We start from the raw sequence: 105,001 nt of genomic DNA on the forward strand, positions 1-105,001 counted from the left end.
GTGCCCTTGTGATAAATAACAATTTAAAGCCCATTACTCATTTTTCTATGAAAAAATAAAACCTAAGGTAAAAACTTCAATAGCAAGTAAAAACCTTTGGTCATTATTCCCCTGAATCACACGTGTGATTTTGTGAATGGGTAAATTTTTCAATGCATCTGTTCATGTATTCGAATTCCACTTCATTTCAGCCTCTTTTTCAGCTTGTTTTAGGACAATAAAATAGTATTTCTTACATGTAGCTATAACAGATAAGCAGTCATGCTTTACTTTGCATCTGTATTTTCATATCTGAAAACATGACAATGAGTAAACTTTTTTAAGCGTGATTGGAGATTCAGCTGATTTAATTGCTGGTGTAATTGATAATTAGACCCAGTGTAGATTAAAGCACCTAACTGCAAGTGGAATATTCTCTAGTAAACTGTTGTTTGCAGTTAAAAACCCAGAAAAGCAGTATTATTTGGTATTTTAGGAGTAGGGTGTTAATTTTGGGGGGATTTTCTGTTAAACAAATGGAAGACCATTAGTACATTTAAAATTACTACTGAAAGTGTTTACAGTCTTTTGGAATTCAAGTATTTAGGGCCTTTTGAATCTTAGCTCTAGGAAATGAAAAAAGGCTATGAGCTAAACATTTCAATATGCTGTCCCTTAATGGTAAATTTAATTCAAAACTTCACTGCATTCATTTTATAGCAAGGGCAATAATTGTCTCCTAGTGTGAAAAAGCCGCATTAGCTATTAACAGTTTGTTACACAAAATAGTTGTCAGAAAAAATAGGGAAAAAAAACTCTTTAAACCCATAACTGGAAAGAGCTAGTTGGTTTCACTTGTTGTCGAGCTGTTTTATAAAAGCAACTGCAAGAAGAAAAACTACTGAGAAGTTGATGGAGGGCCAAAAATATTAATATACTGGAACACAGTGAACTTTTTACAAGCTGTAAATATTTTTTTGGGTTCCCACATATAACCATAAAGTATGTTGAGTCCTTTCTTTGTCAAGCCTTCCACTATTAGTGTGCAGTCTGTGATGAATAACATCTACCCAAAAAAAATTAGAAAGTCATGGCGTGTGTCAGAAGGCCCGCACATTTCCTGTTGAAGCTACCAGAAGGAAAATCATTTTAGTAAATACCAGGAGACTCTAGGAAGAGCAGAGGGGTAAAATTAAAAATTCAAGAAAACAGGAAACAGCAAATGGGATTAACTTGGTTTCTGAACCTTGGACAGACTAGCAAGTTGATTCCTACCGGGATGAAAGAAGAGCGTTAGTGGAAGAAATCTGTTCATGCAACAGAACAAAAACTACCATGTCGTTCTCGGAGGTTCTTCGCCGTTCTCCAGGTGCCTTGCTTAGGTTTCAGTGGACTCTTCAGAGATAAGAGCATGGAGAGGTTTCTGCTTTTTGCTTCCTATTAAAAAAGCAGCTGGTTAGAGTTAACCCAACGCTGAGTTTGCCGCAGCACTCCTTCCCGATACGATAAAGCTCATGAAGGCCCCGGGCAAAACATCAACCTTCCATCCCGTTGATTTGAGCACATTTTGTTAGGGGAAGATTTTTTTTCCCACTTTTTTCCTCAGAAATCCCAGCCGCATCATATCAGAGAGGCTCTTCCCTTGCTTGGGAGGCAGCAGAGAGTCAAGGAACATGGGGGACAATTAGCTGCTTGTCTGAAGGGCACGGGCTAGCGTGGCCAGAGAGACTAGATTTCCTCAGGGAGGAGCGGGGGGTTGACCAGAAACAAGCAGGTCTGAAGGATGAGGATAAACTCCCTTCTTCTCTCGCAGCTCAAGAGGGGTCTCTTCCTTGGAGCTGGGAGTCGAGGTCTTGCTAACTGGAGGGCTGAGAAGAGACCCAGGGCAGCACAGAAGGGACAGGCCTCTCTCCGACCAGCCTTCGCTGCACCCCTTCCCCCGGGCCTCCCGCATTTGCCCGATGCCCTGTGAGGCACCAGAGGCTCCGCCCAGGCCTTTGTCACACAGCCGTTGCCTAGGAACGCCCGGGCGGGGTCCGGCTGGCTCGGACCCGGAGCAGCTGCTGCAGCCCCGGCGCGGCCGCGGGGGGCACAGAGCAGGTGGAGGTGGGGGGTGAGGGATGGCACAAAAAGGCTCCAGCCCGACCCAGCAGCGCAGCCCTGTGGAGCAGGATCAGATCTGGTAATGGCCTCCAGAGCCAGCTCATCCGGGGCCTTTGGGGTGTCAGAGCTGGGGCCCACTGGGCCCCGCTCCACAGCAGTCCCCGCACCTCCCCACTTCAGCAGCTGCGAGATCCCCCAGACACAACAGGGCCCACCAGGAACAAGGCGGGCATGCAGGAGTGGCATCAGAAACCCTGAGCCGAGGAGAAACGAAGCTGGTCTGCCACCAGGTTCCCTTCCTCACCTGTCCCCCCTCTTCATACCCCCTGGGCACCCTCATTTTTATCAGGGAAGACAAGTGGAGCCTCAAGACCAGAAGAGAATAGCAAGGAAAGTCTCCTAAGGTGGGAGAAACAGAGATGAGAAAGAAAGAAAATAGCAAGAAAGGAAATAGTTCATGTAATAAAGCATTGTGTTATGTAATAATACACACGTGAGGAAAAAAAGTATGAGCTTCTAGTCTAACTCACCACAGTTTTAAATCTTCCAGTCACTTTCCCTGGGACATAGTTTTCCCCACACTATCGCTCTTTGTATTTCTGTGTCGCGTTACATCAGCTGTTCTCAACTTCCGTCAACTCCAGAGACCCCTTGGTAGGTTCAAGGCATCCCTTGAGCAATGCCAGCTCTCAGCATTCACTTGGTTTTCGACTGCCAGAAAATCCTGGAGCAGTTCTTCTCTTGCAAACAGCTCACAACTCATCAGATTCCTACTGGAAATCTCTGCGAGTGTGTCGTGTGGATCATGTTTGCACACCTATGAGTGCTAACATCCCAGGGCACCCTTGACAGGTTCTCAAAGCAGCCCTGGTTGAGAATCACTAACTCCGATTCTCAATGCAAGTATTTTCAGTTAACCTCATCATAAGAAAGCATGAAGCAGGTCTGTTTTCATTAGCTGTTTTCATTACCGATTACTGACTGCTATTTAACAAAATCAGCCATTTAATTGATTTTGGAGTCTGAACTATTTCTAGAGGTGTGTCATAGCAAACGCAATGCCATCCGATCCTGAACTCTAAATATAAACATAGTTGGGAAGGAGTATATTCAGAATTACTGCTTCATTTCCATCAAAACAGAAAATATTTTCCCCAGGCCTCTTCAGCCTTTATGTACTAACATAGAAATGAGCTTGCTACTCTGAGGGAGAGGCCTACCCTTTTGCAGTTTATAATTTTTCCAGCAGACTAGTTCATTTTGTGACTTTAGTTTGTTACTTGAATGCAAGCACTGAAGGTCTTTTCAGTCATTTTTTTGTTCGTTCCAGGAAAAGCTACGTTCACAAAGAACAAGAGGCTGCGAGGAAATGGGCCAACATATGGGGGTTTTTAGCGACATCTCCTGAGGAGGTAACACTGAATTCTATATAGTACCTGTACAAATTTGACTTGCATAGTGTACCCAGAATAGTTAGGTACAGCTTTTAATTAAGCTGTTCCAGTGCAGAGCCACTATTATTGAAAGCTTAGCAATATGTAACCTAGACAGGCAACTTCGGTCATCTCTACCAGGCAAAATGATTGGAGCACAAAAGAGTTGAAGAGTGCTTATAACACTCCTACATGTAGGGCTCCAAGTTAGTAAATGAAATTCTTCTAAGGTGATTTAACATTTTTTTTTCAGAGCTGCTTTTGGAATAAAATGACAAGTTGTAATTTATATGCTCTACATATTAGAATGCATACGACTCCCAGGAGTGTTAGCAAGAATTAGATGCATGTTGACAGAATATTTCCCCTTTGTCTGTCCATATGGTAGTTTAAAAGTGGAGGGAAAAAAGGTTTTAGCTAATTAAATTTTCTGTATGGAAATTTACAACTTGCTAAAATACTTGGAAAGGGGCTATCCAGTCTGGGTGATAATTGCATTTTAGATGTGAAACATATAGAGGCCACGCTGTCCTGCTGCTGAACAACAGGACCAATGCTACCACTGATTTCAGTGGTAACCTTACCATTGATTCCAGTGAGACTTATGCACCTAACCTTTGGGACTTTTGAAAGTTCCAGTAGACAGCCAAGCACCTTGGAAAACTCTGGCCCACTGGACCCAAGTATCTCTGCTTTACAAACAAGGACAGAATTTGCTTACCAACCCTCCTGCCAGGCTCAGAGATCTGCTAATTACAAGTCCATTCTAAATTATTACCATCATTAAGTCTCATGCCATAAAGAAATTACTGTAAACGAATAAGGTATCCAGGTTGTAGCCATATTGGTCTAGAGGCAAAAGAAATCAGAACTTATGGTAGAGGTGGTATCTTTTATTAGACCAACTAGATTTTTGCCAAAAAAATTCTTTAATTAAGTGAAGAATATTTTTGGCAAAAATCTAATTGGTCTAATAAAAGATGTAACCTCCACCATGAGTTCTGATTCCTGTAAATGAATAATACAGATATTTGGCACGATTATGATTATTCAGTTTGCTATCATATAAGTCATGTTTCCAGGACTTCTGGACTTTGGGGTGAGAGTTGGAGGCACTCAGAAAGATTCAGCCCCTACTCCTGAATTCAGAATTAAATGAGGCTGAGAAGTCCATTAGAACAACTTCCAAAGCTATACAATAAATTGTCCTGTATCCGGTTGCCTAGAACAGGGTGCTTAGAAACCACAGGTATAGATATCGGAGATTAAAACATTTCTTTGGCTGAAGTGTCCATTTCTTTTATAATGTTGATATTCTATTTTAGTTGATCAAAAATGGAAAGAAAGAACCCTCTAAACCTAAGATTGAACTTCCAGAACATTTACAGATCCGACCTTTGACACCAATGGAAAAATATATTAAGGTTAGCAAATTAGATTTTAAAACTGCTATACAGTGAAATCTGTCTTAAGCAGCCACCCAAGCACTAAAAGTCAGTTGTCTAGTAGAAGTGGGCCTTTAACTAAAGGTCAGACTAAATTATACTGGAAACCTTAGGGATACTTTAAAAGGGTTCATTTAAGACAGGAACTCGCCCTTTGGATGTGGTTTTTGGTGAAGGTTTCACTGCACAACAATCAACTTCTACCATAAAGCAGCTCCTTCGTAGATTTGTGCATAACAGATTATTTCTCTAATGCATGCATGCACGGGCCCGTCAGCATTCATAAAGCAGGCTGTGAAAATTGTCCCTTCCCTGACTGGGAAGACAGAGAGATACGCCCCATCTTTCAAGATATATCAAACCCTGCTTTTTAACTTTCATTTTTCAGCTTCCTCAGTATAGCTGAATGTTCCTCTATTTTTATTCAAGCAAGTCACTTTTTGCTGCAGTTTGTTTTAAACCCTGTCAATAGCAGAAATTAGACTGGCCTAATCAGTGAAACAAATTCTAGTATATGATTCATAATGATTGGGTTTTATAGCGTACGTTTTATACTCATGCTTCAACGTCAGCGTGATTTATGTACACAGCCAGATCAGAAGGTGGAAATCTGGTGCATTACTTAATTCACAATTGTACTTTGCTGGAACTCCACTGGATACCTTTTCACCACGGACACTTTACCCCTGGGAAAGATGCATAATCACAAGTGGAAAGTAAAGTGAAGTTCATGTGATTGCCAACAGAAGGGTGAATAGTCCATGAGATAACAGTGACCTTTTCCCACATAGTCAGATTGGAAACTCCTACCTTTTTGTGCGAAATTTCTTTTTGAAAGGACTTTGCAAAAGCCACAAAAGGAAAAGCCATTACTGAGATCATAAGAACTGAAAATTAAAAGTAAAAGCTGGTGCTACATATTGAAACTGAAAAAGTGCTGCAATTTCTGCTGTTAGAGCTTCACATCTTTGTCATAATTCCAGGTTTCCAGCCAGTCATTCTTACCTCTCACGGCCAGGTTTGTGCTTGCACACTCACAGTACAAATCAGACAGCTGGTCATCAGTGCCAGATTACCATGTGCAACCCGTTGTGAGTGCACTGAAAAAGAGTGAAAGCTTCAGATTGGATCATTAAAATATACACTGGCCAAGGGAAGCAAGAGTTCGCTGTGGATCTGTCCTACAGTTTGTCTTTTAAAGACCTATAAAAATGTTTTTCAACCCATAGTTTGAGGTTACAACATTCACTCTTTCCCATGGGAATGAACCATAACATCTCATCCTCCAGGTGGGTTAGATTCCTAATCCCTTGTGCTCACCCCTTCCTCCAGAGTATAGGAGGGGCATGGCTTTCTTCCAGTATCCTGCTCAGTGGGTGGCTCTTGTGGCAAGGAAAGTTCTCTCTTCAGAGGAAGTGCTCCACCTAAATATCATAAACATTTTCCCTTGTTGGCCGGGGAACAAAGCGAAACAGCTCTGGCAAAAGAACTGAAACATTGTTCTCCTGCTCTGTATCTCTTTACTGAGTAAGTCCCCAGATGCTAAAGTGATACAACAGAGAGCACTTTTAATGTGCCCAATTGAGATGATTCAGCCAAAGCAAGCACAGCAGTCAGTGCACAGAGGCTGTTGGCTTTTGTTTGGTTTCCTTTTCAGCCTGTTTAATGGCTGATTAACTTGATGCTTAACCATTTTTTTAGTAGAAAGGGACTGGAAAGGATAAATGAGTTTGTACACAGGAGCCAGCTTGGTCACCAGTATCTTTAGTGTGTGGCCTTAGAGCTGCTGTTACTTAGCGATGTAACCACCAATTTGCCCAGTGCAAAAGTGCCTTCTTCCTTTGTTTCCAAATGTTAACTAGCCTAGGAATGATTAATATATGAGAAGAGGGAGACAGCTGAAGCTTATATGTGGGCTTATATGCTGTTCCTAATAATGAAATCAAGCAAAGCCCCTAGAGATTTATTAATCAAAGATAAGGATGAGAAGATAGAATTCAAGTTGTATTAAACATCTTTGTCTCTTGCCAAGTTATGTTAATACCAGTTTTCACATTCTTCCTCTTTCCATTACCAGTGGAGGAAAAAACAGCCTTCAAATCATAATGTATGTAGATAAGTACTAAGGATCTAAAGATGAACAGAACACTGGCCTTTTACTAACTGATTAACAGGGATCCTGGTTTTCTCTGATTTAAAAAAATCCCCAATTTTTGGTTAAAAAAAGTACCTCAAATCCACATTTTTCCATGATTTAAATGAAACCCCCTAATAGATAGATAGATAGATAGATAGATAGATAGATAGTGATGTTTCATTTTAATCATGGAAAAATGTAGATTTGGGGTTACCTTTTTTTTTTAACCAAAAATTGGGGATTTTTTTTTAAATTAGAGAAAACCAGGATCCCTGCCAATTAACCTCTTGTTTCTACATGGCTTTGTTTTCTTCCACACCTGCTTATTTAAATATAGCAGGGGTTTTAGCTGTTAGGCAAGACAAATTTGGCTCTGCTATTAAAATGTTCTCATCATCACTTGCCCTAGAAAGAATCAGCAACTTTCCTAAATGTATTTTCAGTGATAGCCTTTCTGTACTGTAAGGCTCAATCTTACAAGCTACTAGGCAACCTCAGGATGTCCTCAAGCCCCTTCAGTTTCCTTCTATTTCAGTGGAAGTTGAGAGCATTAGAAATCAAGCAGAAGGAGCCCCGAGTAAAGCAGTATCCAATAAATGAAATACCAAGCTTCAGAAGAACACCAGCATGCAATGAATTACCTTTGAACACTGGTTGTTTAAAACTAAGTTTTACCTTCTTTCAGTGCTGCAATACATTAAGGCATGTTGCACAGCAGCATCATAGAAATGAAAACCACTCAGTTAATAAATGTACTTGATGTCTTCTTATTCCAGACCTATCCATCTCCTCCAGTCCCTAAAACTACTCAGGGGTTTATTGGCTGGAGATCATCTGTGCCAGGCCTGAAACTTGAACATGGTTATCAAATCCGAAGCTGCAAAGGTGCCTTTCACAAGGATTTGCGGTGGCCAGATGGACCCTGTGATTGACATGAAGAAATAATGAATAAGCTTATTGATCCATTTGTTTTCTCAACCTAAGTTGAATATTCAATAGTACAAACAGCAGACTTTAAGTAGATAGTAAAGCATAAGTATTTACATGATATCAACAATATACTTGGCAAGATGTGAGAAATTTAGTTTAGCATATCAGTTGTTCATGTTTTGTTGAAACCTGCAGTACACAACCTGTTAGTGCTGCTTAGGTTTTACTCAGAAAAACTGCTGTTAAGGCCAATGGACAAATACAGTTCCTCTTAAAATTAGTAAGAGTGTGATTTGAATCCCATTCCTCTCCTCATACCCCCGTAAGAAAATATTTTTGTAGAATAGCGAGTGCATGTACCTGTAATATTTTCTCATATTGTGGCTCTCATTTCTTGTGCCTTATTTTGAAAGAATCATCAAGAAACGAAAAAAAAGAAGATCCAGGGAATTATAGGTCAATCAGTATGATGTCCATCCCTAGAAAGATCTTGGAGAAAATCATCAAGGGATCCATCGGCAACAGGTTAACAGAAGGTAACCTTCTGAGTGCCAGCCAACATGGCTTTGTTGCTGGAAGGTGTTGCCTGACCAACCTCATCTTCTTCTATGACCAGATGATACATTGCCTGGACAAAGGAGATGAGGTTGATGTCATACACCTGGATTTCAAGGAAGCCTTTTATTTGGTCTCCCATGATGTCCTTATGGTTAAGCTGGGGAACCGTGGCCTCAACCATCTCACAGTCTGATGGCTGGGGAACTAGCTCTGGGGTCAGACCCAAAGAGTACTAGTTGATGGGAGCAAATCAACATGGCACGAGGTGACCAGTGGTGTACCTCAGGGCTCAGTACTCAGGCCAGTACTCTTCAACATCTTCATTAATGACCTGGATTTGGCCATCAGATGTGGACTAGCAAAATTGGCAGACAACACTAAACTATGGGGGAAGGCAGTCACACTGGAAGACAGGCTGGTGATACAGACCCACCTGGACATGGTGGGTGGACCAAAACCTCATGACATTTAATGTAGAGAAGTGCAAGGTGCTCCACCTTGGGAGGAAAAACCAACATCATACTTATAGGCTCAGCAGTGCTTCACTCACTAGCACCAGGACCAAAAGAGACTTGGGGGTCTTGATTGACCACAAGATGAACATGAGCCACCAATGTGATGCCATGGCCAACAAAGCAAACCAAACACTGGCATGTATCCACGGATGCATCTCAAGCAGAACCAAGGACGTCATCCTCCCGCTCTATTTGGCCTTAGTGAGGCCGCAGATGGAGTACTGTGTCCAGTTTTGGGCCCCCCACTTCAGGAGGGACGTGGATAAGCTTGAGAGAGTCCAGAGGAGAGCCACTCATATGATCAAAGGCCAAGAGAGCAAACCTTATGAGGAGAGGCTGAGGGACGTGGGACTCTTCAGCCTGGAGAGAGATGGCTCAGGGGGAACTTTGGTGGCAGCCTATAAGTATATAAGGGGGGTCTGGGAGATACATTGGGACCAGGATCTGGGAGATGCATCAGGACCTGGGAGAACAGTTGTTCTCCAGGGCTCCCCAAAGGATAACAAAGTCTAGTGGCCACAAACTCCTAGAAGGCTGGCTTAGACTGGACATAAGGAAAAACTTTACAGTCTGAGTGTCCAGGGTCTGGAATAGACTCCCTGCCAGAGGTGATGCAAGCACATACTCTGGATTCATTCAAAAAGTGTTTGGACGCTTATCTTGCTGGGATCATTTGACCCCAGCAGACTTCCTGCCTATGGCAGGGGGCTGGATTCAATGATTCCACAAAGTCCCTTTCAACCCCTAATGTCTATGAAGTCTATCAAAGAAGCTTTCCCTGTCAAAGAACTTAGAAAGAGACATTTAGCAAGGATGCTATTAAAATGGTCTTTGTTATACCTAAGCCAAAGCAAACTGGAAATGTAGGCAAGTTAGATATATAACCAAGCTACAGTTTTTAGTCTAGTGGAAGGGTGCTTGTCCCCTACTACTGTGTCATCCAGCCTGCAGGACTCCCCATGAGTCTGTGGGGAGCCCCACAAGCTGTAGCCCTGTAGATCATGTATGCAGGACATGGCGAGGCCCAGTCCCAGCACACAGGACTGGGCAGGGGTGGCTTACAGCTACAGAACCTGATCCCAGCATGCAGAGCTGGTCAGGGTCCCAGGGCCCAATCCTGGTACACAGGGGGCATAGGACCTGATCACAATGCACAGGGACCAGCCAAGGCTGTACAGGGCCCAATCTGAGAGGTCAGGGCTGATCCTGGTGCACAGAGTCCGGTCTGGCCCAGGGACAAAGGGCCAAAAAGTTCTAGTGCACAGTGTGTACTTTACAGGTAGCTTGTGTAACAAAACATAGCTGTACAATTTAGTGCATCCCAGTTAATCTGCTCAATGAGCAAAAATAGTGCATACTAACAAAGTGTCAATATGAAGTATGAAACTTTACATTGTAATAATTTTATCTCTCTATGACTAGTCAAAACCTCTTAACAGTTTAACCAGCTTTGCTTTGTCAACCATATATGAATTTGGCCCACATTCACCCACCTGTGAAGACATCTACCGTTGTACATTTACTATATTTTGTATATAAGTAAACACAGTGCAACATGCTTCATCCAATGACTTTTCATTAATAGCAATCTAGTTTTTGTAAACATTGTGGGTAAAAGAAAAAAAAAGCAAACAGACCCATTAACAATGTCAATAGGTCATTATGTGACGCACTAGGGAGCCTTCAGGCTGCAAAGCTACAAACTCTGCTTCAAAATATTTGTCATACGGCATTTAGCAAGCTTGTATACTGTGTCCTATTTATCAGAAGGCACATTGATATCTCAACTACATAGTTCAGTTCAACTTAACAGGTGGAGGCTTCAAATTACAAGTATTTCAAAACTACATATTTACAAGTTTCTTGGCTCATTTATAATTTAGGTGGAAACTTGCATCCTCATGAAGTGTCTGATGCATCTGCATTAAAATCAACTGAAAGATTCCTATGGACTTCGTTAAGTACTGAGTCAGCCCTTCCACTGAGTCTCTGATAAATCTATGGAAAATATGTTGCTCCCACTGATCATATAAAATGTGGTATCACTGGCCTCCCACAGAAAGATTCCCCCTTGCTATAGGAATAACGGACTTTGTAGCAAGCATACTGCCTGTCGCGTTAGCAAATGGAGGTAAAGGGAAGTCACAGGGACGGATGAGCTGCTTTACTATTTCAGATGTTATGGGTTACACATTACCATGCTGGCTATTATTCTGTGGTTTTATTTCTGAAGTCAGTATCCTCTGTTCTCTCAAACACTGAGCTGCATACCAGTGCAAGTCTATTTTCTACTAAAGCAACATGCATCAAGACTAATGCAGCTATTGTGTGAGGTAGCTACCTAGACATCCCCACTGAGTAGGGTTCAGTCTTGCAGTAGCACTTCAGTACACATCACCCAACTGCAGGCTTGATAAAGGCCATTTGGAAGCAGAGGAAGAGCATTGCTTAAATTTAACAGCTATTTGCAGGTTTTTAACTTGTGAAGAGGTTGGAAATAAAAAAAGATTATTTGAAGAGGGAGAAAAAAGAACCTTCCGAGAAGCTGACATAGACATGTCCCCCCCCAGCCTTCCCAAAAAATCCTCTAATTTTAGCACTGCTGTAAGAATTCCACTGTATCTTGTAGCCAGTAATACCTGCTTCTTGAGTCAGCAACAAATCCTGAGCATACATGGCTGTAGGTCAACAGCTAGTGGGTTGTTAGTGGGTTCTTCTTCCAAAGAAGTGACTCACCATGATCAACACCCCAACTTTTTATTTTAAACATCTTACTCCAAAAGCCCATAAAATAGTATTTGACTTTCTCCAATCTTTTTATATAAATAAAGGATAGGTGGCTCACATTCCCTGGAAAGATTACCAAAAATAAGATTACCTTTCAGAAGTTACACCAGTCACTATTTTTAGGACAAAAATAAAGAACAGCTTAGAACCAGACTCTGAAAGTTAACTTTGCTACTGAATACAGTATTAAAAAAATATGGTACTCAATGAACATGCAGGGGCACACTAGAAGTGAGTGTTTTAAATCAGTGTCCTTTCCTTTCTTGTCATGGTTGAGCTCACGTTATTGTCAAAAAAGTAGTCTTTTTTGTTTAATTATTTTTGCATCAATAGTTCTTTAAGCTAAAGTCATATATCAAAATAATTTTACATTGCAATCTGCTTTAAGAAAAACAGACATAGTAGAAATGAGCCCATAATTTAACTGTCAGAACTGATTTAAAAAAATCATGCAGTCCATTTTTAAAGGTTAGGCCTCCAACCAAAAGAGAGATGTGAGACTTTATGAGTTCAAAGGAAAATCCATACTGCCAAAACTGGCACCTTGGTTCCTCTGCTTTTATACGAAGTGAAATCCAGATCCAAACCACTCCTGCTTTAATTTTGCAGAACCAAAACAGGGCTGATAATACTATATTCTGCAAAACCAAAATAAGTTTCCAGTTCAACAGGCCTCAACTGTAAATTTCTGAAGTTTTTTTTTGTTATCTAAAAAATTAACTCAGTACCAAAAATAAGTATTGTTGTTATGCTATTTTGCTACTTTTAAGAGGCCCCTAACTGCAGCAGATAAGTTAATGCAGTGCAACCTGTGATGTTAAAATATTTCTGTCTAGATTTGAGTTGTTTTTTCCTCATTTGAATTAGTGGGGGGTGGGGGGTTGATGGTAACTATAGAACATTTGAAAGTCTCACATTGTATCATACTGATTGCATCAATATTTTCAAGACTCCAATTTTGACCTTTTTATATTTAAGGAATTTCTGTCTCAATTGTGAATTAGTAGTAGAGAGAAGTAACCAGTCAACTGCCCCAACCGTGAATGCAAATGGATGGCACAGGGTTATTAAATTACTTTGTACTGTTTCAAACCTGACATTTAATCTATGGAAATTAACCTCTTTATTGGAGCCCAACTGGGCACATAAATGTCACTGCACACTGTAAAATATCACACCATTTCCAAGGTCAGGACAATGTTAGTAAACTCCATGTATATGCCAGGAAATACATCAAAACAATCAATGCCCAGGGTTTTTTCTTCTTTAAACGATTAAGGACAGAAATGCAACCAAAGCTAAGAGAGTAGTAATTGTGTATATATACCTCTTAGTTATACATTTTTATGAAAGCCAAAGCAAAATGTTATGTGTTTAAATATGTAGAAACCTAGTTTTTAGCCAAAAATTGAAAATAGGAGTATATAAAAATGTATACCTTTTTTCAATATTTAAATTACATTTAGTAAAGTTTCTCTCAAAGCCCTTGATTTTCTAACACAAATCACTCATATTAAAGTACTCATATTAGTCAAGTAATATATGTACTAGGCAACTGTCAGTGCTCTGGATCATGGTGTACATGTAAGAGGTCCAGTCAGATGCCTGATGAACCTGATCATGGCTGACAAACCGAATTCAAGAGTGACGCAGCTTGTTAGAACTTTTACAGATCCAGATGCTGTCTGAGTTGGAGTCCAGGTTTACAGCATACTGATGTCTTATTTCTCACTTTGCTTCCATCCTCTGGATCAAATCTACATCATGTTGAGTTGTACCCAATGCCAGATGTTGCCTCCACATCAGACAGAATCCTGCATGCTCCTCCCAGCTCTCTACATTGATGTTGAATGACTTCATATCAAGTAATGGATGTATCAGTTATTTTTTAGTTTGCTAACATGACAAACTGAGACAGAACAAAAACTTCTTCATGGTAAGGGTGGCCAAAATTTGAAATGGGCTTCCAAGGGAGGTTGTGCTCTCCCCTACCTTGGGGGTCTTTAAGAGACGGCTGGGTAGGTATCTGGCTGGGGTCATCTGGCCCCAGCACTCTTTCCTGCCTGGGTTGGACTTGATGATCTGTTGAGGTCCCTTCTGACCCTAGCATCTATGAATATTTTCATAGACCACTGAAGCCATCCTGGCCTTTGACCACTCCTTTTTGAGAAGTTAATTCTTTGTTAATAGAAGTATTCTTAAAAGCCATGGATGAAATCTTTGAAACGGCTTATGAGGATATTTGCTTTATTTGCATGTGCAATGAACATGGCCAGACATTCAGACAAACTGTGGACATAGCCAACTCTTATCATTTATAGATCTGTTAATTTTAAGTGCATGTACCCTATGGGTGTGTGTCCTCTAGACTGCAGTAAGACACACTGGGCACACGTACGTGTGAAATTAATTTGACTGAATAAACTCCAGCACAGTTTGCACTGGAGTTTATTGCTCCCAGGTGCTGCATTTATACATGTGCCCAGGACTGCAGCATGTTGAGCTGGGTTGGAGCAGCCCTGGCTGGCAGGGGAGCCGGGGTCAACCTGCCAACCCACGGCAACTCCAACCCAGCTCAATGTGTTGTGGAGGGTCTGGCTGGGACAAGCAGCCCCCCAGACTGAAGCACCCTTGTGCCCCAGCCAGCCCCAATAGCCCTCTACATGTGTTGCCGCACACTAAATAATGCCACTGTAAAATAGCACTTGTGTTGATAAATACTAATCTACAGTGGCATGTATTAGTTTACTGCAGTATAATAGGGTCACACGTGCGGACACTGAGACATTACTGTGAAGCTAATTAGGCAACTGCAGTAAACGTCTCACGTAGATGCTCCCACTGCGTATGTGCTTGCTTTTGGCTTAAGAACGACTACACAGCTTTTTGTTTATTTGGGGCTCTGCTATTATTTGGCTTAAAAAATTTCTATTGACACAAAATAAACTTGCCCACAAGCAATAATAGTTACTCTGTTTATAGGCCAAAAAAGGTAGGTGACAAAAGTGCCTTTTCCATTCACATGGAACAGAATTCATTTCTGCGCTGCTAAAATATGCATGCAAAGTCTACCTTCACACTTGCTACATAGGATTGCACTCACACAAGATGCTTTCTATGGGGCCGAGCCTGGAGGAGATAGTCATTTGTTTAAAAATGCCTTTGGTGTCTGGGGATAAAGATTTTTGATGAGATGAAAGTCAAGCAATGGCTCTGATTAAATAACACCACTGGAATTCCAGTCGCCAGGCGAGTGCTGTGGTGCATTTGGAGAGGCAAAATGATAAGCAACTGCAGCGTGTGCATAGCCGATTGATTTACTTGCTGTGCAAGGAGGACTCTTAATTAGAGGATAAATCTCACTGCTATCGTGTAACTGGCATTTCACTTTCTGGAAGGTTATACACTGTGGCTATCCTCTCACTGGGCAGCCCCTGCTGCCATGGCAGAGTGCCCTCATCTCTCCTGCCCTCATGGTCTTTCAGCTGCTGTTCCCAGCCTCCAAAACCTTCCAGATGTCAGGACTGAGCCCCCTGGCTAGATCTCAGGGGCGTTCCACATTCTCATGAAAGTTCAACATTTGTATAAAGAGAAAAACCCTCAGCTGCCCCTTGTGGACAATCCTCAGCAGCCCCATCACCCCTCCCTGGCTTAGCAGAGTACAGAGAAAGCACATACTTCTCTGGCAAGCCTAAGAGGATCGCTGGCAAACAGACAAGACAACCGTCTCCTGCCAGGCCCGCTCTTCGGAACAGAGGTTCTGATAGAAAGCCATCTTCCTTGGTTCTCGGCCCTCAGTCAGTCTACTCTCTCTCCCACAACAAGCCCCCAAATGAGACGCTCCTTTTTTTGCAGGCTCAGATGTCCCCCAGGCCAGGGCTGATTAGGTCCCTCCTGCAACCATTAACTCTTTCCTGACTTGTGTTATTTCTCCTTCCTGTGCCATACATATAAATATACATCCAATTACAGTGGGTATTTGACCAACTGAACGCATGTCAAAACACGGGCCTTGCTGTCATTAAATCAATTGTATTATAAACCCACTCTCTGTTGAGCTGGGGAACTGGGTAGTTTCCAAGTAGGCAAAACAGTCCCCCTTCAAGTCCCTCCTCAAGCTCATTTCTCATGAAGGCCTCCATGTGAGAAAGCAGCAGCAAAACAATAAGGGAAATAAATTTAAAGCAAAGCTAGAGATCTTGTGAAAACAAGGAAACTGCCAGGCTCTGTTTCTTGTTACGGCAGCAGTGGAAAATGCTTTGGGAAGGGTTATTATTTTGTTCAGATGGACTGGAGCTCATTTTGACATTAGGGCTTCTGGCTGCTCGCACAGGACTGAAGTTGTGCAGAGACAAGCTAAGAAATCAATCTTTCCTCTCTGTGGTGCTGCCGGATTCATTTCCATACTGTTTTCTAACGGGAAATTCTCTGGTAAAACCTGAACAGTTAGTGCTGGGTGTATTTCCACCTCACTGCACACCAGTTGACACTGCCGCCACTATAAAAATGACACCCTCTCCTCATGCTTCATTGAGCATGTGGAAATCCCGCAGAAAGCAACTCCATGTTGGTGGTGGTTCTCCAGCCACCCCCTTCATTTTCCATCACCTCGCACCAACATTACACACTTGCAACCCTTTTCCCTTCCACAGCACTGGCCCCCAGCACCTGGAGCTTAAGGACGGCTGCATCTGAGAGCAGAGGAATCTCAATGTGTGCCCAGGCAGTTGGCCCACCAGCTGCTCAGAGGAGGATGAGATGGGGTCGGACATTAAAATAAATGTGACAGTTTAATTTTAATGCCTAATCACTTAAGCAAATGCAGCTGTATGTACTACAAAGCATGTGATGCTCCAGCTAGGCACTTGATTCAGCATGCCCTTCCCTGGCATGCCTCACTACAGAAGGTTGTGAGCAAGTTAGTAGAAAGCAGCATGCTATGCCTGATCTGCAGTCTAAGATTTTCCAGTGCTTAGCACTGCAATTATTTTAAAATCATGGACTTGATCGCTCAGAAGTAGCCTAATACAACATTACCAAACTGTCCAAATATTCATCTTCTGTGTTTAAAATTACGCAAGTAGTTACAGCCCACAAGCTAATATTTGGTTGTGTATGTACATTTATAGATAAAAGCATCTGAAAATGTTGCCTCTGTTATAACCCTTATAACTGTATTTATTACTGAAATACGTAGCATAGGTTACTTTTTATGGAAAAATTGTGCTAGATATATAATAAAACAATATTAAATTTAATATTAAAATACATTAAAACATATTTTTAGATGGTACCTCCGTGAATAATAACATGTAATCATTTAAATGTATTACCTCTGACTAATATCATTGGAAACAAGAAGTTAGGCTACAGACAGAAAAAGAGAGATGGTTAGAAAAATCATTTTGTTTCAGGGATAATTGGCAAAAAAATGTAAATGTCTTGTTTAACTCAAAGATTTCCAAAAAATCCTCCATTTTCAACAAATTATGAAATAAAATCAGAGAAAATGAGGGTTGGAAGGGACTTCAGGAGGTCACACCTAGTCTACCCCGCTGCTCAAAGCAGGACCAGACCCAGCTAGATCATCCCAGCAAGTTGTTGTCTATCCAGGTCTTGAAAACCTCCAAGGATGAAGGCTGCTACCACTTCTCTGGGTAACCTGTTCCAGTGTTTTACTACTCTCCTAGTGAGAAAGTTTTTCCTAATATCTAACCTAAACTTCCCACACTGCAACTTGAGCCTATTGCTCCTTGTTCTGTCCTCTGCCGCCACTGAGAACAGTTTAGCTCCATCATCTTTCAACCCCCCCTCAGGTAGTTAAAGGCTGCTATTAAATCCCCTCTCAGTCTTCTCTTCTCTAGGCTAAATCAGCCCAGTTCCCTCAGCCTCTCTTCACAAGTCATGTCCCCCAGCTCCCAAACCATTATTGTTGCCCTCTGCTGGACCATCTCCGATTTGTCCACATCCTTTCTGTAGTGGGGCCCCAAAACTGGACAGAGTACTTCAGATGTGACCTCACTAGTGCTGAATAGAGGAGAATAATCACTTCCCTTGATCTGCTGGCAGCACTCCCACCAATGCAGCCCAGGATGCTGTTAGCCTTCTTGGCACACTGCTGGCTCATATTCAGCTTATTGTCCACTGTAACCCCCAGGTCCTTTTCTGCAGAGCTGCTGCCCAGCCACTCAACCCCCAGCCTGTACTGGTGCATGAGATTGCTCTGTCCTAAGTGCAGGACTCTGCATTTGTCCTTATTGAACCTCATGAGATTTCTTTTGGCCCAATCCTCCAGTTTGTCTAGGTCTCTCTGGGCATGTCTGCACATTCAGCAGACTGCGCAGTTGTTGCTGCAGTCATTTAGCATTTGCTTAAGCAAGTAGCAGTGAGTTGTATAAGGCCACACAGTAAATCAGTGATAAAACGGGGAATATAAACCAGGTGTTCTGGCTCACAGCTCACACTGAAAAACCATGTTTCCTTCTCTTTTGCTCATTCCCTGGACTCCATACAAAGGCCTGTTGATATAGCTCATTGCTACTGCACAGTAGCTGCTAAAAATAGCCATGTGGTATCAGGACTGTGCAGTAACACTGGTTACTGCGCAGTCATTTAGTACTTAAATAAGTACTAAATGACTGTGTAGTAACCAGCATACTGGGTAGTCCCAACACTGCCCAGCTTGAAAGACTATATTTCCTTCTCTTTTGCTCATTCCCTGGACTCCATAGCTACAGAGGTCTGTTGATATAGCTCATTGCTCCTGCATAGTAGCATCAGCAACAGGATTCGTGCCCGGCGACAAGCCACGGCAACATAGTGTCTTATGTAGACGTGCCATCTGAATTCAAACCCTATCCTCCAACGTATCTGCTACTGTCCCCAACTTGGTGTCATCTGCAAACTTGCTGAGGGTGCACCGCATTCCATCTTCCTGGTCGTTGATGAAGACATTGAACAAAACCGGCCCCAGGGCCAACCCATTTGATACCAGCTGCCAACTAGACATCAAAGCCATTGACTACTACTCTGATTCCAATGTTGCAGCCAGTTTTCTAACCACGTTACAGTATAGGAATATTTGTGCTTCATTTTGATGGCACTACCCCTGCAATTTCAAAAAGAAAAGATTTGAATTTTCCAATTGTTGCTGAAATTTTTCATTTCAAAACTTCACTAAAATAATACATTTCAATGTTTTCCTAACTTTTGCAATCCCTTTCTTAATGGTTTTCAATAGAAACAATGCCAACAGCTGCTTTAGATTATAGAGTATTAAATGCAACAGGGTACCACACAGAAAAGAACATACCAAATTTCTCTGAAAATTCCCCCAGCATCCTAAGCACTGTGAATAGAGATGGACATGAATCCAAATCCAGCATCAAGTCCCACCACCAAACTTGGTGTGTTTGGATAACTATTCAACTGTACTCTACTTCTCTGTACCTGTACTCTACTCCTTTATGAGCCAAGTTAAATTCTCTGAACCGTGGCTACTAACCATCATCACCTCCCCTCCCCAAGAAAAACACAGCAAACCTTGCATTCAGGCGGAATCTGAGCAGCTTCAAGGCTCACTATGAACATTTGCACTGCTCTGTTTGTGGAGTTAAGTCACTCAAGCTGAACTAACTGCTTGGTCTCTGTGCACACATAGCAAAAGTGAGGAAAGCCACCATTTTAGGTTCTTTTTTTTTTTTTTAATTGTTTTGGAATGGAGAGACAGAAGGGGATTATATCAACGGGCCTTTGTAACTGTGGAGTCCAGGGAATAAGCAAAAGAGAAGGAAATATGGTCTTTCAGTTAGAGCTGTGAGCCAGAACACCTGGTTTCTATTCCCTGCTCTACCACTGATTTACTGTGTGACCTTACTGCAACTCATTTGGGCCCAGGTACACACCTCGCTTAGTCATGTAGTGATATGAAAATCTGGGAGAAGTCTAAAGGCAGTGAGTCAGACTTCCGTGTTTCTGTAACTTATAGCCTCCAGGCCCTGAACATGTGAATTATTCCAATTCAAACTCACTTCTGAACTGGGCTTTTTGCATTACAGTTTCCCATCTGCACCCTGTGCACCCTGTCAGGTTGTAGTGTGGCTCAGTGCAATGGTGGGATATGAGGCGTAAGCAAAATACGTGCCCTAGAAATGCAATAACGAAAGGAACGTGACCAACGTTGTAACCTGTGCTCGGATAGGTAGCCCCACGGATGTCAGCCTTACTGAGCAACCTCACTGGTCTCAGGATCTGTGGGAACTGGAATGTACCGTTACCTCCCGAAGAAATATGTTTAAGAGACCAGCAAGAGACAAGCACTGCATTGTTTGCTATTATTATTTAAGGACTAAAAAATGCAACCATTGTCTCCCCAGTCAGTTTCCGGGATAGTGGCTTTCTTTACAAACCAACCGCGAAAGGTCAGCCTTGCACCTGGACGGAGCATGGCGGCCGTTCCAACCTCCTCTCCCCCCAGCCCTCTCTTCCGTCTGTCTCGCTCCTTTTCCGTGCCGTGCCTCCAGGCTGCCGTCTGACATCAAACTAATCTGTCCTGCTGAGAGAGCCGCACAGCCCTGTGCTCCAGCCTGACCTAAACCTGACAATGCCTTCTCACTTCTCCCAGACAGAAAACACCCCCTCCTCCTTCCCTAGTGAAGTGAGAGACGGTTAATGCGTTTACTCCTCACTGGGGAGCGAGATGAACTCAGCTGCGCTAGTGAATCTTCTTTCCTTGCTGACATGCGTCAGACACAACACTCTCATCCTTAAAAGCTGGAACAAAAAAAAAAAAAACCCCACCATCAGCTGAGCTGCAAGGCCCTGCCTGGAGAAATTAAACCGCTCTGCTGTATTGCCAAGGCACAGTTATGTCCTTTGTTAAAATATAAGCTGCGGCAACTTCACATGTTCCCCAGCATGTTCTGTACAGAGCATCCATCTTAGCTGTACGCTTTCATAAATCAAAGGAAAAATAATGATGGTGTCTCTTATTAGAAGCATCCTTCTTCAAGAAAATCTTCTGCTCTAATTGACCACTGCGGAGGTCTTGTGCTTTCAAAACTGATATTCTTCATTGTCTGAGTGCAATCTCACAAGCAGATGTCCTATAACAAGCCATAGATTGAAATCTAGTAGTTTTGTTTGTAGAAAATCAAATTCTGGCTCCCCTCCTGGGTGTCAGGGGAGAACATTTCACAGCATGGGCAAACTACTTAGGAACAAATGTGCAACATCACGCCAGCCTCTCTGAGCCAATTGTAAGCAAATGAGCAGAGACTGTGATTTTATTAGTGACAGCCAAAACTTTCTGTCTGTGTAGAGTTTCCTTTAGAGCATTTTTCTGTGTTCTCTCTCTGCTGAGGAAGGAACATAACTAGGATTTTCACAAGATACTCTCAGGTAGTTCCTTCTTTGGGTCAGAGGAATTGAAGCATCTACATGTTTCCTACCCAATTTGTGCAAAATTTTTATTGTCAAGAATTAAGGATCCTCTGGACTACCTTGATCTGAAGGTGCTGACCAGGTTATCACCACATGAACCTATTGAGGCTATTTCTCCCTTCACTTGCACTAGCATAAGATTGGCTTCCATTGAGACCTTCCTGATTACCTGCGTGTAGGGTGGTGAACCAATTCTAGGGTAGACTGTCCTGCACTGCTTGTGTATACCTGATATCCAGATAGCTCTCTTGGAGTTAATGATGTGTTGGATTTGCAAGGAATGCAGGGAAATACAAAACTGCACAGATAGGACATCTATGAGATTTTCTCCCTTAGGCATAAAATGAACAATCTCACATTTATTAGGCCATGTTACCTTCGTTAAGAGCCTGAGTCTTAGGGTATTGATGTATGGATGAGTTAGCATGAATTAAACAATGCTGTGAATTTATAGCATATCAGCTACTTGGTGGTAACTGTCCACATGCATGCTTTTACCCTGCAATATATGCCAGGTAGCTTGCCTGACTTTCACTAAGAGATAGCCTGCCTCATGCTGGGTGAGTGTACTTGTGGGCAGCTAGCGGGGAGAAGGTGACATGCTTTTGTAAACCCTCCCTCCAATTTAATCTCACAATGACTTGCTCATGCATCAATAGTTTCAGATTATCGGTAGCTCTGCTACAATTTCAAGCAGGGCCATGTCTACCCAGAAGTGCTAAAAAACCATGTCTACACCCTTTGAGTAATAATTGTACAAGAAGCTCAATTCTCCCGGGAACTGCCTGAACAGAGGAGTGGCAGAGGGCAAAGATGAGAAGGAAGGAGAAAAAACAAGAGTGAAAGGGGATGCAGACCAGAAGGGAGACAGGAAAAGACTTTCAGATGCGTGTAATAAACAACAGCAAAAGAAAGAGAGGCCTTTCTAATTACAATGAAGCATCATGAAATATTAAAGACATTACAATTGCTCGTATAAGGCTATAATTCCAATTCACAGCTCTTGTGACAGTTGCAAAGCAGGCAAGGTTCGTTCTCCTTGCATGTGACAACTCCAGAACCTCTCGATAGAATTACAGCTTTATTATGTATAATTGGCTGCATAATATTCCATAAATTGTTTTTTCTTATTATCCCAGATAATTATGTATACATATACCTGTCACTTATCTGAACATGTAAATCATACCCAAAGATCTGTACACAAGTCATACACTTATTTCCAAACACAACACAGTTCACAAATATTTTTTTTCCTCCTCAGAGTGCCTTACTGGAGGAGTTTGCATAAACTCTCCCTCAGCCACCTAACTGATTAACAGGGATCCTGGTTTTCTCTATTTAAAACTTGTGAATTCTCTGATAAAGACACAAAAGCTCTTATTAAAAACTCCCTAAATCCACGTTTTTTCCATGATTAAAATGAAACACCACTTATACATACACATACGTATACATATATATCTATCGATCTATTTATAGTTATATACCTATATCTCTGTACCTATATATAGGTATCAGTTGAATAAAATGTTTTAATAATATATTTACCATTTTAAAGCAATTTGGAAACCTGCCAGTGCCTAAATAACTATAATAAAATAAATTCTAAATACCTATACATTTTGGTGTTCGATTGTGGGCTTTTTATCATGGAAAATCAGAGCTCTCTCTGCCCCCTTTGTTCACCAAGACATGGGTCCAGCTGCAGCAGTGCCACCCGCCCCCCCGCCCCCAGGCTACTTTGTGACACAGAGCAGCCCTGATATGCTATTGCCCCTCCCGACCCACAGCCTTTTCAGCCTTGCTGGTGCTCCTCACTCCCCACCCCCCACCCCCAGCCCTGCTGGAAGGGGCCCCCAACTGCCAGAGCTATGGGGCCAGGCACTAGGGTCCACAACCCCCCTGCCCCCTCCCAGCAGCACCCGATTGCTGGCTGCCACCTAAGGGAGGTGGCAGCTACTGTGGCAGAGCTGAGCGTGGAGCCCAGCTCCCCTTCCCCAACAGGTGGCACAGCTGGAGCTGAGCCTGTCCGGGTGGGGTGGGGTGGGGAGGAGAGGAGAGGAAATGCAGGCTGCCCACTGTGGTCTTGGGCTCCCTGCCCTGCTGGGCCTCCAGGGCACAGCAGGTGGGACCCAGAGCATCAGGGCACAGTGGGGCGGGAAAACTTGGTGCTGCCACTGGAAGCCCCACCGCCATGGTGAGGCACCTCCTGCCCATTGGGCAGCAGCAAAAGGCACAACTCCATGCTGCCACCCGCACTACTGCCAGGCAGGCAGGGGGCACCTTGCCAGGGTGGCGTGGCGCTCATGGCAGCGGCACCAAGCTTCCCCACTCCACTCTGCCCTGCCATGCCGGGTGCTGCCTGCTGGGCCGCGGGGTGCCCAGGGGGCTCGTTGCAGGCAGCCCACACCCACACCACGCACAAATCTGGAGGGCACATGCCCCTCATGCTCCCCCCAGGAGTACATGCAGTGGCGGGGACCCAGTCCCCCTGCCCATGGCCCCATCCCACTCCCTACCCAGGCCCTGTGGCTGCATATAGCCCCAGGCCCCATGCACTGCTCAGGCTCCCAACTCCCTCCCTCTTTCGCCATGGGGCCCTCATACTTACTGTAGGGAGCTGCTCTCCAGGCTGCCTGGTGGCCATGTGTATGTGCACACATACACATGGTGCCCCCTGCCTGATCCCCCTTCTCCTGCTGCCCACAGCCCCTTGCCGGCTGGAACTCTGCCAGCCTGCAAGGGGAAATCCACTGTTTCCTGTGTTTTTCTTTTTAAAATAAGAAAATCCAGGTTTTACCACATTTTTCTGTGACAAACAGAAAACCTGGATCCCTGCTGATTAAGCAGTGGACTGCAACCTTCGTCTCATTGTCTACAGCAAACACCGGGCTGCCAAAAATACAAAATGCAAATAGATAAATTTCAGACTAAGTCTTGAAGGTGGATGTTTCATATACTTAATACTAAGGCTAGGGACAGAAATTACACATAAACTGGAATAAGTAATTGGAAACGGGTTCAAATCTGTAACACAACAGAAGTTCAATGCATATACACTGCTTTCAAAATGGCTGAAACTGGTTTAAGATAAGCCTGCGTTGGATGGACGTAGTATCAGACAATGCTGATTTAAGTTAAATCAGTTTATGGAATTTCTGTCCCAGATCCCCTCCAAATTCAAGTTCCCCAACAGAGTTAACTCTCTGCCCTGAGCCACTGCAAGCATGCGGCTGCATTTCCAGAATCAGAAATGAATGTTTGTTCCCTTGCTTATCTATGCAGCTTAGACTAACCTGTGAAGATTGAGTCGATTCAGCCTCAGTCTTTTTGACTGTCTGTACTTAGTAAAGATGTTTTTCAGCCTATGAATCAAGTTTAGGCCTTGGATGCAATTCTTACTGCATCACTTGGGGTTTGACATTTGCATCTATGATACATTGTGCTAATCCTGCATTCAATTGCAATAGGGAGAGGAAAGCAACAGGGTAGGAGTCAGGTAATCCACATTCAGATTCCCACTTTCTAGCAGACTTAGTATGACCTTAGTCAAGTCACTTAATCTCCTTTTGCTTCAGTCCCCCCCTTCATGGTCTCTCTTCTCTATTTGGATTTTGAACTCCTTGGGCATTTATACACATTTTTTTTTCCAGCAACACACCAGAGATCCACCACTTCGGACCAGACTCGATTAATTGAGCCTGCTCCACACACGTTCTAAAGTGAATTGCACTGTGCCACGTGCAGTTGTATAAGTGGCAAAATGCATGTCAGCGCATAGAAAATGGCATTGGTGTGCTTTTGAACTAAAGCGGCTCTGAGGTGTTTTAGCTCAAAAGCACGCTGCAACCATACTGTCTCTGCACGGATGTGCATTTTGCTGCTTATACAACTGCATGCACCAGGCACTTCCCAAAGTGCCCAGTGCTGCAATGCACACGTGTAAAATTGTCATTTGAGACTTTGTACATATACAGCACCCAGTACAAGGAGGTCATGCTTTTTTATTCATGGCCGCCGAGTATAAAAATAAATCAGTCAAAAATGTATTAAAAAGATAAGAAGAACTATGCAACACAGAAACAATACAATATACAGCCCAAGACCTTGTTGGGTGAATAATGCTCTGTCCCATATATGGTGGAAGCACAGGCTCTTTCTTGAACCTAAAACTGTAAACTCTTGATATCTTCTCAAGCCCTGCCTTTCAACCACTATGTTTGTCAAGGCTCCCAGTAGTTTGTGGCTGTGTGGATCTAAGGACATAGGCAGACAGGGTTCTTTGGGTAAATCCAACATTTTTTTATTTGATCAACTCAAATAGAAAAATTCTTTGCAAGCTTCTGGGTACAAACACCATTCGTCAGGCTGAGGAGGTATCTGCAGCCTTCCTCAGCCTGACGAAGGGTATTTGTACCTGAAAGCTTGCAAAAAAGATTTGTTCCAACTATTTGAGTTGGTCTAGTAAAAGATAGCAGATTTACCCAAAGAACCTCATCTGCCCAGTAGTTTGTGACACTAAATAGGAGGTGTTACATCTTCATGACAAATATTAGATACCAGTCTGTTTGATTAACATAATTTGTTGCTTTGTTGGATATTTTCTTTCCAGATGAGTTGTTTTTCATCCATTTTATCTAGATAAAAATATGCATTCTGACAGGGAACGCTAATGTGTCCTTTGCAACGACCTCTCATCTGTAACTTTTCATTCTTGCCTCCCTTTCTCTTCAGCACACAAAATAATCTCCAGCAGCGGCTATTGGTCAAGCCTCACACACACTGGATAACCACCAAGGCTTTTGGGGTGTTTAACATGAACAAAAGGTCCTTCCCTCTGACATACACGTTTAAACTTAGAACTAAATGGGGGGGGAGGAAAATATGTAAAATGTCAGTCTCTGACAGGCAGAAAATTAGAATTCATTCCCCTGAGAACTAAATGGACTTTTCTGCTTCCAGTCACTAACTATGACAAGGTTAACATTTTTCAGTTTAATGACTAAGGACATTAAGTCTGCATGTGAATAAGGAATAAAATTACTAGAGGGTATTAGCTAAGTGTGTGACAACAGCCTGAACTGACAACAGTGCTCCGAAGACGCTGATCCCAGCAAGTAATGACCATTTGCCATGGAGGATCAATAGCGAGAAAAAACACAGTGTACTAGAATGTGGAGTCGATTCTCTGTCACTCGTTGTTAGGCACAGGAGTTAGATGGATATAAGGGACAGGGAATGGCTGGTCAGGAATGGCAGGAAAGCCCCTTGCTTTGAGTGTGTTCCCTGGGATGGCAGCCTACCTACCAGATAGCACCTCAAGAGCATCATAGGAAAAGCCCTAAAGCAACCCAGGATGGATGGATGTCTCCCCCAGTGTCACCATTTGCACCACCTCACATTTACAGCCCGACTCCTCTCTCGCATGCAGGTAAATTGGAAGGCAAGTGCAATTAAGACTAGACGTTTTACTGCTGCAAAGCATTTTGGGATGGATGTATCCTTGATGCAGCTTCAAAGCCAAGGGCGGCTCAGGGTTAGAACGGTAGGTCAAGTTTTAGCTTAACTCTCCATGAAGTGGCTCAATGAGGGCACTTCAAGTGTCCTTAAGTCCCGTCCTGTAGCTGCTGGGACCAGCAACTGAAGTAGTGCTGCTGCTTTGTACCCCCTAGTAGAAGAAACCTAACAAAACACTGAGACTCCAGAGCATTGCATTGCCCTAGATCCTTCATCTAGAAAAGCTATTCTTCTAATGGCCACAAACTCCTGGAAGACCATTTCAGGCTTAGCACTAGGAAAAACTTCTTCACAGTCAGTGTCCAGACTGTGCAATAAGCTCCCTCCAGAGGCAGTGCAGTTGCCTACCCTGGAGATCTTCAAGAGGAGACTGGACAGTCACCTAACCCAGTTCTTCCCTGCCTAGTGCAGGGGGGCTGGACCCGATGGTCTTGCGAGGTCCCTTCCAGCCACTTACGATCTAGGAATCTATCAACCTAATGAGAGAGCTCTGAATACAGCAGATAACTAGGATGAAGCTTTATTTTTCTTACGCAGGTTTAATATCTCTGATTCCTTTTGGAATTGGACCTTGCTGCAGTTCCTAGGGCCAAAGCCATCAATGAGACCCATTTAGCCACAGATCCCAGGCCAAACTAGAACCCAGCTTATCCTGACCCCCAGATCTCATTCAATGCAGCACCATCCCAGGTCTGGTAGCACAATGGCTAAAACAAAGTCAAACTGCAATGCATATCTTGGGTTTATTAAAAAACTTGAAATTATCACACCTGAGGCTCTGTCTGGATAAAAATAAAATTTTGGCAGTTGGAAATATTTGGAGGAAAAAGAGACAAAAATTTTAACTGTCTGGACTGTTAAGTAAAAAGCTATGTGGAAAAAATGACATGTAGAAATATGATTTTAAAATTGAAAATGTACCTTTAAATGGGAGTAGTGAATAAGTTATTAAATAAAATAAAGGAAGGCTTTGAAGGAGTCAATATATTTTAAATGGAAAGAGAAGAATTTTTCTCTTTTTATCATCTCCTTCCTTATCTAGGTTTCAAAAGCCGTTTGGCTACAATTCAAGTGAGATCTAAAACTTATAATTTAGGGAGGAAATGAAGTATGTTTTAAAAGTTAAGATATGAAGAAATAAGTTCAGAGGGGAACACAGGAGAAACTAAGTGTTTTAAAGAACTTGGTAGCGCTTCCAAGTTGGCAAACGCTGGAGACACTTCATCAATTATTGCTTGCTTTGCTGCTGCCTATCACTAGTGCACTGCTTCAGCCCATCAGCTGTACTTTGGACGGATCACCTCTTATTCACATTGCTAGCAGATATCCAGGCTGAAAAAAGGGCTTTTGTATTTCTCCCGCAAGTCCAATTAGACGAAGTTCTACCCGATGAAATCATACACAGGTGGAGCGGAATAGCAGATACCTCATTAGACATTCAAGATTTCCTTTAAAGGGTGTATCAGTCTGATCAATGAGTAAGTCAAAAGTAGAGCACACGTCTATTCACCTGGGATTAGCAGGAATGCACTCAAAGTCCCTGGTGAATTTCCGATGCAGTCTAATCTGCATACAGTGCAAAAATAAGAGTTAAGGGAATCATGGGTGCTTTTACATTTATAGTTACGGCCTGACTTTGTCCTCCTTACTCAGGCAAAATTAACGTTATGCCACACATACCCCTTAGGAAAGCAACTGCATTGCTTACAGAATAAGGTACTAGTCAATCCTGGGGAATTAAAGCACTGGAGATGATATTATTAAAACACCTTCATACACAAGATGCTTCACAGATTGGGGATACTGGGCAGGAGTTTCCGAGCCAGGTTGCACAGTGGTAGAAAAAAAGAGGCACCTTGGTGTCAATGCAGCCATCCAGATATGACAAAATCTATCCCAATGCTGTGCATGTCCTGCCTGCTGTGCTCTGATCTGTATTCTGCATTGTTCTCACTTCCCAACTACAGTCTCTGATTACTTTTGGTCCCTGGCCTCATTACTTTACGCGTCTCTACAATGAACTGCATAAGCCACTTATCAGCCCATAATCCTGATATATCCAAATCATTTGCCTCCCCCCACCCCCACCTCCCCACCAGACCAATTCTGTGCCGTCAGCATATTTAAGTCACTTTTGAAATTACATCCCACTCAAGGTCACTGCATTGAATTTAAATGTTTTCCATACAGCACATCAATGTACCTGCTTTAACTCACGTCTGATTTATTTATCCTGTTTATTATCAGAGACCAATTCAATCAATATGGGCTGGAATTCAAACATATACACAAACTTGAATTATGCATATAAATGCTCATCTAGGGATAGAAGACAACGACTGTACTATGCAGGTCACTCCTCTATCTTATAGCTCAGCTTGTAAATAAGGAGGATCAACGTAATGAATTTTTTCACCTTGACTTTACGTTGACCTCCATAATAGTTTGGTTACCGAAAGCCAGAGGAGTTAAAATAGCATCACATATTCAACTGCAAACATTTCAACAGGGAGCATCAGCCTTTATTCCGCTTAGCCAGAGATGTCACATTTTACGTCGTACTTTCTCTAAGATGGCAATGAGTTTATTTAGCTTCTGTGCAGTTTATCAGGAGTCCTTGCAAAACAAAAACAGAATCAAACCAAACCAGAAAATAATTTCAAGGCAAACAAAGCAATCTTTCCTTATTCACTGAAATGTGCACTTTGCAACAGGAGTGGAGACATCACTTACCATATAATAAAGAAGGGACAAATACACAAAGCAAAAAGAACAGCTTATGGAGAACCAGAAATGCAAGGAGAGCCCAGAGTGCGCGGCCTTCAATCGATGCCTAGGTTCGACCCGAATGAGATGTGGACAATACAGTAGGAAATGCAATAGGTTTTGGCTTCTATCTGCAAAATCCCACCCCTTCTAAATGTATGCGGTCAATGTGGTTTTCAGACAGGAGGCTCACAATGATGCCCTTTGTATATAGCCAAGTGACACCAGAGAAAGACAGAGAATTCAAAACATGAGATAAGACAACGGAAAGTGTGATTTTTTTTTTTTTTTTTTTTTTTTTACCTAGGCAAAACTCCCATTGAAACCTGAGGGGCTTTGGCTAATCAATGGTTGTAGTTTTCTGGTCCCTATGACGCCCGTAGAGATGGAATATTATTAGTGGGTCTCTCTACAAAGCCTTCACTGAGGAAATGCACATATTTATTCTTAAGCACGAGACAGTAAGTACCATGTAAAGACTGTACAGTCATAACAGGAGTGCCAGTCTTTCGTTACCCATGCAGAATACCAAATAGCCTCCTTTCCTCCCTCCCCCCAAGTATGGCACTTATTCTTGGGGTACAGAACATACTTTTGAGGGTTTACAAGTACAATGGTGAGCTCAGGAATTAAATTAATTTTAAAACAAGTCCTTTAAGAAATTAGCACCTGGCATCAGCCTTTTTTTATATATCCTGAATGATCTTAATAATGGAAAAACACAGATGCTTCAAACTCCCCATATGGTGAGAACTCACTGAAATCTCACGCATTACCTACAGTTGAAGGTTCTTCTTTTTCTTTAAGGATGAATGGTCACTTCTTGCCACTGTTTTCCCAATAGAAAGTTTCTCCTTGAGCAATTGGCAACGGCTGATACTCTACTCCAGAAAATCCACATGGGTCAGGGTTTTAAAAAAGGGAGCAAAGCAAAGACAAAGGCAAACCATATAGTCAGGTATTAACCAACCAATGGAAGTTGGATCTTGTCCTTCATAGAGAAACATGGAGCTTTGGGAGATACCCAGCTACTCCAATCAGCTAACCAGCTCCCACCGCATCAGGTTTTTCACCTTCCTAACCCATCTTGTTGATGTGGTTGGTCAAAAGTTACCAAAGCTGTTAGTAGCCTGATTTAACTAAGTCAGATTTAATGTTCCTCTTTTCTACAAGCCAGTGGCATTTTTATGAGCAAATTATTACCCAGTGACACCTTCTGAACTTCTAGTGGCATTCATGTACACCACCAGATCAAAGAGAAAACTTTTATAACTATTTTTCTGATTTTCCCTTTCTATCCTGCTGAAAATGCAACACAACCAAAAGAAGCAACAGCAAAATTATCCAGCTAATCAACCTCCAAATATGAGTGCTAAATTCTCACCTAGAGTGAATCAGTACAGCTCCACTGACCCCAGCAGAGCTTTGCTGACTCACACCAGATGGAGAGACAGCTCCTCCAGGATCTAAGATATCATGGCCAAAATCCAGTGACTCCAGGAGAGCCAAGATTCACCTCGTACGTCTGCCCAGAAACATAGCTACGTGCGAGTCCAGGGAGCATCTTTTTAATAATTCATCCCTTTATGTTCACAGAACATTTTTGGCTGCTCCATCAATACATTTATGCTCGGTAGCTCCCAACTGGAATGCTGATTGTGTTGTGCATAAAATTAACTAAATTGCAGTCATCCTTTTTCATTGGTGCTTTTTTGTCTGCTTCCTCCACGAACAATGTCAGGGAGATTGCAAGCTGACTACAATTCTCTTTCCCATGTGAGAGGAAAACATCCTCTAAGAGCCCAATCAGCAAAACTTTCCTGATGTCTGTCAGGGTTTTTAAACCAGGCTGCACTCTGCAATTTAACAATTTCTGTTCAATTGATTCACTTTGAGGAATGAATATAATAAGAAATCATCACAATGTTCTGCACTTCTGCTGCCGACTGATAAACGCAGATCCCCCCGTTAGAGAACAGGTAGAGTAACAGCCCTGAGTCCTAGTAGATCCTACTTCAAATGCTTTATTTAATTAGCAAGATATGTAAATGTTGCCAATATGTGAGACAATATTCTCAGGTCTCTGATGAAGGAGAAGGGACAAATCTGGATAGGAGGGAGGGGAAGTGCACATCTTTCCCTGGTGTTGTAAGCCTGCCTCTTCCCTCAGCACTGACTTGGGATTTAGACACTTAAATACAAAATTTGGATCCTCAAATCCATGCTCAGCTACCTGGGAGGGGTGCCAAGTCCACAGACACCTCTGACTATCTATATGAAAGAGCTCTAAGTTTCTGCTTCGCTATTCACTAGTTTTGTTGTGTTCAGTAGAACAAGAACAGGAGCCCAGGTTTCCTCTCTCAGGCGAATGCTCTGACCATGGGACTATAGAGTAAGGCTCACACCTAATCCTTCTCACTGGCCCCATGAACATTGAGCAGCTTCCACAGGAGGGAATCTCTTATGCCAGAAAAGCTGTCAGCTTGGTGCTCATGCTTAAGTGGATTTGAACCCACTCAGGCAAAGAAGAGAATTAAACATGTCTCCTAATTGCTCCATGTGCTGGGATGTAGGATAAAAGTGAGGAGTGGCACCACTAACAGTTTTTTTTTTGGAAAGAAAGGGAAAAAATAACTGAGTGAGTCCCATATGAAGTGAGATTTGGGTCCCTGTATTCCAGAATAATGAGGGAGGCAATTTAAAGACCTGTTCTTCTCAGCATTTCCAAATGCCTACCTTAGGTAACTCCCTGCAGCTTCTGTAAATCCATTCTTAAGCACCTCACTTCTGGAGAACAAAGGCACCCTGCACTGCATCCTAAAACACTGAGCATTGCAACACCTTAAACCTTGGTCATTATGAGCCTATCCCAAAGCCCACTGAAATCAATGGAAGTCATCGACTGACTTCGGTGGATTTTGGATTGGGCCTTCAAACACAGTCTCTCAGTATACTTCAGGTATTTGAATGGTGACCAGTGTTTTTGGATTACCAACTCAATAAAGAACTCTTGACTCCATGCACACTACCATGCAAAACCACTAATCACCATGCACATATCTTGGGGATCTCCCCCAAAACTGTCTAAGTCTTGAATCAGAACCCCTCATAATGAGCTCTCCAAAAAAAGAAAGGATGTTTGCATGGTGATTAGTTAACTGTTAGTTATGATTATTTAGCTTCCCTTGAGAAAGAGCAGAACAGCTGAAAAGCACCGGCAACAGGGAAATGAGTTCTGCATAAGGGAAAGAGCAAGAAGTCTGAGAACTAGACTCATGCATGCAAGTGCCTTTAAGAACTAAAGATTTTTTGCAAATTAGTTGGATCAAAGCTTTCTGCGTGCAGTGCCTGACTTAACCTTGTGCAGCTGGGATCAGTAGATGTGGAAAACCATGGAAAAAGACTTATGAGCTATGGTCACACTGATTCTCTCTTTTAATACCATCATTTTCCCCCCCACTTTAATCCTCAGGCATTTTTCTTCACTCTTTTGGCTTAAAGTATTGACTCATAAATTGAAGTCAGCCAGCTAATTTCTAATATTGCTTCCATTTACAGCCACCTGCATTTAAAATCTGCCCCTATTACATATCAGACTAAGTAGCCTTCTTCAAAGACGCCGGTGCTGAGTTTGCTAAGGTCAGCAATACTTCTGCTGCAGCCATAGGAGAAGATAAGACCGTCTCAATTAGTTTTCAGTGAAACATTTTATGGGAATTTTGTTCCCTCTGTTCATATGAATGTGGCTCTCATCTGGTTAATTAGTATAAATCAAGGGTGAAGCCCAAGAAGCTGCTCCATCCAATGTGCCAGGCTACCAGCGGGCCAGGGAATTTAGGGGCATGGCTAGCAGTGGGCAGAGCCTGCCACAGAGTGAGATCTCAATGGCCCTCAGCAGCAAGAGGGAAGGTGAGGCCTGTGCGGCACAACCCTTGGTCACCCTGCAGCTGCCTGGCCTGCCACCATTTGTGCTTCTGCCACACCTCTGTCTGGATCCAGCACAGGCCACAAGATGCGTTAGATACCCCTGCCATGAACAGGGTGCATAGTGCAACGCGTGTTCAAGGGAGACCTACGCTTTCATACCTCAATCACACATCGCTTCATTGCCCCTTGGATTTGACTGCAGCTCCAAGACAGGGCTAAACCAGCTTTCAGCTCCATCAATGAAGCTGTTCCTCTGCATGGTTATTTTCATAAAGCCTAGCCCCATGTACCTTACATTGTCCATGCTGCTCTGACTAAGAACCTTTAAGCAATGCCATTAGCAAAGACAGTCTTTGGCTGAGGACAGAGACCAACCGATTTTTAACAACAATGCAAAGCACATCATCTATATACAAGGAGTTTGGACAAAGACAGGCATACGAAGATATGGCACACAAGCAAGATCAAAGGGTAATTTAGAGAGCAACTGGGCATAACGAAGACTCCTCCAAGGGAAAGACAGCTCACAGCTGAAGGACCTTTCCGAATGCTCTGCTAAGTATCACCAGCAGAAGGCAGCAAGCATGACAAGAGACATGCAGGACACTTGCCAGGCATGGTGGCACGTTCCCACATAGCAGGAGTCAGACGTTTTGAGTTCTCGGCACCATCACTCCATCAAGATTCAGGGGAAGTGAAGACCATGCAGTGGGGAGGTCCTGTCCCGGCGAGGAAACGAGCAGAGCTGATAATGAAGAGGAAATGTGATGAATTATTTCTGTGCTTGTCATGATACATTCACTTACACTCTTGTTGCCTTTTGCATCCAGGGAAAACATGTCTCTCTCCAAACACTTGCTTCTGTCGCACACTTCTATACATTATGAAACAGCCATGGCGTTTGTCCTAACGTAGTGGTTTAGAGGCTTTTTGTTAATAAAACCTCTTTATTAACAATCCTCTCGCTTTTCCCTTCTGTCGTGTCCCTGTCTGAGGACTGTTCAAACATTAAGGAAATCCCTTGGCATGATTCAATCTCCTTTTTACAGAAAAGGGATCGGGAACATGCCCATGTGCATGTCCGCACCAGGCTCTTCATGCAGAGATGTATCTGTTTTCCTGTTCCACCATGCACCTCTGATGCCTTATCAGACATTCAAGGTCACATGTTCGGACAGCTCTGGCTGGAGAACACATCCCAAAATTAAGACTCCCAGCCCCTTCACTAACCACTAACTCTCCCTTTCTTGCCATTTCCACCATGACGCTATTTTTATCGAGATTGATCTCCTCCTACGTAGTGGCAGAGCTCATTATCCAACTTAAGAAAAGCAACACATTCACTTTAACCATGCTGACCAAGATTTTTTGTTTTCTCAATAGCTAGTTAAAGCAACAACTGCAAATGGTGCTGATGTGCTTCTACAGAAGTCTTACTCGTCTATTGGCTATAAACTTTCTTCTAATTCCCAGCTTACATTTATTGATGCTCATTTTTTTCTGGAATTAACCATTTCTTTTAGCTTAAATATCTTTCTCCTTCCTGATATTTCCTTCTGCTTTTGTATTCAATCCTATCCCATCCCATTGTTCATGCTGCTAGGCTAAGTCAGGTTCTTCCTCCCCCACTTTTCTCCTGAGACAGCTTTTCCATTCCCTGGTCATCCATCTAGCCTTCCTCTATACCTGTTCCGGTCAGATCCCACCGTTCCTGAACATGAACAACCAGAACAGTACACAAGATTTCAGATGTCTCGCCAGTGCCTTGTACCATGGCATTAATACTTCTGCTGTAAATCCCTGTCCTGATGCACCCTGAGCTTATATATGCCTTTTCCAAGGCACTGGTAGGTCATGGTCATCCTATGATCAGCCACTACCATCCACGTCTGTCTTCTCTACAATTCCCAAGTGATGAACCTAGCTTAAAACAAGTTCTTGCCATTCTTCCCAAGTACACAGGTACTTGCGCTTTGTACTGTTGAACTTCATCCCATTTTATGTACTCCACCCTTTGAGATCATCCAGGTCGTTCCATGCAATATTCCCAGGTTGTTCTTTCCCACCACCACGGTCAATCAGGAGGCCATGCAAAGTTTGGGAACAGGTACAAATCTTTTCCACATTTCTAGGCTCTAGGGTGCAGACTGGCAGTCTAGACAGACAAAAAAAAATGAAAAATCAAAGGCTTCCAGAGACACCCTCTGTATGTGGTTCCTTGAAATGGGCAATTACACAGCAGAATGCCAGTAGCACCATCTTTTACATCAATTCTAGCCATTGCCAGATGCAGAATGCGTGGTCTACCGTTCTCATGCAGCTGCTGTAACAACGGTATCCTCAAACCTTAACAGAATTAAGCAACAGAACAACACAAGATTTCCTGTGCAAACAATTGTATTTTCTACAGGAACTATATAAAATTAAATAGCACATCCCTCAACAAGTCCTTGACAATGGAGGACTCCCACTGCTCTGCTCAGATTGTTTGAATCATGCTTGGTTTGACAAACAACGGCACACATCCCTCAGAACTGAAATAATGGCGCACACAGATTGGCAAACAACACTACACCAAAGACAATTAAAATCTCTGGCAATCCTGACCAGGGATACGTTTGCACCCAATACGCAGGCCCAATACGCAGGCCTTAATAATAATCCTCTTGTGAAGCAGGGGTTGGTCTACTCCACTGTCATGCCTGATCCCAGAGTGCCCTCTGCTGGGAACTGCAACAACAGCGTCCTAGTTCTCTCCAGGAGATTTCTGCTCATTTCTGTTGCAAAATTTGAATGCAATAGGAAAAGCTGGAGTTTCCTCCATAGGTTATAATTAAAAATGCAGGTTTTAAAAATGCACCGCACACCTTGTTGTGTGTAAGTAACACTCAGAGGATGAAGCAATTGGTTTTCATTTGCTTTGGAGAGCAGAACCCTCTCCCCCGTCCACTTACAGTGATGCAACGGTCCCATCTGGGGCATGTGGTGTGTGTTATAGTCCCCAAAATGGCTAACAGCCCTGTGATTTGAATGTTCTCCTGAGACAGGCAAGACTCAGGTTCAAATGCCTACTCTGCTTGAGAGCAGAGCCCCCGATCTGAAACAGGCAGAAGCAAATTTTCTCCTAACGCGCTGGGTGAATGAGCACTTGTTCGTTTTCCTTCACAGACCAGAAAAGTAGGCTTAGGCACCTAATTCAAGGAGAGGGCTGGCACCTAGAGCCCCAGTCACCTCTTTCTAGCCACGTTAGAAACTGAAGTCCTGCCCTTTCCATTTACCTTTCATTGATAGCTCACGTGGCTGCATAGAGATCACCCTTCCTTAAGGGTGTCAGTCTCCTTCGGGTGCCTAACTCAGGCACAGGCACAACTCCAGGAGGTGGCCGAGTGCCTAGGAGGGCAGTATCGCCACAGCTGGCATTAACACCCCAGTTCTGTTAGCAAGCACATCGCATCGACACAGGGAACAGCATGAGCTTCACAAGTCACCACGTATAGCTCATCATGGCTTCTTGCACTAAGCTCTCTGGAAGATCTCAATATGCTGCTGGGGGCCGAGCACTTGGAAATTTGGCCTTGAAGGATTAAGGGTGGGATTTCTTAAAACCTAACTGTCCCTTTGAAAGTCAGCGAGAGCTGGTGCTTCATGCCCTGAGGTGCTTTTGCAAATCCTGCTAGTTTAAAATTCTCTGGACCCAACAGCACACCTAATTTGCATGCATACTTATTCTCATTATACCTACCAGTGATCATAGTTAGCCACTTGTAGGCATAACCTCATTAGCACATGTTATCAGAGGGACTAGGAGCCCTCCCCATGCTCCCTGCCAATCTTTCAGTACAGGAAGTCCAGGGACCTACCAAGGACTGCATGGCAAATCAGTGTTTCCTTATTTCCAGCTCCCTGATCTGCCCACTAAACATCCCGGCCTGTTGCTAATGGTCAGAAAATGAGTCCAGCAACAAGCATTTCAAAGAGAATTTAGAGGCACAGCTTGCAAAACTGGACAGGGCACAGTATTACCAGTCTCAATAACCTGCAAGTTAAGAACGTGTTTGGGAATAGTGCTGTCAAGCTGGTTGTCATCAGGGCTATGGCATCACCAGCACAAGCTCATTTTACATCAGGACCTCCAGTATTTGAAGCATGGATCTTGAACCAGCTGTCCCCTCAAGCTCCCTAGGGCTAAGTAAATCAGCCCACGTGGGAATTTGTAGGCGTCTTGCTTGGACTCTGGGGAGAGGAGGGGATGGATGGTCCCACGCCACTTGCTCTCTGCTTCCAAAAGTAGGAGAACATTTTGCGTTCACTCTGCCTCTGGCCCCACAGGCGAGCAAGGCTTATTGCAGTCTGTCCCTTGTTGTCTGGGGTAGCAGCCTGTGCCCCGTAGGTGAGCAGTTCATCGATGCAGTCGTAGTGGCCCTTGATAGCAGCCACGTGAAGAGCAGTCCTGCCCAGCGGTGTTTTAAAATGTACATCTGCACCTGAAAAGAGCACACATGATCAGGGCCTGGGAAGGCGGGAGAGGGCAGTGTGGGCTTGAACATTTAAGGAAGGAGAGAATGCCACTCAGAGGCCTGAATTTACTTCACAGCATTGTAACGTCCTTGGGAGACATTGTAATCAAGATCCTCCCACTGCAGTTAGCAAATATCTGCAGGGAACAAATGCCCCTCTCTGCCTTCACCTCCACTACCTTGGCCCAACAGTGACCCATGCAGGTCTCATCTCTCCTTTACACCAGGAGCAATTATTTAACCCAAGGTAAAGCTGAGAACCAAGAAGGGACAGAAAGAGGGGGAAAAAATCCTTTCAACAAGGTCAGGCTTGGACTGAAAAAAGCACAGCTGGACAGAGGAAGGGTCTCTTTCCTCATGACCTGACAACTGTACTTTCATCAAGCAGCAGCAGTAACAATGATACAGGAGCCAGGTGATGTGAATAAAGCACTTGCGCTTCACTCACCTGATTTACAGCATCCCCAGAACCTCATGATAGAATTACGGCCACCTGAGGCCATGTTATCCCATGTATAGTCCATTAGGTGTAAAACAGCAGGGCAGACCATTCAGCACCAGCCATTAATACCCAGGGTTAAACTGTATTAATGGCTTCTTAACATCAAGAAGTTTATTTTCCCAATGGAATCAATACATCATTTATCAGGTTCCTGGCACTTAAAGGTGTAAGACAAATGTTTAATTGCAAGCACAAACCCACCACTCTGTACAAGTCATGCAGTTTCTAGCCTGACTTTAGCAACGGGGTCAAGAACTTTTCTGAAATTTAAAGTAATAGACGTCTGGATCTGAGCCCAGCTGTTCGGGATGCTGCGATCTGTGCACTGTAGTGATGGGAAAGCATAGCAGTCTGTTGGCAGAGAAATGCTCCAAATGCTGGCATCCAGCCTGAGCCAAACCCTGCTGAAGCCAACAGAAAGAATCCCATTGTTTTTAATTGGGCTTGGATCAGGCCCCTATAATCATAATAAAAATAGACCTCAGTAAAAGGCAAAAATCACATAGTTCAGCCGTAAGCCCTCTTTGAGACAGCGGGCAATGCCACAACCTGGCTTTTCAGAGCACAGCGCCTAGGATTGTCATTTTGCATGTCAGTTCTCATGGAACTGCCATCTTGGTTATACGAAGGAGACAACAACAAAAAAAAGAGAGAGAGAAAAGAAAAGCAATGCTTTCTCTCAGAGCACTGTTCCCAACCACAACCGGGAGAAATTCATCAGATTTTAACCAAAGGGTCACGTTTCTGTGTAAAGGAGCTGCCCCTTTTCTGTAGGAAGTCAGCATCGATTATCAGAATGGCCTCTTTGGACCTTCCGGTTCTGGCGATTACCGTTTTCTAGTAGAAAATGGACAGCAGCCGCATGGCCTCTGTGGCTGGCAATGTAGAGTGCCACAAATGTGCGATGTGCTCTCCAGTCCGCCTCCTGCTCTGGACCCAGGAAGTCTGACTGGGGAGTCCTGCCGACAGGGTCCTTCGTAACACCTGCACTTATTAGCTGGCAAAATAAAACATTGCACAATTTGCAGCTGATTATATTTAACGGTTATCAATATTAAACATCGCCATATTCTAAAACTTCTGGGGCGGGAGCCAGGCAAAGACCAAGGTCCGGAAGAGACACTGGATAGGATTGGAGCTGGGCAGCTGTCTAATGGAGTTTTTGGTGAAAAGTGTCAGTATTTGTGACATTTACAAGTTCCTCCCAACAGCATCTCATGCTCCCAACTCACACTACAGGTGAGTCTCCTTCATCTGGCTCTCCCCTACGATGACATTCCCTCTCCTGGCAAGGGGGCCTGAGTGCCATGGCAGCTGCAGGGCTTTTTTCAAAAACCCAATTTCCAGTTGAGAAAGTTTACTCAGAAAACTCTTTGGCCAGCCCTTAACCACAATACAGTACCTCTCTCATCTCAAGGGACACCACAGTCTATGCTGCACACTCCTGCGCCTTCACTGAAGCACGTCCAAGTGCTGGGGAGATATCGTAGACTTCCTACAGCAATGCTAGCGCCACTGAATTTGGAGGAACCATGAGCTTTGAAGGAGCACTTAGCTTTACTCAGGAATCAGCATCATCAGCATGTTTTCCCTCTTGTCCAAACCATTCACCATCTTCAGATTTCCAGTTCCTTTTAAACCACACTCAGAGAGAGACCAGTATATTCAAGTATTATGAATAATCATTAGCTACGATTTCACATTAGTAAGCTTTCCAAGGTCGTTATCTGAGGTAGAGCACCCCTTCTCAACCTTCACAGTATGTAGACTAGTCTGAGGTGAGCATCTAGAACAGGAACCTTTTACTAACCCGCCTTTCTTGCTTTCTTTAAAAAGCTGCCCCCCTCCCCGTTTACAAAAGTAATGAAACCAACCTTTGGAATATTTCCCTCTGCAGCTGCAGCTACGAGATGCCCCAAGCCATCATGTTGCCAGATGCGCAAAGTAATTGTCCCACCAGGGACAATATCATGGCTCTTAAATGTAGAATCATCTGGCAGGTCTACTGGAGGGGAATCCAAAAAAAGTTAAGATATCATTTGAAAAGCATACAGCTTTTAGAAAAGAACATGCTCAGCACATCAACCTACAAGACTCCCTGAATACAAAATCATTATTTGATGGGTATAATTCCATTTGAAAGCCTCCCCCCCACCCCACCCCAGCCCCTAGTAAACGCAGCATTGATCTGGTTCTGCTGTCTGCCTCCTGTATTGACTGCTTCTGTTGTAGTAGCACCCAGATACTCCAACAAAGATTGACATCCCATTGTGTGAGCACAAAGGCATGGTCCCTGTCTGGGATACCTCACTCTCCTGCAATAAGGTCCACATGGGCAGATCCCTGTGCTAACCCAGAGCTTAGTGAAGGATCAGGGCTTAAGACAGAACACAGTGCATGGTTAGAAGAATGGGGAGACAGCATACTAATCGAGATGAAAACTTTGTGTGCGCACATGTGCAGGTAAGGCAGGTGACTGGATGGCAGGGGCTGTTTTTAAATAGGCATTAAATGCTGCAGAAACAAAATGGTCATCCTTTTCACACACCTGGCAAAGCTCCTAGCAAGCCACAGATGGGTGGAATTGGCAAGCCCCCAGGGCAGGTGGAAGGAATGCCAAGGGCTGGGACAGAAGATCAATTCCGTACACATGGTGGGATGGAAGAACAAAGAGCTCAGACCCTCATCCGGGTACTAAGTGCCACAAGAATGGGCAGGTGCAGCCCTTGGACTTGAACAAGATATTAAGGATATTAAGTGGCAAGGATTCCTTGCCTGAAGAGTCCCCGGGTTAGAGGTCCTCACTTTCATCCAGGTACTGGAGACGCTGAAAATCCAGGGGAATGCCGGCCAGTAACTCCAAATGGTCCTTGAGCTTCTGTATAGTCAAGTCATTGTGACAGTCAGGCAGTGAGAAAGTCTCGTTGGTCTCAGGCAGGTGGAGCTGGACGGTGAACTGTGCTGGCAGAGAAACTGTGGGGGCCACACTGCTATTGCCTGAAGCTGCTTTGCTGGTCCTTTCCTTCTGGGAGGGGGCAGTGAAGCGAGAGCGTGGCCACATCCTATGGGTTAGGGGACTAGCCTGGAGATCCTTCCGTCACTAAGTCACTGGAGACACAACCATTTGAAGAGCATCAGTGCGATGTCACAGAGCATCTGGGCAGGATACATGATGATGTGACATATGTATGCCCTGAATGTGGGTTACAGAGAAGTAAGGCTGAAAGGGGCTAAGAGATCATCCAGTCCAGCCAGGGATCAAACCAGCACAACACTCTGAGCAACTGAGCTAAACAGCTGCTTTGCTGAGCTAAATAGTGGAGTTAAAATGTCATATCACATGACAGTTGAGGTTCCATGGGTTTTCATCATAATCATAGCGCGCAGCCCCATAGCTAGCCAAGATGCCCCCTGATGAGTAAACAAAGCTATTAATAGATCTCCTTGCAGACCTGGGCTAGGTACAGTCAAAAAGCCCAAGATCGAATCGATTCAGTCTTTGCAGATTAGCCTAAACCTGCACAGATTAAATTGAAAAGAGAACAGACATTTACCTTTGATTCCAGAAATGCAGCCACATGCCTGCAGTGGCTCAGGCCAGAAGCCAGGGGATACTAGAGCAGGGCTCCCTGGCTGTGTGTTCATTTCCTCTTCCAGGCACCCCCAAGGTCTCTGGGACTTGCAGTCCAGAATTACAGCAGCAGGACTCTGCAGGATTGCTCAATGCTTCCTCTTTCTGCTTCCAGGCGTCTCTGGAGTCTTTAGTCCACAGTAAGTTTGAGTGGTGGAAGAGGTGTTTAACCCCCCTCCCTGGCCCTAGACCCCAGCCGAGTTTGCTGGGTTGGGGTGGAAGGAAAGGTGGAGGAGCTGCAGACTGGGCTTGCCCCCTCCACCCCCACATCCCCTTGTCAGTCAACCCTCACTGCTCCAGCTAGGGAGCAGAGGGGCAGGACCAGCCCTACTCTTTGGAGCAGGCAGCACAACCCAGCCAGGGCTGGAAAGCATGCTGGAATGCTGGGGGACTGTGATTTAACTTGAACCAGGAAGGGGTCTGGGACAGGAGTTTCATAAACCGGTTTGACCCAAATCAGTCAAGTCTGATACTATATTCAACCAGGTTTCTCTTAAACCAGTTCAAGCCATTTTGAAACTGGTTTATGTGCACTTAAATTACGCTCTGTTACAGATTTAAGCCAGTTTCTGATCACTTAAGCCAGTCCATGTGCAACTTCTGTCCCTAACCATGGGGATATCTTCCCCCTCACAGGACAGACTAGAGAACCAGTTGGACATGAGTCCCTATTACCAGTGCAATGCAGGCTTCTTTCTTCCCATACAGAAGAAAGCATAGGGCAAGATTGAACCTTGGGATTTATCATTTACGATTACTTGAAGACCTTCTCAGAAATTTGAGAGAAAAGAGGAAATCTGAAAAAGGGAAGGACTGATCCTGGGAGAAGACAGGGAGTTGGTGAAGTAAAGCTGGGGGAAGGTCTAGAAGACAGGCTTAGGGGCAAATTGGGTGGAGAACATGAAAGAAGGAAAGGGGAACTTAGATAAAAATAGAGAGGGAGTGCAGGAGAGCATTTTGGGAAGGCCAGATGGGCACTTGGGGTTGGGAGAGGTACAGGGAGTGGTCATAGCTGGGGAGAAGTATGAATGTCCTTGTCAATGCATGGGGAGGCAAGCACTTGAGGAAGGATACACAAAAAAAAGCAGAAATAAGGCTATGCAACTATAAGAGTGCAACACTCAAATGGGCTGAGGGGAAAAAGAAAAACAAAAATGACCCAGCATCTCTCTGCCCATGCCGTGTTCTCATCCAGTCCCCTGGCCACTTCACCCTTCCTCACATTAAATGAGTTATGATGCAACATGAAGGCTGAGAACACCAAGCACAGAAGACTGGGGAAATTCCAAAATTAAAAGCGTCAATGACGACATTACATTTTGCCCAAATTAGATATTGATGTTAAATTTAAATCCTAATCTAGCTCTTTATGGTTCCATTTGAACCATATAATGAATCAATACTGTTGACCATACACTGCCATTGCAGCCTCCAGCATTATAACAGACTCATGCAGTGGAAGATGACAAAATGCACACGCTATTTGTGACAGATCTGGCCACCACTGAGACATTTCGTAAAACAGTTGCAGAATTTATTGAGATAAATACAAATAGAAAGTTACATAGATTCTATATTCTGACAAGTGAGTGGCACTTCCAGAGTGTCTTCACTTATTTGGACTCTAAACAACACTGTTTTTACAGACACGCAAACTGCCACTAGGGCAGTGTCCGGTTAGATGCCAAGGGTATATCCTCTATAACGGATACAGTGAGTTGGAATTCTAAGCAACATGACTAACATGCTTTGGATTACAAGTGCCCGATAATTTTCTACAGCAATATTGCACCACTAATGTTATTTTCAGGTCCCTTAGTCAAAAGTGGTTTTAAGAAATTACATCCTTGCAGCTTTTGTGAAAGTAGACTAACTTTTCCTGCATCTGCAACATACAATTTTGCATAATTTAAACAACCCAGAGAATTGCATGAGAATACATAGCTTTAATCTTCATTGCATACATGTATCTGGTATGAGCTGTAAAGTGCAGTCTTTAGCCATGTTGAAATATTTCCAGTATAAAATAAAAAACAAAACTGTAAAAAGTGCACCAAATTAATAGAACTGCGCACTGTCTAAAGTTAAAAGGAGAATTATGGCATCCCCTCTAGTGCATACAACCGTAGTTTAACAAGTTTTTAAAAGCCTTAGTTAAAAAAAAAAAAATCACATTATTTAAAATGGCCATGGATCTCTAGAGCTAGAGAATTACCAAAAATCTTTAAAAGCACAATTTTTTTTAAAAAAAAAAAAAAAAGAGAGATTTTGTGAACTTAGCTGGTGGCTTTTAAAAAACAAAAACCAAAACAAAATGTCCCAAAACGTCCCACAAGTTTTAATTAAAGAAGTCCCATTATGAAAACTATCCCACCTCTGTAAAGACACCCACCCAATGGACATTTGGGTTTTCTGGTAGATTACTGCAGGTAAAGGTAGCTATTTAAGATGATTGCTGAAACAAAGCTGGGTTGTGTTGATGTTCGAAGTAACCAGTTTATATACAGTACATTAAAAACATATCTATGTACACTTAAAAAAAAAAAGTTGTGATCAGTGCTTGGAAACTGAATGACCTGTTAATAGTCAACAAAAATGAAACCTGGTCAGAACAATTTTAGAAAATCTGAACTCTTAAAAATATTAGTTTAATGTTAGCATTAGAAAAAAGATATTAAAACTACAAAAAATTAACTTGACTTTTTTGCTGAGAATCTGCAGTCATAAAAAATCTGTTTGCATTGAAGAGGCATTTGTTTAAAATTATAAAAAAAATTAAGCGTAGAACTTTCTGGAATTTACAGAGCTTAGGCTGTTTACTGAAATAGCAACTATATATTTTCCCCTATAGATTCTAAAAGCACCTATGGTCTTGCAAGCAAACAATTTATTACAAATACTATACAGGATAATTCAAAACTAGTTTCATTGACATTTATACAAAATTGAACCTTCCAAAAAGTACAAGAGTCAGGCTGAGAAAGCTACTTCCCATACAGCTGACAATCCAGTTAAAGAGTAATATTTTTAACTTCCAAACAGTTGAACTACTTAATGCTACAGTAATGAAATAATGTAGATGGAAATAGTCTCTCATTGGTCTATTTACAGACTGAGCAAACACTGAATATAATAATTTATCTACCATTACATGAGACATTTTCCCCAGTATATAAACGGTCCTCCTTAAACAAGGTTATGGCCCTGATCCAAAGCCCATTAAAGTCAATGCGTCTTTTCCCCAACTTCAATAGACCACGTTAGAGACTTAGGATGCAAGGGAAAACAGGGGTGAAAATGGAACAGCCAAGGGCATCAACATTGCAACTTAAGTTGGCATTTCACAAAATTGTTGGATTTAATGATGGGGACTTCATTCTCTTCTTGTAGGAAGTTCCTGGTTAACACAGTCTTGATGTCCCAAGTGCCACCCCAGGCAATGTTAGTTTGTGGGTTTTGGTTTTTTCGTGGGGTTTTTTTGCTCACCTCCAACCCCCATAACGACAACCACAGACAGTTATAAAAACAGAATTTGTGAAGAACAGTAGGTCAGCTTCCTTACTCTGAAAACCTGCGCTTCACCTCCTTTGGAAACTTGAGACCACAATATTTTACAAGAATCTCCTCTCGTTGTAGGAAATCATAGATTCAGATTGTAAGTTTGAGAGAGGCAGGTTCCAAGGAAAATGACTGCTGAACCTCATACAAGTTTTTTCAAGTTATGTGAATGTGCATGTGCATGTCCCCCTTTTTACGTACTCTGCAAAACATTTAAAGATTTTAATCTCCTACCAATGTGATTTTAATTAAATGAACTGACTTGAGGGCAGAAATGTTTGGGGAGATAACAGTAAGTGTACAAAGAAAAGCTATGATAATGCAGTTTATAAAAAGACAAAGTAATAAGAAAGAGCCACAAAATACAAAGCAAGTTAATCCCTCTGTGATTTAAAATATATCAGATGTCTATTAAAAGGTAAAAGGTGACCTATGCACATTAACTTTTACTTGCCAACTGTGCTGTTTAAAGTGAAATGGCTTCTTCGATCTCTCTCACTGATATGAGATTAAAGTTCTGTGAATTATTTTTGCCAAGCTGCAGGAGCTATTCACATATATGTATACACACATTGTTCATTTAAAATAATAAAATGTAATATTATAAACAATATAAAAAAGACACAATAAAATAGGGGAAACATTTTCACTTAAGCATACTAACCTTGGGCTTCAAAGCTTAGGAAGTCCTTTAAGCTTGTAGCAGATTGCTTTATTACTGGCATTCACAGGGGTTGTACTTTTTTTAACTGTATTAAGAAACATTAACATTATGATACTGAAATGTTACATTTGTGTAATTTCTTAATAAGAGGATATATACAATACTGAAATCTGGGTAGATATGAAAGTTACAGCCCACTTTTATGAGGGAAAAAATCCCCAAAGTCTGACTGATCAGCTAGCATCCACAGTTGTAGCTACAAAAGTGGTCATTTAGTGAGGATTGTGGCATTGTCAGCGATCCCTTTCCTTTCAGTTCAGGTAGGCAGCCAACTGCTTCATTCCTTTCTCCTTCCTGTGAATCAGGCAAACCAAGAACACACAGCATGTTAACATTTTGATGTTCAGGGATCATAGCAGGTGAACAGCTCAGTTTTGTTTTTCAATGGAAGTGGTCTCCATGTTATTCTGTTTTAGTTTTACAGTGGCAAAAAAGCAAACATCTTGGTCTCTGTCAGATTGTAAAGCTAGGACAGTTTCTTCCACAGCTTCTAGATGAGGATTGCCAACACTTTTAAAGTAAGCTAGAACGAGGGGGAGAAGGAAAGAAAAAAAACACAAAACGTTTTCAGCAAAGCCATACTTTACATCAGTGCTTCCCAAGGTGCTCCCCACCTCAGTAAAGTTACACAGCCTCACGCCCCTCTATTTCAGCTGCTACCACTGCTTCCCCACACCCATTACTCTCAAAACATTGCAATACAGTACACTGCTCAGACCCATCACAAACTATTCACATTTTCCTATTAGAAGAAAAAGTAAATAAAAGTTTTGCTTCCCCGTCCAAGTCACAGGCACGGGGAGCATGCATGGTGGTGGTGTTAGCCTTTTCCTTCACCCAGTTACAGAAATTGTTCAAGGCAGTTCGTCTGATTTGCAGGCTTGGTCTCCCTGAGGAAGTTAAAGCAAGCCCAAGCAAACCAGACAAGAGGAACGTGTATTTTTCTTTCTTAATTGCTTTTACTATTGCTTGGCATGGGCAGAACTATTTGTTGAGTCCTCATTATTTTTTTAAAAGCGGCTCTTGCTTCTTCTGAGTCCTAAGTGGAAATCTACCAGCATAAGTGGAAACCTGGCTGGCTGCCACCATCATACTTTTTTTTAAGCCTATATTTTTCAACCAAAAAAAAAAAAAAACTTAAAAAAAAAAGCCTACTTTAAAAAAGTACCTCATTTGGGTAGTTGGGGTAGGGGTAGGGGCAGAAGACAGCAGGGGAAAGATCAGAGGTTAGACAGAGTGGGAGGTTCCTGTGTGCCATCTTACAGAAAAGACAGCAGAGATGACCTGGATGCTATGAGGAACAGAGGCAGGTGCAAGAAGAATGAGTACGGCAAATAGATTTTGCAAAGAACCTTTTAAATATTCCACTAGCATTACCATGTTCTGAACCCCCCACCCTTTTTTTTTTTTTTTTAAAAAGAAATGCAAAGAAAGAAAGAAAAAAGACCTTCTCAATGGTTTTCTGCATGAATTTTTCATCCCTACAGTTTACTGGTTCTTCCTCTAAAAAGTAATCTGCAGAAGACTGTGTGACTTCTCATTACAAAACATTACAACTGCCATCTACTGGATGTAATGTCACATCTCCTATATTAGATGTAATGTCAGCTTCAAAGGATATATAGTCCTGGGAAAAAAACTTCCAAAAAGAAAAAAAAAACCCACATAACATGAACATGGTGTCGCCCTTCTGCACGCTGATATTATGTTCTGCACGCTCCCCCGATTATAGCATGCTTATTCTGTTGTACAGAGAAACTGAACATCATTTTACTAGTTGAGCAAAGCAATTCGTAAAGAACAGCACTGTTATAGGAACGATGGAATTCATAAGAAATTTGTTGTTTCAAAGGAATTATTTAGCATACCTTTCTCCAACAGTGTTTGCCTTAAAGCCTTGGCTAGCAGAACCCTTACATTTGGCACTGGATCAGAAGCAAGACTTAAAAGACTGGGGAGTAAGTGCTCAACAAACTGATCAACAGGCATACACTCCTCCTCTACCACTGCCTGGGGGATAAAAGCAGAACAGAAGACAAAACCTAAGACAGAACATACTTAGCAAGCTGAATCATCAATATCTTAAAATACCCAGCTCCCCCTCCCCTTTGCACTTTGCCCTTAGTTTGGTCTGTGTTTAAAAAGAAAAAAAAGTTAACTGTATAGAAAAAAAACAGAATGGAAGCATGTTATCTATTTCAGTTGCATTCTCAACACTTTACATTTACAAAGCAGAGGCTGATTGTTGTTTCTGTTTCTTTTCCTTCTCCTGCTGGCCATTCTTTTCACTTCCCAGTTCCTGGATGGACAGGTCCAATCAATGTATTTAGGTGACCCAAAGAGATGGAAGAATCAAGAACTTCCTGTTCCGACAGGGACTAAAGTGATCACAATACCTTTACGTGGTCCAAGCAACAAGAGGACTCTTGCCACCTCTGTGGGTCACCTTGACTTTGGGGGAATTTTTTCCTTGGCCAAAAGGACAAGACGTACAGCTTTTGCTCCTTTCAGTTAAATCAAAGATTAATGCAGTCAACACCCATTTCTATTTCCCCTCCTGTTTAGACAAGCCAAGGCATTTCCAGGCACACCTATTTTTCTACCAGTTTTTGTCTGGAAACCTCTCTTCATCCATGTAGCCCTTATGAACCTTGCTCACTGCAGAACATTGGTTCCCACTGGTTCCCAAGGTGGGTTATATGAAACAAAGGTTGTTTTAGCATCTTCTAGCTGATTTTATCATCAAAAGTGCTCGCCAAGACAGCTTAGTAATTTGGACTAAAATCAGGTCAATTAAGCCAATAAGCCGGGGTAGGCAACATTTTTTAGCCAGAGTACCAAAAAACCCCACAATGTCTACCTTGGAAGGTACCGGAGGGCTGACATACCAGGCCCCGAGCAGCTGTTCGCAGCCTCCCGGCTGCAGCTGGCCCACAGAGCCCAGTCTGCTTGCAACAGGGCTTGCAGCCTCCCAGCCGCCTGCTGGGAACAGCCTGAGCTCCAAGGCTGGCAGCAGCTGCTTAGCGCCCGGGCTGGTGGTTGTGCGCCAAGCAAAATGGCTTTGCATGCCATATGCTGCACACGTGCCAGGGTTTGCTGACCCCTGCAATAAGCTATAGTTAGAAGATAAGTAACATTCAGTCAGTACTGATTTTAGTCAATTTAAATACGATGGAAGTCAATGGCTCCATATCCCTTTCTCAGTAGTGAAAGCCATTTATTTCCTTCTTGGAAGCATTAGAAACTCTCCCAAATATGTATGTATACATACATTCAACACATAAACATAAAAAGGCATTCCAACCTGACAAATGAAGGCAAAAGCTTGTCTTCCAACCCATTTGGAACAATGACGAAACCTCACTACAAGTTCGTTAATGAAATTTAATCCCAACGCATTTGCGTTGTTTGCATAGAACTTCTGTAGTATAGCCACAACCTGTAAGAAGATCAGGCGTGAGATTCAGATTGTGAAAGCTGGCGCTTCAGTTGCATCACGTTCTTAAACACTACTTAGAGATGCACACGTTCTATAGAAATAGAACAGTGCTGTGTTTCTGTAGGCACATGAGAAAAAGAGAATTTAGAGCTGTTTTGCTGGGTTTTGACTTTTCAGTCCCTTGTCAATTTTGACTAATAAAAGACCCCCAAAACAGGGGGGGGTCAGACTCAGTGATCTAATAGGTCCCTTCCAACCCTAGAAATCTATGAAATCTATGATTTTAAAAAGTCATTTTAAAAGCAAACAAACTACATCAATGAATTCACATCAAACTCTAGGCAAATAAAACAATTTGACCAGCTCAAAAATGAAACATATTTGTGTTCAGAGTGTCTGTTTGAAACTACAGCTTCAACAAGCTTATCAAGTTTATTTGTATAAGTGTTAAGAAAATAAAAAAGAATAAAACCCCTACCAGTTTGAAGGAGATCCACCTGACTTCAGATACTTTATCAGAACAGAGAGTTAGTGCAATGTGTCTTAAATAATCATACACATCATTAGGGTTGTAGAGTTCTAATATCAGGATCAGCTGTCTGCAATACAAATGGAAGGGATTATCTTTGGGAAGCATAACATTAATCTCTTCTCATTTTTCCTTTCTTATTGATGGTAGGGGGGAGAAGGAAATATATATGGTTTCTTGAACAAAGCTGCTGAAAATGCTTGAGGAAAAACATCACTGTTATTATGCAATGCTTCAGGACTTTGGTTCAGTTTATTATGTATACATAGAGTATATAGTCATCAAAATTAGTCCAGTTCAATTGAGTAAAATATATGAAAAATGCAACTTCAGCAGCAACACTTTGTACAAACTGCACGTATAGAAGGTACTGCTAAAATCATCAAGAGAATAATGCAAAAATACAGAGCAAGGTTTTTATGGTTCTCAGGTTCTTCTTCATTCTTTCATTCCCTGAATTATTTCAGGGAAGGTATAAATAAATATCTAAGGTATACAATGTTGGGAAAACTGCACATAAGGTATCCTAGCCTTTACAGCAGGAATTCTCAACCAGGGTGCCATGAAATCCTTTCAAGGATGCTGGGGGTTGCCATGTAACATTAGCACAGCTAGGGGTGCAAATAATGATACACAGTATAAGCTCTGAGTTTCCAAATAGGGATTAATGGCATCAAAAATATCCCTCCCTTCCTGTGGTCTGAGTTCTTTGCAAAAGAAGAACTGTTCTATTACTTTCCGTAGTCAAGAAACAATTGAAAAGTAAGAGCTGGCATTTTCTAAGAGTGGGGGCGTTGAGTCTAAAAAGGTTGGGCATCACTGCTTCACAGGAACAAGCCATTAGTGCAGCACTGCCAATCACTCCCAGACACCCCACAGTGAAGTTGCAAAGTTCATCCACTAGATGTCAGGGAACCATCATGCAACAAACTGCTATTTTCTGCACTGGGTTTATATTACAAAGATAGCATTACACCTGCAGATGGTATCCTGACAGTAGGATTTCTGTGAAAGCAAGTACCTTAGTTTGAAACGATGGACGCTATAGGTAGTAAAATGCACTATGTTTAATTTTTTAAATAAATAAAAATTGATTTTTAGCTACTGGCTAGCTGTCTGCATACTAAAATAAAAACATCATTATTATAACTTCCACCAAATCTATTCTACCCTCATAACGCACTCAATTGCATGAAAAAAACCCTAAATTAATCAGCTTACTTTACAATAAAAAAGGGTGCTTGCAATAATGTTTAAAAGATTTTATAGACCCATACTGCATAGACCCATAATTAAACCACAGTTAAGTACAATCAGACCTGTCAGTGGCTAGACAAGAATTAACATGCTCTACATGTTTCACAGATTTTAAAGCCAGGTGGGGCCATGAGACCAGCTGGTCTGACTTCTGGTCTATCAGACAGTTTGATTTCACTACTTCTGTATTAGAGAGACAGAGAGAGAGAGAGACGCTGTGTGTCTGTATATGTGAGTCAGAGGGCGAGACCAGACCCAAGTTTATGAAAAAGTGAGAGACAGAGACCGGGTGGGATGTGAGGCAGGGATCCTGGTAGAACAACCGATCTTGAAGGGCAACAGTCATTCTGCCTGATTGGTGAACTAGGCAGTGCAGAAGTCTGGTGTCCTGAAGGTGGAGTATCTGCAGCAGTCTAGCCGCTCACACTGTTGAGATATTCTGCAGTCAAGCTCAGAGGAGACTGTAAGTATCACCCCCCACCCTTATTCCGGAGTGCATCTCTCTCAGATCTAGGCCTCCAGAATTCATCTTTTTCTTGACAGGACTGTTAAATTGATGTATGTTTAGGGTTCATTTGAATTAATAAGCTATGCTAGTGGTTCTGGTTGACTTGTTCTATCATAGTTGTGAATTTTCTATCTAGAGTTAATTAATTATGTTTAAGTACTGTTGTTGTTACTGCTTATCTGTTTTGATACAAGTTTTTAGATTGCTTTCAGTGTGTTTGTGATTTGTGGTGATAGTGGTGCCTTCCTGTGAACATATTTTATATCAGAATTAAAAATCGCTTCTAAATTTTCTATCACCTAAAAAAAAAAAAAAATACATGAGTAAAATATTTTCTAGGCCTTTGCTTTTGAGGCGCTTTTCTGTGAAAAAAAGCTAAGTGAGTCAACTAAAGGGTAGAAGTGCGCTGATCAATACATCAGGCCATATCATATTGGCACTGATAAAGGGAAAACTGACATCAGCTAAAAAAGACGATTGCTGGTAATGTGGCTGATACTGTCGCTGATAAACGCGCCATGCATGGGCACAGTTGCAGCATGCGCGCAGCCAGGAATGCAGCGCAGCAGCTTGGAGAGGAGTGTGCGGTTGGTAAGTTGGGGGAGGGAGAGAGGGAGTGAGGCTGGGACATGCACTGCCCAGGGCACGGGACAGAGCTGCAAGTGGCTTGTCCAGGGGCCTGGGAAGGAGCAGGTGCAGCTCCCACCACTGTGTGCACCTCCGGGAGAGACAAAGGGGACATGGGCCCCCTGGATCTGTGCATGGGGGGAGGGTGGGCTGCTCCTGTGGGCTAGGGCTGGAGGAGGCACCAGGCACTGGTTTGGGCCAGGGCTGTACATGGGACAGGTGGCAACAGCAACACAGGGAGGGCAACTACAGCCACGCCAAAAATTTGCCATAGCCCCCCTCCTAGCACCACCACCACCCATCCCAAGTGCAGCCTCAGCCCAACAACTCCACTGGGAAGAGCCCAGCCCCAGGCTCACCCTCGCTCCATGCACTGATCCAGGGGGCACATGCCCCCCATGCTTCCTCTGGGGGTGCACACAGCAGCATGAGCTACCCTGGCTGGGCAGCACCTGCCCCTGCCCTATTCCCTCCCTCGCCACAGAGACTTACCAACCCAGCACTGTTCTCCAAGCTGCCAGGCCTGCACATCAGCAGTCAGATTGCTATCAGCCTATATGGCTCATTAATAAATCGGCCATGAGTATCAGCCCAAAAAATATCTTTAATCGGTGCACCATTACAAAATGTTTCATCAGGTATCATATACACTCTTACTACACACTACCTACTTGTGCTGATGGAGACCAATTTTTCCCCATATCCATTTTAAAATGTGGACATCAAAACTGCAGTCTATATTCTAATCTCAATCTAATGCTGTAAAGAGGTAAGAGTCATCTCCCTGCTGTTTTGCTTTCTGTGGTTATTTAACCCTACCATCCAACAGCAATGTTGTCTGAACATGAGATGAGTTATGGATCACTGAAGGAAGTTAGTTAGGGCTTCCAGCCTCAATGGAGAACAAAGAGAAAATGACCCTCTCATCAAACAGGTGATCCCCAGAGATTGAGCTATGGCAAGCTGGTGGGTCAGTGTGTTGTACCCTAAGCTTCTCCCACTCTCCCAGACCTACTGATTCTAAATGTAGTTTCAAGGTTAAACCTAAATATCTCCACGCCCCATGTTCAATTCCAGATATGAAACCACGATTCAGGATGTGGAACCGTATCACCAGAGGTTGAAATGATTATGTTTTTACTTACTCTGCCAGTTCATAACGAAACCGCCAATTCCTGCTGTTATCAGTCACCACAAATTCTTGAAGCTGGTAAAGGTACTCTCGCCTTTTGTCTGCATGAAGCAACTGAAGGAAAAGGTGTTCCACAAACAAGGTATTATTAAATGAAATTGATGAATCCAGCAGTTCAAAACAATAATTTGAAACTTTAGAAGCTGTACCCCTCTGGGATATTTTCTGTTCCTTACTCCTTGACATTGCTATTTATTTGCATTTTCCTGTAAGAAAAAGTTGAATGTTCATAGAAAATGTTTTACTCTCCAGAAAACCACAGGCCAGATTCTAAAAGCTGTGGACGTCTAGCTGTAGAAGCTGAATTTTCCAAGAGCTACTGTACAGTTACTGAAAAATCAAGCATGAAACTGCATGATCAAATTAGACACACCTAACTGAAAAACTCTTTTTTTAAGTCTTTTAGTCATACTTTGTCCACCAGTTGAGTAGCGAGGAATTAAAGTTTCAGCCCATTCTCAAATAAGCACACAAGACACCACTTTGCAATGTTTCCAGCTACAGAGCTTTTACCCATTTTTTCCTTGTTGAACTTGACTGGAAAAGTATAAGAAAAGATGCTGGAAAGACCACTCTTGTAGAGGGTCCCAAAAATGGATTAATGATCTAATCTGTTCTTCCCCAACCCCTAAATTAATCAGAGTCCTTCCTGCTACAGACCTGGATTACTCTAAATAACACTTATTTTGCACTGGCTTGCAAAAATAAAAGATCAGATACAGGAGGATTTATTTATTTGGGAATGGAATTCAAAGAATCATAAAAAAGCATTAAAATAACATATCTGGGGGAAAATAAAACAAAAAAGTGTTTGTTTGTTTTAACTGCCTAAAATGTCCAAAGAAAGTTTTTTTCAGTGTGAAACACAGAGACATCCCTAATCTAAGTAAGTGAAAACCCATGTATTTAAATGACATGTCCTTTTACCTTCAGAAAGTCATAGAGATGTTTAAGAACTCCAATGCGCACTTCGTCCAGATCTTTCAAGAATCCATTAAAAATCGGCACTAGATCAGCTGCTGTTAGTTGATCTCCTAATATAACAGCCAGTTCATGTATGGAAAAAGCTAGCGTCCGACGTACCTTCCACTTGATAGTAAATAAACAAATTTTCTAGATTAAACACTGTAACTGTAGAAAATACTGAAGAAATAGAACTGGTTTTTTTTGGAGGGTGGGAAGAGGCAAAAATATTTACACAAGCTCCCAAATTCTGTACATGCATTATATTTATGAAGCTGCATTTTCTTAAAGCCCTAAGGAGGAGACAGGAGTGGGGGGAGCAGAGGGAAGGAAAAGGGGAAAGTATTTGAACATAAATTTTGCACACTATCAACAGCTTCACGGTTTCTTGTAAGCTTCAACATTCCTTGCTTGCCTATTTCTAATTTGTATAGTGATGTTCTAAATTCTTGTCTGAAAATGTGATTTTACCTGTACATCTGATGCCAAGGTCTCATATGTATCCTTCAGACAGTGCCAATTCTGCCTGCCCAGAGTTAAGGCCACCCCTGGGAGACTATAAGCACAGTGTTTTGCTATTTCAGTGTCAACAGTCTGGGCCCGAGCTGGGTCAGTCATTGACAAGTACTGATCTAATAAAGGCTGAGGTATGATATCCTAAAAAGAGAGACGGTAAATTATTAACATTAATAAATTAAACAAGGAGACAGATCATCAGTATGGAAAGACATCTGTCCTAGTACAGCATTCTCTTTTGTGCCTCCAACCAGATGGCAAATGAACCAAGGGAACAAGCCAGGACAGTATAACAAAGTAACTGAACACCCTGCAAATGACACAAGCCATCTTAAACTACAGGACAAGTCACCATGTCAGTGACTTGTCAACCAGCTTAGGTACAACAGCAGGAAACAACATCAATCTTTGTTACATTATCAACATTTTAGTAAAGGCTGAAACATTACTTCATCCTTGAACAATATCATTCTGGGTACTGAATCAAGTTATGCAGCAACTAGACTCCTCACAGCACTTCCGAGTGTCTTTTGCACTTTGGAACTCAAAACATTTCTCTGCTTATGACACAGGCAGCAGCACAGGGCATAAGAAAAATCCCCCTGCCTGGTGCAGAAAATATGGATTTTGCTGAAATCAGGCTTTTTTTGCTTCCCAGTTTCTATCAGAATCACTAGGATTCTGCCTACTGATGCCTACAAAAAATTTTGCAGGTGATTGGATGCAGTGCTCCTAAATTATTGTGCTTCAGACAGGGAAGTGTAATTTAATTAAGCAAAGAGCCACACATCACACAGACAGTTCAACTTTAACCACCTGTAACTTTGATTTATCGTCTTCAAAGGGTGGATTATCTTGTTCTTTCTTTAAAAAGTTGCTGGTCCCATTGTGTGGCTCCTCAGAGTCCTGCAAAAGAATTATGCTTATATATTTCCATTACAGAACTGGTGGTTGGGATCTCTCAAAGCATCACACCAAGGCAATGCAATTCCATCAAAGAACAGCTTTCCAAGGGCCAAATACAGTCCAATTCCATAAGTAACCATGAGAAAATATTATTCATGTAAGGCCATGTTACTCTCTACCTTGTTTTGGGTGACACTAAGACTATTTTCACTAGTTTTTACAAAAAAAAAGATATTTTATTATTAGGTAACATTGCAAAGGATCTGTCAGTGTTCAAATGCTGGAATACAGCTGGGTTTGTTTGTTTTTTAATTATACTCTGAAAAGGTGCTATTTTTCTGTGCATTAACAGATACTGACAAAACAGCTCAGTGGCTGCTCCAGGAAAGCCAATACGCCTATAAAATCTTTATGCATTTTGGAGCACCTCAGGTATTTCCCCAAGTTATTACTTTTAATTTTCCTACTGACAAGTGCTGAAGATGTTATTCTGATGGACATGTAGGACATTAGTAACTTCCTATGCATTAGCTTTAGCTAAAGACAAAACTAAGCACTGTGCAAAAGCTTTCCTATTTACCCTCATATGCATATCAAGAGCATCGTAAAACAGTAAGGCAGGAAGCGTGCACTTTGTCATCGACTGATTCAGCCTCCTGCCTAAAGATAAGTGGCTAATTTTAGATTAGATACAGGAAGGACGAACACTATTTGGTTTGCTGCACATGATATTCCTGTAAGACTATTTATAAAAACCACAACCTACTAGTTCTTAGCTTACTTAGGCCCCTTATATAAATAAGAGCTTTGAATAAAATTAAAATGTGATATTTATTAAGTGATATGGGATAATTATTACCATAATAGTTCTCAGATATCAGGACTGGGATACTGTTGTGCTAAGAGCTATATAAACAGAGGTAAACATTATTACTATCATCAAAAGTCCACTTGTCTATCTATGAGGCATGACTGTATACTTACTGTGCTTTTCATCATACTGGTAGTAGTTTGGTCAATCATGTCATCATGGGATGATGGAGAGGATGAAGCATTCTCTACTCTGGCGATGCTGGCATCCAAAGAAGATATCTGCTTCTGAAGTTTGCCACCAGTCTCTTCCCTGGGTTTGGTCTCATGATCTCGGATGGAATCAAACTGAGCTGCTCTGAGCGCAGCAGACAAGACTTGAACCTGAGCTGTTATTAAGTGAAGGGATTTCAGCTTAAAGTTTTCCTTTAAACACAGTAAAATTTTCCTTGCACTTGGTTTTAAAGCTACAATTACTTATTCCTAAATTAAAATCAAATGCCGTATAAGAGGCTAACAGTGTAAGAAAATTAATGTACACACAGCACAAACGGGCTACAACTATTCGATAAGATAAACAGAGACTTGGAAGCACTAACATTTTCAACAAAAGCATAACAGTTACTATTTCTATCTCCTGAATAGATTTCTGACAGACTCCAACATTAATTAGCAAAAGACTATCCTATCCTTAAAACTATACAATGTGTTTTATTATGTATCTTTTGGAATATAGGTACACTGGTTAAGCTGCGTGGAATTAAATTCCCCACCCATCTCTCAACTCATGATCTCATCATCTCATCTCCAAGTGGAACTTTCTCTTGGTCTTCTCCTGTTACATCTAATCTCCCTCCTCATCCAGAGCTCTTTATTTTGTTCTCTGATGTTTTGTATTCGGCTTGCTTTCTGCCTTCATCTTTTCTTGTTTATTCTCTCTAATCCCATTCCCTTTGTCTACTATCACTCTCCCAAATAGGATAGCCGCCTACTTATCTCCTTTCTCTAGCTGCAACAAACTCATTTTCAGTTTCCGGATGCCCCATCAACATTTTTATCTGCACCTCTGGTGACATGGAGCTCTCTACACACAGTAAAAATGTGGGTGCACTGCTCATAAGCTAACTGCTGTCAATCTGGTGTGGAGTCAGACTGAGTCTCCAATTTCATGTAGGTTTGACTCCCATCCAGGAGGGTTGGGATTCAAAATACTCATACAGCAGTATTTAGCTCATTGGGATGAGACAACAAGTTGGTAACAGATAAGAGGCATGGTGGGAGGGAGATGGCTCTGAAAGTATACATGCCAGCCTGCTATAAGTTTCAGCACCTTATATGCCTGGTCTGCAGGTGTGCATAAGAAAACAATACAAAAACCAAGGCAGAGGCTCTGAAAACCATACAGGCACATTCGTATTTCCTGGAGCATTATCACTCCCCACCTCACTAGTCCACCTTAGTTGTCATCAGCCTCAGCTCACTAGCTTCTCCCTGAGCTCACAGCCAACACGGTGATTTCTGGGAAGTGCTCTGCTCTGCCATGTGACAGACCTGGGTTCCGTAGCTAGGTTCCATCTCGTTTCCTGACCTCAGGTACCAGGAACACCTTTAAGAGAATTTGACTGTAGGGGAGAACATGATGCATGACAAACTAAGCTTGGAACAAAATAAATGACATACAAGAGATTCTCATCACTGAACGAGTCCCAGACCAGAAAACAGCTTGCTGCAAGAAAGGACTGTGAAGAGTGTAGGAAATTTTTTGAGGAAGCAGAAGCCATGCTCTACTATTGTAAGCTCTTACCTTGAACATCTGGATCATCCATGTGCTCCTGCAAGGTTTCCAGCACCTTTTTTATTTCACTACTAGCAACACAGTTATTACACAAAGCCTCTGATACAGAGCAGCCATCTTTATGCATCTCCGTCTTGGACTGAAGCAACTCCAAATCCTGGCTTATATCAGGGAGAGGTGGGCGCCAGTATAGGAAAGTATTAAACACATCCTCAGCAGACTGGACCCTTGAGTTCATTCCCTGGCAGTTGCTGACTTGACAGTCTTTAATGCCCTCTATTACACAAGCAGCAATACTGTCACCGTGAGACAATCTAGTTAGATCTTCTTTGGGATTAGCACAGCTCTCTGAACTTGCTTCCTCTGTGTCTTTATTTGGGATTTGAGTGCAGAGCAAAGGGTTGACTTCAGAATCGCTCACTGAGGGAAGTACAGTTGATTTTACTTCCATTGGTTGTTCTGAACTAATAACAGAGATGCATGATTAGCAGAACAAATAAAAAAGTCCTAAGACCACACTTTCCAGGTAAATGCTTTATAAAGAGACAACAGCAATTAAAATATTTGTAGTTATTATATTTGAGATAAATCCTACTTCTAATTGTTCTACCTCTAATACAATACAACTCTCCTCTTCCCAAATAATTAGTGAAGAAACATTAAAAGCATAGACTAGATTAAATTACATGCCAAGACAAAAGACTCAGGTTATCCACATTTCATACCGTTATTAAAACTGTATTATCAAGTCCCTATATTAGTCCTGTGTTGCACACAGGGCCACAACAACTAAAACTGCAGAACTGCAGGAAAAGGATCATGTCAGTTTCTCTCTCCTCCTCAAAGGTTTTACCTTGGGGATGAACTGTTTGCACTGGAGCATGGTATATTTGAAATACTGCCTGCCTGGCAAGAATTGGAAGCGCCATCCTGGGCTGCTGGTCGGATACTCAATGTCCCATCCTCCCGAATGTAAAGACCAGCACTAGAAGGGTTTGCAAAGGTAGAAATAAATGGACCAAGAGACTGAAAAGCAGCTTGCCGAACCTGGGGTAGTATAAAAAACAACAACAACAACAAAAACAGTGATATATTCAGTAGTAGTGCTGCTACCATACTATTAAAACTGAAACATGGAACTTGGTTCAACCTTTTCTGTTACTGAATTAAATAGTAATGTACAAGAAAAGGTTTTGGCATTGCAATTCACCACTTAGCAGGTCTTTGCTTCATATATTACTTTTAATAATAGAATTTATAAGGAAAAGGCTAGGCAACAGATCAAAGGGATTTAAGATGTAAAGTGTGTGCCTAAAATATAGAAATCATTTACCTGTAAAATGACTGCATGATTCAAATAAAATCATTTTTTTCACTGGCTTAAGCCAAATCCCACATTCCCACTAATACTACAATGAAAGTTCTTTTTCTATTCCTACATAATTTTTTAAAAGCACTGTTCTCAAATTTGAGCAACCAAAGTTTGACACCAAACCCCTAAGGAGGGCATCTTACATTTCTAAAACAGAGAAATCAAGAAGAATACTAAAATGTTTAACTGTGATCCTAACACCCTCCGCTTTCAGTTTTTGATGGCAACCAACAAGCCTACACACTGGACCTTGCTCTCTAATTACCCAAGCATTAAATTCTACAAATCTATGAGGGTGGGTGGGTGTGAAACTGGGTATATAGGATGTTACAGGCTTGTGGTCTCCAATACTCTCCATTTGAAGATCCATGACTAAGAATTTCCACAGGTTCCTCATGTGGACATGGAAACCTTTAGCACTCAGTCACCACTAATCAAGCCCCTTAGAAGCTATTTGAAACAGAAAAGTGTGTTTGCTTAAGTTTAAGTCACAGGTATGTCAATGAACCTATTCCTTCCTTACCCATCTGCAGGGGTCGCTGATAAGATTGATAAAGAGGGGTGACAGCTTACTCCTCCGAACTTCTGGGGAAGTAGTGTAAGACACTGCCATAAAGCACTCAGCACATGCTTTACGCATTCCCCAAACGCTGTCAGAGCAGAGTTCAAAAAACTTTGGAATCTGCCAAAAAAAAGTGAAACCATAACTAATCAAACAGAAACTGCAACTTAGACAGCATAGATGACAGTAGTTCACATAAGAGGGGGAAGGGAGAAGAAGAGGAGAAGGATGTGGAAGAAATGTCTAAGAATAAATTAATTGAAAACTAAAAACTCTTTTTACCCCACTCATTTCAGTGTAGCCTAGACTATCATTCAAGTTAAATAGGTTAGAGAAGGACAAAAAATAATAAAAAGGTTATTTTTTCTTAAAGCTCATGTTGGCATAACGCTAACTTATTAAGGCTGTGAACATAATTCCTTCCAGATTGGGCAAGAAGTGGCACAGTCAGATAAGTTTTAAAATATCAATGGGCTTTCAGCTGTGCTTCCATTTGAAAAGTAAAGTCTTGCTACTCAATCCCAGCCTGGAGTCTCATTTGGAACTACTGCCCTAGGTCCAAACAAGTCACACATTAAGTTTTGTTGAAGAGAAACCTTTGCAAAGAGATGAATAACTAGCAATTTTTAACCAGTCTAGTAACAGGAAAATAGCCAACGAATAGCAGAAAGTCGCCAACTATGATTATAGGTTGTGTTCACACAAAATACAAATCCTTTGAATTATGCCTCTGAGGTTTACATACCAAAAACCTCTCTGTGGCATCTTGTCCAACTGCATTACAGATATCACCAAAGTTGGCTGCACAAATCTGAAAAGAGAGGGGAAATTATAGGTGAACTTGAAGGCCACTAAGATTAATTTGATTTTTGCTGTGGATTTGGGGGAAGAGGGGAGGGGGAGGCAAATTTCACCCCATATTTTAGTCCTTAAGTATCAATTTGTATTTGATAATTTGTGTGTGTTTCTCTAACTTAATCATGCAAGTAAACCCTGCAAGCAGTGAAGCCTCACTCCTGGATACAGATTCCTTAGGTAGGCCTCCATAGTCCATGCATGGTATCACTGAATTCAATGTTTGGGTGAATCAACGCATCTGTGAAAAGTCCTATTAATTTCAATCAGCTCCAGATGGTCTGAAGGAACTTGTCACTTGAATATCTGAATGACTTGAGCAGAGACTGCCAAAAATGGTGCAGAAGAAAAAGATATTACATACATATCAGGGCTCAGATGTACTGACAGGACTGTAATTTTGGCCAGTTTGAGTTGGTGATTAAAGTTGAATATTTTGCTGAATTAAGATTCCAACTAGTATCAATCACCCCATGAGCGCCATAATTCAAGCAAATAAGGAAGTTCTTCAGTGTAGAAAAAAAGGAGTATAAGAAACATAGCTCAAATCTAAAATCATTTTACCCATCAATGGCAGGCTTAAAGCTTATTTGCACAGATGTTAAATGTGAGACCATGTAAGTGTGTTTGAAAGAGTTCAGTTATGAAACTAGCCATGCCAACCTTACGGACTTGGAACAGCTTCCCATCGCCACACAGCTCACAGAAACGGGGAAGAAGTATGCGTTCAACAGTTGTTTTGCTCAACATAGAAGCCATTTTACAGATGATCTATAAACAAGGAGAGGGAAAAAACAAAACAGTACTCAATTTTGGTTCTAGTTTACTTCTAAAAGGTGAGTTTTGAAAGCAAAAGTTAACTAGTTCCTAAAATACAAAACATGAACATATTTTAAAGTTTCTTTCCCTTATTTATTTTCATGCACTCATATATGCAGCATGTTCCCAGGAGCTTTAAATAAAAAAACAATAGATAAAGTATTGTTGTGCCTGAGCATAACACTTCTGCACCAGCAGACAGACTGCAGGAAAACTGTAAAATGACAGCACAGAATAAGTTAGTTAGAAGATAATGTACACTGCTTTATACAGGCATTCTCAAACTAGGAAGTAGTGTGCGCTACATGTTTTATAGCGTGCACTACACTTTTGGCTCCTGACAGCTGAGAATAAAAACAAACAAAACAAAAACCAAACAAAACAATGTTTTACTGGAAGAGGAAGCACATTAGTTCAACATGACTCGCCCAGCTTCTGTATAAATTGCGCACTTCAGCAGTGCTTTTTGGGGCTTTTAGCTAGAGTTGATTCGACCAGCTATTACATAAAACTGCCAAAAAGCCCCACTGGAACATGCAATCTATGTAGATGCCAGGCAAGCCAGGTCAAACTACGGCAGCGCATCTTCTGGGCATATGCTGCACTCGGCACAGGGGTGCATGGAGCTGAAAGTAAAGCACCGCTTGTTTGGTTTTTTCCACATCTGTAAGTAACCTCAATATTTTTGTCACAGTGTTAAGTGCCCTACTGTGCCAACAACCCTACAAAACCATGTTCTTGAAAACAGTGTGTTTGCATGCTTAATGCTAAGCATGCAAGTAGTCTCCCTGGCTTCAGCAAGGCTTGAAATTTAAAAGAGGCATAGCTGTTTGCAGGATAAGAAGACAAAAATACAATAAACAAGTTTGCCAAACAATAGGAGAGAAGGGGAAAGAAGGATTAAGCTCATAAAAATAAGGCAACATGATTATATACATTACCTAGGGCACACCTCTTGGAATTCACATTCAATTACCTGCCCGTATATAAAAATTTTGGCTCATAGAAAAGAAAAAGAAAAATCATGCATTCATTAGATTTGAGCTCCTTTACCTGAAAAGCAGTTAGTTTCAAATGTAACCATAAACCACAGATTATCAGTAGCGTTCACTTTAGACACAGATGCTTTTTCAGTATAATGCATGAAGACCCCTGCACTTGCAACTAGAGAAAAGTTTGGCAGAAGTAGAACCCACTGCTTTGCACACATCTTTCCACTGAATAGCTCTGTGTTTGATGAAGCTGAAAAATCACATGCTGAGCCAAAGACTGTTGGATTACCAGAGCATGAAAACATTTTAATTTAATATTTTCAAAGAAATATTTCTCCCTCTATAAAAATAGTCCTCAGTCCTCGGAATGTTCTGAATTTTGTAACAAATTGTCAAATAAAAACTCCATGATTCCCTTTTTTTGTGCAATGGTCAAACCTTCAGAAAAACATCTGATAGCCAAATGTCACCCTGGAAATCTGCCAAACAAAGGCAATTTAGATAGTAAAGCTGTTTTACAAGTCAAGTGCTGACAGGTAGTCACACACCTTTATAGTTCATAGAACCAAATTTGAGTTCTCACAAATAAATAGAAAATGTTTTTTTCATTAAGCATTCTTGATTAAAGTCTTGAGATTTAAAGACTTTCCAAATCATTCAAAATTTTCTGCAAAGTTAATGAGACCTAATGTAGAGCCCGCACCACTGATGAGGCTCATGTGGAACCCTATGTCCTACACCTCACTTGCCTTTCCAAGACAGACATGCGTATACTGGAAAGAGAAGGAAGCAACAAGAATTATCAGAGGCCTACAGAACATGATATATAAGGAGAGGTTAGAAGAACCTCTAGATTAGTTAGTCTGGAGAAGAGAAGACTAAGGGGGGGGGGTGGGGGGGGAAAAAACAGTCTTCAGATACAGAAAGATTTTTCTAGAGGATGACAACCAAGTATTCTGTGTCCACAAGCAGTACTTGGATTAAACTGCAATAAGGGGAATTTAGGTTGCATGTTAGGAAGACACCCTCACTATAAGGGTTGTTAGGTACTGGAACAGATTACCCCTCAAGAGATGGCAAAAAGTGCATCACTGAAAGTTTTAAAATTCAAGTTAAGCAAACACTTCACTGGAATGGTTTAGATATGATCTCGATCTCCTGAGGCACCTTCAGCCCAAATTTATGTCACTGAAACTTGAAAAAAAAAATACCTGTTTGCAAAAATTACAACCTTTGCAACAAATTAAAGAAAGCTGCCAAGCACCTTCATCATGTGGCTTTATTTTATTTTTCCCCCTAGATTTTAACAATCTTTTAGCAGCTTGAAAATAAAAATGACCTCTCCGATTCTAATCTTTCCATAATAATGCCAAACACTTGTTTATCTCTCTATGTATTTAGCTGAACTTCTAATTTACAGCTTTTGTTGCTTGCATTCTGTGTGCATGCATGTATCTGCGTGTGTGTGCGTGCATGCCAGCTACCTGTAATGTCAGCATTATTCTTAGACTGTAGGTTGACTCTTGTTGCAGCTTCAGATGAGGGAACACTAGTTTCCACACAGTTCTTGTTAAAGCCCTATTCCCAGTGACTTTAAATATAGAAAAATATCCCTCTGTAACAGTTTAAGGCCAGTTACTCTATAACGTTAATGTAGCCCATTTGGAACCTATATTTGACCATGTCTCCGTTTTAAAAAAAGATCTCACAACAAACACATGGCCATAATCTGAAACAGGAGTTCTGAATAGCACCTTGTGGTACTGGGAAGGACTGAGAAACAGGTCTTCCTTTATAAGGAAGAACATGCATAATAAAAGAAATAAGAAACAGTGACAGTACAAGAAGAACTGCACAAAGACTCCACTTAACCAGTTCACATCTAAACTTTTAAACTTCTTTGGTAAGTAAAGTCCAGGTCTCAAATCCAGGCACTGACAAATCCTTTTTCTAAATAAGGGATACAACACAATTCCCTCCCCACCCCACTTCTTCCTCTGGCACTTACATTTACAGCTTCCACCTTGTACTCATCATCACTGTCTGGGGCCGAGAGGTCCAACAGAATTGGACACACCTTATTTTCAACATCATTTTGAAAGATGAGGTCTTGCTCCAGCAATATCAGCAGTGCTTCTTGACCTGCTTTTCTAACCTTGCGACATGAAAAGGAGCAAATACGACACAATTTAAAGAAGTATTTTACCAGTACCTGAGAACTGTAAGACTAAAAGGTGAACATTTTTAAGGAACAGAGTGCAGTAAGTCTGAGAAGCTACCATTTAACTATCTAAAGTATTAATTATCAACACAAAACAAAAACTTATTTTAGTAAGATATTAAAATAGACAGCCTTTTACATCAAACTTTGGGTAAAGAGCTAAACTTAGAGCCAGATATAGAACTCATCTCTAGAATCATTGCTGATTTCCTGGTTCATTTCTATCTAGGGGGAATGATAAAGATTTCTTTTGTTAAGTATTTTAAGAGCTATGGATGAAAAACACTATTTAAGACCTAGGTATTATTAACTAACAGAGAACGGCTCCCTATTATTTCCTTCTAAGAAAGGTCACCATGCCAGTCTGAAGTAACTATGAACAGCCTGAAGTTTCCTACCTGATTGTTAGGGTCAGTGAGGTACCTCACTACAATAGGCATAAGATACTCAGAAAATGCTGTTGGAAAGTTTGGTCGACTCTCTTGCAGAAAAATAGAAATGGGAGGTATCTGTTCCATCAGTTCTGTCCGTACAGTTGGCTCTGGCAGTATAAAGAAAATCAAAGCTGTTTCAAGTTGGTTCAAAATTAGAACCAGGCATGTTCAATAAATGACATTTTCTAATGTGAAACTGTATACATAGTAAATAAATGAAGATTCTGAAAAGGTCAACATTTAGTATCTCAAAATTTAACAGCATTGAGAAACCTCACACTCATATGTAACCTCCTGGCTCCAGAAGATCAGGATATTTTTCAGAAGTCAGACATTATTAATGCACTGAGTTACCAAACCATGAGCCTATGCAAACAAGATGGTGATATGCACAACTGCTCCTTAAAAATCCCTTGTACAAGCCTGTGCAGCAACAGTGCACAGAAATAAGACACACATTTTGCCTCCATAAATATATAGCTAACTTCTTTCAAAAGCTGGCTTTTTGTGCCCAACTACTCCACTTCTTTAAAGCATATTTGTAGGAACACATTTTTTTACCCATGACTGAATGACTGTGGAACTCCCTAACAGTCTAAAAGAAGCAATACATATTATTTTTCATATGGTTTTCTGTTTTGATATGATGTCCTGGATAATTTTCATCTTCTGAAAAGCATCCAGAACATCCTCAGGTACACTGGAATGATGCAAGCAATATTTAGCACTTTAGATATTCAAAGTTCTGTAAGAACGTCAAGGTTCACAAACCCCTGTGATGCAGAAAAGCATTCATATCTGCTTCCTGTGCTTTGCAATAACCTACAACTCAATGGCTAAATAACTGTGCTGTACTTCCTTGACAGAGGCAACATTTAGTCTCTTCAGAATGAGAGAGAAGGTTAATCAATCACTAACATGCTGATTAACCTTTGCCTTTTCATTAATGATATAACTACAGGTTAGGAGATAATAGTTTAACAGCTACATTTTCACTGAATGGATCTTCATTGGAATTCGCTTTCCAATTATTGTGAGGGCAGACCTTTAAAAAAAAAAATACATACAAAAAAGGAACATGTAGAAAGGTAAGACACACCACAGGAAAAAAGCTCTAAATATTACATTAGTTCAAACTTCTATTCAGAATGCTAGATATACAGTACAAGAGAATGATCACAAGGAAGTTGTCATATTAAATATACATGTTACATGTAAGCAAGAATCACCATCACAACCCTGTGTTAATGCAATATTAAAGCTGCAGATTTAAATATCAAAACTTCATGAAATTCAAATGTAAAGCTCTCCAATCAGTCAATTCCCTCATGATCTGAGTGAAGTTTTTTTTACATTTTTTTTTAATCTATACTACACTATGTATGGAGAATAGGTTTGAAATTGTATTTCCCTAAACCTGATTCCTACATGTGAGTAATTAGATCCCTAGTTACCACTTAACTGATGGCCATAATCTTCAGAGGGGCTGAAAACCTACTGCTCCAGTTGATTTCAATAGAGCACAAATACTTATACCCTGAACTCAGAAGCCTTACTCTAGGTTTAGAAGACGGCATTTTCCAAAAGTAAATAAGCAAGCCAAATACCCAAATCCTACTGATTTATAATGAGATGTGGACATTTAACTCCTTAAAAGAAAAAAAAACAAAAGGGTTGGCTAGGTGACCAACTTTTAGGTATTTGAGTTAAAATACTTAAATTTGTACATTTTTATGTACAGTATCTTACATTAATTTCTGAATTTTCTGGTGGAACAGAACCAGCAGGGTAGTAACCAAAGAGCAGAAAACCAGTTTTTGGATTGCTACGGCTCCCTCCAGCAAAGGGAATAAGCATTTCATGAAAAGACAGTCAAGCAGCTATGGACTATAGCTTAGGACTTGGAACCTCAGTTCAAGTATCTGCTCAGTCACAAAATTCCTGTATTCCTTAGGAAAAAAATCACTTATTTCTCTTTATGCCTCAGCTCCCTATCAGGAAAATAATACCACTTCCCTACCCCTCAGGGTTGTTGCGAGTGTAAATACCTTAAAATGTTATGAGGTGCTCTGATAAGAGGGCCACAAGTACCTGAGACACTTTAAGAAAGTGGCTATCTAAATCTTGCTTACAGTAAAATACTCCTTTTTCTCTGCCTCCTCCATACAAGAGCCAGGGATGAAAGACATATTCCGGGGTGGGCAATTATTTGGCCACATAGGGTGTTTTGGTGAGCTGTCATTGGCTAGGTCAACACCGGCTGCCCTCGCTCACAATGGGATGGGGCTGTGATCGTGTAGGGAGTGGAATCACATGGCAGTAACAGCATGGGAGTGGAATCTAGCACCAGAGCCCAGGGCAGAGCCATGACCTGCTTTCCGCATGTCCCTACAACAGGTGCCAGTTCCGCAGGCAGAACATACATGTGTTACATGTAAGAGTATCACACAGAGCTAACTACAGCTCTCCCCTGACCCCCAACCCCACACTATCACTGCCCTGTGACCCTGAGGCCTCCGGATCTTGGGGCCATGAAAGCATGGGGCCAGGGCCTGGGGCAGAGCCACAATCTGCTCCCCGCATGTCCCGCCTGTGGAACTAGTGCCCACTGCAGGGATGGGTGGGGAGTGGATCATGGCTCTGTCCCAGGTCCCAGGCCCATACTGTTACCATCCTGCGATCCTAGCCCCATCCGCCCATCCTGCTCCCTATCCACCCATGGCCCCATCCAATCCGCAATGCCACACGGGTCCCAAGCCAATCTTCTGCTGCCTGCCCGCTCCATCTGGTCTCCCTAGCAATGACTGCAGGGCGGATGGGCTGGGGTGCCTGGGCAGCAGCAGCCACGGAGACTAGCAGTGAGGGGCAGCAGCACATTCAGCAACAGCAGTGGAGACTGGCAGCAGCAGCAAGAAGGGACTGCCAAGAAGCAAGTCCACCCCAGCTCCACTATGTGCACTAGGGACTGCCCCCTGCACTGGGCCAGGAAGGGCCAAGAGGCTCACTGCGAGCCAGACAAAATCCTTTGGAGGGCCAGATTTTGCCCACCCCTAAGATAAAGGTCCACTGACAGGCCAAGCTATTGCAGTATCACATAGCAGAACTGACAGCAGCTACCACACCTTTCAGTTGGTAGCAGATGCTGCATAACTCCAAAGAGAGAAACATCTCTATGAAGGAATAAAGAAAGTCCACACCATGCTCAAAGGTGCATGGCCTATCCTTTCTGTTTAACAAAATGTTGCACAATATTTATCAGTAAAACAAAGTAGGCTATCACATCTAAACTGCAGTTTCTTAAATGAGGGTAAAAATTAAAAAAATGAATCTCCAACCTGCATCTTCAGACAGTCTGACCGCTATTTCCATTACTGTCAAGAAATCTTCTTCATTATTACTGAAATCTCGAAAGACATCAAGTAGGCCTCTGGCAATAATTTGTCTGTGAATAGACAACATATTGTATACCTTAATATCCTGCTGACACATCAAGGATTAGGGGATAAGAAGAGGAACATATCAGATGTGGGTAACTTAAAGGTATGGCCAATCTTGTTTTATACGCTCTAATGTTCAAACACATGTATGCAACATGCCTATACCCGAAATGGAAAATAAAACTGAATATCTTAAAGATAACCAATACTGAAAGAGACTATAATATGTAAACAACCCTGTTCTTAATTAACTAGAAAAAATATTAAATATGCAACTGAGGAAAAAAAATCACAAGAGTTACAGTAACTTAGCACTTTCTCTTCATTTCAAATCCACAGTTAGAGTCAGTATCAGAATACCAAAAGATATTAATAGAATGACTAGACAAGAGTGGGGAGAAAAGGAGAAATTCCTATTGTGGTTTTAAGGATAAAAATCTAATGATCAAGTCCTTACCGATTAAATATATTATCACTAAAAGCATACTTTTCCAGACGAGCCAGTGGAGTCAAGTTATCCTGTCCTGGAATGTCCAAGAATGCAGTTATCCTCATGCTATCACAGTCTGGTCCATAATCTTCAAACCCAACTTAAAAGGAGGGGAAAATAAAGCATCATCAGAAGAAGAAATAAAAGAATTAAATATACTGGCACAGCAGCACTGGCCACTTTTAGAGAAATTTTGCACACAGTTCTCTCTCACTAACAAATACTTAGAGGACACTAATATTCATGTTATTTTAAAGGCAGGCAATGCAAAGTGGCTCGGTTACCAAAATAAAATTTCCTCATATTGTGCATTTACATTTGGGAACTTTCCACTGCAGAAATACAAACTATCTTCCTCTCTCTATGCACGTGTATTTTTGTTGTTGTTATTTAAAATTCATCAGCACTGCTCCCCAAATGTTACCACAACGGTTTTTTCACTCCACCATTCTTAACTGTCATGATTTTATGATCTACACATGAAGGTGACAGACTATAGGCAAGTAATAGATAAAAGGAGAAAACCATAATTTGGCCTACAAAACAGGTAATTACTTAATAGCCTCTGCTATTAAAGAAATACTGAAAAGTATGTCACATACAATGTATTAAAGAGGACCTCCCTGTCATGTCACTAAGAACTATACAAAGCGTACATGCCTATGCTATATGTAACTACTCGGATCACAACTGAAAGTCTATATTGATTGAACCTGTATTCTTCACTATATACAAGAGTCCTTGCATCTCAGAGTGCTGATTTTTTTAATGGAGTGCGACCACTGCATATATAAAATTAAATAGGCCTTAAGAAAAAAAAATCCACTAGATAGTAAGTAATTATTTACTGCCCTTAATGGTTTGACTTGGATTTGGCATTTTGTTATACTTACTTATTTGATACTTCAGCATATATTGCTTAAATAAACCGTGGGAATGTAACCTAGAAACTCCTAGCTATGGCACAGACTCCATCAGTGGCCATAAGCCTGTGTGCATAGGAAGGAAAAACCACACTGTGAAAACCGTTCCCTGTGAAATCAATGGAACTTTTGCCATATACTTTAAGGTGAGTCAGACAATGTCTTTAATCACGTTTCAGTTTCCCCTCACATGGGGCAACTACATAACCCATCCATCTGTGATACTGTGAAGATCAGCTGGTCTATAAGTGTTCTGAAGAAGTAAATCTCTACATTAGGTATTAGTTTAATGAATAAAATATATCATCCCAATAACTCAGTCCATCCAAATAAGGCATTTCAGAGAGCACAAAACTTCTTCACATTGCTTAAATACCTGTTACATTTCTGTTGTTTTAAATTCAAATATAAAATCACCAGTAGCTTAAATTTTGACACTGAGCTTCATTAAAATCCATTATAGATTATTAAAAAAGAGAAATTGCTCCACTAGTAGTGATAACATTAGAGTGAGACTGGAGTGTATTTAATTATTGGACCAATACAGTATATTATCTCCAGTTTCAACAAGCAAACATTAAAGCATGTAGACACCAATTCACAGATCAACTTTGTACCTACAGAGCTATGGGGCTTTGTGCCTGCATATAAACATGAATTTGGAAGCAAAAACATGAAGTTGCTAAGAAACACCTGCATTTTATTCACCTTGTTCCCAGGTCTGCCTTTCACCTCCAATCCTGGAGGGTCTTCTCCTTTCCCAGCCAAAGAGAGAATTTATCACCAGCAATACCAAGACAGATCTATTGACTAGAACTAGTAACTGCATCTCCCTCAATGGCAGCATAATAGAAAGCAAAGGCTCTTGGGGCACACTGTAACCTTCCAACAAAGGACAGAGGTAAATTTGAAACAACAGTTGGCCCCAGGCACAAATCGGCGCTCCTTAGAGATATACCAAACCTATTATTTCTGAGAAAATAAGACCTAGGTCTTAATTTTTTTACAATTAAGATGCTATCTGTGTGTTGCAGGGGGAAACCAGAGTCTCCAAGGAAACTACTCCAACAAAAGACCAGAATAAGGACTGAATCCTGCAGTTCTTGCAAACAATGAGCTGATTTCAATAGGAGTCCCAAGCACAAGACAACTGGCAATCAAGTGAAGACTCATATTTTCATACTAACTTGTGAATCCATAGCCATAACTGTGCATATATGCTTTTTGAAAAAAAGCAAGGGTTGCAGTATTTCTTCTGCTGATATTTTATAACACCCAGTTATACCAGTTCATTTAATAAGAAATGACCCGGGGGGTGGGGAGCACTCCCACCACACAGATAGAAAAGTAAATGTTTTCGCTCAATCTGAGCCTTCAAGAGGCCGAGAAGCGATTACTATGAATGAGCAAACTCTATACCCCAAAACTAAATTTTACTTCTAATTAACTAGCTATTTCTAATGGCTGACATTAACTTTTGAAATAACGCCAACCTATAAATAAGTTTCCATTAACAGGCTCACAATTTGTATCTGCTTAAATATTTCATGTTGCGCAGCCCTAGATGGGGTAGACAAGAGTCTCCTTGCACCTTTGAGGGCTGGTGAAGTAAGTACACTTGATATTTTTAGGGAAATTAAATCTACAGAATCATCTTTGTCAAAATAAAATGTTAAGAAAACCACACTATTCACAATCAGTTCCCTTAGAATTTAAGGGAGATTTTACTTCTTCATTACACATGGGACCTTTACTGGATTTAACACATTGCATCTCCTCACCCAGATCTCCACTTTATTTCCTTCCAAAACTGTGGAAGCAGTTCTACTTATTTATGGTACTGAGTTGCTCTAGTTGTTCCATAGCCTTGTTCTTAAAGACAAATCACTTAATAGGTCAAAGCCATATAATGGGTTCTCAGATTTCTCATCTTAAGTCTGGATACTCTTTCATAGGAGGAGTTCATACTTGGCACTGTTAATTCAAGATCAGTTCAGAATCCAATAAGTGTCAAGAACCCTGCTATAAATTAGACACATCTCTTTCTCTCAACTTTAGGCTGACATATATAAAGTTGATTAGAACATACATATACATACATATACATATACACACACACACACACACACTCATTCATCTTTACAAGGATGTGTACAAAATGCTCTTTTCTTTCATTATTTGTCACCACTATATATAAAATCTTGAAGAGAGAAAAATCCTCAAATATGACAAACTTTAGCTTATATCTAAAGCCAGAAGTTTAACCACCATAAAACTATTTTAGTCAAGTTACTAGAACAAATGACACCATTGTTGAGTGCCCCTGCACAGTAGCTAAAGACTGAATGAGCATGAACTACCCTCTCACCCTCACTGATGATCCCCTCCAAGTCAGGTCAAGACACACTGGCAGAAAACTGTGGGAAGTCTGCACTTGCTGTTACTCCTATTTTACTTGCTCTGCAAGCAGAAGAGATCAGACAGGCATTTTTCACTTTTCCCAATGAAGTGGGGAAAATTAGCTGGCAAACCTGAATTTAATTTGACAGCTAATTATTTGTTGGAACTATGAGCTTTGTTTTCATTTTTAACTGTAGCAAAGGGGAAAAAAGACAAAGTATATTTTCAATGCTAATAATGTATCTTAACCTGCAGCACCAGATCTTTTGGCTCCCATATTACTAAAAAAAGGATTAAGGTGAGATGTATTGAGCTTTGCTAAGCTTTTTTTTTTAAATCCAGTGAAGGGATATACAAGTGCATTAGCTGATCTGCCGTTACTTCAAATCCTCTGCTCAACACCGGTATTTAGATTTGTTTGAGGCCATGACAGCAGCAACAGTCTTCTGTCCCTGCTTAAAACAATTAATGTGGAAATACATACTGGTAATCCAATAAATCCACAACCAAATTTCACTAATTTGTAAGATGATTCCCTAAATTTTTCCAATTACATCTAAGAATTTGCATGATGTCTCTCTTTCTAAAGAGTCATTTTGACAGAAGGGAAGATGGCATTTTAATGAGGTATTTAAAACTCAAGTCTTTCACTTATTATCAGTCACTCTGAACTCAGAAGTGAAATGTTAAAAAAAATCCTTCAACACACACTCATAATATCAAACTTAAAATGAACACAAGGTAGGCTTGATACAATCCTTCCTATTACTACTTTCACATATCACTTTTGATCCTGACAGACCCCAAAGAATTTTCTAAATTTAACTGAAGTGCAAACCATACACAACATTTACCCATTCACTAATGAAATGCAAGTACCATAGGGCTCAAATGCAAAAATTGCTCAACAAGGAACAACAACAATCAGAAGCATACAAAGTGAATATCCATCCTCTGACAGAGGCTTTTGCCATGTATGGGTTTTTCCAGTGGGCTACTTAAGGGCTTACTTATGACATTTTTTTCTTGTTTCTCAAAATTTCCTCCTTATCAAATTTCCTATGCATCGTACAGATGCTATGGCTGAAGATACATGACAAAAAAAATATAACGCCAGTACATGTAGAGGGCAAACGTATCATACTTCTACCATAGTCTTTAAACTACCATTCTCCATTAAAAGGATTGTCTAAGCAAAAATAATAATGGTCCAGAGTAACCAATTCATTCTTTTTAAGCCAGGAACCCAAGTCAACAACTAAAATGCTGGAGAGGTTTCCCCATACTCAGAAATGTTCTTACAAATGAATACTGTATTCTCTGCCCCCCATTAATTAAACATACAGGTCTCTAACTTGACACATCTGAGGGACTCCTTTGAGCTCAAAAGAACTTGTGATGTGCGCACACATTTGGAGGGTTGAGTTTCTCCCTGTTCTCCAGTAAACTCTGCACATTAGGGATGTAAATGCAGGAAGCTAAAATGTCACATAAAGCGTATTGCAAAGTCTGCCATTATTACAGGAGAGTTAAGGAGGAGAAAAAAAAGCAGCTACAAAATTAGTCCACTAATAAAGCCTACTTCCAAACAAATCAAGGCAGCTCTGTTTTAAAACACTTGGATGCCTATCTTCCTGGGATCATTTGACCCCAGGCAACTGCCTGCCATTTGGACAGGAGGCCGGACCAGATGATCTTGCCAGGTCCTCTTCAGCCCTAATGTCTATGAAATATATGAAAAGAAACAATAAGAGGGACTGAAGGAAGCCTTGCATTTGCAAATCAAGAAACACATCAGTGGGACCTAAAGAAGTTGAGGAAAGCCCGGTGGTTGAATACAAACAGCAAAAAAGAACAAACCAAACCAAACCAAACCAAACCAAACCCCTCTTTCTAGTACCGCTGAGCGCCAGCCGGGATCATATGGGCTCACCTTCCCCGTAACAGGGCAACTCAGGGTTTACGTCAAGCGAGCAGCTCGCCTTCGGGCCAATGACAGGGTTGACAGCAAGCTGCTAACCCGACACAAAGCCCCTAGTTCTCTCGGTCCACTGCTACACCAAACCAAATCTTACATTTCATAGACTTCATAGACCCATAGATTTCACAGATTTTATAGACTCATAGACATTAGGGCTGAAAAGGACCACGTAAGATCATCAGGTCCAGACCCCTTGCCCCAGGGGCAGGTTATTAACTGAGGTCCAAGGATCCCAACAAGATACGGTCCTTCAGGCCCCTTCCCAGGAAACAACAACCCTCCGCAGCACAGGAAATACCGGCTCCCCTGGAAACAACCACCACCCCCGTGCTCCCACTACCTCCAAAGCCGGGCAAGACCCCGCCAGCCCCCAGCCCCCCGCCCGGAGCAGAAGGGCCGTCCTCAGGCAGGCAGCAGCCCCCGCCACACCCGGGGGACGAGGCCCCGCGGCTACTCACAGTCGTCTAAGTCATCCTGCAAATCCACGAAATACAGCGGGATCCCTGCGGGCACAAACAAGACACGGCGTTGGCCGGGGCCTGTGAGGTGGGGACGGGACCTAGACCTAGGCCGAGGCCGAGGCCGAGGCCGAGGCTGAGCCACTTACCGGCCATCTTGGATGGACATGGGGGGAGGGGAAGGGGGAGGAGCTGCTGGACCCCGGGCTCAGCCGGCACCGCCCCCCGCCGCCCGCCGCATCGGCCCGGGGGCAAAAGGGAAACCGAAAAAAAACCCGATCCCGCCCTCGGCGCGCGGCGGAAGCGGCCCGTCACGTGACCCTGCGGCTCCCAAGATGGCGGCCGGGCCGCGGCGCCTGAGGAGGAGCCTCTACCTGTAGCCGGGGGCCGGCGCGCGAGGGGGCTATGGTGCGCCTGGGCGGTGCCTGCAGGGCTCCTTAAAGCGGCGGTGGCGGCGGTGGTCTCTCCGGCCATGGCGCTGAGGGAGCTGAAAGTTTGCCTGCTGGGGGTGAGTGGCGGGCGCGGGGTCCGGGGCGGCGGGATCCGCGCTTGCTCCTCGGCCCCTCTGACCTCTGACCCCTGACCCCCCCTCAGCCCGCCTTCGTGTGAGGTGTCAGGGCCTCCTGGAGCTGCCCAAGCCTTTTTCCCCATAGTGCCCCAGCGTGGGGCACACATTACCCCAGGAGTAGATGGGGTGAAAGCCTCCCCCACCACAGGGCAAAGGCCTCAAAACTCCTCCAGGGTTTACTGGAGCTGCTGCCGTGAAAGGAGCTCTGCCCACTCCGAAATCAAGGAAGCGTCGCTGGTTGGACTCTGTTCGCCAGCTCGGAAACAATCGCATTTTCTATATTCCCCCCCCCCCCCCTTGGGGATGTACTTGGAACCAAGTCTTTGTTTTTGGGTACGTCATCTTTTTTCCCCTCAGTGTTCATGCTCTGATCAACCGGATGCAGGTGGAAGGGGTCTCAGTGATTCCCATTTGCAATCTTTGGTGGCCACCTTGCCCTGACCCCCCTCCTCAGCCACCTTCCTGTGAGGTGTCAGGCCCACCTGTGAAATCATTGTGGTGCAGAGGGGAAAAGGGAGGAAGAGGAGGGTGAAGAAAACTTGTCTTTTCTTTTAACACCCCCTCCTTGAGATGTATTTGTTTTCCTCCTCTTGAACAATTTGTTATGCAAGCCTTTAGAAAGGTTATAAACGCCATAAAACACAAGTCAGATGATAGGTACTCAACCCCCGCCCCCCACTAACCATCAGTAAGAAAAAAAATTGTTGTTTTTTTTTTTAGTTCATTTGTGTGGAAGTGTTTGAAATACATTTTTCGTAATATATGTTGACTTTATATTCCCTAAAGCTTTATCTGTAAGGAAGGCCTAGATTTCCCATCCAAAGGGTGTAAAGTGGGTAGTTTCATAGATGCTAAGGTCAGAAGGGACCTCAACAGATCATCAAGTCCAACCCCCAATTGGGGATCAAATGCTTAGTCTGGCCTCTTGGGGTAACAACTTTGTGCGACATCAAGTTCTAATGCATCTCCTTAAAAGCAGTCACAAGACTTGTTATCATGTTGGTTGGTTTGTTGCTGAAAACTAGTTACAGTATGTTAAATCATTATATGGAACACTTTGTAGGGATCTAATCAACTAGGCATCTTGTATTACTAGATGTATTGTTCAGTCTGGAAGCTTTATCTTTCTTAGGCCTTAATTGTGGTAATGTTTCAAAAGCACACATGCAATATAGTCTTAAATTGTTACGGTGGAACTGTTCTAAACCTCTGATCATCACCTTTACAATTAAATTATTTCCTCCTCCTGCATCACTTGCAGCTGTATAAAATTGTTTTTCGAAGTTACTTCAGGTATGTCATGCATGTTTAAGGCCTTTCATTAAGTTGGGTGCAACTGAGTGAGTCAGGCTGAAACATGTAATGCTTGCAATAGTTTGACACTATTGATCTGCTTATGTGTAGGGTGTTATATCTCTTACTCATCTAAGTGTACGTTTCAACGCAATGGCAGAAGCTCTTTCTCTGCTTCCTGTACAAAAACCTTTCACTTGAACTAGGTTTTAAGATATTTCTAGCATTACAATGCAACTTTTGTCGTAAGAGACTTTCCAACATAGTGTTGTTTTTTTTAAATTCATCGCGCAGCTATTTATTTAAGGATACTGTGTTTTAACAGAGCTATCTTGTTTTCAGTAATGAAATTGCAGTGTTTTTATTTATTTATTTATTTATTTATTTTAAGGACACTGGTGTGGGCAAATCAAGTATTGTGTGGCGATTTGTAGAAGACAGCTTTGACCCCAACATCAACCCAACAATAGGGTAAGAAACTTAAGTTATTTCAGCATCTTAAAAAGCTGGAGGAATAGATCCTTTAACCCCAGTGGCACACACAAAGCACTCTCTGCATGTGTTAGCTAGCTTGGGTAAAATGTGTGTCTTATTGAAGGTTTGGGATTAAAATTTGAACACAAAATATAGGAGCCATGAACTCTCTGTTGGATCTACCACTGATTTAGGTGGTCTTAGACAAGTCATTTATGTCTTGATTATCAGCAATAAGGTATCACGTTTGCATATAAGTCACCAGGCCCATGAATAGCCATCCGTTTCCATTAGTGTGTTAGTTGTGGCCAGGCATGCAAAATATCACATAGAAATAAGACATGGAAAATACATTTGAAGAACTGATTTCTATTTGTAAGTCAGATGTTAAGAATTACTGTCCTGGCCCTTGCAGTTTCCATTGTTATGCAGTAGAGTAGGCTTAAAATCTTGTCCCGTTTTATGAGTACAAATAAACACATGTATTCTATTGTTGATGCAGATATCAGTAACCATTTCTTCATGGTGAGACTTAACATGTGCATACTTCATTAAGGCACCATTCTTAAACTTCAGAAGTAACATGATAATAATTATCAGGCTATTTCAGCTTTACTACAGTAATAGTAAAAAAAAAACAAAAAAAAACAACCCCAGCCCCTCCCAAAGATCTCTTTTAGGTTACCAAGGCTGGTTGAATGTTAGCAATGATTAACGTTTTTGTCAACTGCATTAATATTCTTTGTCCCAGCATCATTAACTAAATTGATATTCAATGAATATTCTCTTTACTAACTAGTGAAATTGGATAACTGCAACAACATTGTCTAATAAAGATCAAAAGTATGTTTTTTTTCCTCTTGAAATGCCTAATTTTCCTTTTCTTGGTTTAAAATTACAGTGCACAAGTTTAGATTAAATGAATAACATTCTGTAGAAATTGTGAGGTTTCTTTTTTAATGTCCGTATTAGCAAGAACTAGATTTCAGAGCAGACAGATCATTTTTTGTCAGATGAGTGATTATGACTCTTAGGGCCTGTTTGTCAGGCCCACCTACAAAAGACATTTCCCACCTGTAGGGTCATAGACTGGTGTTAAGGATCCTTATCTTTTGCCCTTCTGATTTTGATCGAGAGAGTCTGGGAAGGGAGTCTCTCAAATTTGTTTGGTGTGTTCATTGGCCTGTACCCGGCCTATCTAAAAATCTCCTGGGACACTGCGGTGGTTGCTTTAACTGACAACTTTCTTCCTTTGGCAAAATACATTGTATTTTTTTTAACTATAAGACAAAGCTCATCTCTGCCAATAGAAGAACTGATCAAAGATCATGAATCTTACCATCAACTTCAGGGGCAATGTTTTTTCCACTTTGCCTTCTCTAATATGAACATATAGCAGCATGTACTTTTAAAACGCGCACCCAGTTCTTTCCAATGGGGGAGGAGAGGATGAGAGGGTGCAAACCACTCATGATGGAAGTTGGTCATATCATTTAATGTATCACTGCAGAGTGCTGCATGCTATAGCAGTGAAGGTAATCTGAGGGCGTACAGAGAACAGAATCGTATTTTGGATTTGGCGGTAGGATTGGGATCAAATGCTTAGCCTGGCCTCTTGAAGTAACATAACTCTGTGAGACATCAATTTCTAACACATCTCCTTTAAAGTAGTCACAATATTTGTTATCATGTTGGTATAGTTTGTTGTTGAAAACTACTATGGATGTATGCACCAGAACTTCTCCAAACAGATGTAGGAAGTTCCTATACACTGCATACTCCAAAAAATTTAAATAAGTTCCTTTTGAAACTACTGTTATTTATAGACTCTGTCTTCTCTTCCTGGCTAAATTCAGGTATGCAGAATTATTGAGTGATCATAGTAAGTGGCAAAATATATACTAAATTCAAAAGTAGTTGCAGAGGAATATATTTTACAGTAATATTTACAACCCAGTGGTTTTGTCAGTATTCTCTAAAATGTTTGAGAGACATTCTTATAATCTTTCTCCGTATAGTGTCTTAGTAATCAAGTCTAACTGGCAGTAACATTCATTAAAAACTAATCTCAAAGTAACTTACATGAATAGGTACAGAAGCCAGACATGCATTCTAAGCTTTCGCATCATCAGGATAAGCACAAATTGTTCTACTAGGCTGGATCCTGAGATCTATCTAGATCATGAAGCAACTACTTTTTTGAGCATCTTTATGAAACTGACAATATGTAGTTCTAATTCCAGAGTATCTTTAGATACCTGGTAGCTATCTGGAACTCCAGAAATACTCATAGTTCAAAGTCCTGCTGGGTTTTTTTTTTTTTTTTTTTAAATCAGCATTTCACCTAATGAGAAACTCCCATGTTCACATTTAAATTGTGTTTACTTTCCTGTTGAATTAATAGGAAGGTTTACATGGAACTAGCCTTTCAAATTCAGAATATTTAGCTGATGTGCAGGTCCTTAGTAGAAGTTGGCTGTGGGAAGCTTATTACATCAGTGCTTCACATACCACACTGTCTTACAACCTTCAGTGTCTCAACTGATCTTTACAGGCTTATGTGCTTTGACTCCTAGCTTCTCAAGAGGCTGCTGCTCTGCACATAAATCATGTCGGTCACCAAGGGCATCTGAGATGCATTTATTAACTCTGCCTAGAACTGGGAATAGAGCGTTTTCAATGAAGCACATACAACTCCATAATTCACTTCTGTGTTAACCAGCAAAATCAGACGTTAAACTTCAGGCTCGATGTAATGTGAATTCATTTATCCATTTAATTTATATGAGTAAGTCTTTGTAATCTTAATAAACTTTCCTCCACCAATATGTAAGCGTATGTCTAAACTCTGTCAACAGAACATTTTAAAAAGTTGTTCCCCATATCACTGGTGTAACTAGAATTATAGATAAGACTTGCTTTTCTTTTTTTTTTAAAGCCATCTTTCCTAGTTATTTCTTTGTCAAAACAAAACCATATTACAGTAAAGCTAACTATGACAATGAATGAAAGCCAGAAATGGGTTTTTCATAAAGACAGAATTCCCATTTTTAATAATAAACCAGTTTACATTTAGATTAAATAAATTATTTTTCACTTTTGAATTTGCTTTATATAAAAATGGACTTCTGGAGGTTTTTTTTCTTGTATGTTAGTATAGTTGCAGATCTGAAATGGTTGGGTTATGACTACTTAAAACCTAACTATTTTTCCTTGGAATCTCTCAAAACGAATCTTGGTAGCATTTAAATTAATTTAGGTTCAGTAAAATCAGTTTCTTATAAAATACTGAGCTCAAACTGGTATTATAGTATGGCTGAATATTTTAAATCCAGAATTAGTAAATAGCTGTTGCATGAGAAATCATAGTTTAGACTAAGCTTTAACATACTAATGCAGACCTCTTAAAAAAAAAATGGTTCTGCTACTTGCCTTTTCTGAAAAAACTGAGTGTCATGGTCAGTTGACTGACTGAAATAACAAAGTTTCAAGGTAATATTGAGATGTGAGGCTTTTCTTAGAAATAAGCTTAAAAAGATAAAATCTGACTTATTCATAAGCCTGGTTAGTAGCAACGCTGATTATATTCCCTGATACTTTGCATGGTACAACCCTATTTAAAGTTGCTTGTATGTTTCCAGAGTTGAACCACTTGGACTAAAAATTGTAATGTCAGGTGTCTGCTTCAGGCTGAAAGTTGTTTGTAAAATTTGAGCCAGAATGATTCAGTATAGGGTTGTAGGGGGAAATACAGTATTTTGCTTAGGTTTTAAAAAAATTGCAATAACATAATAGTTGTGATGTTCCATACTTTGGAAACCAAGCATGAAGTTTGTTAGAGGGACATCCATTGGGTTGAGGATGTCACTTTTGTTGCCATGAAAGTCTGCCCAAATTTGGCAAAATTATGTCGTTTGAAAACTTGTACTTATCCCATGACCAATAACATTTCCAGAGATTTGGTCTTGAACACGCTTGTGCCAGTTGGGTCACAAAGCTGATACAGTTATTGCAGATGGTCCAGTGCAGAACAACTGAGGCAGAGCTGGACATCCCCTGAAATGGCAACATTTTATGCCAGAGTAGGCAACCTTTTCTGGCTGCAGGCCCTCTAACCCCTGGGAAAGAGATGAGGGGGCAGTCACATGTTCAGGATTCTTCCACTACCACCAGTTGTCCCCGCAGTGGCACAGAGAGTGCCCACAGCATTGAAACATGACACCCTCAGGCTGGATCCAAAGGTTGTCGTAGCCATAGGTTGCCAATCCTCACTTTATGCGATCACGTGCTATTTTGTTTTGAGCACATGCCTTGTTCAGTACTCAGGATGGACAATGCTTACTTAATCAAAAACTAATCAATATTTTTGTCTTGGCCTCATGGTTCAGTGTGTAAATACCTGTACTGTATTTACTGCATGCTGTTCAATTTCTGCTCTAAGGATGGTATTATTTATCTCCCAATAGACATTTCTTTAGTATTCATCATCTCACATGCACGAACTTGCCCTCATAATATACAAGATTTGGGCTGGTGGACCACTGACTTCAGTGGGTCTCTACCCTTGTGTATGTCTTGAATTCTGCACAAAGCTCATAGCAGGAATCAGACCTTTATTCTTCATGCTAAACGTTTAAAAAGAAAAAAAAATATTGGTGTCTGACACCTTATGTCAGGGTCCATTTGCTTTAATAGGTAAAAAAGACCTTTACCTAATAAGCTATCTCATCAGGCTGTCTGAAGGCAGCTTCACATGTCTTGCAGACTTAGTTCATACTGTGTATTTGAGTCCCTGGCTCCTGACCACCTTGGCTTCTAAGGATTCAGTATTCGAAAAAGGCAAAAATAAGTTTAAACCATTAACAGAACACACAGGCTACAAAATGAATAATTAAAACAAACAAAACCCTGTTGGTTAAAGGTACACCAATACATCAGTCTGATATCAGATTGGCACCAATACAAAAAAAATCAATTGTATCAGAAATCGGCCTGATGTGGCCAGTAATTTGCCCAATAAATGCCTGTGCGGAACATAGTCCTGCAGCTTGGAGAGCTGCATGCAGCTGGTAAGCCTGTTGTGGTGGAAGGGGAGGGAGAGGGGAAGGGGTATAGGGGGCAGATCAATGTCCTCCACAGTGAGGGAGGGAGTGTGGGACAGGGACTGTGGCAGCCAGGCCCAGCCCCTGCTGGAAAGAGCCCTGCGCAGCCCTGGTCCCAGCCCACAGCTTCAGCACACCCTGCCCCACGCCGCCCCATGCAGATCCAGAGGCACATGCCTTCCCTTCCGGGGTGCACGCAGCAGCAGGAGCCACCCCCCCGATGAGCTGTGGCTCTGTCCCGTTACCCACCCCAGTTGGGCATCGCCTTCCCCAGCCCCACTCCCTCCCTCACCACAGGGGCCTAGATCTGCACCCCCCTCCCACACCCCTTCCCTCTTTCCTCCCCTTCCGCCACAACAGACTTCCCAACTGCGCACAACTGTATCTCAGATTGGATTGGTATCAGCTGATGTGCCTCCTTAAAAATCAGCTATCGGCAGAGCCGTCCCTAGGGGTGTGCAGGGGCTGGGTGATGGCAAGCAGGGGGAAGGGTGGGGATCAGGATGGTGAGCGGCCAGAGTACAGAGCCAGCAGCTGCAGCAGAGCTTGTACAGCAATGTCTGCAGGGCCCTCCAACGTGCAGGGCCTGGGGCAGTTGCCCTGATTCACCTCCCCCAGAGAGATGGCCCTGGCTCTCGGTATTGGCCCCCAAAATCTCTATCAGTGCACCCCTGCTGTTGGTCTCTTAGTTTGCATCACTCAATGTAATGTTTCTGCTGAAAGAGCAGATAACACTGATAAAACTTATAGGAGTGTTGGGAACTGTTTCACATTTCCAGTGTTAGGTTTCAGGAGTTATACCCTACTCCTGCAGGAGATGTTTAGATTCCTCACAGAGCAGCAAAGGAGGAAATTCTCCTAAAATAATGTTGTTTAATAGGTTTGGGTGGTGGCACTAGAGGGGTCCCACACACGTAATGCAGTGCTTGATGAAACTATAATGCATTGTTTGGGAATGGCAGGGATTTACAGACATCAAGATACACTGGTAGGAAAGTGCGCTTAAGGGCTTCACTCTGTACTGCTTTATTCCCATAACCTCATTACAATTCAATGGGAAAGTTAGCAGGGAGTTCTCTGTATTTTGTGTCGACTCTGCTCTTTCCCTAGGGAGTAACACAATAAATGAAACCTGTTGGCACCTAAGATTTTGAAGAGGCTAGTACAGCAATGAAGGGCTCACATATGGACTGCTTGCAATATCTCCCTTAATCTCTATGTGTATTTAGGGGTGTTTTGTGTATCTTGTGGTGGAGTGCAAGATATGAAAAATGTTATCTTCTGTATCAACACATCCCTACATGTCCTAGAGCTTCATTAGGAAGCTAGGGAGGAAGGTGGTGCAGGTTCGTTTACCATACTTCTCCACTCTGTTCTGGCATACTCAGTTGGGTGAATTCCATCCTCTGTATAGGTTACTAGTCTCACCTTTCAGGCCTGCTGCTTGTAATGAATTTCAGCCTGTATGTGTGACGTTCTTCACTGTTTCTATGCATGATAAAAAGCACTTCACTTTTTTAAAAATAGAGGAAAATGTTACATTTTTTGCATTAATATACCTTGAAGATATTTATTGTTTGGCATTTTATATATAAAAGGGGAGCTGTGTATTTGAACTATATTTTACTTATATTTGTATTCTGAAAATTTTGAACTTCTCAGAGCATCCTTTATGACCAAGACTGTGCAGTACCAAAATGAGCTGCATAAATTCCTAATCTGGGATACAGCTGGACAGGAGCGAGTAAGTAGAGATGTTGTGTTCCATAATTTTGGAGGATTCAGTGTCATCTGATTCTGCTAGTTATTTATATTAACATTTGTTTTCTTGCCTGATTCTTTCACAGTATTTTGGAGACAAATCTGCATGGATTCTAATGGAATGAGTTACCTTTCATTTTGATTTACTGTCTTTCCTCAGGAAAGTAATTGTATATAATATAGGGTATTTTCATATTTTCTAACATCTTTATAGAAATGGAAAGTTTATTGAGACTGCAGCTGGGTCTGGAGCACAGTTTTGAACAAAATACTATACAAAGCATAGTTACGAGCTAGAAGCCAAAGATAAGGACGGTGTAAAAAACAGGTTTCTGTTCAAAAGGACATTGCCAATAGGAGAGCAAACTGAGGGGGGGGGTTTGCAAGCCTAATGGTAATATCTTGCTTTCTTTAAAGCATTTTTACTTGCTTTTAAATATTGATTTATAGTATCTTTTGCCAGCAAACTACTGGCACATGATAATTATAAAATGAAGTGCATGAGCCTGGTTTCATTGTACAAACTGAGCCTTTGAGTCTATGAATTTATGCACTTTACTGATGTGAGCAGTCCAGTTTAATTCAGTGCTTGGAACTGTTTAATAAGTACAAATTACATGGATATTTAAGTACTGACAAGATTGGTACTTAAATGTTCACACCTTGGATTTCAAACTGCATTACTAGTGAAAAGTAAAACTGAGTTTTAAACATACTTTGTTTCTAATTAAATAGTGGAGGTGCCTATGTCAGGAAGACTTTTCTTAAATAAAAGAACAAACTCTAATTCTTTTTAGGAATTTTAACTGAAGAGGGGTACAGCTTTGAGAGCATGCAACAAAACTATTCAAAAGGGTAGCTGATTTAAAACAAAGCCTCACAAACTCAAGTTAAAAAGGAGGTTGAAAAGAAGAGTCTTTGTGCTGCAAATAACTTTGTTACTTATGGACTACAGATGGTAGAAAAGAAGGTGTAGCCATGAGTGTGTTGTCTCAGATAAAGCTTTGGACTCTGCAAGGGTAAATGCAAGAGAGAGCTGGTCTTAAATTGACACCCCTCTGCGTTTTCAAATGTTTATGTATGATCCTTTCCTGAGAAGTGAAATGTGAATTGCTAGACTGGTGCTCTTTTGCATAATGTTTTATAAACATGTCTGAAACCATTTGGCAAAGGACTTCCGTTATGTATTGGAGTTCCATTCTGTTCATTTTAATCATGTTTGCAAGCAGTGGAAGAATGTACTACGCTTAAACCAAATTACAGCAGTCTGTGAGCAAGCATGTCTGTAAATGACTGGCAATTGCTACTGTGAGCTTGTGTCAAGTGAGTGTTTCCTCTTTTCTGTTTTAAGCCTGGCACAACACTTTATTTTTTTCTGTGCAAGTTGTATGACATTTTAGTGGGGTGGAAGAAAGGTGGACATCATCTCCCACCTCTTGACTAAGTTGCAAATTCTGTAGACTACTTCTTCCATATTCCTGAAGGGTAAGGGATCACTTCGGCAGCAAGATACATTTGGGGACAACAGGAAAGAAGAAACCGGGCTCTGACACTTTAAAAGGGGATCCGAATATCTCTTCAGTTGTGTCCTTTCCTACACTTCCATCAAAAGTACTACTGACAGCTATAGCTATTGCTCCTATAAGCTTACTAATCACCAGGGATCCTGGTTTTCTCTGTTTAAAAAACACAAATTCCCTGATTAACGCCCCCACCATCTGCATTTTTCCAGGATTAAAATTAAACACCATGGGGCGGGGGGCGGCATCAGTTGAACGCAATGTTTTATTGATGCTTACAATTGTAAAGCAATTTGGAAGCTTACTAGTGCTTCCATCATTTATAATAAAATAAATTCTAAATACCTATGTATTTTTGGTATTTGATTTTAGTTTTTAATCATAGAAAATCAGAGCTCCCCCTGTCCCCTTCAGTCCTCGGGATTAGATACAACTGCAGCTGGCTTCCGTCCTCCACCTGCTATGTGGCACTGAGCAGCCCTGATATGCTGGTGCCCTACCCATGCCATTGCCCCCCCACAGCCCTACCAGAGGGGGGCCTCAGCTGCCAGGGCTACAGGGCCTATATCCACCTGCTCCCCCACCAGTGGCACCCAAACCCCAACTGCTGCCCATGGGAGTGAAGGATGTGGGCAGCCTGCTGTCCTCCCCCGGGGAACCTCCATGGTTCAGTAGGTGGGACCCAGTGCAGGAGGGCAGAGAGGCTCCGTGCTGGTGCTGCCACCACTGCCAGCACTGCACCAGCCATGCCTAGTGTCAGTGGTTGCATGGAGTTATGCCCCCCACTGCTGCCGGGTAGGCAGGGGATGCCTCACAGTGGCAGCATGGCCAGCATAAGGCTTCCAGCAGCAGCAGCAAACTTGCCCACCCTGCTCTGTCTTCCTGCAACAGGTTCCACCCCCTGGGCTGCAGAAGCCCTGTAGGGAGGGCAGCAGAGTAGGAGCCCTGAGCCCACCATGTTTTTCTTTAACGGAGAAAATTCACATTTTTTTCCATGGCAAACGGGAAACCCTGATCTCGCACATCCCTCCCACCCTTCTTGCTTTTGCTATGCACACATTAGAGGTAAGAAAAGTAGAATTCCCTTATGAACTCTAATTCTGCCTTTTCAAATGATCAATAAGACCAGCTTGACTTCTTAATTAAAAAAAAAAAATAGATTGTGCTGCTTCTGTATCTAATATGTGCTAGTTCATACTCCACTTCACAGTTTGCCATGAATTGTCTATATTCATCTGTGGAGAACGAGTGACGTTCTAATGCTATTGAAGGCTATGGTAAAACTTGTATTAACTTTCATAGAGCAAGGATTTTGCTCCCAATTTTTCCCCCCACCTACTTGTCAACAGCTCATTCTAGAACCGTTTCTTATGGCTGCTTAATTTCTTGGAGCTGAAATGCAAAAGATATTAATTAGTTAGGTGGTCACCAGCTGGTCATCACCAAATTTGATTACTCCGTCTCTCCTGGTGATTCAGTTTCCATTCCAGTTGTCATTCTGATGAAAGCTTTCATTTGGATCACTCTCCCTTAAACCTAACACTTCAAATGCTCAAGTGCCAAAAGCAACTGTGGTTTGTTTTTTTTCCATCGCCTATGGACAGTACAACATTTCTTTCTGCCACTGTCAGAGTTTCAGCCTTGTTATTTAACCCCCATGTTCACAAATTCTCATGATTATCTTGACTCTTGCTGGCAATTCTACGTTAGGGTTCAAATCAGAATTTCCCTGCAGGGCAAGAAAACTAGATTTTTTTTGAACCGACAGCAAAAAGAAATTTGAATGTTTCTGGTAACATCTGTTTTGGTAAAGGGAAAATGTATTCTATGCTCTGACTGTTCTTAGATGGAAAAAAGTATCTAAGTGTTAGCAGACAGGAAATGAGGGTAATGCAAGATTTGCAAATGAAATTGGGTGTTACCCGGTATATAAATAGGAATAAAAAAAGCCAGGTTGTCAACTAATCCAAGTAGTGGTTTACCAAATATGTTTCTCCTTGCATCCTAAATACTTATTCCCCCCCCCTTCCCTTTGTATTACACTTCTCTAAGATGTGCTGACTGCACTCCCATAATCTCTCTTCTCACCCATGAACTTTGTATACAAGGTTACTCTCAAAACCGAATTTTGTAAGCCAAGTAAATGCACTAGATTTTTAAGGATATATTGAATTGCTGTCAACTGAATTATGTTAACCAAAAAATAGATTCCAATTTTATTAGAACCAACAAAGTCTTCGTGAAAAGCCATGCTTTCTTTATAATTTTATTTTTTCATGGCCTTGTTGCAAAATATGCATATATCAGTATAGAAGTTTCATAAATCAAAAATTTCATTTAAATTTCAGTTAATTATTTTGTTCTTCCCCTGATACTTCTTAGGTTAGAAATAGGCAACTAATTTAAACACTATCAGAGTTTTTTAGAAACATAGTATTAAAATTCTTCTAATGTATTGGTAATCGTCTTTAGACAATTGTGATTGATCTCTTACAAATTCAGAAAGTCATATCTTATGAACATCTTGGAGTTGTCTATATATTATAGGCAAACATACACCAAGCATTCCAAAATTCATAGACAATCTTGAGAATTAATGACAAGATGGTGTCTTAAATATTACCTGCAACTGTAAGGTAATTGTGAGACGACTGCTGTTTTTTCTTTTTAATAGGTATTCAACATTTGTTGTTGAAGAGAAACACTTGAAAACAAACCCTAAAAACAGAAGCGTCTGTTCAATTTTGTGTTTTCATGAATCTCTTATATTGGTCATATGGATTTGGGGGGTCTTGACTTGTAGTTTTTGAACCCTTGGCTATCAGTAGCGTACGCTATTTTTCTTTAACTTAGTTTTCTATTTGCTTTCACAAAGAATAAAAGTATTCCATTCTGACCAGCCGCCTTTTTCCCCAGTGTTCAGAATTAGATACTCATGCTGAAATCTGTACCTAGTGTAAAAATCTATGGATCCTTTTTTGAATCTGCGGCTTTAATCTGGACTGAAAAATTTCATTAATTGCTTTATTACAGTGGGATGTGTCAGTAGTACATTTGCCAAATTGTCCTTATCTAACTCTGCTTCACGTGAAACTTGTTGTTTGCAGCCAACCTATTTAAATGTAAGAATAAGTTTTCTATGAGAGTAGTAGCAACTGGATTAATTGGTCACTGACCTACGTGGTCTCAGGCCCAGTGTCAAGCTGTTCTATGTTTTCATCTTGCAGTTTCGTGCTTTAGCACCAATGTACTATCGAGGGTCAGCAGCAGCTATCATAGTTTATGACATCACTAAAGAGGTAAGAAGATGTAGTTTGTAACATCATTTTACAAACTTTTGCTTGTTTTTTAAATGAGGAGATCCTGACTCTTAATTTCCTTTCCCTTTCTGATATCAGGAAACTTTCACAACTTTGAAGAACTGGGTGAAAGAGCTTCGACAACATGGACCACCAAACATTGTTGTAGCCATTGCAGGAAATAAGTGTGACCTTAATGATGTAAGGTAAATAATTACTGACAGTTTGGTGCTGGTTTGACATCTGGTTTAAACTATCAGTACTAAATATTTGCTAATTTGAAAAATGTCAGGAATATTGGGAGACTTTGAAGGATGTACTGTCATTTCAATATGCAAGGTCTTTAAACTAGAGCATTTTGTAAAAGGCTAGTAATATCTGACTGCTGTACCATATCCTTTTAGCAAATACTGGTCCTGCCAGACAAGGGTTCAGTGGATTTTTGTCAACATCCAAATTCGGATGCCTTTTTATTGCACCAGAATATAAAACACAGTGGGCATGGATCTGAGGGAAGTGGATCTGGAGGTGTTGGCCAAGAAGGCCTCAGGAAGGGTTCTAGCCATAGTTATGCTTTTGAGGTGGTTTGAACCCATTGGTGAAGGCTCAGTTAATAAAGCCAAACCTAGAAAAGAGTCGAGTTTAGATGCTTATATTTTCTGGACAAGTAGGGAAGCATACCTACTCTCACACCCACCTTTATTCAGTACCCCCAGAACAAATATTTTCAAAATGTTAAATTTTGTTTTTGCTGGGGATGACTATTTTAAACCTCAGCACGCACATTTAGTTTCAGAACAGATAAATGTGAAGACTTGTCTGAGGAGTTCATCTTTGGCTAAAATTGGAGGTGGGAGAGAAGGAGAATGTTGAAACTATATTTTCAAATTATACTGAGCATGAACAGCAAGTTTTCATTCTTTTGGGAGACTGAACCTAAGTGTACCTGAAGCCTTCTAGGTCTGATCTAAGGATTCTGAAAAGATACTTAATTCTAACCAGGAGTGGGTTTAGGCTCTTTAGACAGTTGAAAGCAAAAATAATGAGTCAGTAATACATTTATGTAACAGTAAAAGTTCCACCATTTAGTTTTGCAATATCAGGGAATTTAAAGTCAATGTGAACATATGTAGTAATTTCTGCATGCGTTTGTTAAATGTGAGGCTTGGGATTCATACCAGAAATGTGGAACTGGCTAAGATTGTTGTGAGAAACTCCTCCTGTCCTGGCTCTGTTGATCTGTACAATTTAAACTTTTTCATAGAATCAATAAGTCGGAAGGGACCTAGACAGATCATCTAGTCCAACCCCTTGCCATGGGCAGGAGGGAGCACTGGGGGTGGCAGGGGTCATAAGACCCCAGCCAGGTGCCTATCCAGTCTCCTCTTGAAGATTTCCAGGGAAGGTGAGAGCACCACCTCTCTGGGAAGCCTATTCCAGGCTCTGGCCACCCTTACAGTGAAGTAGTTCTTCCTAATATCTAACCTCAGCTTGTGGCCATTGTTCCTAGTGACTCCAAGGGGAGCCCTGGTGAACAGACTTTCCCCAAGTCCCTGCTGGTGGCCCCATATAAGGTTGTAGGCAGCCATGAGATCCCCCCCCCCCCAGCCTCCTCTTGTGGAGACTGAAGAGATTTAAGTCCCTCAGCCTCTCCTCATAGGGCTGGCCACGGAGGCCCTCAACCATATGAGTGGCCCTCCTCTGGACCCTCTTCAGGTTCTCCATGTCCCTCTTGAAGTGCAGCGCCCAGAACTGGACACAGTACTCCAGCTGCAGCCTGACCAGCACTGCATAGAGGGGGAGCAAGACCTCTATGGACTTGTTAGCGGTGCCCACATGACAGGGTGCGGTTGGCTCTGCCTATTGCTTCATCGCATTGGCAACTCATATTCATCCTGGAGTCAATCCTGACTCCAAGATCCCTCTCTGCCTCTGTGCTGCCGAGAGGGTCAGCCCCCAACCTATAACCATAATGCTGGTTCCCTCTCCCCAGGTGCAGCACCCTGCAGTTGTCCTTGTTGAACCACATCCTGTTCAGATTCGCCCACATATTTTTAATATCCTTTACATTTAATGTGTTTCACTTTAATTTACATTTCAGCAGAGATTCTGTGCAGTGTAGCATCATGCATAGATTGTTAGTAGCTTTGGGGTTCCTGTTGCTTAAGTGGATAGTGTAAGTAACACCCACAGTTTTATAGACAGTGGGCACACCTACACGTGCTGTTAATGTGGTGTAAGCTTACTGCATAGTAAAACAGCTTACTACATAGCAAAACAATGTGCAGTAAGCTTTTTCCTGGGAGCATATCTACATGCGCACCTGTCAGGAGCAAATTTGCTTCTGATGGGAGCAGTTCAGTCCAGGGCTACTCCTGTCCTGTTCTGCCCTCCTACAACAGCCAGGGGGAGCTTCAGGCTTGCCTGGGTGCCAGCTTCAGGCTGGCAGGGAACAACCAGTTCAGGTCTAGGCTCTGGGAGAACAGGGGAAGCTGTTCTGTCTGGGGCAGCTGCGTCCCAGTCCTGTGTCCCGAGCAACTGTTTCCCAACCCTGGGAACAGCTGCTGGAGGAGAAGACGGTTTCCTAATCCCCTACTGCCTAGGCTGACCAGGAGCAATTTGCTCTGTCAGCTGTCTACACGTACACTGCTGCACAGTAACTACTGCACGGTTAATCTACCTGTATCTACAAGTAGTAGCCAATCATGCAGTAGACAGATCTACTGTACTGTAAATGATGTGCACGTGTAAACAGTGAAACTTTGTGCACAATACATTAGACTACTGCGTAGTAAAGCACCTTGCGTAGATTGCCGAGTGTTATTATTTTTTTTTAAGTAAAACACCTCCTGATGGCCAACCACAGATTAGTACTCAGAAGCTATTTCATTCACATTTCTTAGATGAAATGCAGCAGCAGTGGTTTACTTCATATTATAATGCTGCCTACTTAGCAACATACCAGAAACAAAGGTTAAGAGGCTACATAAAAAAAGTAGAGGAATTGGTCCTTCCATGAGTAATGTGGTGCAAAGCAAAAGATGCAAAATTACATGCTGAATTTGCTATTAATGTGGTGATTATAGTTGCTTAATCTGTTTCCTAAAATTAAGAAAATGTCTTTTTTCATTCAGTGTTTTCTTTTCTTTTTTAGGGAAGTCATGGAAAAAGATGCTAAAGACTATGCAGATTCCATCCATGCAATATTTGTAGAGACCAGTGCAAAAAATGCAATAAACATAAATGAACTCTTTATAGAAATTAGTAAGTATTTCTGTAATTAAAATCTGTGGTTTTATTTTTCTCTAAGGGATGCCAAAGCAGAAAGTTAGATTGCTGTATTCAGTCTATAGTTCTGCTGCCAAGAGTATCTTGGCTTCATGTTTGTCACCAGTGGCTAGGGATTCAAGAATGCAAGATGAGCTGCTAGTTTCATGTTATTTTATAACCTCTAACGGCTTCTGCTTGGAGATTCTGAACCCATTATGATCACCCACTCGCTGGATAAATAGCAAGCAGGGCACTGCTGTTAGAAGTCAGTGTCATCTTACTGTATCTGTTGTTGAACGTTTGAATTTAGTACTTCAAGGTCACTGAAGGATGAGTGAAGGAAATGACATAGGAGATGTCAAAACCTGTATAAGACTATATCAAAACCTACATGCACATGAAAGGGGAAGTTTTGGAAAACACAGCATAACAGTTTTAAAAATTCATTACAATCCTCATTTGGATTAGTTAATGGATTAGCAATTGCAGATTTATCACATGCTTATTATCATATTTTTCTCATGCATAATATAATATGCACTTTTGTTCTTGAAAGGCGGAATGAAGAGAAAATACTTTGTAAGTGTATACTAATTCTTGAGACTAACTTGCTATAAATTTCTCTCTTCTTCCCTCCGCCCTCTTTATAGGTCGTAGAATTCCATCAACTGATACCAACCCCCAATCTAGCAGTAAAGGTTTCAAACTTAGAAGACAGCCATCAGTGACAAAACGCAGCTGTTGTTGACTGATCCTTTAAGAAATCAGACTTGTTTATACAGTAGGTGGTCTTGGAAGTTGATAGTTCATGTTGGGTACATACAGTTGGTCTTAAATTCTTATCTGCCTGATGTTCGTGGACCAGTTCATCTGACATCTATAGGCTTTCAGAAGAGACTACAATCATGATAATGTCAGCCTGTTTACTTACAACACATAATATCTCATGTATTAAAAGGGAATCCATCATCATATGTATGGCCTTGCTTGAAATGAATTTCAGTATGTGGATGGTAGGACTGAAATACTTAATAGTTTGTAATCAAGACTTTGTAATGCTTTCTAAAAAGGGAAATGAGCACTTTTTGTGGGTCTTTGGGAATGGGAGCAGCAACAGTGAAGTTTAAAATTTAGTCTTAAGGCAATTCTGCTTTCCTTTGCCATTGTTTTAAATGTAATTGTAGCTAATCCAAAGTATGAGACAGTTGGTATTAGACCACTACAGAATAAGTTACTAAAAAAAAGTAATGAAGAAACAGTCCCTCCAATCCCCAAATCCCAATTTGCACTTTTTATTTAATGATATTGTAGGATATTAAAAAAAATAAGCAAACAACAGATTTTAAACCACAATCTTTACCTTTTCATGCTGACTTAATCACTTAAACGTTAATATGTTGTTTATAGTCAACCTCGTTTAAAATAAAGCAAAGTTAGGTGAAACTCTAAACCATAACTGACTGACTGATAACGGATGCTATCAAGAGTTCTGTTAAGACTTAAGGATTATAGGGAAAGCTTTTAATTGCTTGGCACATGTAAAATGTTAATACTATATTTATGAGACCACTATCTAAAGTATTATAAATTATGTAAAAGCAGTCGAGAAATCAGTTTCCTTCCCTCCTTTCATTCTTCACCCATGGATAGATTCCTAGGAATCTCCAGCTAGTCTATCCTTGCCTATGAGGTTTTGTACCCCTGTCAGTGACCTCTTCCAAAAGAAAACTGCTTGTCCCTCTCTTCTGACCACAGCTGAATTTCTCCTTGATAAGGCCAGTTGAGATTGCTGTTGGTGCAGCAGAAGACCTGCCCATTGAGCAACTTGTACCTGCAGTGCACCCAGACCCTGCTGGCTTGTAAGCAGAAAATGGAAACAGGGAACCAAATCAAGTCATGCATGGTAGCGTAGATCGTTACCTCTTGGCTCCTGGGCCTTGCCCAGCCCTTATTTTTGTTTTAAGAATATCAGCTTTTAGCTTATGTTGTGGTGTTTTAGTACATTTTATATTAAGCTATAAATTGACAATACCCTATTATGCTATTTTCATTATTTATTTTTAGATTTCTGCCAGCTGTGGTAGGAAACATCTCTCTCTTGAGAGAGAACATTTTAATAAACTCAAATATGTAAAATACTTTTTTTTAGATTTTGATATTAATCTTAAAGCCATGTTTATGATATTTGCTCTTAATCTTTGATTTGGCATTCCACCATCCCAATTATTTGGTCTGAAGAAAATTTAGAAAGAATATATAGGTAATGAAACAGCTTATTTCAGACTAAGTTGTTATTTCAGACCCCTATTTCAAAGCTGCTCTTAAATAAAACAGTTGAATTCTAACAGTGATATAAAGCATATTCTGAATGCAATTAATAGGCTTTAATGAATTGTGGGGACTAAAACCTATGACTCTTAGGTGCACATCTGTTTGCAATTGTATAGATATGCCGCTTGCTTTTGCAAAAAGGATTTTTGTGCATGCAAATCATGTTGCATGCATATAAATAGTAGCTAGTTTGAAGCCCCTGCAGGAAAAAATGGCCCAAATAGAACATTACAATAAAGACAAAACTATGTTCTTATGTGCAGCATTCACGTCTAATACATAATATGGCTGAAATCTTTGTGACATTAAAACCAAATATGCAAGTATAGACTTTAGTTACAATGTTATATCATATCTTTTACAAAACTTTAAAAAGTGTTACTACTATGCTGGGTAAACTTGTTCTTTGGGCCTGATTTTATTTTTTAAGCAGTTAAACTAATGTGTGTAATTATATACCTAATAATTATAATAATAACTACTTGAAGTATTTGCACAGCAGCAGTCACAAAACTGCTTAATTTGTTTGAAAATCTTGCCCTAACATTCTTCAGTTAAGAAATTGTGTAGATGTGGTTATCCACTTAAGCTCGTATACAAACCATATTGATCTCCGAGCGAGTCCAAATGGTTGTCAAACATTGTATTCTTCTATGACTTTTGCAATTTTTGTAGTGGAGATCTGTCTTTCAGAGCAACAGAAGACTGTTCTGGGGAGGTTTCGCATGTTTGTCAGCGTCAGATCATCATTTTGTAATGTGTCTTTCATAATCTTAGGTTGTTTAAACCCCCTCATCATAAACCTAAAACTGTCGTCTTTTAGTTGCAAGTAATTGCTATTTTTTCAGCTCCTCTACGAAGAGAGATTTGGAACATACTGCAGCAGGGTCTCTCCAGTCTCTTCTTCCTATAGTTTCAGTGTATTATGCTTCTACCAGCAAGGTGTTGGAATTGGCAGAACTTCAGAAAATTCCTCTCTCCCAGTTCAGCACCAATACTGCTGACAGACATGGAGGAAAGAAAAAACACGCTTTACCAGAAGAAGCAGTGCGTTAGTTCAACCCGGCTCCGTAACATCTGAATCAGCATCTGGTTCAATCATCTATTACAGGGATTGTCAACCAGGGGTACATGTACCCCTGGGGGTACCTTGAAAAGGTCGCAGGGGTATGCAGGGGTGGGCAGGGACAGAGCGCCACCACCCTGTGCTGCTGCCTCACTGAAGTAGGGCTGGGACGAGGCAAAAGCGGGGCTGCACGACACCATGCTGCAGCTGCTCCACCACTCACGATCTCCCTTCCCCCAGGGGTACACTTATTAAAAAAGGTTGAAAACTCCATATCTATTAGATAAGTGATTCTCAAACTTTTTTTCGTGGACCACTTGAAAATTGCTGAAGGTCTTGGCAGACCACTTAATAAACTTTTTTTTGTTCTACAAATCAAAGCACACAACTCATTTTTTAATATCAGTTGTCTTACCTTTCTAATGTGATGGATGTGCCTGTTTTTTGAGGAGAGTTCTGGGAAGTTGGGTGTAATGTTTGGTAGCTTTAGCTTTAAGTCACCTTTCTGTGGACCACCTGAATGGAGCTCCTGAACCAGTGGTGGTCCACAAACCACAATTTGAGAGCCTCTGTATTAGATAAGTGCCAAAAAAGCTCCACTGAAGCACCCAATCTATACAGACTTTGGCTGAGCTGTGTCAAACTAACACAGTGCCTCTTCTGGCGTGTGCTGGGCTCAGTGCAGGAGTACACAATGTTTAAAGTTAAGTACCATTTCTTGTGGGGATTGTTTTAATGTCTAAGCAGCCTAAGGCATGAGGTGCTTTACTGTGTTTCATACAATTTCATCCTTTGCCTTGGATTTTAGCAGGCTTATTGATACAGCATTTGAGGATAAGAGTTTTATTGCAAATCTGGCAAGTTTCCAGATGCTGATTGTAGGGGGGGATATCTGTTACAAATCAAGAGCATTTTTCAGGCAAGCTAGCAAATCGAGGCGCTTCAAATATTCATAATCTAAATTCCCTTCATTGTCCTATGAAGTAAAAATGCAGGTATAAGCTCATAAGTTTCCTAATCAACCCAGTTTCCTTATTACTGTGCCTGTTTAATACATGCATTACTTCAGAGAAAAATATTTGAATGTAGGTTTGTGTGGGGGTTTTGGTTGGTTTGTTTGGTTTGGGGGGGGGGGCGTGGAGATTGTAGCTTTACCACCTTGGACAGGATACATCTGTCCCTTTTGGATCATCTCACTTTGAGTCTCCCACTGTTACGTAAGGAAAATGTCAGACCAAGTTAATCTTTTATAGAAGTGTTTTAGATTTAAGCTACTCATTAGGACCATGCTTGTTTGAAATGTCAGAACACAGAATGCTGAAATGTAAGTTCTTTGATCCTGAAGAAACCTTTGTTATTCCCTTTGTCATATCTGGAGCCTGGAATACAAATAGAATTACCATCTCCTTAGGAACAGAGACATGTATGTAGTTCATTGTTTACTTGATACAGAGCCAAGTGGTTTTCTTGCAAATTCCATTATATCAGTTTCTCTCATCAAGCCATCCGCATTCAGATATGCTGCTCTACGTTTGCCTGCTGCTGCTGCTTATACTTTGCCCTCAACCAGCTTCTCTGCTAATTTATTCAAAGGTTGGCCTTTTTACAGAGCACTAAGGGACATGTCTTTGGAGGTGATAAGCATCAACTCTTCCAGCTCACTGTCTAACAACACCTTTTCTTTTTTAACTCCTGAAGTTGGAGTTACAGAAGATCAGCGCTTTTCAAGAATAGCCTTGTAGGGTTTTCTCTCCCGAGAATGTGAACCAGACTTGCTCATTTTTCAAAATGTACTTTGTACAAACTAAAGAAAAGAAGCTTGACTTAAGCAGTTGTTGCCTGGATATGTGCGCTCCCAAATGCACAAGATTTTTGCTCCTCATTACAGTGAGCCGATGTAAGACCTCAATATATGAGTAGAAATTGCTTCTCTGTTGTATGTAGCATTACTGCATGTTATGTACATGTTGAATGGGTTCCATTAAACCTTTGATGGAATAGCTATATCAGTTTGCTACAGCAGAAGGCAGAAACTTGGGGGGGGCAGAGGCCAAATTGAAAATTTTCTTTGCAAGTTGGAGTTGGAATTCTCTTGAGAGAGAAAGCAACTTTTAATGCTAAGAAGTTAAGATTCCTAAGGTACTTGCTAAAATTTATTAGAAAACACCTCTTTTTATTAGTGGATCAACTTCTTGTCTTGTCTTTCTTCAGCTTTAAATCAATGTAGTCCTTCACTTCTCTTGAAGTCAGCTGAGGCTAAATTGTTTGCATGAAGTGTTCCAGGATAAGACATTTGACAAAAATCTTAGGCAAAACAAAAATCTTGATGTGCATTTGGATAACACCAAAAAATGTTACTATAAGCATATTTAATGTGAATGTTTTACTTACCTTGAGAGGGACTAGCTGGAGAAAAGGTTAAAATGTCCCTCTAGAGTTCTGAAATCAAATCCTTTAAATTGATCAAGAGAATGCTCATTCATTGTTCACTGTCCAGCTCATCAGGAAGAAGTCATCCTTTGCGTATGCTAAACCCTTCCCTTTAGTTGCAGAAAATAATCATTCAGGTTGAATATATTCCATGAAGATGTTAAGTCTAAACTGTTCCTTATTTAACATTACCAGTAATGAACATTGTATAAACTATTTAAGATTTTGAAGGGGCAAAGAAGCCTAATCAATGTTTGGATGGCTTCTCTTCTTGGTGAAACGGTCCATAGTGCTCCATTGAGAAACATGATGTTCTGTTTTTCATGTGTTGGATCAGCAGTCTGCATAGTCTATCTTGGGAATTGCCAATTTACAGGAGTGAGACTGTCTGTCTGTATTGCTTGGACTGCTACTCGTTTAGTGAATCTTTCTTATAAATAGCAATAACTAAACAAGTATAAAAAAATCAAAGGAAATATTTAAACGTTACAAGAGTACGGATTATTTACTGGTTCATTGTTACCTACATCATTCCTGACTCTCTCTTATTTGTTCAGATAATTTCAGGGTTCCTTTCTAAGCTATTGGAAGCTTATAGATATAATCAATAGACATTTGTTTAGTTCTCATTTCTGGTCTTGGGATGACTAATGAACTGGTTTTTACATGAAGAAAGCCTACTCTGGGCAATTTCAGGATACTGAGTGTGTGTGTGTGTGTGTACACTTCTCTTAGTATTCTGAAATTGCCAAGAGTAGGCTTTCTTCATGCATTTTTATGCAGCTGTAGTTACTTGCTGAAAATGAGAACTATAGCTGTTTGTAGATGTTTAAAAAAAAAAATGCGCTTTACTGGGAGAAGCAGCATGTTACTTTGACCTGGCTCTGCAGCATATGTATAGATCGGGTGCTTCAGTGGGGCTTTTTGGCACTTTTATCTAATATCACTATTGGATAAAAGTACCAAAAAAGCTGCACTGAAGCACCTGGTCTATACAGATTTGGGGTGAGCCAGGTCCAACTAGTGCAATACCTCTTCCGGGCATGTGCTGGGCTCAGCATGCTCAAGTAAAGCGCCGTTTTTCTTACATCTACAAGCAGCCCATGTGTCTAAAACCAAACTACTTAGAAGCTCAGCATAAAACTCTACAGAAAACTGACCGAATGTTCCTACCACATCTCTGGCTATACGTTTTATTAAGCAAAAAGAAAACCTTATTGCATGTAGAAATGAGCTGTTGGCATGTAATGTCATTGGATATTGAAGGTAGAAATAAAAACATGGCTTCTAGATGAAAGACCTGTTATGTCAGCTGCTCTCTTTCTGGCAAAAGAATGATGGCAGATGTCCTGTCAAGTAGCTCCAACCTGCAGAAGGAACCAAGTTTGAAACTGTGTTTTGTTTTTTTTCTGTTTCTTTTCTTGGCTAAGAACTGGGTGCCAACATTTTACAAGTTCTCAGTTACCAATTCTTATTTCAGAAAAATGCCTTCTGATCCTTCAGATCTTTGAAAAAAAATCAATGCAGATATTTCCAGCTGGAAACAAAAGTGCCAGATTTGGCTGTCCTGTTTTGACCCTCCCAAACTTTGTCCAGGGTCTCGAATTGACAGTCCTGTCTGAGATTTCCTAAGAGATATAGAAATCTGAAAGTAGAAAGCTTTAATCTGAAACCCTTGCTTGAAATGCAGGCTTTTAGAAGACTGTAATGGTAGATCCCATAATGTGGGGACAATGCAGGGTTTAATTTCCCAAATATTAGATTGTGAATCCAGGGTCAGGTTTTTCAAGAGCTCAGTCTGTAGGTAGCCAGTTATGAAGTGGTCACATTCTTGGAAAATTCTCTGGAACAGTATGCCCTTGAATTCTGAGTATTACTGAAAATGGCAGTGGTGCCAGAACTTGTAGCAAGGCTAGAACTATCTAATTAAAAAACAATAAAATTTTGACTAGGCTTCAGGTTGACTGTATCTTTGCATGCGAAATGGGTGACTGCATTGTATCCCTTTGCACCTGTTGAATCCTCCACAAAAGGGGAATGATAAATGACTCTTCTTCCCAAAGAGTTGCTGGATTTGGCACCCTCCCCAAAGGAGCAGTCCTGACTTTCTTGTTATGTCATCCAAGAACTTGGCAGTGGGAGTCTTATAATTCTGAATCAAAGCTTACTTCATGTATTGTGGCAAAGTAACCAATTGCCTCTCAATCCGTGTAAAGGTATGTCTTTTTATTATAGTGTGTTGAATTTCTTTGTTTCGTTCCTTTTTTGCATATGTACAATTTGACTCTTTCCTAGCATTAGCTATAAGCCCCACTTTTCTCTGTCCAACCGCTGCCTTTTTTTTCCCCTCTCATACACTATTCAGTTGTTGCTTGTGAACACGCTGTATCCCCTCTTTGTCCGTGCCTTGTTTAGTTACTCGTTCTGTGATTTGCATACCCTGTGGTGTTAAGCTAATTCTGATTCCCTGACATCTTGTTCTCTGCTTCCTGACTGGATTCAGATTGGAAGAGGTAACAAGTCTTTTTTCCTTTGTTCTCAAGATTCTTACAAGCATCTGCCATTACAGCAAATATTTGTAAACCGAATGGTAACTTGTTAGTACAGCCTTGTGGAACAGTCATGAAAACATAGCAGGCAAGATGCGTCTACTACATCATACCAGGGTAATGACAAAAGCCCTGGCATTATGCACCTGGGATGACTTGACTTTTACTAGGTTCAGTTAAGACTTAAATGAGTTGATCTCCTATTCTTGAATATAGGATATCGAGGCTGAGATATTGAACTTGGGCTCTGTGCTCACTGAAACAGTGACAGAAATGGAACAAAAACTTAGACGGAATTTTTTTTTTCTATTTTGGCATTTTTTCCCCTGCTCAAGAATGGAGAAAAATCATTCCACGTGTCTGAATTTTTTAGCTTAAAAATAAATTATGGCATTTAAGTTCCAGTGATTTAGGCACAAATGTAATAATCTTGATAAACATATAGCTCTTGCAGTGTAACAAGTATTTGTCTGCATTTTTTTTGAAGTGAAAAAAATTAACCTTTGTACCAGCAATTCTAGTTCTGAAGTTCTGCCTTCTAAAATACTATATTGAGTTAATTTGGTGCAAAGGTTAAAAGGTCTGTGCCTTCTTAATATAGCATCTGTTAAAATAAAACTTAAGCCACTCACAGTTACAGAAGCATTTATAACACTGTATACCGCACAAATTTACAACCATTGCTTCATTGCATGAAATGTAGCCTGTTTACTAGTTATAAAATATTGTAATGATGAGTTGCCAAGCTTATGAATGTTCTGAGACTTGATTTTTTTTCCTTCTATTTTTACAGTTTTCTCTTGGGCTGGTCCTGAGAGTGTACACAGTATGTCTGTATTGTTGGTTTGTAGATGCTGATGAGGAAAACTAGACTTATGATCTCTCTCTTGTTTGAATTGTTACATTCCCCCACATAGTACATAATCTGCAAACAAAGATATTTTGTTGAGCATATTGTAAACTGCTTTGTTTCAGCTTAAGCCTTCATAACCAACTTTTTTAGTGTAATAACATGCTGAATCACTACCAAGTTGATGTATTGTGCAAAAAAGGTGTACACATTTTATTAATAAAAATGCTTTGTTTATAAATGTGGTTGCTTTATTTCTTCAATATTTCTCTAATTGTCCCAGTCTTCAGAAATAACAGGTATGAGTCAAGGTACAGTGTGCAGGAAAAGAATTATAGGAAATTCCTCAAGACAGGGAAAGCCATAAGTAACACTGAATATCTAATTTCTAGAAACAATCTGGCACCTCTCATTTATCAGTCAGAAGTAGAGGTCTTCCTGGCGCGGGTGCATGTAGGAACAAATAAGACACGCTTGTGGAAAAGGGAAAAGACAAAGATGAAAATATGCAGCTTCTGTCTAATGTAACCTAACTTGTAGGAAACTGCAGCTCATCAACTCCAGGACATGACAAACTTCTACCAGTGTTCGGTTGTTAAATGGGTTGCTTGTAATGTATTTTTCCAGTCAGACTCTCTAGAGTATTGCTTGGGTTGGGCTGGTATTCATTTTGAATAGATAGAGTAGGCTTTTTAAAATACCATTTTATATCATTTTGGGAGGAGTGGGGAACTCTACCCCTTCCATGTGTAAAATATTAGCTATTGAACCTCTAATTCACACCCAGTTCCTCAATGCATAGTTTAACTGCATCAAGTAATATGGTGATTGCAGGACAAGGTTGTGCATCCTGTGGGCCTTGTTCAGATCAAAGTTGCCTTTAGAGCTTTGGAGTCTATAAAATGTCATGTTTGGATGATAAGTTAGAGAAGGTGTAAAATCAATGTGATATAAAGGGACAAGAAAAGCTAGTTTCCCAGAAATAGCTCTTGTTCACATGGGTATAAGATCTGGGTTTAGAAACAAGACTATACTTGTGTGTACACAATCAGTGACTGTATACCTAACTTGCACATTTGAGTGCAGTTGTGCGCACAAGTCATTTGTGCATAGTTTCCTGATGGGCTTGTATTGTGGTAGTTAAGTGAACATCACAGGCATACTATGCACATACAGCTTATTTTAATATGAGCAGTTAAGCCACAAAAATTAAAAAAAAAGTAATACAGAAAGATTGCTTTTGATGTATCAGAAGCTTTTTAGGAGGAAGTGGGATCAAAGAGACAAAGTCCTTAAAAGTGGGAAGCACAGTTGGAGCAAGATGAGGTGAGTTCCATGAATTTGACCCCCTACAGGTACCGTGGCCTCCCACTGCTTGCACAATTGTGGTTGAAGTCAGTGATCAAAGTAGCTGCTATGTTCAACAGCCTGCAAAGCTATGATGATACTCAACTACAAAAGAATTATTATAATCATGCTTTTTGGTTATGCAGCGGTGTGTTACTGTTGTAAGGCCATCTCATAGAGGTGCAGCCTCTGCATACTGAAAATGTATCAAGTGTATTCTGTAGTGATGCTACCTCTCAAAATGTTGTCCCCAGCTGTTGGATAGGAAGGGAAATACACTCCTTGCCCCTCTGAGCTCTCAATCATTTACCTGTAATTTGAGGCACTTCTTTTTGGCCCTGTGTGTTTGCTTCCACTTGACTTTGAGTGTTACAGTCAGTGTACTGATTCTATGGAAGATTACATGGGCCACAAATTTAGAAATTAAAGAGCAGCTGTTTTAAAATCCAGGCAAGACTACAGCATGCAAAAGAGAAACCCTAGACAAGCTTTTTGCCCTTAGTTTCTTTGCCTTCTGAGCTGGAGGCTTTTATCCTGGGCTGGCATAAAGATAGCAAATGGCAGTCATATATTTCTGTGTTGAGTCCAACCCAGCTTCCATAATGACAGTAGAAAGGTCACTTTAATGGAAATTGGATCAAGTGTGCTTGCATGTAGGTTAAGCAAAGGTTTTTGCTGCTTTTTTTTTTCTTTTTTTTTCTACCAACGTGATTTCTCTGGACAGTCATTACATACCTGAAACTTTTCAGACAGTTTAAGCAGCTCCCTCCCCTCAAATGTATCTAGTCAAGCTATCAAATTTTTTTTTCTCAGCCCCTGTTAAAGGACTGTTTTTATACGTAGAGGTTTTATTTATATCCACATTTGATTAGTGTTGGATGCTGGAAATAATTTAATTAGAAGGTCTGGCAAAGTGCTTCTATCCAGGGGATTATCATCAGGGTAACATTCTACAAAAGCTATCAGTAATACATGAATAGGGTCAATTATGATGAATGTGTGCTGAAGGAAGAAAGGAAACTCTTTACTTACTAACTGAAGAACTAATACCATAATTATTTGCTTTTCTATCCTCAGCTGGTGATACAGAGAAATCAATTCTAAAAAGCAAAGGAGTTAATTCAATGACTATTCAGTGATAGTGTTCCTTTGCTTTTACCAAAATTGGGAGGGTGTTGGGTT

At 41.3% G+C, this 105,001-nt stretch overlaps 4 protein-coding genes across 6 annotated transcripts; 2 read left to right on the plus strand and 2 right to left on the minus strand.

Moving 5' to 3' along the window:
* The first annotated feature begins 2,099 nt into the window (after window positions 1-2,099).
* On the plus strand, window positions 2,100-8,029 carry CIMIP1 (ciliary microtubule inner protein 1). Its single transcript, XM_090064092.1, has 4 exons — window positions 2,100-2,161; window positions 3,413-3,494; window positions 4,841-4,939; window positions 7,874-8,029. The coding sequence occupies exons 1-4, from the start codon at window positions 2,100-2,102 to the stop codon at window positions 8,027-8,029; spliced, it is 399 nt and encodes a 132-aa protein (XP_089920218.1).
* A 29,706-nt stretch (window positions 8,030-37,735) lies between these two features.
* ANKRD60 (ankyrin repeat domain 60) lies at window positions 37,736-41,621 on the minus strand. The gene is made up of 4 exons (XM_090064093.1): window positions 41,366-41,621; window positions 40,435-40,565; window positions 39,392-39,557; window positions 37,736-38,025 (listed from the first exon to the last, which is right to left on the minus strand). Exons 1-4 carry the CDS (start codon window positions 41,619-41,621, stop codon window positions 37,736-37,738), a joined length of 843 nt encoding a protein of 280 aa, XP_089920219.1.
* Window positions 41,622-43,709: 2,088 nt separating this feature from the next.
* Window positions 43,710-76,452, minus strand: LOC149856735 (serine/threonine-protein phosphatase 4 regulatory subunit 1-like). 3 transcript variants are annotated; one of them, XM_090020765.1, is made up of 20 exons: window positions 76,334-76,452; window positions 75,960-76,004; window positions 70,165-70,297; window positions 69,606-69,712; window positions 66,235-66,377; window positions 65,624-65,770; window positions 62,468-62,575; window positions 61,695-61,760; window positions 60,911-61,069; window positions 59,869-60,062; window positions 59,025-59,479; window positions 57,395-57,609; window positions 56,321-56,410; window positions 55,460-55,645; window positions 54,953-55,114; window positions 53,979-54,079; window positions 50,391-50,511; window positions 49,778-49,912; window positions 48,342-48,483; window positions 43,710-46,996 (listed from the first exon to the last, which is right to left on the minus strand). In XM_090020765.1, the coding sequence occupies exons 1-20, from the start codon at window positions 76,431-76,433 to the stop codon at window positions 46,842-46,844; spliced, it is 2,964 nt and encodes a 987-aa protein (XP_089876891.1). In that variant the 5' UTR covers window positions 76,434-76,452; the 3' UTR covers window positions 43,710-46,841. The 3 variants fall into 3 exon arrangements, with proteins under 3 accessions (XP_089876891.1, XP_089876889.1, XP_089876890.1); XM_090020763.1 differs by having other exon boundaries at window positions 76,109-76,433; XM_090020764.1 differs by lacking the exon at window positions 56,321-56,410 and having other exon boundaries at window positions 76,109-76,433.
* Window positions 76,335-95,833, plus strand: RAB22A (RAB22A, member RAS oncogene family). The gene is made up of 7 exons (XM_090020766.1): window positions 76,335-76,467; window positions 78,212-78,291; window positions 85,059-85,140; window positions 89,905-89,976; window positions 90,076-90,182; window positions 93,131-93,240; window positions 93,897-95,833. The coding sequence occupies exons 1-7, from the start codon at window positions 76,432-76,434 to the stop codon at window positions 93,992-93,994; spliced, it is 585 nt and encodes a 194-aa protein (XP_089876892.1). The 5' UTR covers window positions 76,335-76,431; the 3' UTR covers window positions 93,995-95,833.
* The last annotated feature ends 9,168 nt before the right edge of the window (window positions 95,834-105,001 follow it).

This window comes from Crocodylus siamensis, chromosome 10 (assembly GCF_052110815.1).
Source record: "Crocodylus siamensis isolate JL-2025a chromosome 10, ASM5211081v1, whole genome shotgun sequence".
NCBI lineage: Eukaryota > Metazoa > Chordata > Crocodylia > Crocodylidae > Crocodylus > Crocodylus siamensis.

Coding starts and splice junctions, on each gene's coding strand:
- ANKRD60 (XM_090064093.1), bottom strand. CDS start 41,621: ATGTGGCCACGCTCTCGCTTCACTGCCCCCTCCCAGAAGGAAAGGACC. Junction 40,566..41,365: donor TCTCCAGTACCTGGATGAAA/GTGAGGACCTCT, acceptor ATTCCCCTCCAG/TAGACCTGCCAGATGATTCT. Junction 39,558..40,434: donor CAGAGGGAAATATTCCAAAG/GTTGGTTTCATT, acceptor TTATTTTGCCAG/CTAATAAGTGCAGGTGTTAC.
- RAB22A (XM_090020766.1), top strand. CDS start 76,432: ATGGCGCTGAGGGAGCTGAAAGTTTGCCTGCTGGGG. Junction 85,141..89,904: donor ATACAGCTGGACAGGAGCGA/GTAAGTAGAGAT, acceptor TTCATCTTGCAG/TTTCGTGCTTTAGCACCAAT. Junction 93,241..93,896: donor TGAACTCTTTATAGAAATTA/GTAAGTATTTCT, acceptor CCCTCTTTATAG/GTCGTAGAATTCCATCAACT.
- LOC149856735 (XM_090020763.1), bottom strand. CDS start 76,433: ATGGCCGGAGAGACCACCGCCGCCACCGCCGCTTTAAGGAGCCCTGCA. Junction 61,761..62,467: donor AGCTGTTCCAAGTCCGTAAG/GTTGGCATGGCT, acceptor CTCTCTTTTCAG/ATTTGTGCAGCCAACTTTGG. Junction 55,646..56,320: donor ACGATAAATCAAAGTTACAG/GTGGTTAAAGTT, acceptor CTCTCTTTTTAG/GATATCATACCTCAGCCTTT.
- CIMIP1 (XM_090064092.1), top strand. CDS start 2,100: ATGGCACAAAAAGGCTCCAGCCCGACCCAGCAGCGCAGCCCTGTGGAG. Junction 2,162..3,412: donor GTGGAGCAGGATCAGATCTG/GTAATGGCCTCC, acceptor TGTTCGTTCCAG/GAAAAGCTACGTTCACAAAG. Junction 4,940..7,873: donor CAATGGAAAAATATATTAAG/GTTAGCAAATTA, acceptor TTCTTATTCCAG/ACCTATCCATCTCCTCCAGT.